A 124,136-nucleotide genomic window follows, 5' to 3' on the forward strand; every position below is an offset into this window, starting at 1 on the left:
CATTATTCCGAATTTTCATTAGCCGAAATAAAAATTGTTTCCCTAATCTAAAATTTTTTTTTTTTTTTGCTATTTCATCTAATAAAATTTCAGAAAAAAATATCATTTATAGATAAGAAAATTAAAACATAAAATAGAATGAATAAATTTTGTTAAAAATTACTTACTTTCCATAATTCGAGCTGAAATTTCAGCACCAATACCACAATGAGGCCATCCATGTTCAACTGTGATGCAATGATTCGTTTTGGCTACAGATTTTACTATTGTATTGATATCTAATGGCCTAAGTGAACGAAGATTAATCATTTCAGCTTCAATTCCTTGTCCAGCGAGTTCTTCACATGCCTGAAGTGCCGTTTCACAAGCCTTGGAATGTGCAACGAGTGTAATGTGTTTTCCTGGACGTTCAATTTTTGCCTTTCCAATAGGGACTAGAAAATCTTTGGACATTGCTTCATCAGACATATTAAATTTATAACCATACATAAGTTCATTCTCGAGTACAACAACTGGATCCGGATCGCGTATAGCCGATTTTAAAAGTCCCTTAGCATCTTCACATGAATAAGGTGAAACGACTTTTAATCCTGGACAATGACTGTACCATGCACCAAAACATTGTGAATGTTGTGCACCAACACCAGCTGATGCGCCATTTGGTCCACGAAATACAATTGGTACATTTATCAGACCCGCGGACATATATAATGTTTTTGCCGCTGAATTTATAACGTGATCAATTGCTTGCATTGAGAAATTGAAGGTCATAAATTCGCAAATTGGCCGTAGTCCTGCCTGTAAAGATATTTGATTTTTATTTTTAATTACAAATTTTCTTTTAAAAATTTACAATTAAAATAAATTAAAGAATTTAACTTTTTTTATAATTATGTATTTTATTATTTCTTGAAATGTTTTACCATTGCAGCACCGACTGCGAGACCTGCGAATCCGGATTCAGTTATTGGAGTGTCATAAATACGTGCGTCACCATATTTTTTCCAAAGACCCCTGGAAATTTTGTAAGCTCCATCGTAAAGAGCTACCTCTTCTCCAAGAAGAAATACTCGATCGTCTCGTGCAATTTCCTCGTCCATTGCTGCATTTAATCCTTCTCGAACTGTTAACTAGCAAAAAAAAAATTCATTTTTTTTTTTAACTTTAATTTATTCAAATACAACATTTTAATATTGTAAATAAAAAATAATTTTAAAAACTATTAATTCTAATAGTATTTAAACTATCCTGGTTTATATTTATTATATAGCAGCAATGGAAATAACTTGTTTTAAAATATTGTTTCCAAACAATCGGATATTTAACTTAACAATCGAACAATCAATATAATTTTGTCAATAAAGAATTTCTGACATGTTTTATTGTTACGACATACTAGTATAATGTCCTTGATATTAAAATTAACAATTCACAATCAACAATGTATGTAAATTATCTATAAAATTTGTTAAAAAACAAATGTATTGACCTTCTACGTCCTTCAAAAAGTTATTTTGAAATTTTTCATTTTCTATCAATTTAAAATTACAAAATATATTAATAAGCAATAATAAAATCATTTACTTTATTAGATAATATAATCAACAAGAAAATCTTCCTTATCTAACAGACGTCAAACGTAAAACGAAATATTAAGCAAAATGAGGTTATGTTCAAATCACAAAATACATATTCAAGACTTTCTATTTGATTAATTATAAATTTTATAAACACAATCTTTATTTTCTAGTTAAATCACTTAATTATATTATAAAAATGGCTAATTATAATAAAATACTGTTTATTTATAAAGAAAAATAAAAAAAAAAACTTACTGTCTGTGCACCTGCACATTTTGATGTTGAGAATGTTCGTCGAGCAAGAGTCCTAATTGTTGACTGTAAAATAAAAAGAAAATCAATTAATAAAATCATGATAAATTGAGATTTTGAAGATTATTATTACTCTTATCTGATTATAAATGATATAATGAAAAATAGTAGTACCGTCAGCATGGTTGTGTGATTGTTGATATGCACGTTTTAGGAAAAATCGAATAAAATAGAAATGTCAAGTATTTAATTAAATAAAAACACGCGAGATTTTGATCTTGTATTTATGTTTCCAGGGTCTTTGGTTGAAGAACTTCTTTTTGGCAACTAAAAAAATGTAATAACGGAGCCAAGGACATTGACGGACACTTGACGTAAACGACGTATAAACTACTTGTCTATAAAGTTCCGATAATCGTCGATGAGGGCGCTGTCGGCCATTTTAATTTAAATGGTAAACCGCCAGACGTCAAAACCGTCAAAACTTTCAAACAAAATTGAAAATATTACAAATTTATTAATTTATTTAATGACAACGACTGTTTTATTACTCATGTGAATATAAATTCAATTTGTGGGAAATAACTAATTATGTCAGCAAAGGAAAATTTGTTTCCAACTTGTGAAAAAATTATACTATAAATCAATAAACAAAAAGTTGAATTTTAGAGGTTAGTGGAACAAGTTTTTTAATACAAAATATTTTATGTTCTTTGAATTAGTTCTGGATTTTTTAATTGTTTACCTAAAACTACGATAGATTGTATAATTTTTAAATATTTCTATTATATACGTATAATACAAAGTATTTAAGAAAAAAATATAGAAAATTAAAACATTGAAGTTATAAATTCTTTACATTTTCTTAAAAATAATGCAATTATGATTTTAAAAATTAATTAAATATGAATGATTTTGCATTCACTCACTTCTTTCACACAATAATAAAAAAGCACGATTCCGGGGAAAAAATTGTAAGATAAATGACGTTTTTACATAATTTATTAACACAAAATTATCACTTTCAGTTTTGCACAATAATCAACTAATGTCATGAAAATGGTTAATTAGGACATGTCAGACATTCGCGTTTAAATCTTGGTTTTTTTTCTATAAACCTGCATATTTTCTATAGCGGATATTGTTTGTTTGTTAATTGTTTTTTGTTTTTTTTTTTTTTTTTTTTTTACTAAAAATGAGTGATGCTTATGCATTACTTTCTTGATATAGATAATTGTTATTATTATACAACAAGTCTCTCTTGTGACAACAATAACAGACATTCTCGAGTGATTTCATAATGCTTTACACATCAATTTATTTATATATGTCTATATTGAGAATAGGAAATAAAATATGCTGAATTTTTGAGTCATTTTTTTTTTTGACAGATTTTTATTAACGAGAGAACAACATTTGAAAGAGAAGAAAATTCTGCTAGAACAATGTCTAGAGTAAAAAGTCGGGCATTTTTTTTTTTTTTTTTTTTTTAAATATCGAATATTAAATCATTAATAAACGTAATCATATAATAAGAAGAAGAATAAATCGTTTTTAGGTATTGTTAATTCGTTTTTAGTGCAGAAAAATGTTGTACATTCGGAGCAGAAAAATAGTATTATTGCATTAGTCGCCCTATTTAGTCTAATCTAAATTGTAGATTATAAGAGAGTTTTTGTTACCCATAGTAAGAATATAGTAATAACGATAATCATAACATTTTTCTAAATTTACCAGCATCGTTATAGGTACGGTACAATAATTTAGCTTTTTTTGTTGCCTTTTTTTATAGCAGTTAAATACCTATAAATAGTACTTGAACTTTCGCATTTATCGTTTTTTTTTTTTCATATCATTTATATAGTTTCTCACACTCGCTTAACTCACATTTTCATTTCGCCTTGCGCTAAAAAGAAATTCTTTTTTTGTTTTATTTCGCACATCAATATACAGTACTTAGGCGTTATAGGCGCTAATGACCAATTTTTTTTTTTTTTTTTAATTATTCTCTGATTATTTCGAGGTGACAAAAATATATCGAGGATAGGAAACCACCTCTTTTTGAGTGTCTTTTATAACAACCTTTTTCACAGACTCATTAATTGTGAGTCTTGATCCACATTTAATCACTGCTACGCTTACTTGAACGTTGAGGCAAAAAACAAAAATTATATGTATTCAGCAAAAAAAAAAAAAAAAAATGAAGAAAAGAAGCACGACACTGGATTTTTGTTGTTGAACTTTTTCTTTTATAAGTGCAAATTACGAAATACGACAAAATTTGATCTTCCTTTGAATGAATGATGATAATAATAAAATTAGTCAATTAAAAACAAACAATATTCTCTTATAATGAGAATATTATAAATTATCCTAGAAATATTATTTTTAATTACTTTAATACTTAATTTTTTTTGTCTATTAAAAAAATTTGTTAAGCTAATTCGATATATGTCCGTCGTACTTCGTAAATAGAAGCATATATTATATGTACATATTCGTCAAAGGTAGCAAAATTCAGTGTCTTCAACGTTCCGGACGCCGTAGCACAACATGATTACAAAAGGCATTTTTTTTCTTTTTTTTTTCTTTATTAAAAGAAGAAAGAGCGAGCAAAAGAAATGCCACAAAGTACGTCTTAGCAAAATCGAGCGTGCAATTTATATCATATAAAATTTATCCTCGCCCTCGCCTCGTTTCTGCTAAATTCTGTACAAGTGGAGAGTAAATTTTAACTTTTTTTTTCTAATAGATATTGTATAGTTTCAACAGAACGAAATAGATTAGATTGTTTTTCACTTTTGTATAGCACAGGCAACAATGTTTTTTTTTGTTTTTTTTTTTTTGTTTTTTTCAAAAGAAGTTGATATTTGTCAATTGAAAGTGAATATACAATATATACTTTAGATGACAAATTTTCAATCAAATGAAAGGAGTAAACAATATTCTCATATTTAAATATAGTTTCGTTTTCAAAAATCTATTTCGATGTCTTTGAATTAATATTTTAGAAGCATTTGATCAGATTTGTTTTTATAAATTTTAGCATATTAAAGACTTTTTATTTATTTATAAAATCACATTGTTGTCAATCACTTAACTATATATATCGTCATTTGTTATAAATAAAATTAATTTTGTAACTATTACATCAATAATTTTATAAAATTAATTCTAATATTTTGTTAATGGTGATAAAGAAGAATTGCGTATTATTATAACTATTTCAGTAAATTGTGGTATAGAAAAAATTGAGATAACAATTTTAAATTATCATTTACTCCTTTCATTTGAATTGTTTTAAAGTACATATACATCCTATCTACTTTTCGGCTAGATCAAACACAAACTAACGTACATTCACTTTAAATTTGGAAAATACACATGTATCTGACCGTTCATAAATAATCTTATTCTTCGCGATATAAATCTATATAACACTTCTGTCTTTTAGTTGTTTTTTTTTCAAATATCACGAATAAGAACGATTCAGCTCGTCCGAATGTGTGTACAAGACCGTAAAATCGAAAAAATACAGTGTGAATTTTGATTAAAAGTAAATTCTAATTTATTATGATAAATTTAATTTTACAGTTATAAATTAACAATTTTTTTTAATTTAACAAATTTTTGATTTAATGTAATTAATTTACAGTAAACTTTAACTTGTGTAAATTTTTTTATAGAATAAATTCTAATTTTTTTTTTTTTTTTAGTAAATTCTAATTTATAATAAATTTTAATTTTACTGTAAACTTTTAACTTTAATTTACAGTAAATTTTATCATACAGTAAATTAATATGCAGTAACTTTTAGATTATAATATAATCTAATTTAATGGAAACTTTATTTTCTAATTTAAATTTTATAGTGAATTTAAATGAAATTATTTAAAATGTAAACTAAAATTAGTAAAATTTAATTTCTCTTCAAGTTAATTGTTATTTTATTCAAAGGCACCGACAATTTTCCATTTTAAAGTCTTCATTCGACACGTGTTGACGCTATTACTCTAAATGTTAAATACTCTTCATTTTAGAACATTTTTTCTTTACAATTTTTAAAACATCTTTAATCTTTAAAAAAAAATTTGTTATCAATTTTATAAAATTACAAATTAATAATAATAATAATTGTAAAATTATAATATTTGTATAAATAAATCATTTAAAGCAGAGAAATATTAAATAGAAATAATAAATTTTTTATAGTTAAAATGAAAATAGTATATTATTTATTATTTACAATAAAAATATAAGAAAAATTGTCTAATTTGAAGAATATTCCTTTCGATAGTATCGATTAAAGATCTTTTAACTGGACCATCGATTGAATGTTATTTTACAGTCCAGTATTATTAAATAAAATTGAAAAAAAAAAAACAAATTATTGCACTAAAATCTGAAAGTAGCTAAAATAATAACGAGGCATTTTTTACCTTTGACGTCTTATACATTGTTTAAATTACGGATATTAGATTCTGTCGCGGACTCGAATTACCAGCATATATAATGCGCATATATATGCTAAATGGGAAATTTTTAATTTTGCGACAATTTCTCTAATTAGATATATTAACGGTGTACCAGGTGTGTACAGACAGTAATTGTCAATACATGATAAATACACGTTACACTTTTAATATATATATGTATGTGTGTATATACATACTTTTTTTCTCTCTATTTTCTTACTTATACTCTCATATATCGGTCCTTCATTTTTTACGGTGCATATCGTATATACAAAATTTCAGGTGAGACGTGTTTTGCTACGTTACACGTCGTTTTTCATTTAAAATGACATCACATTCTTTCATAACTCTCTCGATTCCTTCTTCTATTTTTTGTTACTATCTTATTTTTTTTTTTATTACTATCTCAATTTTTTTTTGTCATCTATCTTATTGCTTTCTGCTACCTTAGTTTTTCCAACTATATATTGTATTTCTATCGTTATTGGCATCGTGATAAGAGCGTTGTGGCCGATAGTAAAGATATAGACTTTGAAAGTCAAAAAAAAAATTTAGTTAGAATCAAAATTCTTTTTTAAAGACAGAAAATACTTTCAAATGTATATTTAATTAGCAATTGCTCTTCGATATAACTTGATAAAAATAAAAATATTTTCTTTTAGGACACACTTTGAATCAATATAATAATATTATTCTGATTCAATAAAAATTTTGTTCTTTGAATTGAATTCTTTATGGTGTCCCTTTTTTGGCGAAAATTTTATTTTTTAATAATAATTATTATTAGTAATAGTAGTAGTAGTAATAGTAGTGAATGAGTGAATGAAGGAACATTCTAGGCAAATATAGCTTAGAGTTAGGAGACTACAAAATAATTAGAACCAGCTGGTGGCTCCGCCAAATTTCGTAGAAAGGCCACCGATGCCCCTGCCAAACATATTACCAACTTTTCCAACAACATTCGATGTTACATTGCTGATATTGGCAAAATTTCCATCATCTCCCGTCATTGTCTCGACGATTGTTACTTTCGTTTTCGGCCTCTCCACATCGTCGTCATTGCCATTTTCCGAAAGCCCTCTGAAAATTTAAAATAAAATTTTAATTTTGAGTTCACAATTTTTTTTTTTTTTTTTTTTTTTTTTTGAAGAGAAAAACAAATTGATCAACTAACTCTTCATTCTGAGCGCTCATGGTTAAGGCACAAGTTGCTTCCTCTGTCTGCATTCTCTGAGATATCGTTTGATATGTCTTCGAGTTAAGTTTGTTCTCTGCAATCGCCTGTAGTTCAAAGTCCGAATAAATCTTTTTCACGATATGAGCGAGACAAGTGCATTGGTACAAATGTAAACTGTGATCCAATCTCTCGGAAAGCCAGGTACAAAGCATCTCTATTTGGGCAGTATACCATTGCTAAAAAATTACAAATATATAATTATTTACAAAAAATTGTAATTATAAAATTTTTATTTATATTAATCAAATAATAATAATATAATAATTTTAAAATCTCACCTCAAAAAAGGTCATAATCCACAACTCGTCGATAACCTTACCACGAATTTGGTCCACGCAGTTTCTCGCGAAATTTACATAAGCTTGGCCCATTTCCTTTCCGCTTCCTGACACTTTCTGCAACATATATTTTTTTTCAACATTTTAATTAGATTAAAATTTCTTTAGTTAAAAATTGATTAAATAAAAGAAATAGAAAAACAAACGCATTTTCCACTCACCGTAAAACTAAGAATAGATCCAATAAAGGATCCCTCATCATATCGTGACAATTTGGATAACGTGGTTTCCAGGACGGTAACCAATTTATTAATAATTCCTTGGGACATTGCAGCCGATGTTCTTTCAATGAGGTCATCGATTTTACCATGACACTGATGCTAAAAATGACATATCCGACGTGAATTAAATCGAATCAACAACATGATATAATAATATACAAAATAACAAAAATTATATTCACAATATTGATTTTTTCTTTTGTAACTGTTTAAAAAAAAAAAAAATCAAGGACTCACAACATCAACACCATCGACAGCGCACAATTTAAAACTTTGATTCTTCGCATCAAGAATGACGTTCACCATGGCACACATCTCAGACGGAATTATATAATCGGTTGATATAAATGTTACTCCTTTTTTGAGCCATTGCATAAATGCAGTATCTGTCCTCTGTATACATGATTCAATCATATCACTGGCCATTAATTTTAATCTTTGTTCCAAATGACTACGAAATTCTTGATCAGGCCAATGTAAACCACCGATAAACGATTGTAATGCATCTAATTTCCAAAAAAGATCCTCTGATGTTGCACAACCATTACCCTTAATTTCCCATCTTTCCTTCTCGAAACCCTTATGAATTGATTGGGCAATTGATGTTTCCATAAGATCCACATAACGTACCACCAATGGCGCGAAAGTATCTCGAAGATGTTGATGAAATTTCCCATTCTTCAAATTATCTGTGAAATTAAAAAAAAAAAAAAAATTAGTAACAAACAAAAATGAAAAACTATTTTCTTTTCAATTCACTTACCATCGGTTCTTAAATAGTCGTTTAAAATTTGAAAGAGAGGGAAACTATCCCACGTGTCGGGTGGTTGCTCGCTGAGTACCTTGTTCATGTCCTTGGCGAAGAGGGACCAGAAGATCTCGGCGTGTTCCACCAGGAGGTCGCTAAACCAGGCGAACGCCTGTGGTGCGGTGTAGTAGGAGCGAAACGTGAAAATATTGGACGAGAAACATATACGGCGGGCAAATATTTATTTATGACTCAAGGTGGTAGGAACGCCACCCTGGCCACGGAGTCCTCGAGTACCCAGAAGACTCTATGATTTCTAATGCTCTTTTTATCTAAGAAAACTTTTGTCATGATATCAAAACAAAAAAACAAGTTCTAAATGAAAAAATCTTCGAAATTCTCAATTTTAATACAGAATTTTAGCTCTTAGATTAAAATTAATTAATTTTAGTTAAGTGAAAGTTTTTTTTTTTTTAAATTGAATGAAGATCTAATGAACTTTTTTTTAAACTAGTTACTAATGACAAAAGTAAAAGTGAAAAAGCTGATAGTCTTCTGAGGAGGTGGCGGACCCTTACCATGTCCGTATTAATTTGCATGCTGTCCTCTCTCTCGAGAACCCCGGACAATGAACACTCAGTTCTAAAAACCTAACTAATACCTCCGAATAATGTTCTTCGTTTTGCTGCAACAAGTCGACACAAATCTCAGCTAGACGAATTAGATCCTCAAGTTTTTTACTAGGCTGTACTTCACCATTAAAGTCCTCCTCAATTTTTGCCTCCGATGATAATCGCTCATAATTCACATGAGCTGCAGTCTCTAAACATGATTTTATCATTCCTCTGACCTCTTCCTGTGGTACTGGTGTCACAATATCTTTCATCAAAACTCGTTCAAGTAAAGACAATGAAGCTTTCAATGCTCCCTCAGGTCTTCCAAATGGAAAACTATACCTAAAACCAAATAAAAAATTTATAAAATATTTATAAATTTTTCTAAATAAAAAAAAAAATTTCTGTCACTAACCTAAAGTTTGTTATTTGTTTTTCTAAAAGTTGTCGAAGTCGTTCCTTAATTTCCTGAAATTTATCCTTCTCTTCATGTGTCACAGATCCAGCACCATCGGGTCTATTACCAACAACATGACTCGCACAAAATGCAAAACTATAATGAATCAAAGTTGGATCAATCATAATTCCACGTTCCGCTCTATCCAAAAGATCACTGAGATAACACAAATGTCGAAAACATCCACGAACACCGTATCTATATTGCAAAAATTACGTAAGTATTATTATTATTTTTTTTTTTTAAATTTTGTTCTAAAATTCAATTAGAAAACAAATAATACCTTGCACAATATTCATCAAGCACAAAAACTTGTCCAGGTGAGAACCAACCCAAACAACAATAAGGATCATTCAGTCGATAATCCAATGTTAAACTTTGAAGAAAATTGAAAAGATTCGCGTGATCAAATTTGCATGGATCAGCACTGATAAAATCTTCCATTCCATGTTTTCTCGCCCTATCAGCGTCACCTTGAATTTTGCTGATTGTCGAATTTTTATCAGCTATTGTTACCGGCGGTGTTGGTTTATGAGACTGGCCAGTTGCCCTGTACATTGCCATCACCCACAAATGACACTCGCTCTCATCCTCCGATGCAAAAACAATATTGTCACCTTCACGTACAGCGTTGAAGAAGTACCTGTTTTAAAGTTAACCTTTTTTTGCCATCTACTCTATATCTACATCATTCGCAACCATTAACTGGTATACTCCTTCCACAAGCATCAAAAAAACTACTATTTTATTACCAACAATCTAGAAACAAAAAATTTATATCTAGCACTATAAATAAATAATAAAATTGACGCCATTATGGAAGCAAATATAATAAATGCAGAAAAAAAAGCTTCTATGTGAATAAATATATATATATATATAATAAATTGAATTTCTTTTCTTTTGAAAAATACCAGTTAGTAGTTGATTTAATAAAGAATTTTTTATCGTGACAAATCGTTTGGAACGAGAAGACACACCTTCCACCCTGTAAATCCATGCCAGCCATAAGATTAGCAGAAACGGCTTCGATATAGTCCACTGTGTAGCCATCCAGCTGCATCATTTCCGACGGCTCGCTTTTTTTCTCTTTATACGAGCACATCGCAAACGTGTACTGCGAGACTTGGACCAGTACATAGTACCGATTCTTCCACTTTTTCCACACGGATTTGCCCAGGGCGTAAAGGTGTCCACAATGCTTCATGTTCAACGGCTTGTCCATGCGACAGGCAATCTTTATCCTTAAATCCTGATCCGGACAATTTCTTGGGACGGTCATACGATGCCATTCTGGATTTTTACTTGACATTGGCGTTGGTTTTAAAATTACTTTTCCCAATTCTTTATCTTCAAGTGCCAACATTCCTGGATTTTCCGTATAAAGTCGAACCTTCACTATTGGCAATGGATGAGTTGTGGAAAAATCTCCCTGAGTGTCCCACCTGTAAAAAATTTTTTTTTTGGTTTTAATTTCGTTTTTAAAAAAATGAGAAAAAAAAGACTTACATAGGCTTTGAGGCTTCGGCTTGATCAGTCTGCAGTTTTTCGCCGCCTTCCACTTCCATTGTACAATAAACAATTCGATTTTGCGCGAGACTTTTAAGGCCCTTGACTTCCATAACAATAACTTCCAATTGAAAAGTCAAGCCCACATCCATTTTTGTGAGTTGGGGGTCGGAATCAGCGGAGTCGCCCTCCAATTTAACGAGTGAACTCTGACTGCGGGGGCGGGAGCGCTCACGCCGATGGTTGTAGCGCTTCAGCTTCTGCAGCCCGTATTTGCTGTCTATCGAACCCTTGGAGACTGGCAATGACTCCAAATTGGCCATTAGCAGGTTGATAGACGACTTTAGTTCCTCAATGTAGAGCGACTCCATTTCTTTCAGGAGAAACCTTGGCATGAGCTTTCGGTTCTGAAATTTTAATTAACAAAACATTAGACCAAAAAAAAAGCAGGTCCCCTATTTTTAAAAAATTACTCATTTCCCCTATTTTATGTTGAAACTCAAATAATGGTTTATTTAATAAAAATTCAAATTTGAATATACAATCAAGTTTTTTATATTTTACAAGACGGTTTTCAGTTTGATAAAATAAAAAAAGTACTTCAATTTTTCATAGAAAAAAATTAGATTAGAAGTAATTTTCATTTTGTGGAAAATTAATTTTAAAATAAGTTTAAAAAATAAAAAGCGTTTATTTATCAGATGTATGCAAATTAAATTAAAAAAAAAAACTTTGAAAATGACATTTACATTTACATTTTACCCTATTTTTCCCCTTTTTCAAACAAAATTTCCTCTATTCCCCCCTTTTTTTTTTAGCAAATGCTGTGTAGCTTGAAAGAGGAATAATAAAAAAAAATAGTGTACCTTCTCCATTTCGTTGACTCGTTGAATGCGACCGTCCAGCTCCCTCCGGATGGCAGCAGCCTGTTCGTCGGCTGAGTCCAACAAGAGGGCGTTGAACAGAAGCTGATGCTCGAACTTTTTAACGCCAAGGATTTGCTGAAACATGTCGTACAGCTGTTCCTTCGACAATATCAGTTCTGAATTTAAGGACTGCTGTTGCATCCTGGAAGGCCTCTTGGTGTCCTCGTCACCGGTGCCTTTAAATATACAATCAAATTTGGCCAACCAGGACGTAAGAACAGTCTCTTTGCTCAAACCGTCGATTTCCGGGAGGCTGCGAACACGTTTCTCGATATTGTTCTTGAATACCTCGCGGAAGTCGTGTTGTGAGCATGCACCGCTTTGTACCATTCTGACCACCCTCTCTGATTTTAAGAATACATCGTAATAATTTTGAATGGCATTGTGGAAGGCTTCGTCTGCAATTATTTGTGTTTCGCCTTTCAAAAAAGCCTAAAAATACAAAAATTTATTATCATTTTTTTTTTTTTTTTTTTAAGAATATAGAGAATTTAAACGTCACGAACGAGATTAATCTCAGATCTTTTATTTTAAATCAATAACTATATATACAAAAAGATATAGCAAATTTAGAATCTACGGTTCCAAGGCGAAGGTTAGATACACGGAACACTTTTATAAGACGATATCGTGAGGCTTCGGAAAATTGCAACTTTCCCTTAGAGGGTTTCTGAGACCAATGATATTCTAAATATAACCGACAGTTATCAAGACCGATCAAAGACTTCCTAACAGTAAATAGTATGAATAAATAATTCTTCATTCAAACTAAAATATCGAAAACAAATTATATTTTTGCAAAAAAAAAATCAATTTTTTAAAAATTCTATAATTAAATAGAATTTTTTTTTTTTCATATATGAAAAATTCTGATGAAATCTGGAGAACTAATTACCTGGAAGCGGGAACACAGAGTCTCCAATTGCTGTTTCGTTATCTTCATTTGTCTTCGTGTCATGTCTGTGGGTTGTTTGGCATTGAATGGATAAGCAACACATCTCGAAATGAACACGTAAAGTTGTATTCGTGTTTTTCTCTCCTCTTCCTCTCTCTCCTGCTTGTCCTAAGGCATAATAACCAAATTAGAAAAGAACTTGTCTCCACTTGGGTATTCATATTAAGGATTTTCTATTCTAAGACCACGGTCGGTCTTCTAATGATTTTTTTTTTCTTTACATTCTTATAAAACCTCCACTTTTATCCCTAGTTTGGAAATTTTTTTTTTAATTTAAATTCAAAAAAAAAAAACTTTATATAAAAATTGAAATTTAATTAATATTAATTGAATAATTATAATAATAAATTAATAATTTTGTTTATAGGGAAAAAAAAGTTGATAATTACCAGTAATTCGGCCTCAGTCTTTTCACTAGCGACCGACGGCGATGGGCTGGTGGGTCTTTGGGCGGATTTCACATAATTAGCAGCATCCTGAGCAGCACTCATGGAAGGTGAGAGGGAACTTCGAGCGCTGGATAAATTTGGTACATCCAATCCAGCGGCAACGGCTTCTTGTTGAATTTGTGATGATGTTTGACCAGTGGATCTTCCATGAGAAGCAGATGATCCTCCATGGCTACCACCACCACCACCACTACCACCGCCGCCGCCACCACCACCACCACCAAGACTTGAGCCACCAGGTGATGCTGTGAGTCCCGAGCTAGCCGAACCAACACTTCCGGCTAGCCCGGAACTTGGGCCCATGCCTCTACTACCAGTATGGTGGCGGGAACCGTGTGAGCTACCACTTCCGCCACGGCCCCCGCCGCCACCCCCGTGGTGAAGGCTTTGGTCCTCCTCACTCTCCTCTTCCGAGGAGCTTGGATCTATCATAGTCTAGCTGTTGATGCCAACGCCGGCCTCAACCTTGGAGGACCGGCTTTTCTTTTACTCGGACCTGCCGTCTCCACGTGCTCACGGAATCACCGTGCTGATTCAAGTCCCTTTTTTTTCCGAATTTCCTCCTTTCTCTGAAATTCAACATTTTCTTAATTTATCATTTTTAATTTTTTATCATTTTCATTTTTTTATTAGTTTCATTTTTTTTTCAAAATTAATTAAATTTTTTTTCAAATTGAGTCCTATTTTATTGTAATAATTTTACTTTTTGATTAAAACAAAATAATTATCATTCATTTCTGTTTATTATATAGAAAAATGAATAATTGACAAAAAAAATTATGTTTCTAATTAATATAATAATCAGATATCAATATAATAATGTTCTATATTGCATTGAAATTGTGTTGTTAGACGTAGAAAATAAATCAAGTAAAACGACACAACAGTTATCGGAGATAAACGCCTGTGACGTTCAAAGTTTAGTATCCAGTGCTAAATTAGGAAAATCAATGTTGAATTTCTCCTGACCTGTGAACAGCTAAATATGATCAATTTACTGAGTTGAAATTTTATATTTTATCTGATTAACTGATATAAGAAAATTTTCAATGACCAAAGAACAATATTTATCCGTTTTTTTTTTTGTTTTTTATTTCCAAATCCCTTTCATTTCATTTAAGTGTATATTTTCTTTATATATATAATTAATTAATGCTATTAAATTAATTAAATCATTTAATTTAATTTTTAATTAGTAAAAAATACTATTTAAAAATAGTAAAATTAGAAAATTGAAATTAAAAACATTAATTGAATTTATGTTCGAAAAAAAGGGAAAATTATTTTTATTTCATGTGTGAAAAAAAGCTGTCAATTTCAGTTGTATCACATTCAGGAAATTGGAATCAAACGGAAACTCTAGATGTGACTATCAACGGAAGGCTCAGAAATGAAGTTTACGTATTTCATCACACATTTCATGTCAAGTGTCAATTCACATGAAAAATAATTTAAATTTTATTTACTTAGTTAATTAATTCATTTATCTCTGATATATATATATATATTTTTTAATATAAAATATAGTTTCTATATTTTTAATTCTTTTTAAAATGTTCTACTTACATTAATTGTTTTCGAATTAATTATTTATAATTAAATACTTAAAAATAATTTATATTTATTAATTTAGCAAATATTGTGAAGGTAAATAATCCTTTGTTGTACATAAATTATTCTTAAGTGAGTTAGTCGACTTAGAATTAATACAAAGTCCAAATTATCCCACTTGACAGTAATTCCTATTGTCGCTATATACATATAGTTAAATACGATATGCAAACTCTGCACTTCCATTAAGATCCACCTTAATTGTAACAGTAAAGTTGTCTAATTTTTCTTTTCCGTTTTTTTTTTTTTTTTTGTAAAAAAAAATTGCCCTACTTTTTTTTAAATTGTAAAATTATATCTATATATATTTAACAGAAAGTAGAACATGTAGAAACTTTTACATCAATTTAGCAATTTATCTTCCTTCATTTACATAGTTTTACGTAAATTTAAATAGACATCTGGTCTTAATTGGTGAAACAAAAATGTTTACAATTTGATAAGAAAAAAAAAAAGGAATTTTATTCAATGACTAAAATTATATTTGTGATAAATTTAATGTTTCCGAATGTTCTATTTTTTTTCTATGAAATTTAAAAATAGTTATTTTAATAATTTTAATTTCGAAAATACTTTTAATATTGTAAAACGAAATAATATAATTCTCATACCTTTTTTTTTGCAGATATTTACTAATCAAAAAAAAAAAAAAGTTTGGAGTAACACGATTGAGGAACACACGTGACTACTATCAACGTTTGACTCGTGAAAAAGAATAAAAATAAATTTCTATCACCCGCATTTACAACATTTTTCCACGTGAAACGTTCCTGCGTGTAGGAAACTAACTGAACGAATAAAAGGAAAGACGTGCGTGGCCGTCACAGTGCAAATATATCGATTATCACTGGGTTGTGTCCTTCTTGCTCCCCCAGGGCCCACTTGCTATTTCAGGGGAAAAAAAGGTATCTGACACATACACCATATATAATATAAAAATATACTATATATCCACTTGAAACCCATATGCTTCCCTATTATTTTCACAATTATCGAAAAAAAAACCACTTTATTGCTAGGGAGAAAAATCATTTGATAACGTTATAAATCTTGAAAATAATTAAAAATTTTTATTTATTATCAAATGTAATCGTTTAGATGTATTTATTATTATTATTATTATTATTATTAAATGTAGCGTGATTTATTTTTGTTTAATAAATTTATTTTTAACTATTTTGAAAATATAAATAAAATATTTTCCACCTACATAAAATTTAAATATCATAAAATATTTCTTTTGTGTGGGAGAAAATTATTTTATATAACGAATGAAATAAATATCGAAAATTAATTTTCAAACATATACTCAAAAGAATATGTATATAATTAAAATCAAAGAGCAAGCCAACGCAAAATCCAAAGTTGAACCACAAAATAATGTCTAAAGATCAACTCTATATATATATATAGTTCAACTTTGAATTTTGCGTTGAGCCACATATTTGATTTTAATTAAAACTATGAATATCATTTTTGAAAATCAATTTCAAAATATTTTTTTTTCCTATAAAACAACATTTTATTCCATAAAAAAAATTAAATAATTAAAAATAAATAACCTTTTTATTGCTTCACATTTTGTTTATTATTTATTTAAAATTTATTTTAGGAAAAAATTATTGTTTTCAATCTTTTAAAAAATAAATAAAAATTAATTGATTCAAATAAATATTTATTTGATAATTGTCATAAGTTTTAACGGGGAAATATTCTTACTCATCAAACCCCAACTCAATTTTCCCCTTCAATTTAAGTAAAGGTTTTTTTTTTTTTTTTTTTTTTCTCCAACCTACCCTCAATTTATATTTCACCCCTTGTATTTTCAACATTCTATTTTTCAAAGTTTCTTTGACTTTTACAGATGTTATATTCTCAGATCTTGTATTTTCTTTGGAACGAGTCTCTTTACTTTTAAATCTACAAATAAATATTTAGGACTTTTCTTTCAAATGACGAGAGAAAAAAAAAATAATTTACATAAGTTTTTACACTTTTTTTTTGCAAAAATGAATTTTAGATTATTTTTCATTTATTTTTATTTCTAATATCGTTCCGTGATGTTTTTTTTTCTGGAGAGCTTATTAAATTTAAAAATATCAAGGAAAGGACACTCGTGAGAGAGTCTATTAATGTTTCACCTGACAGAATAAATTAGTGATAATTTTAAACGTTCACAGGTTGAATATTTTTCCAACTTTGTGTCTGACAAATGACAGTTTTTTCTACTGAAAGATATAATAATTTATATAAACTCACAAAACAATATCTATTTTTATCATTAATTTAGTAATTTTTTTTTTATTTGTGTTTTTAGCTTTAATAATATAAATTTGATAAGAAATAATTTTAAAAAACAAAAAAAAAAAATATTTAATTTATAAATAATAATTTACACAAATAATTAATTTTGAAAATTAATAATATATACCTAAAGAACATAAATCAAAAGAATTGAAATTATTGCTATTATTTAATATCAAGCGTAACATGAATCTTTTGTAAATTAAATTAACTGACATTGCAAAATATGTACTTGATTTTGCAATTATGCAATACCCGCATGGTTCCTATATAAGAATTAATTCACACTTTCGTAATGTGTTTCCACTTCATTATTATTATCAAATCTACTTAACGATATATAATTAATTTTAATGTCCACAAGGACTCGTCAAATTAGCCCATTTTCCTTTATCCTTGAATTAAATTTGTCCTTTTTCAAAAATTTTTAATAAAAATTAATTATTTAATTTTATTTAATTTCTTTATAATTTTAAATTAAGTTCTATAGCATATTAAATAAAGTTCGTCTATAATTTTCATATAGCAGAATAATTTTAAAAATAAAATAAAATGTTTATTATCCTTTTAAAGAAAAAAAAAAAAAAAAAAAAAACAATTAAATCGATTTCAAATGAGCCATTTGGAAAAAGGTCGGTCAATAAAATGAAACGAGTAAATGTCTCATTCTTCTGATAAATGATTATTATATATAGTGACTGAAAAGATTGGAAAATATATATATATATTTATAATATAAAGTAGCAAAGCAAATGATGAATTGAAATTATTCGTTTTTACATATACAACGAACCTTGAAAATGATTTTATTTAACTATGTTACAAATAATCGAAGATAAAATTGAATGGCGACCTTTTTTTTCTTTCCCCCTTTTTTTCCCCCCATCAACTATTCAATCTATACTTTTATTTGAAAAGCGCGACTCTATTCTCAGCGCAATAGACGCGATATATGTAAAGATCGACAGATTACTATACAGAATTTACTTTAATCGATGAAGGAGTTGATTGACCCTTCATTCGCGTTGTTTTATATAACAAAAGAAAATAAATTGCTCATAAAAATAGATTTTTAAAGTCCTAAAATTAAAAATATATCTGAAAAACTTTTTAATTGCTCATTTATTTAATATTCTCTCCATAGAAAAAGGCATTCAATTTTAAATGAAGCATAAACAAGAAGAAAAAAAAAAAAAATTTTTTTTTCTATTCTTTGTATAGATGACTTTATATAAGTCAATTAAGTAAATATTTTATTTCGAAAGTAAATATTTATTTAATAATGGTTCAAATAAACGTTTCTACGTTTATATTTTATTTCCGTGTATAAAATAATTATTTTTTTTTATTTTATACTTTTTAATATTTTTAATTCTAAAAATTAATTACTTAAAAATTTGTAATTCTATTCACGCACTTATATACACCGGGGAATTAATTTGTGGTTGATGAAATTTTTTTTTTCCCCCTTTCTAATGATATTTTGATGAATATTATTGTTCTAGATTGAAAATATTGATATACGTATTTTTATTTGTTATATAAAAGAAAATCCATACTTTATTGAATATTTAGTGAATTTATTATGCAAGTACATTATTACAAAACTACTTTCTTATTTAATTCATTATTTGATAATTTTTTGAATTTTGAAAAAAAAACTTTATCGTATGAAATAAAATTTAATAATGTATGAAAATTCTGATATTCCTCTATAATTATTTTATAAATAATTGTATAAGTGAAATATTAATTAAATTTGTTTGGCGCTCGACAATTTTTGCTATTAATTAATAATAAATTAAATAAATTGAACTGATTTTTAGAATGTAAGTGATTTTTTAAAAATTAAATTTTTTTACGTATTTCTTTCTTAGACTTCTTTCTTAAATAAAAAAAAAAAATAATTTTTATAATTCACAATTTAATATATAAAAAAAATTTTCCAAGTGATAAATAATGTATATCACACACACACACAAAAGAATTAATTACCAGAATTATGTAATTTACTCTACAATGGATTTAATTTGGAAATTAATTTTCCGGAAATGTTAAAATTTTCCAATTATTAATTAATAATGTTTATTTAATTTTCAATTATTAAATAATAATTTAAAAATTTAATTTCTTTTTGTGAAAAATGAAATTTTTTTTTTTTTTGTAGAAAGTGGGTCTTTGATTTTATTCTTATAGCTGGAAAATTCGCCGAAGGCTATGCGCTTAGTAATGATAACCGCGTTGAGTATAAACGGAAAATTCAAAGAAAAATGGAGTCTTCCCCCCTCTTTTAGAAAAAAAAGGAGAATTTGTTAATATTTGAAATAGATTTTTTTTCTCTCTCTCTCTTTTTTTTGGTTGAAATAAATTTGGTTTTTTATTTTTCAAATGTAAATTTAAAATAAATGAATTAAATTGAGATCGTCACAACCGCTTCGTGTGGAATTCTTCTCTCGTAGCACGTTTATTGATCACGAGAGTTTGAAGCCTCGCCATTGCCCTAGCTATACTATCCGCACATGTTTTCTCCGCCTGGGTGTGGTATATAAATGCACACAAAATTATATGATAAACAAATAAATAATTTACAAACTTTTTTGTAATAATCACACACTTTTTTTTTTGTTTCAGGTAGGAGTGGGGGGAGATATTTTCAAATAACACAGCACAAGGATAAGAAAACACTGACCTCCTCAGTCTTGATGACAATTCGTTGAAAAGAGTAGTATCCGGCAGCTCATGATCCACTGTTTTTTTTTTTTTTTGGAACTAGTTTCGAATTTTTGAAAAAAGTAAATGAAATCAACAATAACACGAACCGCCCTTCCGGTATTCACCTGGAGTATATAAAGTATTTGTGTGTGTGTGTAATATTTGACCTGGCGGTGGATATGAACGAGAATAAGAGGCGGGTGGTTAACGACTGAACTACAAATACACGGCCGGCGCAGAGGGTTGAAAAAATTGTGAGAGGGATGAATATGAAAGGAAAGGGCGCGTTTATTAAAGAGCGCGGAAATAGAAGAAGAAGAAATATAGTTGCAAAAAAGATAGTGTGTGTGTGTGTGACGAGCCTCGGTTAATCCGCGGGCTTGTTGTAGCTCGACTGGCTCACTGGTGGACTATGCTGCTGCTGCTGCTGCTGTTAGTTCATATCGAGGGTGGGAAAAAGACGATGAGGGCCAGACATATAGGGAGGAGGGTGGAAGTGCAGAATTCTATACTATACTTGGTGGGAGAAAACTCTACCTGTATATAATATATATATATATATATATATGTATATTCCTCCATCGCAGGGGTGGATTTGTCCTCCAAGGAAAATGACATTTACTATCAGGACTCCAAGGAAAATCTTGCTGACGTCTATTCATTCAGGGTTGATCATTTATTCTATGTAATATAGAAAATTCCATGATCGAAAAGATTTTTTCCACATTGCAAAAAAAAAAGAACTTTTTACAAAAAATATTTTTTCATAGCAAAAACTCGCATTTCAGATAATAATTAACAAAAATAATTCTATAAAAATCTATTCACTAAAATACAATTTTCAATTTGACAATATAACTCACTCCAAAGCTGTTGCTTTTACAACTGTATTTTACAATAATTCAAATTGTCTAAGTCGGACTTTTACTACTGATTTTAAATTTATAAGAATTCAAGAAAGTTTTTGTCTAAGCCCACTTTTTGTTTAGAGTTATACAAGAATTTAATATCCGTCGTCTGACTAAAACTGTCTTTTACTACTGATAAAAGAACAAAAAAAAAAAAAAAGTTTTGTCTGAGAGCAACCTGTTTTTATTACATGATACTAAATTTACAAGACTTTAGTATAAGTCTGATTAAAAATGACATTTACTACTGCTATGAAAATTAAACGAATTTCAAACTATTCTGCAAGAATAAAATTTCATTCTATATACATATACAAATGATATGAAAATTTTACAATATTTCGTCTATTAAAATTTTCTTAACTGAAAACAAAAAAATATAATAATTATACCATTACTAATATCAAACAATTTAAAATTTTATATTTGATAAAATAAGTTTTAAAATTTAATTTTTAAAAATTATTAACCAAATTAATTATTTGAATATTTGCTCCCCCCCGTTTTTTTATTAATATTCTTAAATTCAGAAAATCAAATTTTCATTAAAATAATCAGATCTTTTGTGAAATATTTCTATATTGAATGAAAAAAAAAACCCCAAAACAAGTTTCTAAAACTTAGTTAAAAAAAACAATTTTTAATTGGTTTATAATATTATTATAATTTAATTTTTAAATTTTTTGAATCATTTTTCTTTGAATTCTTCTTTTTTCATAAAATGAATAAAATTTAAAAAAATACGATTAAAATAAAAATTCTAGAAAAAAAAAGAAACTCATGACAATTTTTGAAAAGCTTTTTGAAACTGTTATATCCTTGACTGTGTGAATGAAAAATTCACGTTTTCATTACTCGATATTTTTTCTCTTTCAATTTTTTTTTTTTTTTTTTTTTTCAAAATGTTACAACTGTAATTAAAAACCTACATATATACTGAAAAGGATATTTTAAAAATCATGTATAAAATTTCGCTTTTTTCCCCATTAATCATATTTCAGTAAAACTAATGTACTTTTTCTTTTCGAAAAAAAAAAAAAAATTGTTAGAAAAATCCTTTTAAACAATTTTTTTTTATTGCCTTACATCATAAGTTTAATGTTTTAGTTAACACACAAATACACTTGGAAGTGTAAATTTATTGTATTCGCAAAAGTCATATGCTCAAATAAAGAGAATAGATTATTCTCTCTTTTTTTTTAATACTTTCATTATATTTACAGAAAAATCTATTTTAAGCCTTTTTTTAAACAATAAAGTAGTATAACTATATATATTTTTGTCATTGTCAATATATAGATATACTGTAAACGACAGCTTTTACTACAAAGTTGTCTGCCTTGAAAAATCCAATAAATTAGATCTTTTTTACAAACTTGAATAACCGGTAAGACAAATATAATTAAATGATTTTTTTCACATAAAGAATACAAAATAAACGAGGCTCAGAAGTATATTAACGGGAAATTTGTCTACTTTTCATTTAGTTTTGTATAATCCTCGAAAACGTAAACATGAAATTCTTCGTCTCTTTCTTTATATTTCTCCTCTGTATAGTTTATTCCCATCAATTGTGGAAATTTGGTGAGAATACTTTTATTAAATTTTTATTTTAATTTAAAAAAAAATAAATTCATTACACTTAATTTTTTATTTTGGTTATATTATTTAGTTAGTTAATAATAACAATAATAATTATATTATTTTTAATCAATTAATAATAATTTTATAATTATTCAATTTTTTTGTTGATATTTATTATTAATATAGTAAATATAAGAAACCATTATTTCTAAGAAGAGATATTTAATTAGAATGAAATTTTTTTTTAAAAACATTAATTATTTTTAGATGAATCCTGCAAAGAAGGACATCCTGCGTTAAAAAGTCAAGATGAACATGCTTGTGGAGTAATGTCCTGTAAAGAAGATGGAAGTTCATTTGGAAAAGGGTAAGTCCTTTATAAGTGTATTTTTTAAGATAAACTTTATATTAAATTAACGATGTTTGTATAAATTAAATTTTTTTTAAATGTATATGTTTAAGACATTTATAATTTATTTATTAAAAATTTATAATCCATTACTTTGTTTTTTTTTTGTTTGTTTGTTTGTTTTTTTTTTGAACATAGACTGATATATAAAAAAAAAATTTTATTTAATTTGGAATTCTAAAATTTCTAGATGTGGAACATATACTTGTGAAAATCCAAAAGGATACAAAGAGGGAGATTCTAAAAAACCATATCCAGAATGCTGTGGTGGACCGATTTGTGATTAATTTTTTGAAATGACACTATATACGTGATATTTAAAAAATATAACAAAAGAATAAATTTTTGACAAAATATGATAACGATTAAGATATTTGAATATCTATTTAAATCTAATGAAGTTTTATTTTATAGTAAGAGATTTTAACTTTTTATTCACATTTTCAAATGTAAAAATTAAAATGAACTCAAAAGTCTCATTTAAATAAATAATATAATAATTTTTTTTTTATTTAAAAAGACAATAATATAGACATAATTAATAAATTGTAAAATACAAATAGAAATAAATGATTCTATAAGCATTTATTTATTTGTTTTAATCTAATTTAACTATCTTTATTATTTTACTTATTAATATACAGTCTTTGTTGATTGACATGTAATTTTTGTTATCTATGAAAAGCAAATCAAATAAGTTCTTTGTTTCAATATTTATTTTATTTTATACACGGCGATCTCTATTTTCATATAGTTTACTTTCCAACAATATATTGACATTATTATTGTTATTATTGACTAAATTATATTTAATTTTATTTATTGTATTATACTTTTAAAAAAAAGTTCAATAATTTTTTGGTTCTATATCAGTTAAAAAAAAATATGTTATATTAATATTAATTCAATACTATAAAAATTAATTGCCTAAGTAATTAAAATTAAATAGAGATAAAAAGAAAAATATATACTAAATATAATCGTCATATTGTATTTATATTTATATATAATTACAATGTCGTGTTTTTAATCTCTAATCGGTAATTATTCAGGTTTTTATTGTCGATTTTTTCAAATGGCATTTGACCCCCAAAAAAAAGCTTACAATTTTCATCTAAAATGGAAAAATAATTCCATATCTGATATAAATCAGCGTCATAATCGGTTTACTTCGAAATCGTTTTTCTACCCTAGGTTTTTATATGTGTCATCCCTTCTTTCGATCCATTTCTCGAATGAGGGGAAAATATGAAAAAATAGGCCATCTAAAGGCAGACTTTTGGAGGGATATAAAAAAACATTTGATAACTTTTATTTCTGAAATATTTCATGTTAATCATTATTTTAACATTTTTGTGAAATATATTCTTTTCATATTCTAACGTATTAAAAAAAAAAAAAAAAAAAAAAAAAAAAAAAATGATTTGCCAAACAATGAAAAATAATAATAATAATTTTCGATCAATATTTTATTTTTAAAAATTGAAATAATATTTTTATAATATAAACATTTTATTAATTATAAAAATTTTAATTTTTTGGTGGCAATCCCGTACATAAAGTTCTGTCACAACAGTCGGGATATTCCTTTTTGGGATCTCCTTTTATGACGCCAACTACTTGTACACAATCATCCACTGGACATCTGAAAGTACAATATAATTAGTCAGAGGATTTTAACTTTTCACATTTATTAAAACAGTCTTCTATTGTCAAAAAACATTTTTAGAAAATTATATGCTATTTGCTACAATTTAATAATAATAAAATATTTATCATTAATATTAATTAATAAATATTTCATTTTATTTGTTATTATTAAAATTATTTTTAACGTATTAATATACAATGAACAAAAAGATTATATATTTAATTATTACTTTATTTAACTAATTATAATTATTACTATTTAGCAAGATAGCACGAAAGTTTGATGCAAAACTTTTGTCCTATCTGAGTAATTATAATTACTATAAAATTGAATTCAAGAAACTTTAATATTTAGTTTGAAATTGGAATCTGTGGTTCATTTCAACTATAAATAATGTTTTAAAATGTATTTAAACTTTTTAATTGTCATATTAAATGATTAATAATAAAATGATAAATAATTTCCTTTGATTTTTAATGAACAATTTATTTAATAATTAATAATGTTAAAAATTAATTTATTTATCTAATAATTTCTCTTTATTCAATGAAAAGAAATTGAAAAATTATCGTTATAACTATTGCAAATTATTTTTCTATAACATTAATTTTTTTAGGATTATATTTTAAATTAATTTAAATTTAATTCACAATGTCATTTACGTTTATATTTCAAAATTAATTTATTTGAGACTCACCCCACAGTATCCACAGTATGAGCAGGCAAACAAGTAACTTCTATACATTGATTCACATATTTTTCACGCTCCCTGGGCAATCCAGATGGACAATTTACTAAAATAAAAAGAAAATGTTTTTATTAACAAAACTAAATTACATTTTTAAATTTCAAAAAAAAAATTAAATATATGCAGAATTTTTATTTAGTTATAATTTAATTTATTATCTTTATTTACTCTCCCTGCTTTATACAGGGTTCGAGACTCCCAACCATACAATCTTAGCCTACAAATACATTTTAACTTAAAACTAACGCAGTTATAATTTAATTTATTTTAATATTGTTACCTACTTGAAAATTAATAATCATCTTAAATGATAGTGTCAAAAAATTTATTATTATTAATAAATTTAAAAATTTATTTTATTTATTAAATAAATTTAATTATTACTTACTGAATGTTGCAACTTGTTCCGAAAAAGTGACACAAATGAGAAAAACTGAGAGAAGTACTAAAAGCTTCATTTTTCACTTATTCACGAGTGTATAATTGATTTAAAAATCTTCACACGTCTTACGTATATTTATGCGAAGAAAAAGAACTCGTTATTATCGTTGTTTCCTCATAAAAAAAAGAGGAAAAACAATCTTTATAAATTATGTAAACAAGATTATTATGCTGATAAGTAAAATTACAAAACTTTCTGCAATTTGAAAACTTAAAAAAAATTGTTTTTATTTAAAATTATTTATTAGAAAAACTTTGACTTAATGTAATTAATTATTTATTAAATAAATAAACAAACAAATAATTTAAATATTCTATTATTTTAAAATTCTGTTATATAAAAATTTAAATTTAATAATCTATGCTATATAAAAAATTCGATCTGAAATTTTTCGACTACATTCTTATATGTCGAAAAAAAAAAATTGTCATTCTGTGATTTAAAATCGTGTAATAAAGGAATTATTCGTATTTTCATCAAATACGGAGTAATAAAGAATTTTTCAAATTTTTCGAATATTATTAAGGATTCTTGACCTGGTGCCCAGAAATAATCCGTCACTGTGGTTTCTCCTGCACAAGCAAGAGAAAGAAAGAGAAATAGGGTTGAAATAAGAGGGTGGAAAAAATGTAGAAGGGGAATGAAGGAAAGATATCGTATATACAATAATATATATATATATATATATATATATATATTGTTGAGTAAGCAGAAGGACGAGAATGTACCTGCACATAGTGGCAGTGGGCCATCGATCGGGTGCGCGGCTGCTGTTATAGCAGCTGACCGTTCTGCACACGCAGGTTTTAAGATACAATTTTGATATAAATTTATATATATATATATATAAACATCGATATCAAGAATGAACAACATATTTAAAAATTACGGTCACCGAATCCTCAATTTCTAAACACATTGACCTCTCATATTAAAATGTTTTTCCAAAGATCTCTCTTTCCTATATATATATATACCCTTCAAAAATTCCAGAAACGACGTTACCAAAGCAACGAGATAGCTTTTATCCACCCTTATCATCCATATCACCCACACAATTGGATTCGACATTTCCAACAAAAGGAGAAAAATAAAAAAAATATTTTTTTCAGTATTTAATCGATCCTTGAAAATTAAGTATATCTGAATTTGCTTTTTTCTCTTTTGTTTTTTATACGTTTTGTTAGTATTGATTTTCATTAATCGAAAAAGAAAAATAAAATTGCCTGAAAAATACCTGCAATCTATATAGAGAATGTAATCCATTTATTGACATTCCAATTTTTCTTCCGTTATTTTCTCCCTCTTAATGAAGTTTGTTCTTGATTTAAAATAGAACGATGCATTTTAATTTTCTTCCTCGAGGGCGGATGCATGTTTCATTTCCCTCTCGTGTGTTTGAGAGAGAGCATTGATTTTTTCCTTTTTATTTTCAAAAAAAAACTCGATAATAATTTTTCATTTATTTCCCAAAATTATTTCATGTAGGCTACTGAAAGAAAAAAAAAACGAAAAATTAATGATATAGACTAACAAATTATTCTCCAAACGGTCAAAGACTCGAGAAAAAACTTTGTTCAACTTATTTTCAAAACTTCAATAAACTTATTTACTTGAGATTTATTTAAATTAACTGTTAATTTATATTTATGATAAAAAAATATTTCTTTTTGAAATAACCTTCAATTGATAAATATATGTAAAATCATTATTGCTTATGAATCATCGAATATGACGTGTACGGAAATTTTGAAGTTTTCAAGGATATTCCTCAATCTATATATATATATATATTCTATACTTTTCCAGACTGATGGGCCTTTCAAAATCTCTCTAAAATTTCGAAAATATTCGTGACCTAGCCCGAGGGCAATGCGATGTCAAAGAATCAGCATTTACCAGGAATTCTGGCTCTGTGCCAACTGTGGAAAAATCAATCCCTTAGTCTTGGTAATATGAAACCGGAGCCTGGAATAAGAGACGACTAATAAGTTAAACTTGCATCAAGAATTTTTTTTTCCAAAAAATTAAACTTCAATAGATTAATATATTCAATTTATAAATATAATTACATAACATTGTAAGAAATTTAATTAAGAAAATAAATAATCTTTTATACCTTTCGTGAATATTAATTTATCTTTTCTTCAGAAATAAATTTTTAGGTTATATTATTGATATAGTTCTATTTTGGATTATAATTCCATTTTCAGAGATATTTAAAATCTTCATGAAGATTCAAAAACATTCAAGTTTTTTAAAATTTGAAATTATATATACAAAAGTGATAAAAGTAATCTTTTCTAACAAAATTGATACACCGGAAGTTGGAAAGTTTATCTCGTTCCTTAAATTACTGATTTCTCATCAACTGATTTATCAAACTTTCAAAAGCTGTTAATTCTACTTAAAACTGAAAAATATATTTATATAAAACTTCTTCTTAACTTATTTTAACAATAAAGCAGCTGATGATTTTTTTGCATCTTTCTTCGTTTTCTTCAAAACACTAATTTATCGCCATCTGTCGTGAAGCACAAAAAGCTTATCTTTGACAATGATGTCGATTCCTGACTTTATTTACCAGCACGAAGTATTATAATCATAACCATATGATGGTATTTACCTACTGAACTCAGTAGTATGAAGAGGGCAGTAGTGTTACTGACATTGTGGACTCTACTTTACATCAAAACAATATGTGTATGACAAGGATGGAAGATGCATACTTTATATATTTCCATGAGTTTTCATAGAGAGTTGTCAAACCTGTTTATTATAAGATCGTGCTTGGACGCGATAAACATCACGCTGTTTTTTCGCGGGAAACGAAGTTAATCGTTCATCTTGCAAGCGAACTGACAAATAATAATTTGTAAAAACCAGAAAAATATTTCAAAAAGAAAGACAAAATGTCGAGTCCTATGAGACCACCACCAACACCAACTAGATCGGATATTAGAACTCCACGACGTGTACAAAGATCACCAAATGCAACTCCATCTCCCTCAGTCAGAAGTCAAAATGGAAACATCACTCCTTCAAAGCCAGGTTAGAAAACATATTTCCCTTACTATATTGATAACTTTCTATATTTAATAGATTATTACGATAAATTCGAATTTTTATTTTTTTTTATTTTTTTTTTTGTTATGTAAAAATTGAAAATTTATGCTTACATTAAGAACAAAGAAAAAACATGAGACTGTCAAAATAATTCACTTTTTTTTGTCAATGAAGGTAAGCAAAAACAAATTTCAATTTTTGAAAATAATTAAAATAGAGTACTATTTTTAATTTTCTATAACAATAAATTTAAAACGATGAATGTTTAAATGAATTTTAATTAATAGGTCCAAGTAATGGCTCAGTGGACACTCCACTTAGATATGGAAATCGAAGAGTACCAGGAACTGTTGCAGAATCATCAGAAGGACAATCTGTTCCGGCATCATCGCCAAATAGACTTTTACAAACAAGTCCCATTGCCGGTGGGATGAGTGAAATTGATCTTTCCTCACCTTTAAATTATGGAACACCAAGTTCTCTTGGTTCAATTCGAACACCTAGAAGTGGCATACGAGGAACTCCTATTAGACAAAGAACGGATATTAGAACTGATAAACGATTGAGACAAGTAAATGTTGATGAACCGGTAAGTAGCGCATCAAAAATATTCTTTTTTCAATATACAAAATACTTTTTTACTCTCTAAATCTGAATTAGTGAAAAATAAGTTACTAATTTAAATTAGTAATAATTTTTATTAATTTTTAATCACATTTTACTTAATGAAAACTTTAGTAAAAAAATTTTAAAACTACTGAATCAAATAGTAATATTTTATTAACATGTTGTAAATTCTGATGTCCATTACATGAACATTTTGCTTCCTCATTGAGAAAGCATTAACATTGAAATAAACATACAAAAATAATATAATAATATAAACATTTGAGTTAAATTTAAAGAATTAATGGAAGTTAAAAAATCAAAAATTCACATTTTAGCTGAAATTTCTAAATATTAATGAAAAATAATATATAATTTATAATTATTTACAATTATATCGATTCATTTCAATGCAATGAACACAATTATTTTATATTTCAACTTGAATTTAAATAAATACAAAATTTTTCAGCTAAAATATGAATTTTCTATTTTTTAATTTTCATTAATTTATTAAATTTACTTCAAATGTAAACTGTATATATACCAATCGATTCGTTCTCATGCAAGGAATACAATTATTTCATCAATAAACTTAAATTTAAATAATCACAAAATTTTATAGCCAATATGTGAATTTTTGATTTTTTAACTTTCATTAATTCTTTAAATTTAAATTAAAACTATACTTTATATATACCGATCGATTTGTCTTAACGTAAGGAATACAAATTTAATTATATATAACTTTAAATTTTTCTATTTAAACATTTTTTCGATTAAAAAAAATTTTTTTGAAAAAAGACGATAATTTTTTTTTTTTTTGAGGGTATTTTTTAAAATCCTTTGGTCAGTTTTGAGATATTAATATAATAAATAATTCTACCAAATTTTATCTAAATCCATTAAAACTTGTTAAAGTTATTTTCTAAACAAAAAAGGGATCCATACACACACATACATTCTTACTAATGTGAATTAGTAGCTCACTTTTCACTAATTCAAAATTTAAAGAACATTTATGATGAAAATTTAAAATCAGATTCCAGAAGATGCAGTTGCAGGAACTTCCGAGAGTGAAAATGCAGGCCCTCAACTTGTAATTTGGGGAACAAACGTTGTAGTAAGTCGTGTAAAAGAACAATTTAAACGATTTGTCACACGTTTCATTGATCCAGATGCAGAAAATGATGAATTGCCAGAAACATTGAATTTAACTGAACCACTTTATTTACAAAAACTTAATGAAATTCATTCACTTGAAGATCCTTATTTAAATGTGAATTGTGGACATATTGAAGCTTTTGATGCACAATTATATTCTCAACTTGTTCGCTATCCTCAGGAAGTTATTCCTGCATTGGATATGGCAGTTAATGAAATGTTTTTCGAAAAATATCCAGCTGCTGTTCTTGATCATCAAATTCAAGTACGACCATTTAATGTGTCTAAGACAAAAAATATGCGTATGTTAAATCCCGAGGATGTTGATCAATTGATAACAATATCGGGAATGGTTATTCGAACATCAAACGTTATTCCTGAGATGAGAGAATCATTTTTTAAATGTATTATTTGTTCATTTTCAACTTTAGTTGAAGTTGATAGAGGTCGTATTGCCGAGCCAACAGTTTGCACACATTGTAATAATAATTTTTGCTTTAATTTGGTTCATAATCGAAGTCATTTTTCGGATAAACAAATGATTAAATTACAAGAATCACCTGATGATATGCCAGCTGGTCAAACACCACATACTGTTACACTTTTTGCTCATAATGATTTGGTGGATAGAGTATCACCAGGAGATCGTGTTGCAATTACTGGAATTTATCGTGGTGTTCCAATGCAAGTTATGCCAAGACAATCAAATGTTCGCTCTGTTCTTAAAACTCATCTCGATGTTGTTCACTTTAGAAAACAGGATTCAAAAAGGTAAATTTATTTATATTTCTGTTTAAAATAAAGATTGATAAATGAATTTTTTTTTTTTTTTTAAAGGTTGTATGATCAAGAAGAAGGAAAAGAGCATGCTTTTCCACCGGAGAGAATTGAATTACTCAAGCATCTTTCGACAAAAGAAGATGTTTATGATAGACTCGCGAGAAATATTGCTCCAAGTATTTATGAGAATGATGATATTAAAAAAGGAATTCTTTTACAATTATTTGGTGGTACTAAAAAAACTCATATTGTATCAGGAAGAAGTCATTTTCGTTCGGAAATTAATATTTTACTTTGTGGTGATCCTGGAACCAGTAAATCTCAACTTTTACAATTTGCTTTTAATTTAGTTCCTCGTTCTCAATACAGTAGTGGAAAAGGTAAAAAATATATATTTTTTAGGGGTAAAATTAATTTTTGGTAAAATAATCCTTTTTTTTTAAATAGGATCTAGTGCTGTTGGTTTAACGGCATATGTAACTAAAGATCCAGAAACTCGTCAATTAGTTTTGCAAACGGGTGCATTGGTTTTAGCTGACAATGGAATTTGTTGTATTGATGAATTCGATAAGATGAATGAAAGTACACGTTCAGTTTTACATGAAGTTATGGAACAACAAACTTTAAGTATTGCAAAGGCGGGAATTATTTGTCAATTAAATGCAAGAACAAGTATTCTTGCTGCTGCAAATCCTTGCGAATCTCAATGGAATTCGAGAAAAACGGTAATTATTTTCTGTTTTATTTCTTAATTTATTTTATTATTATTATTTTCGTTTTTATAGGTTGTTGAGAATGTTTTGCTTCCTCATACATTATTATCTCGATTCGATTTGATATTTTTAATGTTGGATCCACAAGATGATAAATTCGATAAAAAACTTGGCAAGCATATGGTATCATTGTATTACAAAGAGGATCTTGAAGAAGAAGACGATTTAATTGATATGAGTGTATTGCGTGATTATATTGCTTATTCTAAGGAACACATTAAACCAACTCTAAGCGAGGAAGCTCAACAAAGATTGGTACAAGCATATGTTGATATGAGAAGAGTTGGAAGTGGTCGTGGACAAATAACTGCTTATCCTCGACAATTAGAATCATTAATTAGACTTTCTGAAGCACATGCAAAAGTTCGTTTTAGCAATTTAGTTGAAATTGAAGATGTCGAAGAAGCATGGCGGTAAATATTTTTAACATTTAATTCATAAAAAATTATTAAACTTTAACAAAAAAAATGAAAATAAAATTTACAGTTTACATCGAGAGGCACTTAAACAATCGGCTACAGATCCTATTACTGGAAGAATTGACGTCAATATTTTGACAACAGGAGTTTCTGAAGGTGCAAGAAAACGACAACTTTTACTTACTACAGCATTGAAAAAGATTATTTCAGAAAAAGGAAAAGTTCCCACATTGTCTTATCAGAAACTTTTTATTGAAGTTAAAGAATCATCTGATACTGTAAGTACACGTGACAGATATATTCTTAAAAAAAAATTTGATTCATCTCGAATTTGAACAAAATAGATTTTTCTATATTAGAACTTTAAAAAAAGGAAAATGATTATTTTGTATTAAAACACAAAAATAAAATTAGAGAAAGTAAATTTAAATTAATTCTTTTTCTCAATATCATCTTTTTTTTTTTAGCTTGTGACACGAGAAATGTATGAGGAATCATTAAAAAATCTACAAGATGAAGATTTCATAAAACGCATCGGTAAGGATACAATTCGTTTGTTAAAAAACAAGGACTAGTTTTTTTATGACATTTATTATGAAATAGATATATTTTTCTTTTTTTTATATTCTTAAATAAGAAATTATTTTCAAGTCTATTTGACGAATATTTCATAATTAATATAGCGAATAGAATTAAGATTTAATTTTAGACACCTAAGTGCATTTACCCTTTTCAAATAATTTACATGAAACAAATTAAATTTGTCTATTTCTTAAGATATAACTGTAAATCGTCAATACGAGATAAGTATTTTTTACTTTTATAAATGTGGTATATTTAAGAATTTAAAAATAAAATCTGACAATTATAAAGAATAAGTCTTATTTCTTAAGGAAAAAAAAAAATTCTATTTCATATTTTTCCCGCGCTAATAATGTTAGATTCATAACGTTACTTACGCGGGAAAAACACACCTGTTTGAAATAGTCTATCTTATTTAATTTTTAAACTGGAAATCGACAATATTTTACTAAAAATGCATTCAATATTTTTTGTTTCTCCTCACAGTAAAAAAAAATTGTTTAAACAAAATAATTGTTTTTAATTTAACATTAAAATTACACTTTTATTAATTACTTGTTACATTGAAATAAATAATTTTTTTTTAATTTAAAAAAAGGCATATTTATTTAATGTGACACTATTTTTATTATTATATTAAACGTTATTTTTAATATTTGTGAAATTATATAAAATAAAAAGAGGTACATCATTGTACTACCTGTTTCTGTATTGAATGAGCGTTGGGTCTGTCCAGGTGGGAGCAGATGAAGATATATATATATATAGGTTGTTAAAAACTAAAAATGCAAAGCAGTCGAGAGAAATAACCGTTCAGCTTGTAAATCCCTTTCGACTATATAAAGAACATTAAAGGAAGAGCGAACAATGAAATCGCTTTTGATGGTTTTCATGGAAAATTTTTTTTCTCTTTACATCTACCTGACAACAATAAACTACTATAGTCAAATATTCAAAGTTTTTATACTAAAATGTATAAAAATCTATAACTTTGTAACAAATTATTTATTGACATTTAGTTTTTTCAGAATTATACAACGGAACGTAGAATATTTTCAACTTTGTATTTAAAAAGAAAAACTAGGATAATATTATAATAATTATATCATTAGCTATTATATTATTATTTATTTTATTCTTAATTATTATTATTTATATTATTTACTATATATTATTAATATTATTTAATATATATTATTAATAATTAATAATAATTTAATATAAATGAAACAATAATAATTATTAAATATTTTTATACTATTTTTAGTGATTTTTATATGAGGGATAAAAAAAATTATGTTCTTTTTTTTAAAAAATATATTATATCTTTAGCATCATGTCAATAGAATTGCTATAGGGTATATCGATTTTATGGACAGATGGACTAGTGCCTCTTATATTTGAAATTCGATGATTTTCGGAATACGTGAAAGTAAAAGGACGCAGAATCTATACCAGGACTAACTTTTAAGAAGCAAAGAAAAGGGGGAGACATATCTTAACCGAATCTCAACACACAAGGCAATTTTTATTCTATACAATATATATATATATATATATATATAATTTCCTTCGTGCGGTTGTTATTTTATATTAATGATTATTAAATTTAGAATCAATTACTTTATAAACAATATTAAATTTTCATTGCAATTATAGAAAAAAATTTAATAAAAATATTTTATCGAATGTTTTAAACTATTTTTAAAAAAATTTAATTATAGAGAATAATTTTTATAATGAAAAACAAAAAAAAAAATTGATTAAAAATCTATTTTTATAAAAAATGGAAAAATAAATTTTTCAGTTTTATGAGACACCTTGTACAATATTTCGCGTCAATGGTATGGCGTCACCTACAGCAAACTTGTTATTCTTTCTCTCAACAAAAATCTCCAGCAGAGAATTTCTAATTACCTGACGATCCCAAATAATATATTTTTACTAATACACTATATCAAATTACTATACTACTTAGGATTAGGATTATAAGATTTGCCCAGTAAAAGTATATATATATATATATAATATAAATATTTCAAACTGTCCACTTTATTTTATATATAGGCCATAATCCTTTAAATATGTATATGTATATATATAGTACGTATATATTTCAATTTTTCACAAAAGAGAAAAACTTTATCTTGATTCAAGTGTTATTTAACTAATATAATTTATAAATGACAGTTTTAAATACATTGTAAGAATGTTTACATATATAAATTATTAAACAATTTTTTGCATGTATACATATAATGTATTTGTAATATTTATGAGCTTTCTCATGAGTCTTTGTGCGTAGGCACCGAAAACACCACCTTAAGCTACGGCATTGAATTCAAAATCCATTGCTTTCATTCATAAATTCTGACGCAAGCGTATCTATATGGGGCACAAAATTTCTCATCACCCTTTGTTTTATCAAAGAAAACAAAAAAAAAAAAAAAAATTTCATCTCAAAAGTAGATCTGATATTTAGTTGTTTTCTCAATAAATATTCTATTTTTTTAATTCTTATTTTTATAATAACAGAACATAATGTATAATAAATATACGCGCAGTAGTAACGTCAACGCTTAGTCCATACACTATGTTGTCCGATTTGACTCTGATTTTTCTACTGAAAACACATATATATGTATATCATATATTACCACATATGATATACATATACGAATTTTAAGTAGAGAAAATTATGTTTCGTGCGACCAAATGATTAGCAATTAAATTATATTACTTTTTTTTTTTTTTAATCCCATTTTATTCCTATAGTGCATTAATTATTATTATTTTATTAAAATTTTATTTTTAACTTTCATATAAAAAAAGTAAGAATTTTTTTTTTCATTCCTGATCTGATTTTTATAATTTCTAAAATAAATTATTTTATTATTATTATTATTATTATTATTATTATTATTATTATTATTATTATTATTTACATATAAGAAATTCTAAAATTTCTTTACCAAAAAAATTAATTTTTTCTGATATAAAAAATTGTAATTTGTTATATTTTGATGAAAAAAAATAATTTTTAGACTATAAATTGACTATAAGAAGAAATTTAGTATAATATTGATAAATTCCTGTATTATATTCTAAATAGGTGTATTTAAAGGTAGGTATAGAAGCGGGAATAGAGGCTATTATGATATTCTGTTCACCTTCTATATAGTGGTAAGAAACTAAATTTTCGTTGAAAAGTCCCACTTCATTACCTGAGGATACCTAAATATTACTTGAAACAATTGCCATCAGTAGAGACCCTGATCTCAAAGAGTGCACATGTCTACTACAATTCTGAATTGTCCATAACAAAATTTTAGTTAGCCAAAGCTAACATTTTTATTGTAACTGTGGTAATTTTATTATTTTTTTTTTTTAACTGTTAAATTTACCCGCCAGCGCTCAGCGTTCAAAATAACGTCCACTTAAGGTAAATTATTTTTTCTTTTTACATTTTATTTTTTTAAAAAGTCGAATTTAGAAAAAAAAAAAAAAAATTTCCATATAATGCCAATTAATTATTTTTATATAATTTCATTATTTTAAAATATCACCTGTAAATATGTACAAATGTCATCACATTTTATTTATATTTTATTATTTTATAATTTATTAATTTAATAAGCAAATATTTTTATATGTTTATTTTATCCAAATTTTACCAATTGATATAAAAAAAATAATTTCGTTGCTTATATAATAAAAAAAAAAATTGTTATAAACTATAATATTAATAATCAAACTATTATAATTATAGAAATATTTAGTAATATTATTTTAGACATCTTACAGTTAAGAAATTTTGATTCTCGTTAATATAGTTGATAATAATAAACGAAAAATCATGAAAGGACACTTTGTCAATATTTACAATTGGTAACTTATTTTAATTTTATTTTTAATTCCAAATTTATTAATTTAATAATAAAATATTCAAATAAAGATAAAATTAATTTCTTCATTTTTAAGTTTTAAAATAATAAAATATCGTTAACGAGTGATTATTATTTTAATTGATTAATTAATTTTAATTTAGTAATTTTTAATAATAATATAATAATAAAAATAATAATAAATAAATAATTGAATAATGTAATAATTAGGTAATTAATTATTTTGTTTATTAATTAGATAATTAATTAAGAATTTATTTTGAATAAATTATAAATACGTAAATATTATTTAAACGTTTGTCTAAAGAAAGATTGAAATTCAAAAAAAGAATCAATATTTATAAAATCGAAACTAGAAAATATTCGTGCGTCCTCAAAGATGATTATAAAATTTATACTTTTTTTTGAAAATCACATACATATATACTACTACTACCACAATTGTAAAATGACCTGAAGGAAAAATTTTGCAGTGTTGCCAAAGATTTATGTATTAGGACCTTAATTTATAGATTTATACCTACTTCCTTAAAAATGGACCCAAGACTTATTGAGCTCTCGTCATAATAAGGTTTTACAGATTTAAGGGGCTGAATTCTTTGAAAAAGTCTATTTTCCTTGAAACTTATAGACTTCCGAATAATATTGTTTCTTTTTCCTGTTCGCTCTATCTATCTATCTATTTAATTATATATCTGTTGAACAAATGTTTCTAATTCTCAATTAACAATTTTTCAAATGATGAAAATTTTGCAAAATCACGTAATTTTTATCCAATGAGTTCTGAAAATGTCATTGCTTTATTTACAAATAGCGTTATGTATTTTAATCACATGGAATAAATTTACATTGAAATAATTTGAAGGTCAAAATAAGAATAATATATAAATTTAATATTAATTATCAATGATTTTCGAATAAATATATAAAATAAGCTTGCCAATTTTGCGACAATGTTTTTCAATATTTTTTTTTAAATTTTAATTAATTAAATTAATATTTTATTTATTTACAAACTTTTTAAACAATAGTTATTTATTATTTTCTATTTTTAAATATAGAATAATTTACATATTATTTAAATAAAAAAAATTATAATTTGTGTTTCAGAATAAATAAATGAAATTGAATTAGCAACAAAGTTGGCTTAAGCTTTTTTTTTTTTGAATACACACAGCAAGTTTACAATAATGGCAAATAGTTTCAATCGACTAACGAGCCCTCCTCCCTCTCTGCAATTGGGTCCCTTTGGGGTAAGAATCTAATACTATTAGAGATTAATTATTTTTTAAACACTCGTAATTTTTATAATTTTTTTTTGTAATTATTAAAATTTCACAATATTATTGTTTGTCAGATGGAAACTTCACATTGGTCAAGAAGAACTAATAATCAAATAGGAATTGCAGACGAACTGAGGAAAATCTCATTGAAACATATGGAAAATAATGAAGATCATTCATTTGATTCTAATTCAAGTTCATCGAGTTTATTTCTTAATTTACCACAAACAAACGATGAGTTCAGTTATGCAGCACAGCTGAGAGTATGTTAATTTTCAAAATGCAAAATCTAATCTTATATTTTTGTCAAAATCAATAAATTTATTAAAAAAAAATTAATAATTAAAAACAAAACGTAAATTACATACCATATTTTGTTTTTCAATAGGCTCCATTAAAAATAAGAGGAGCATATTCCCAAGATCAAACTGAATCATCTTCATCTTCTAATGTTGCTCCTTCGTCATCATCATCATCATCAGCATCATCAATAGCCTCATCTCCAGATATAACATCAAATTCATCATCCTCTCAAGCAGAACCATCATCATTTTCACCAGATGCAACATCACATTATTATTGTTCACAATTGGCATTATCAATGGCTGCATTAAATTTACGAAGTATTTGTGAAATTCATAATATCACTTTTGCCAATTATTGTCAAACATGCAATGTGCCAATGTGTAAAAAATGCCGTGCTCCATATCACAAGACACATGTAACAGTCACAATTAAAGAGAGCCTTGAAATTGCCAGACATGAATCGATGAAAGTCTTCAGAGAAATTGCGACTACTTTGCAAGAAATTGATCGTGATCTTGGAACAATAACTGTAAGTTGAAAAAAAAATTAATTATTTAAAATAAAAATTCATATTCTCTTTTTAAACTAATTTTTAATTTTTCAATTTTATTACAGATGGAATATTCTGCATTAAATGATAGAGCTAAACAAACAACGCAAGAATTAGAAAAATGTTGGTTATTATTAAACGTTACTGTTGATGATGGAAGGAGAAAATTATTTCAAGAAATTGAAAATGCAAGAATATTTCGCAAAGATATATTAAAGGAAAAAATTAAAAGTTTAAAAAATTGTCAAAAAAAATTAATCAATTTATTTAGCGTTCAACAATTGGCATTGACATCAACAAATACAACAAATAATCCATTTCATTTGCGTGTTGCCAATGGTAAAGCAATTGGAGTGACATTTGAAGTTGAAGAAACACGTAAATCAATAATGGAAACAGAAGAAAGTTGGATGGGTTATTCATCATCAGAAAAACCATTATTGGACGCTCTCTCATCATTTGGATCAATGAAATTAAATAATCCAGGACCAATTGGCGATAGACGAATGATACGTGGACGATCACATAATACATGGCGGGAACATTTACCAAAAGCATTACCACAATGTCCTCAAGGAAGGCCAATTGCATCAAGTTTATATCGTGTTATTGTTTGGAGTGAAAAACCAAATTGTTCAATATTTTATCCACCACCAATAAAAATAATTGGCAAAAATACACTTGAACCAGAACATCCTGATAATCTTTGTCGACCATGGGGCGTTGCGTGCGATAAGGATAATAATATATTTGTCGCTGATAGATCGAATAATCGAATTTTAGTATTTCGTGAAAATGGATCAATAATAAGAAAAATTGGATCATATGGCTCAGGTCAAGAACAATTTAATCGGCCAGCGGGTATTACTATTGACGAGCGACGACGAATTATTGTTGCGGACAAGGATAATCATCGTATACAAATTTTAACATTAATGGGAAACTTTTTATTGGAATTTGGTAAAAAAGGATCTGATTCGGGACATTTTAATTATCCATGGGATGTGGCTGCAAATACAGCATGTGAAATTGTTGTTTCTGACACGAGAAATCATCGAATTCAATTATTCAGTCCTGAGGGTATATTTTTGAGAAAATTTGGTATGGACAGCACTTTTGGTGCATTTAAACTTCTTGATTCACCAAGAGGAGTGACATTTACACCTGAGGGAAATGTTATTTTAACTGATTTCAATGCACATCGAATTCTTTGTGTTGATTATAGATTTGTTAATGCAAAAGTATTAAATTGTGAAGGTGGAATGAGACCAGCAAATAATTTTCATAGGCCACAAGGTGTAATTGTCGATGATGATGGCAATATTCTTGTATCGGATTCAAGAGGCTATAGAATAATGGTATTTAATAAATTTGGAGCATTCTTGAATGAATTTGGAAAACAAGGTGAAGGAATCGATGAAGTTGATCGTCCATCTGGTATTGCACTTATGACAGATGGTAGAATTGTCTTTGTAGACTTTGGTAATAATCGAGTTGTCATTCGTTAATATTAACCAAAAAAATTTTGGTTTCTCTAAATAACCAAAGTTCACATATATATTTACGTGCCTATATAAAAACACGTTTTTAACGTGAAATAATTTTTGCTTTATTTTTTAATTGATATTTATATTTTTATAAATCATTTTTCTAAGTGCCATATCAAGAAAAAAAGATTATCCAAGATAAATATATGAGAAAAATTAATTTTATATTTTTTCTCTAGTCACGTATGAGAAAAAATTTTCAATCATATATTTTTTTATAATTTTTGTATATATATATATTCTATTTAATTTTAAGATCAGGGTTTTTAACAATTATGGATAATCATTCCTGGAAAAGTCAGGATTTTATAAACAAAAAAAAAAAAATTTTTTTTAAGGGCCTTGGACACTCTGTTTCAAAATAATCAGAAAGATATAACTATTTTTGACTATATATAAAAAAAAAATTATATTAAATGATATTCATTACTTTTATTTTTGTTTTCCAACAAATATATTGATATATAAAGTTAAATTTATAAATTAAAAAGGGTTATTAAAACATTTTTTTAATATCAAAAAAAAAAAAAATAATAATAATATTTGTTTAAAAATATTGCAATGTAAAAATTTTTTGGACTAGTCAACTATATATAAATATATATTGTGAAAAATTATGAAATTTTTTTGATTAAAATTTGAGGGCAAAAATCTTGTTTATTTGCACAGATTTTATTAAATTGCATAATGTGACAAGCAAAAAGTGGATTATTGTTAACATTTTTATTTTGCTGTGACAGCAATTTAATTGCTGTTGAAACAAACAGCAAAAAAAAAAAAATTTTGTAAGCTTTATATTGACAATATCCATTTGTAATAGCAATATTTCTTTCTAAAAGTGAAAAAATATATTCCGTTTTCAGCCTTAAAATTGTGCAACAGTTATCTGGCTTCAATTTACGCAAATTTAAACAAAATCATAGGCACTTTTTAAAAAAAAAAAAATAAATAAAAACAAAGCAGAAATAATTATATTGTGTAAAAAAATCAATGAAGCCTAGATGCATTATTATCAAGTTTGTCCAATAATTTTAATCATAATGTACTAAAAGTATATGCACTTAGTGTTTTGTGTATCCAATTTTTGGAACTAAAATTTATGTTGGAAATAAGTCGCAAAAAAAAAAAAAAATAAGAGTAATGACAAAAAGAATTTACTAAAATATAATGAAGTGTGAAAAAAAAATTGTATAAAAGAAAAATTTACATATTTTTATCAATTTATAAAAGTCCAAGTCTCAAAATATAATTTGTATATAGCTTATATTTAAATATTTTCCAATCATTTATTGGAAATAGTTTAAAATTTATATATTTTATATGAAAAATGGGCTGAATTTATTACTCATTTATAAATATATATATATATTCTTTTTTGATTTTACTATCTATACACAATTATATACACCGATTGACGATAGTATCATGTAATGTTTATTTTTTATCATTGATCTATATATTCGTCGTATGTAAGGACCAATTGACAATAAAGAAAAAACTTTTTAAAGATTATAAAATTTTTTTAAATTTCCCCCAAAATGAGTTTATGCTAATTAAATTTTATACAATAGCAAAACTAATTCTGTCGTATTGAGAAATAATTATCATATAATTTGTTATTAGCTTTTATAGATTATGTGTATTATATATTATTATATATACATACCTATTGTTCATATATATACATATAAATGTGGTAAAACGTGGCGTCGCGACGGAGGCGTCGTACTATGTACATGCGTTATTCGCTCTTGAGTTGACCTTGAAATCTCCCACGCGGATCCGAGGAAGAAAGGTATGACGTCGGAAGGTGAAAGAGAGATAGGAGAGAAAGTCTCGTCCCACCTCTCTCTCTCTCCATCCCACCTTCTCTCTTGTCAACATCAACAAGGGATGAAATTTTAATGTTGTATATAAGACAATGTACATATTTGTCAATTTAAAAAATTTTCCCTACAAAAAAAAATTATATATTATTACATATAATACAATAAACGTGTAGGCGGTTCATGTGTGAACTATTAATAATTAATAATATTTATTTAAGCCATACAGTTTTATTGAAAAAACAAAGTCGTTCTCTTTCATCGGTATAAATATAGAAACAATTCGAATTTATTAATTTTGAACCTAAATATTGATTTTAATTACCTGCAAATACAGTTGAGAAAAATTAAAATACTAATTTACGATTTAGAAATATGCGAAACGAAATTAAAATAATTTTGGTTATTAATAATCTCTGCGATTAATAATATGAAATAGATGAACTTGGTTGCCCTGGAGTAGATATATATATATATATATACATATATGTACATACCGTGATGCTGAAGGTCGTTGGGTCGAGGTACCATTTGACCGGGACTACTTCATTCATAGATTTTCGCGCAAGCGTCCAATCTCCTCTATGGCGTTGGCTTGGGTTCAATATAATATGTGTATTGGGGTTGAGAGTTGAGCGTCAGAGAGAGAGAGAGAGAGAAAAAAAAGAGGCAGAGAAAGATTCGACTCACAGCATCCACTCAGGAACGTCAATGTTGGTCTGTCTCGATAAAACACATATAAATTATCCTCGATGCTAAAAGCGTACTGAAAATTCCTAGACATTAGTAATATTTCTCAATCAATTAAAAATAACTGTCATATAGTTAAATTCATTTTTAGGTTATGTCAAAATAACCCTTTTTTGTTATCTATTGCAATTACTTACATGTTACTGTTTTTTTTTTCACAATTTGATTACCCTTTGAAAAACAAATAGATTTTATATTTTTTACCTTAAAAGTTGTTTTCCAATTATAAGAAAAGGGGATATGTTATTTCTCAAGTCATTATATAAAAGTCAGAAAAAAAATCAGAGGGTGAAATAAACTTATAGGAACAACGCCCAATATATATATATACATACCATATTCGCATATATATCTGTAAATTACAAATAAATTTTTTTATAAATTATTATAACATGCTTGGAAAATAAATAATAAATATATTTAAAGAAAAACTTGTACTATACACTAAAACGTAAAAAGGACCTAAAACAATTTGTCAGAATTTATAGCGGGGGGGGGGGGGGGGCATAAGAGAATAATCTTACGTATTTGAAATGTTTTAGTTTTTTTGCTTTTTTGCGTGGGAGATTATTTTCCCTCTTGATACACTACTGGCGTCACGGTGACGTCAGCAGGGTCAAAGTCAATATACACGTTATATACGACAACAAAATAGATACTTTGTCTTGAATTGAATTTGAAGAAGAGAAATATTATTCATAGAATTTTCTTTTTTTTTTTTTTGAGAAAAAATAATTAAAATAATTGTTTCTTTTTGCATATATATATATTGTATATATATTGCACTGACAAAAATTTTGCCGGCCGGGTTGCCGCCGGTATAAGAAGAAAGTTATAAATATGTAGCAAAGGGTGCTGCTATAGAAATTTGCGGGGGTGTAATTCAAAATGGCAGGGGTAAAAGAAGCAATATCATTGGTGGATGAATTTCGAACGTTGGCGATGGAGGGAGGTGCGTCACTACTGACTACGCTGCCTTTGCCAGTAGTCCAGTCAGTTTCAGTGCAGACCATCAAGTTGAAAGGTTTATCTAACCTTTAAAAGAGAAAAAAAAAAAGAAAACAAATTTTATATTTCAAATAATTTCGCAACGTGTGCATTTTTTGGAGTTTCAGTGATAATTGATACTAATCTGATTTACATATAATTTACCAATAATATATCTTTATTTCTGTAACTACGTGTCCTGAGAAGTATTTTCAAGCCCTTCGACAAGTATATATATACAAACATATACATATATGTTTATCAAGTGATTCAATTAATTTATATCTGCTTCTAAGTAAAAATATTTTCGATTGGATACCAAATGTTTTGATTTATTAAAAAAAAAATCTCATCAACTCCGAAAGTATAATTACACACGCTCACGCGGATCACCGGCCGGCGTGTTATGAATTGCATCTAAGTTGGTATGTATAAATGTTATTTTTAATTTATATTAATATACTTACAATTTATTAACTGTAATAGAGTACTCTAATTTATAACAACTGATTGTGACTAAATGTCTACTTAATCATTATTGTTTGTTTATCGTTATATATTTTAGTTTTTTTTTGTTTATTTAAAATACATACACAGACCAAAATTTAATGTATAGGTAAAGAAAAAAGTTGTTAACTTGTATAATTGTTTTAGGTGAAATATTTATATTGTTGAGAGTTGAAAGATGTCGATCAACTTTTACAGACGGTTTTTTTTTTAATTCAGGCGCAGTCTCCCAAGTTGGTAAAATGAATGGTTCGGTTTTTCTTCTCTATCTCTGAAGGAACAATCGATATTGTGATATTCCCTAGAAAATTTCACTTTCATTTTTCGTTTCTATTTATAGAATATAGGATATTATTTTTATAATATTACAATATTTATTCTTTACATTTAATTTTGAAGTAAATATATCTATTTATTGTCTGATTATAATTATCTTTAAATTTTTAAAACAAGTAAAAAATTATTTAGTGAATATTATAAAAGTAGATATTTGAATATATATTTTATTATTTTATTTTACAAATGATTTTAAATCCTTTAATATGTAAACAAATTGTTATTTAGATTAATTTGTTTTTTCTAATATAAAATATAATAATAATTAATTTTTTTATTATTTGTCATTAAATATTCGATGCAAATGAATTGTTAGATATCTTAAAGTTCAGGTCATCTTTGAATTGGAAAATGATAATATTCTATAGTTGAAACTTCAAACGAAAGTGAAATCACCGACCGTCGTGGAACGCTTTGCGCACCCAACCTTGGAGAATGAAAACAAAATTATAAAGTCTTAATCGTTTTCCACGCCAAGTTCAAGTTCATAATTATTCTATGTATAAATTTATCAGTACATATATAATTTTAATTTATTTTCCAAAACTATAATATTAATTTGATATTTAAGCTTTTAATTTTTAATATTTTTTTTTTATAGATTTTGCTCTTAATATAATTTAATTTCAAAAATTGGGCTTTTAGTCTCTTCCTCGTGTTTAAGAATTGGGATCTTATCTCTTATATATGTAGATGCTGATAAGAATCCTCCCATATTTTTCTAGTTCTATTTAAATACATATATCATTTGGAAATTCTCAAATTTATTTTATTTTAAATTTGTTTATAATTTACAAAAAAAAATTATTTTACAATTTTTTTATTATCAAACGTAAATAATATCCAAACAAAAGGTAATCTTCATTTGCATATAAATTTAATAAAGCCATTCATAATTGATAAAAAAAAAAAAAAAAAAAAAAAAAAAGAAATTGCAGGGCCATAAAGAGTCCCGTGAGATTAAATTATTTTAAATTTTTACATTCTGATGGATATTCTATTGGAGCTACAATATAAGTTTAAATCATAAGCCTTGAAAATTCTGAAGAGAGAATATTTTCCTTTTTTTTTTTCTTCAAAAGGCTCTTTATATTTGTACGTCCAATGGACCCATCGGTTAAGCATGAGGAATTACCAGAAACCTGATACCTGTGTTCGTTTCAAGGAAACTGCTTTTATTGTCTAGAAGAAAGTCCACATTTTACGAAAAATTTGGAAAAGAAAAAAATGAAATGTACTCTTAAAACTTTCCATTAAAATTTTTTTTTGATTGGCAAAGTTATTTTGATCAAACGATATACGAAGGAAGATGATCTCGTGCGCAGCAATCTCCCGTGAGAAATTTAATTAGCGTCCTTCCCGACAATTTTATCATTCTGAATTTTTCTTTTTTCCCCGGTTCACAAAAGGGCAAAGTTGACATTTTTTTTATTCGCCATAAGAATAATATTAATTTATGCATATTTTAAAATTTTTATTCTAATTTTGTATACGGAAATAAATTTTTCTTGTGGATAATATATTTTTTTATTCTTTTTTTTCGGTAAAATATATTTTTTATATAAAAATAAAAATTTGGCAAATAATTAAGTGAAAATAAAATTGAAAAATTAAAAATCTAAAGGATTTTGCACGTTATAGTTTTGAAGGGATGTTTATTTTGTATTGCCTTAGTGTGTATCCGGTAAAAGAAAATTCTTAAGAGAGTGGGATTTTGAAAGGCTCGAAAACATGAACCTGTGTGTTATTTTCGGTATAGTAGCCGGTGGTCGGGCCCTTAAAATGCCTTCAAAAGTGGTGGACCCGTATCACGTGGTTAGGTACGTTTCTTGGAAATACACGGTCTTTCAAAAAGAGAGTGAGAGAGAGAGAAGCCGATGTCTCTTCCGTATTTATCTGTTCGACAAATGTTCCACAAGAGTCCTAATGCTTACCTCCGGAAAATCCATCTTACAACAATCGCAGCCCCTCAAAACTTAAAATTGAATAGAATAGGTAGCAACATTTTTTTTTTCTTTCCTCTTCGGAGCAATATATTTTTTTCCATATACATGAATATTTAAATAAAAATTAAATTCCATTAAATAATTGATTTTTTTTTTCTTTTTCGAAAATGAAATGGTAAAAATTTATTTTTATTTATCAAATGTTATGATTTAAAAAAAATAAAAACTTTTTGAATTGTTGATGAAACATTTTTTGTAATAAATATATTTTTTTTTAATAAGTAATTATACTTTTTTTTTTTTTTTTTTTTTTGAATGGACTTGTTTTTAAAAAAAGAGTTTAAGTCTCATTTTTGAGTGAGAAAAAGAGAAAGTGACAGGGGGACTGTTAAAATTTCCCGTGGTTATTGATTTATAGGGGTCCCATGAACAGAACCCCATTTCTGAATCTCAGGACCTGTGAAGGTTCTTCGTTTATTTCGCCCTCAAATGGCCTGGTGTGTTCACCCTGTTTTCGAAAGTGGATCGGACGAGTTCTCGAATCTTCTTCTTCTAATTCTAATTCATTATTCTATAAAGAAATCCGGCTCTCTAAACTTGTTGCGGGCGACAATTTTTTTTTTTTTGTCAGGTATGAGGAAGTGGCTCTTCCTGTTAGTGTATGTCAACTTTTTAATATCTTCTCCATCAAGTCCAGTTTTTTTTTTTTTATGAAACGAATGTCAAATCCAGTTTATATTATAAGGAACAGGAATTTTATTATTTATAATTTGAAATGAAAACATTTTTTTTCACCACGGAAATTGAATTTGTAATTTTTTTTTCAGATTGAAGTTTACGAAGTTGACGTTCAACAGAAACGTCGTGTAACTTCGTGAAAGTTGAAAATTATTTAATAATGGCTCACAGCGGTGCATTTGAATTTGGGGTAAGAATCTTTTACTACTTGTAGTTATTAATACGTTTCTACATAAATAATTTATATTTAATAAATTGTTTTTTTTTAGGTATTAAACGCTCCATGGCTTCATGGATTGAGTTTATACACTGGACACACAAATCCAGCTCCTTCGGGTATAAATTCAATGAGAAATTGTCGTTCGCCTTTTCATTCTGAATCACCTGATTCGATAAATTCATTTCCATCTTTAATTAGCGGTGTTTTGCAAGTTGTCAATGGTGATCAATTTGCACTTAATGATTCTTTTCAATTACCGGCTATTGACAGTTTTAAAGGATTTGGATTTAGAGAATGTACATGTTTAGACGGGATGTGCGACGTATGTTGCAGTAAAATGAGAGTAAGTTTACAATTTTATTTTGAATTTGAAAATAAAATTAATTTTTTTTTTTTTAATAATAGTTTCAGCAATCAATGAATCCTTCGCATTCGCCGGATTATCTCGTGTCACAATCGACATCAACTGGCACGCCAAGTCCACCTCTTCAAGTTTCTCAATCATCAACATCGTTAACTAATTACTGTGAACGTCATTCGGACAGTTCAAATTATTACTGTCAAACATGCAGTGTATCCATTTGCGGAGAATGTGATCTACGTAATCACAATGGTCATGTTACGGTTTATCTTATTGAGGCTATGGAACACGCTGGGATGCAGGCAAATCAAGTTTTAAGCGAAGCTATGCATGGAATAAAAACAATTACAGATGATCTTGAAGCAATTTCGGTAAGTTTTTCTTTTTTTTTTTTAAATTGAAAAAAGTGTTGTAAAAATAAAAATACTAATCTATTTAATTTAGTTGGCTGTTGGTACATTGGATGTAAGATCAAAACAAGCAACGGACGATGTATCAATTTGTATAAAAAGAATAATTTCCGCATTGGAGGAGAGGGAAAAGAAACTTTTGTTAGATATTGAAAAGGCAAGAATGCTTAAATTGGCATCGTTGAAAACAAGAGATGAAGCGTTGAGAAATAGTATGGTTCTCCTAACAGAAACGGCTGATAAACTAAAGAGAGGAATGAGCATATCAAAATTGACAGCAAATCCAACGGAATTGACTATAATAAAAGATATGGCTTCTGCGGAGGTAAGAATAGAATTTTTAATAGGGGGAAAAATAAATAATTGAATATGAAAACAATGTTTATATTACAGATTTATCGGATTCGACAAGCTCGTAAATCGTTTACGCCACCCGAGGAGAATTGGATTTCATTTAGTGGACCGGACAGTATTGTTCTTGATGCAATTGCAAATTTAGGCTCAGTTGCTTTAAATAATCCAGGACCAATTGGAGATCGTCGAGCATTAAAAGGACGTGGTGGATCGTCATCTAATTCTTCTTCTTCATCATCATCTTCTATGTCATCACGATCATTGGCTTCGATTCCATGTGGAAGACCAATTCCAGCAAATAATTTTCCAGTAATTGTCTGGACTGAACAACATAATATCTCAACACGTATAGTACATATGCGAAGTTTTGGCAACGATGGTCATCCATCTGATAATTTGTGTAGACCATGGGGTATTGCGTGTGATAAGGAGGGTCATATTGTCGTTGCTGATCGTTCAAATAACAGAATTCAAATATATCGCGAGGATGGAACATTTGTAAGAAGATTTGGTTCTCAAGGTTCGGGACATGGACAATTTGATCGACCAGCTGGTGTTGCTGTTGATGGACGGAGGCGTATTATTGTCGCTGACAAGGATAATCATCGAATTCAGGTAAAAATAAATTTTTAGAATTGATTAAATTAAAAAAAAATTGAATTAGAAAGTATTATTGAAATTTATTTCTAGATATTAACAATGGAGGGTGTATTTTTACGATCATTTGGTGAGAAAGGTACAAAAGATGGACAATTCAATTATCCTTGGGATGTGGCTGTTAATGTTGAATGTCAAATTGTTGTATCTGATACAAGAAATCATAGAATACAATTATTCAGTTCTGAAGGTGTATTCTTGAGGAAATTTGGCAATGATAATACATCGTCATTATGGAAAACATTAGATTCACCACGTGGTGTTGCATTTACACCTGAGGGCGATGTTGTTGTCACTGATTTTAATAATCATCGTGTTGTGACAATTGAAGCTGATTTTAGTAATGCAAAAATATTGGGCGGTGAAGGAGGTGGAAATAAACAATTTTGCCGACCACAGGGAATTGTTGTTGATGATCAGGGCAATATGGTTGTAGCCGATTCACGAAATCATCGGATTCAAGTATTTGGAAAAGATGGAGTACTAAGACGTAAATATGGTTCACATGGAACTGGAATTGATGAAATGGATCGTCCCTCTGGTATTACATTGACGCCTAGTGGAAAAATTGTCGTTGTTGATTTTGGCAATAATCGTATTCTCATAATTTAATACCATGGCACACAATGAAAAGGGAGAAAAAAAGAAAAAGGACAAAACAAAGATAAGTATGATAAATTGTAAACAAAAAAAAAAAAAAAATGCTCACGTTTGACGTTCATTAAAATGAACGATGCAATATTTTACATATATAATATAAATTATAGAAAATGCATTCAAGACATTTTAAAATGTTTTAAAACAGCATTTTTCTTTTTCTTCATTCAAGGTAAAAGAAAACCTTCGATTTACAGTATTAATAAAATTTTGAATATCAATAATATTAGTGTACAAAACAATTTTGTTCGCAATATTATTAATATTTGAAATAACATTATTTTGTGTGAACTTGTCTCTGGTATAGAAAAAAGAGAAAGATTTTATTTTAATTATAAATAAGTACTTAACTTACCTCTAGAAGATTTAGTTTTCGTTCACTTGGACAAGAATTGGTGCTGTTAACTAAAAAAAAAAAAAAATACACAACAGTATTGTTTTTATTAATTTACAGTAATTTTAAAATAACAGGGCATATCATAATATATGTTTAGTGAAAAAAAAAAGAAAACGGTTTGCCATATTTCAAATGACATTTTATTGAAAATTGCTTGTTATTATATAGTATGTATAATAATTGATAGTAAAAACTGTAGTAATAACTGTTTATTCCTTAAATTTGGAATAAAATACAATTGCGTAAGATGATAATAATATAATAATTATAATGTTGGGCAATTTTGAAGGATCCCTTAGACTTTGTGATGGAATCAAAATTTTTCGGATTTTATTAACTGCTAAGGGTTCAGCTTGCATGACAGTTTTAAATGTTTAATCTCTACTTTTTAAGATATTATTTTTTTTCTGCTCTAGTAGAGAAAAGATTTAACTCTAGTTATATATAGCCTCATGTCTTCCAGGAGACGCTTGCATAATATCCTAGACTTGTGTCCTGCATTCTGATTCTTGTCAATATTTATATATTATCTGAATTTTTAGATAATTAGATATATATATATATTATTTTATTCTATCATTTTATTTTTTGTGTAAAACTGGTTTTGGTTTTGCCAATTACGATATATATAAAATACATGTGACACTTAAAAGTTACCATTGGCTTTCTTTCTTTGTTTTTAAATCAAAGCAAAATGAAAGATATCGATTGCATCTATTACACAGTAAGACTGAACCAAGACTGAATAAAAATGCCAAGTTTTTGTTTACTCTTTGAATGTTGTCCAACACATTATACATAGATCAGTGGTTAATGTGTGGCCGCAAAAAAAAAAAACATGTATAACATCAAAAGGAACTAGGATCGTTTTTCAAAAGCAAAAATCTTAAAAAATTCATATGAATTTTAAAATGATCCTAGATTAAAATCCTTCCATATTATATAAAACGTGTTTAGATGTAACTTTATGCATATTTCATATTTATCGTAGATTTAGCTGTTCACGTTGTCCATCTTTTAGAGCCATTTTAATTTTTTATTTTTCTTTTTAAACAAAGAAAGAAAATTACATCCAAATTAAGTTTCTCTAATATTTCAATATTTAAAGTGTCACTCAAAAGTGTTGTGAATCAAATTTTCATTAATGAAAATTTTTTTAAAAATTATGTTCCCAAATTTTAATATTTTTTTTTTAGCAAATTCGATAGTTTAAATTTTATTTTTAAGATTTTTTAATGCGACACTTATTAAAAGTTAAGTGAAGGAAAACATAGTTTAAATCTTTTTAAATGGAAAGAATAAAAGTAAATTTTTTTAATAAATAAAAAACCGACAGTTTTTAAAAAGATTATAAAATGAAAGGGCTCAAATGCAAAAAAAAAAGTAGTTGATATATTTTTTTTTATTTTGTATTATAAATTTACGTACTTAAATATTTATATTTTAAGTATAAAACAAGAATTGTAAAAGATTATTTGTGATTTTTTCATACTGCTGTGAATTTAGTTATCAATTTGTTAGTAATTGTCCAATTAATTATTATCAAGGAAATTGTCTTGATGAAGATTTTCCTGAACTTTAAAAAAAAATAATAATAATAATAGTTATCAGGGGTTGTACGCAGGGGGTGTCTTTGGGGGTTTAACCCTTCTCCTCCTTCTCATGAAATTATATAAGAGAAAAACAAATCTAAAAGATTTTCTTGGAAAATTAAATATTTGATTTTTTTTCTTCTTCTGAATATTGAACTTGACGAAAATTTTCGTTATGTCCCCTGATTAATAAACGGGCTTAAAAATTCGAGATTACTGAAAAAACAAAAAGAAAAAAGAATATTGTTCCGTGTGATCTCTTTCATCAACTAGTCACACTTTCCAAATGAGCCGTTTTTACTTCTGCTCAAAGAACATCTTAAAAACTGCTATTTAAGTGTAAAATAAACAATCTTATATATATATATATATATATATATATGTATAAATAATAATAATAATAGTTCGTATATTCTTAAAATCAAAATACAAAATATTTTTGCATCAAAAAACGCCTGAAAGAATTATGTGAAATTCCATCTCTTGGAATCTAATATTCATTCATACAGTCCATTATATATCATTAATTGTATAAAATTGAGTAGAAAAAATTATGTCTTTAACAGAGATTTTTTTTTATTATAAAATAAGACAAACCTCTCGTTTTTGAAGTTAATACTTGACGAGAGAAAAAAAGGCCATTTTTTTTGTTTTTTGTATTTTTTTTATTTAAAATTGCTTCCATTGAGCCTAAAAAAAAAATGCTGTGCAACGAAAAACGTATCTTCGTTTTTTATTTCTCAAATGAAGGAAGAAAAATTTAAACAAACTCGGAGATAGAGAGAAATCAAAATGTACCTTTTTAGAACAAAAAAAAAAAAAAAATATATATTTTCCGCCAGGTGCGTCAATCATTCTTTAAAATGAAAAGCGTGTAGTTTAATATTTAATTAATCAAAGTTGTCGAACGATTTAGATGTACAAAATGTAGAAAAAATAATTGCACGATTGCTCTTTAAATATTTTTTTCTGTATCGCAATGAAGAATGTTGAATCATTTTTAATTATCCACATTCTTAATCAAAAATTCAGAGTTTAATCGTGCAATTATTATTTGGGAGACGAAGGGAATATTATAAAAATTGTTACAAAGATTATGAGTACGAAAATTCATTATTAATGCGCATTAAGTTTTAAAATTGAAAAAATTTAATTATTAAGATTTATGGTTATAAGTTTTTCAATTAAAAATGCAAACTCTTAATTTTTTTTTTTGTTATTTCTCTCTTATACTTATATAAGTATATATGGGACATTTAATTGTATATATTCCACGTTCCATAGATCTCAGTAATATTCCAGCCATATCTATAATTTCGCTTTTTTTATTTATATATATAAAAAAAAACTGGTAATTTTTGAAATTGAAAAGATTGATTTAAAAATTAATCTAAATCAAAATGTACCTTAGAAAAAAAAAGAAAATTATTATTATCCTTCGCCAAAAAAAGCGTCATTTATTCTATAAAATTGTAAGCGTGTAGTTTAATATTTAATTAATCAAGTTGTCAAACAATTTTAATGTACAAACCCTAGAAAATAATTGCACGATTATTCTTTAATTTTTTTTTTTTTTTAACTTACTGTAAGTTTAAAAGTTTTAAAAAACTCTTTCATCTATATATTATGTAAATGCTAAATACTCAACAAAAAAAAAGAGTGATCGTGCAATTATTGTATTAAAGATGAATGGATTTTATTACCATTATATTTATCATCTTATTCGGTATAAATTAAATTAATTATTTGTCCATTCATCTCTATAATAATCAGTTAGTAAATCGCTGAATATTTAGAGTGTAAAAAATTTTAATAAAAATGTAACAGAATCTATTCTATAAATTCTATGGTAAAAAAGAAAAAAAAATGATGATGAAAAGGTATTGTTAAACAATGCGGGGCCTTAAAGAGGACTGTCGCCGTTTTGTTTTGCGTCGCTTCTTTGTTTCGCATGGGACAGTAAGAGAAAGTTTATTGATAATAATAGTAATTTACAATATTATATTTTCCGTGATTTAAATATTTAACAAGCAACATTATTATATCCGTATATAATTGGACAAACGTTTGAAATAAAACGTTTGTTGGAGAGAGTCAGAAGATTGATTAACATGAAAAAAAAAGGACAGGAAACATTCTTTTTACAATATTTTTCCGAATAATTGAGTGAGATTTAGCAAATTTGTTTATTTCTATAAAATATATTTTATGGTTATAAATTAAGCTTATAAAAAAATTTTCACTCTAATTATGTCTTTTTGACCATTTTACTGGATAGTAACAGTATAATATTATGCTGTTACTTAGACATTATCTATAAGCTATTTTGACGAATTATGTATTAATTTAAACATTTTATTTTTAATTTTATTTAATTGTTCAATGTTTTATTGGCATAAAGTGAGTTAACACTTAATTTTTATTCCAATAGAATGCCAACAATTTAATATATATTTAAAACACAAAAAAAAAAAACAAACAAAATTAATTTAAACTTATATTATTTCTAGTATTATTATTATTATTATTATTATAGTGCATAAATATACCTTTCTGTATATTGCGAAACATTCTCGAAAATCATTGTAATAATGTTAAAATAAACATAATGACAAAAAAAAAAATGTAATTTATATTTATTTATTTTCCAGTTTTCAAGGTTATTCTTTTGTTTGATCAATACCGTCATTTTGTCTCGGTTCCATTGACTTAGTTAAATGATATTTATATTATAAATTTTTAAAGGAGTAATAAAAATTAAAAAATAATATAATTTATTTTTAAAATAAACTTTATAAAATTGTTAAATACCAAAAAAAAAAAAAAGAAATTGTTAAATTGCTACTGAAAAAAAAGTAATGAGTGCAACTCCACCTCAGTAAGTAATTTATTTTTCAATTTTTAATTTATTGTGATATTTAAATAAAATTATGATTTTTCTTTTTAAAGATCTAATTTGGAATTAGTTGATGAGAAAGGAGTTAAAAATTTAACAAATGGAGAACAATTTGGACCTCGAATTCGTTATATTGATGAAACAGCAGAAGAAGAAAGTTCAGATGATGAACCTGAATCTGAAAGTGATGATGAAAGTAGATATCTCAAGGATAGTGCAAATTCGGAAGTACCAGCAGAATTTTGGCATATGCAAAAATTGATTAAATATATGAAAGCTGGCAATCAAACTGCTACAATTGTTTCACTTTGTCTTTTAAAGGACTACGAACTAAATAGTAGAGTATGTTTTGTGTGTTTTAAAAAAAATTATTAAAAATTAAAAATAAATTTTTTTTTAAATATTGCAGATTATTCAAAAAGCAATTCATGAAATGGGTGGATTGGAAGTATTGGTGAATCTTTTAGAAACGAAAGACATTAAATGTCAAAGTGGATCATTGGCAGTTTTATTGAAAATAACATCGTCAGCTGAGATAAGACGTTATTTAATTGATTTGGGAATTGTAATATCACTTGTTGAATTATTGAAACATCCAGCGAGAGATATTCAAGTTTTAGCAGCTGAGACAATGGCAAATATTGCCAGGATGAGAAAAGCGAGAAAACAAATTCGCGTTCGTGGAGGAATTCCTTTAATTGTAAAAATAATTTTTTTTTTCACGAAACTTATTTGAAAAAGTGATTTAAATAATGAAACTATTTTTTTTTATTACCTTTTTGAATTTTAGTTGGACGTAATGGATGTTCCTGATACAGTTCTACAGTGTCCTTTGGAAAATATCAATGAAATTGATAGAGAATTAATGTCAGTCGCTATCGGATGTGCTAAAGTTCTTAATTCATTGAGCAGTAGTCCAAAAATTAAAGAAGAATTGAGAAAATTTGGAGTTGTATTTTTAATGTCACGTTTTCTTAAAAGTCAAAATGTTGATTTAATTATTCCAATGATGGGATCAGTTCAACAATGTGCAGATCTAGTGAGATTAATTTTCCAAAATAATTTTTTTTTTTGTTATAATTATAATAAAATTTATTTATTTTTTCAGAAATCTTTTAGATTGGCCTTTGAACAAATGGGTATAATTGGAGATGTAATTCATCATTTGAAAAATGAAAATGTAAAATTAAAGGAAAATTGTGCACTCGTAATTTTTAAATGCGCTGAAAATAAAGTAACAAGAGATCTAGTGAGAGAAGCAGGTGGTCTTGATCCACTTTGTAAATTAATACAAAGCGATCAAGTTCGAAGTAATAAAGAATTATTAGCTTCCGTTACTGGTGGAATTTGGAAATGTGCTATGAGTCCAGAAAATATTATAAGATTTAATCAAAATGAATTAGTGGTTTCTATAATTCCTCTATTAGAAGAAAATGAAGATGAGGATGTACTTACTAATGTAGTTGGAGCACTTGCTGAATGTTGTAAAGATCCTAAAAATCGAGATGTTCTTAGAATAAATGATGGGATACAAAAATTGGTAAGTAATTTTTTTAAAATAGAAAAATAAAATCAATAATAATAAAATAAATAAAAAATATAGATTCGTCTACTAAGTGCAACGTATGAACCACTTTTGGAAAATTTACCAATGGTAATTAAAGAATGTGCTGAAAGTGAAGAGTGCATGGATATTATAAATGATCCTGAACATATATTAGATGGAGTTCGTTTGATATGGTCCTTATTGAAGCATCCCAGTAATATTATTAAAAGAAATGCATGTTTTGCATTGGTGCCTTGTATTAAACATGCTAAGGATTCACCGCAAATGGTTAGAGCTTTTGTTGGTGGATTAGAACTTACAGTTAGTCTTCTTGAAAGTAAAGATAATCAAGTTTTAAGTGCAGTTTGTGCGACAATTGCTGCAATTGCTACTGATCCAGAAAATTTAGGCATTCTAACTGATCATGGTGTTGTTAAAAAATTAGCCGATTTGGTCAATACTGTAATTAAAAAATTACTTTTAACAATGTATTCATTGCTTGAATTAGAATTAATTCTTATCTTTGTTTTTTTTTACACAGGAAGATGAAGATCTTCGAGCAAATTTAACATTGGCAATTGCCTTTTGTTGTGAATGGGGACAAAATAATTATGAATTTGGAAAATTAAATGCTGTTGCACCATTAGTTAATTATTTATCGAGTCAGAATAAAAATGTATTGAAAGGAGTTTGTATTGCATTCTATCATTTAAGCAAGGAGCCTTTGAATTGCATTACAATGCACACTTGTGGTGTTGTCAAGGTTTAAATTAAATTTTATTTTTCAATCCTAAAACTATTATTCTAAATGTTTAATATTAAATTTTTTTTCTAGCATGTCTTGCGACTAGTTGGCTCAGAAGATTCGGAAGTACAAATAGCAGCAGCAACTACAATAAGGCATATTCGAAAATTGGCAATTACTGCTGAAAATTTTCATTATCTTCAATCTTAAAATTTTCTTAATTCTTTTCTATATAATTCATTCAATGAAAAAAAAATCAAATTCAATAAAATTAACTTTATTTTGTGAAGATTGAAAATTCTTTGTACAATACAGATTGGAGTTAATAATAATAACTTAAAACTAACTGAATTGTACCATTTTTGTTTAAAATCTTTTAATTTTATATATATGTAATTACAGAATTAAACAAGAAGCCACAATTCAAAATAAAAAGAAGAAAACAATTCATAAATAATTTTGCACATTGATTTTTTTTGACGTATCTCAAAATAGCTAAAGTAGCTAGAATTAAAAATAGCATATAATTATATATTAAGCAGATTAATTAAAATGGCACAGTGTAGACATCATTTTCAAAACACTGCAAATATCACAAGAAATAAATACATTATTCTATTTAATATTTTTAGATTTGTCAAATGAGACTTATAGAAATAATTTTTAGGCACGTAATTGTTTTTTTTCAGCATTTTTTATAACATTGTGGAAATTCGATTTTGTGCGATAGTCAAATGTTACAAATTTGAAATTTTAACTATATTTGCATTTATATATGTTTAAAAATTGTAATTTTAAAGTCTTAATTTTTTTATGAATTGAAGGAATGGGTATGAAGATTTGAAAGTCTTTTGCTAATTATTTTTTTCTGAAATATTCAATCCTTTTTCTCAGCATATAACGTACTTGCCGCAGCTTTTTTTGCTGTAAATAAGAAAAAAAGTTTTATTAATTTTATTCTCTTAATGTCAGTGATACTATTTTCAAAAAAATAATATAAAAATTAGTTACCTATATCAGAAGCATTAGATAATAATTTATCAACTTGAGGTTCATATTGAACAAATCTTGGACGTATTACTTTACGATAAAGTATTAAGGAACCATTGTATTCAGTTGGAGCCATCAACCAAATATAGAATAGGCACTAAAAATACGTTTGTATGTTAATTAAGTTGAATGAAAAAAATTTACTTGATAATAATTACCTTCATTAACCAATATACTGGGACCCAACAAACAATATACTCAGAAAAGAATTCGATGATAGTAAAAGTAGCAAAGGTGACCCAGTACGTCAGCCATTTTGTATCATCATCTTTACTTGGGCTTTCAAGCGCTTTCATTGAGCAATAAGCAGGATAAACAAATCCAATTATGTTGCATACCAATTGTTGACCTACACCTAAAACTAAATACAGTGCCAATACTACCAGCGCACCTGTAATTAAATCGAAATTATAATCAGTTTAATTATTTCAAAAAATACACGTCTAAAGCTTTCAATTCCTATTTTTCAATAATTATAAATTTTTTTTCAATTACTTAAAATATTGTACATATTTTGAAACATTTTAAAAAAATTGACACATGATTTGCAATTAATTACAATTATATTACATAAAGCAGTGACTTGCATCAAAGAAGTTTATAAGAAAAAAAAAATGTCATTAAAACAAAAGCCTAGAAAAAGAATAGATTTATAAAATTAAATAATTGTCTTTTGAATAAATATAGATACAAGTAGTACATATTCAAATTATTTAAAAAATAAAAGTTTTTTTAGAAAAAAAATTAATTTCTCTGTTAAACTATTCATGCAATATTAATATTATAACCTCAAACTTACCTAAGAAAATATACAATCGATCCACTTTCAATTTCTGTTCAGCAAGTGCAATGTATTTTGTCCAAGGTTTAGATTCATCTTTTAATAATTTCTCAATCATTTCTTTAACAGCTGATAGTTTTGACATTTTGCTTGTGCTCTTATTGATTATATGTATAAAAAAAAATTTGAAAAATTAAAATATTATGTACAATTTTTACTTATATAGTTTCAAGGTCGTTCAGGGTGTAAAAAATGGTGGAGAAGGGGATTAGCAAAAGACGCGTGGAGCCATGGATGGGTCGTTCGAAGTCTATTTTCCATGGATGGGAAGTTAAGTTAGGGCGCACTCACACCTTTTGGCTGCCTGCCTGCCTGCAGGAGTTGTCATGGCAACGTGTAGGAGTAACAGAGAGAGAAAATTCAAATTTGAATTTACTATCTCTGTTACTCCTTCACGTTGCCATGACAACTCCTGCAGGCAGGCAGGTAGCCAAAAGGTGTGAGTGCGCCCTTAAAATTCTGGACAATGAAATTAAACGAAATGGAAATGCCCATTATTTATCAGATGTTGTTATAAAAAAATATGTTAGTTTGTTAAAAAGTGGTTAAATTTAAGAAAAATAAATCTCATTCAATCAGGTAGGATTACAAATAAAGGAATTTCAAAATTTAATAATCTTTTTAAGTATATAAACACAATAAAATGTTTTCTAACCTAAAAGTTAATTTTGTTTATGCAATTTACAAGAATTTTTTAAAATTATAAATTGTAATACGTGTTTGCAAAATTAAATTTAAAATGAAAATTATATTTTAACAAAATATTGTTTTGTATCTGATTAATATATTAAAATTCTATTATTATTATTTATCAAAATTCCTAATTAATTTTTATTCGATATTTTTCATTATAAAAACAAGTAATTCTACAGTTACGACTAATAACTAGACAATTTTCTAAATAATTTACTATTATTTTCAGATGCTTTAATATAATTGAAATTTTAAAATGATATGGATGAAACAATTGTATAAAAAAAAAGTCAATTATATTTTTCTTCTAACTGTGATTGGATGTACTTGTTTTTTGTTATCACAATTTCTTTATTTATCACGTCTAAATAAAGACACAAGTCAAATTAATCACTCGTCAAATCATCACAAGCAAAACGTTGCTATCAATAAAATAATGTCAAAATGGAATGAATCTAAACATTCAAAATTGGTTAAAGATAAAGATGGAAATAGCGTTTCTTTAAGAGGAACACATAGTCGAGATATTGTTAAATATCTTCCAAATGTACGAGGTAATTTTGTTTGTATTACTTCTAAGGAGGAGATAGACTATTTTAAAATTAATGACAATTATTGTGATTGTCCACTTGATGGAAGTGATGAATCGGGAACAAATGCTTGCAATAATGGTGTATTTTATTGCGAAATGTCTTCAAAAAGATTTCCAGGTAATTAATTGAAATTTAATGTCTATTATTAAATAAAAGGCAATAAAAACTATTGTTTAAAAAAAACAACTTTTTAGCTAAAATATCATCCTACAAAGTCAATGATGGAGTTTGTGATTGTTGTGACGGTAGCGACGAATGGTCAGAAATTACTTTATTTGATACATCTGCAAGTATGTCTTATTTTTTACATTTTAATTGTTTTTTTTTTATATTCGAAAATTAAAAAAAAAATTTTTATTTTGTCAGATAAACACAGTCTTCAAAGTGCTTGTCCAAATAGGTGTTGAGAATATTGTTAGAATGTGCACGAAACGACTGATTTTCAACGACACTTATCGAGAGTTTACTTCAAGCAATTCTTTTTTTTAATAATCGAAGATGATCAACGACAACGGGTAATTTATGTAAATTTTTGTTTTTTTTTTTAGTCTTAAAATCAAAAAGATTGCATAAACAATATTTTAACTAATTTCTTTTGACATCAAAAAAAAATTAGAAAAAAAACTTTTAATTAAATTAATTTTATATAATAATTAAATAGAATATAATTAAAATTATATAATTATTATATAAAAAGTTAAAGAAGTAGAAAATTTTATTTTTGAAAAAAATACCTAATTATTGTGAGGAGGAGGTAAATTCTGTTAACACTCGAAAATGATTTTCCAATTTACAAGGTTGATCTTCGAAATGAAAAACTCGTTGTATATTGGCTCCTTTTTTTTGCAAAATATCAGTAAAGATTTCTTCCTCAATACGAATCCATGGCCGATTCTCATCTCTTACTTCGTATGGAGTGACATGTACATGAATATCAATTTCTAAAATATTTTTTCAAAAGAAAAATTATTCCATTTTTTATAAACATAATTTAAAAATAGTAATTTAAAAATTATAAATAATAAAATTATTTATATCTACTTAAATATTTAATGATAATGTTTATGATAACATTAGTTAATAATTAAAAATTTTAAAGACGTTAAAATCTTGCTTGTAAAAATTTGAGCAAAGACAAAAATATACTTTAGATTGTAAATAATTAAAAAAATAATTAATTCCCTTGATTTATTTTTAGTGAGTTTATAATAAAAACTGAAGTTACTAAGTTTGAATAAATACCCATTTTTATAAACGACTCTAATATCTTTTCATCTGTAATCCAAGTATCCTTTTTGCCTGGATGTCCTCCGTCTAGCCACCATATTTCTTTAATTCGAGATATAAATTTTCCCATATCATTATTTAGTTCCTTTTGGTTTTGATAAAAATGAAATTCATGGAGAAATTGATTTAACACGACACAACCTTTACTGAATCCAATTAATAATAAATCATTATTTATTATTTCATTTGAAGCCTGAAAAGTCATTGTTAAACGAAAATTATTATTAGTTCGCTTAATTTTTATAAACCATTATCAAAAAATATTTTATACCTTTGGAATTTGTACTGATAACGATTGAAGAAGCAATTTTAAATGCAATAAACTATTGAAATTATGGCAAAAATTAGGTGCACCATATTCGTCACCAGATACAAAATTATCAAAGCAATTTAAAACTGCATTAGAAAGTATTTTTCTCCTAAAAATAAAATTGAAATAATTAAAAAAAAAAATTAAAGTAAATTTATTATATTGGCTAATTAATTTTTACCTTACTGGTCGAATAATAAAAATATGATTTTTGGGAAAACGTTCTGCTATTAATTTAGCTGTGTTCTCCAAACTCCATTCTTGAAAATGACGACTGTCCCGGTGCTTTGCCATATTTTCAGAAAAGTCCTGTATTAATGTAAATTATTTATTATTATTTATTTGCAAGATATAAAAATTAAATATTTTATAATAATTTTTTAAAACTTATTTATACTTCATAAATATTTAGTTCTTCAATTTAGAAATGAAAATAACAAAAATGAAATAAACTATTGGATGAATTCCAATTTGAAAAACAATTAAATTTCTTATTTTAGTTTTATTTTTTTATTATTTTTAAATAATTGTTTGTTAATTAATAAATTATTAATGACAATAACATTACCTGAGTGTCACCTCCAAAAAATACAAGAATTCGAGAACTTGCTGAACTAATTAATGGAAATTTGTATAAAATATCATTTTGCTTTTGAAGAAATCCAGAAACATTTGCAAATTGTTTAATTTTAAAAGCCATCGTTTAAGTCATATTATTTACAATCTTTTTAAAATAAACAAAAACATTGTTGATGTTTGGGAGCTTTGAGAAAACACACGTGTCTTGAAAGCAAAATTTATTTCGTTTTGCAATACATTTTGCACACCCTATAAATTCAACGGTAACTTTTCTCTAGATGTCACTTTTCTGTTATAATTCAAAATGTCCCTATGGAGAAACAAATATATAATAAAAATAACTAAATTTAAATTTTCATTTATTTTCAAATAGATTTGAAATTTTTTTTTATTTATTTACTTATTTTATTATATAAATAATTAATTATATAAATAAAATCAGATACTATTTACAACATTTATTAAACATAAAAATTCAAACAGCAAACGAATTAAAATGTTATAAACAATCATATAATATAATATTTAAATGCATTAAAATAAGTTACTTAATATTCTATGAAATTAATAATAATTACTTCATAACTTAAATATAATTATTTTATACATATTTGCAAAAATTATTTAAAAATCATTTTAAATTTATCATTTTTTGCTCTTATTGAAACTAAACAGTTTTTTTTTTTTGTAGAAATCAATTTTATAAATTGCAAAAGAAATTCAATATGGAAAATCATTTCGATACCAAAATTTTGAAAATTAACAACAACAACAACAACAACAAACACAAGGAATGTATGTAATTATCAAAAATTTAATGAACTTTGAAAAAAAAAAAATTCTTATTCAAAACCATCAGGATTTTCTCGGCAACATGTAAGTAATCGTCGTCGAAAATCATCTAAACCTTGAGTTAAATCTTCCTTAAGCTCATGTGCTTTAACTTTAACGTCTTCTTTCATTAAATTATAACACATTGCAATTAATCCCATACCTAATAGTAAATAAACAAAATTGATAACTAATTTTGTTGGTTTCTCACTGCTCGATTCTATTAAATTTGCACCTGGCACAAAATCACCGATTCCAATTTTTGAAAGTGATGTCACACAAAAATATGCACTATCCAAATAATCCCATTGTTCCCATTCAGCAAACATCACCGTACCAATGAGAATATAGCCAAATATCACCCAAAGACATGCTGTCGATGGTACAATTATTCGTGCACCACCAGATTTTCGATGACCACTGCATTGATGAATTCTCCTGTAGAGCCACTTGAAACTTTCGGCAAGGACTTTTCCCATATTCAAAAAATACAAAATATAAAGAGGAATTCCAACGACTGCATACATCACTGTTGTTCCTTTACCCCAAGGAGTTTTTGGGACCATATTTCCATAGCCGATCATCGTCATTATCGAGAGGGAAAACATCAGGGCCGCCGGATAGGTCCAGACCTAAAAAAAACAAAGTATTTTCATTTAACAAAATTATTCATTTCTATATTTTTATTTAAAGAAATTTTCAATTATCGAACATTTAATTAATTAAGAAAAAAAAATTAATAATAATAGAATAAAAAACATTATTTTTTCAGCCTTGCAGTTTTTTGATAATATACAAACCTCGTGCACGGATCGTCCACTATATCCTTCTTTAATAAAATGAGTGAGATTATTTTGGAAATTTTGTAAAATTTTATCAGTACCCTGAACGTAGGCGCTCTCATTAAAAACATTAAATTTTTTGGCCACCTCCCAAAGATCTGTGGCACACGTATTTCGTAGATTGTCGACAATAATAATGTGTGGATATTCTTCTTGGGTCTCAATCATTTGAAAGCCCATTGCACCTAACAATGCATAACAAACAATAAGACCACCTACACCCACCTGAGTGAACATAAATGCAATTAATTTCCGACAATAATTTCTTATCTTTTCACGAGGGTCAACACCAGTTGATGTACTCGATGAATCTCGACTTCTTAACGACGATCTCATTGGAACTCGTGCCATATTTTGTGATTTTTTTTTTTTTTTTTACTTTCTAAATACACAAAATTTTTTTATTAGCAATAACTTTTGCTAAAAAAATTTTATAGTAAATGAAAAATTAATTGAGGGGACAAATTTTTTAAATCTCCTTTGTTTCTCTCTCTCTCTCTCTCTCTCTAGTTCAAGGGGAGATTGAATACTAGTTTGAAAAAACACGTGGAGCTCACTGCCGGCTTCAAATTTAATCATAAAATTCGTTTTCTATTTCGGTCAGCTTACCACCATCATGGCAGAGAGAGGCAATGATGTCGCTTTTCTCTAGAGAAAACAGAGTCAATGTGGATAAGGTGGATGTGTGCCAAAAGCATGCGACCTCTTTTTCATATGTTTATATTGTTGCATATATTATATGAGCTTCAAAATTAAATTGATTTTTCATAATTGGAATAATTTTATTCATTTTTTTGTTGTATCTTCTTTTTTTTTTTCTTCTTTTATGGATTTTTCTATTGGAGAACAAACTTAAATTATTGGCCATAAACATACCTTGTCAAAAATTTTCATTCAATCGTTTTTTTTTGATTTTCTTCTATTCACGTCAACTTTTGCACAATTTACACAGAATTCTTTGTCACTTCAAATTTACATTACAATAACAGTAAAATTTAACGAATTATTTTTTTTATCGGTATATAAATTTAAAAAATGGTTTATGAAAAAATGATAACTATTATATTTTTAAATATCAATAAAAAATTTTCTATATCTCTGATGAGGGAAAAAAATTAAGAAAATAAAATGTTTGAAATTAAACGTGCAATAAAAATGAGGTGTAACTATAAATTGTACGGAAATATTCTGAACCCCAGGAGGGTCACGCTATTAATAATTAATTATAATAATATAAAAATCAAGGGGGATCACTGAGATGGGATATAATTTGCTTAGTTCAATATTATTTAACTTTAATCGCTGTTATAGATACAGTCATAAATATGCCTTCTAATCTCACTCAGAACAATTTTAAAAAAAATATATCATTACAATTATTTCTATTTTTTATTATGTATTGTAGTTATTTATTATATTCGTTTTTTTTTACAGAAAATATTAAGATATAAATCTTTATTAAATTGAAATTATTTAAAATTAATTTATTAATATTATTAATAAATTAATAATTATAATTTTTTTTTAATTAAATGAGTAAGATGAAAGAAATGTTAGTGGAATAAATTTTCAAAAAAAAAAAATTTTCATTTAATTACAATAATGCTAACCTTGAGGGAAAAAAATGAATATAAAGAAATTAATTCGAAGAACTGCATAAAGAACTGATTAATTCTAATTAAATTATATCTTGAAATTCAACTGTAATATATTTCTAAAGGGGCTTTAAAAAGAGTGATTCGATTGAAGATCCACTTGAGCATAAAAAATCAAACAAGTTCGCATTACTGAAGACTTCCATATGCAACTTCCTGTCTACATATAATTTATTTTATTAATTTATAATACAAGAATCGACTATAATAATGACATGAAAAGAATACAATTTATTTTAAAAATAAACCCGTATAATTACTTAAATCTCATTATGAAATTCTCAATGAAGTTTGTTACTCCTATTTTATGATATACATAAAAGTGTTTGACAAAATTTTGCAAAATTTCGATCCAAATTAAATTTTGATTGAATATAATATAATAATAAAATTAATATTACATTATAATATTTTTTTTTTCTAGATCAACTTTTTAAGGAATCGAAGTCTATTGTGAAAATTATCGTAGCTCTGAAGATGATCAATTTATGTCGGAATTCCGGTTTCCATGTCAAAGGAATTAATTTGTGATTTATATAACAACCTATATATATATATATATATATATATAAAAGGGATCAAGCTGCAAGCTTTGTTTGGTGATAATTAGTTTTTGTTGAAAATTGGGACAATGGCACTTTGGATTCATTGTGAAACGTTTGGGGGGGTGTTGGACACTAGAGCACGTAACAAGCCCGAGGAGATCATCAGTTCAGCTCTCATCGTCGATCTGGTTAGTTACCTATATATATTTTTTTGCACATTCGTGACAAAAAAAATAATAATAATAATAATAACGAGAGTAACGCGCGAAAATAGTTACATTTTATTTTATTTTCAATTTTAACCAAAAAAAATGTTTTCAATTTAAATGCTATATATAATAATTAAAAAATCGTCTCTAAAAAAATTAATTAATTAGAAGAAAAAATTAAAAAATTATATGTAAAATTAAAATTTTATTTAAAAAAAATTTTAATTTTTGAAAATAAATTAAAAAAACAATTCAAGGATTCATTCACAAAGTCTGTGATACTTTAGGGGGTGAAATTTTCGAAAAATAAAATGTATCAGATAATTTATGTAATAAAAAAAATTATTGAAACAGAATAATTATAGTTAAATAATTTAAATAATAAAATTCTAATTGAAAATTTTTTTAACAAATATAAATCAAATTTTTTTTTTAACATTTTTGTTTTAAACATTCCACAAAAAGAATTATTTATCTCAATATATCAAATTGTTGATTAATAAATTTTATTGTTTAATTAAATTTTAGATATTTAATCTATGATTAGTGATCATAGATTATTTATTTTGTGGGAATGGAAATTAATAAAAGAAAAAAATAGATCAAGAATAACATGCAGATATTGCAAATTTTGCATATGGTACAAGCAGGTGTCAAGCTTTTTATCATTTGAGACTTCAATGCACATATGTATACATTATAATGCACCTATATAACTAACGTGTCGTGCAGCTACGAATGAATTAGGATGATATACAAGTTAAATTCAGTTCATATATATAATGATATCTTGGCTAATCTCGGGGGTTGGCTTCAACCGTTTTACTAGTGAATTTGTGATCAGTTCAACACTTGTCGCTGTTTCGCTAACATCTCGAACTTAATCGGTTAAAATATTATAACCCTTTTATTGACTCTCTCAAATAACATGAGATCAATCATCTTTTTTATTTTAACAGGTAATTCTTATTCTATTCCTTACTATTTTTGAAATATTTTTTCCCATTCTTTTTAAAATAATAAAAAAAAAATATTTTTTGTTTTTTTTTAAATTACTAAATCAAAAAAAAAAAAAAAAAAAAATTTGCTTCAAATATAATCGGTTACTTGACTAATATCAAATAAATATTTATTTACTCGAACAAAATTTGAAATTAATAAACTAATTCAAATTTCAAGAGTTCAATCAATTTATTATGAGAAAGAAAAATTGAAAATTTAACAAATTAATTATTTTTTTCTCACTAAAATAAATAATTAATTATATGAGGAAAAAATTGAAATTTTATGAGAAATAGAGGCAACGAAGAAATAAGATATAAAAATCTTTAGTTTTTTCATATTTTCAAATGTGAATTTATAAATTGCTTAAAAGAATAAAATTTATTTTTCTTATAAGACTTTAGTAATTTATTTAAACTAATTTGAATTTCAAATAAAAATTATGAAGAATTTTTGCTGTTTAACGTAATTTTTTTATCTAATTTTCTAAATTAAATTTTCACAATAATGATTAAAAATTTTCTTTTTTTAAAATATATTTTTATCATTTTTCCATATTAAATAATTTAATAAGAGGCAAATTTTTTAAATATATATAAAAAAATAAATTTTTATTGTGTTATATCCAGAAAATTTAAAAAAATTTATCTTATATTTACTGAGAGGTGTTATTGCAATAATATTATACTTATATATATGTATACATTTTAAGTTCGCGTTTGGACCAAATTTTAATGAAACTGATATTTCGTGATTGATAAATTGATAACAATAATAATTTACAACATAATATTTTTCTGTTATAAAATATAATTTAAGTTTTTTTGAGTGCGATAAATTATTATTATTTACTGAACTATACATTGAAATTATCGCGAAATTTAATCCCGTGACTGATAAATTACATTTCGATTCATCTTTTACAGAGAATGTTATTTTAAATGTCAGATAAAGTCGAAGAAGAGAATATAATACTATAAGATGAAAAACACATAATCAGTTTCAATTATGTACTAGTTAGAAATTAAAAAAAAATATTATTTTATTTCTTTGTTTATTAACTAATTTTAACTTATTTTTCACATATTTTTATTTCATTTTATTTCATTTTTATTTCATATCGAATTTTTAATAAGGCTATAAATTAAGATTATTATACAAATAAATAATTTAAAAAAGTCAATTACTGATGACTGATAAATATTCTTCATATTTAAATAAATAATTTTTAACTATTTTTGTAAATTTCTAGATTTATATCTTTTTTTTATCAGAATAAATTTTTTTTTTTTTTTCATTTTTACAAAGAAAGTTTTATAGCTGGGTAAATTAATCTTAATAAATGAGAAACATTGTAAGTTGCAAATGAGCTCATTTGCAATTAATAATGTGTTTTCTTTTGTTTTATATACTCGCAATTCTGTATATGACCCTTGAAAAGCGGAAAGTCAAATTGAGACTCATTAGATCATCTACATAATAATCACAAGTCTAATCCTTCATTAAAAAAAATATGTCTTTTTCAAAAAAAAAAAATATATATATATATATTTCATTTTTTGTTAAATTAATTATCATAAAATATCTTATAATTGAAAATTTTTAGAAAATTTTAAGTCATTTTTCATATTGCGAATTATTTTTTTTATAAATTTTCCAATTTTTTTTTTAATTAATTAATTTAACAAAATAAAATTTTTTTTATTAATTTCATTCGAAACATTTTTGTATGGTGTTTTCATCATATTATAATACACATTCGAGTCAAATAGATCATAAATCTTTGATCAAAGAGTCAATTCGTTCAAATTAAATTTTCTCTGCATATTCATGGAAGTAATAATTGGCTAAATGTTTATACTCCTGTATAAAGTATAATGTAAATCAATAATACAAAATTTATAATCATTTGGGGCTGTTTTAAAATTTTAAAAAAAAAATAAAAATTTTAATTAATTTAATAAATATTTTTTTGATTAAAGTCAAGTAGTCGATTTTTTGAACAAAATATAAAATTTGATTGACTAAAAATTAACTAATTTATGTATTAATTAATTAAAATCGATTAATTTCAAAGAAATCGCACTGATTGAAATCAGTGAGTCGACAAATTCCAAAAATTAATTTCACATACACATGTTTAAATGGAAGTATATAATTTAAACTAATTTTATTATGGAAATTAAGGATTTATTTCTAGAAACAAAAATCCGTATTTTGCACTTGTACCTTGAAAGTACCATTAATGTCTAGGTTGGGTCGATGTAGGCAAGGCAATTCAATGCATCGGATTACATTTGTAATGAATCAACATTGCATCCGTATACCATTTACAATAATAATTATCGATTTTACTTAAATTTTAATCCTTAATTAATTAATTAAATTCGTTAATTTCATGAAATGTTTTTTAACGAAACGTTATATTATTTTATTTTTGTTTTTTATTTCTCATTTTTTCTTCTTCTTTTTCCAAATGATATATTTTTATTTATTTCTTTAAAAATCACAATTAATTTATTTATTTAACAATGTAAAAAGGCTTAAAAATTTTGATTTCATTTTTTAAATTAATTATTTATTAACCAAATTACATATGCAATTAGATATTTATTTCAAATGAGAATAAGAACTTTTATTTTTAAAAAATAATAATTTTTAATAATTTAAGTATTATTTTTGAATAAAAATAAAAAGAAGGAAAAGGAGAAGAAGAAGAAGATTGTAAAATATCTTATTTTTCATGAAAATATATATATCTGGCGGGATGATTCGATCTTCCCTTGTACTATTACCCTACTTTCTTCGCATCCTTGGCGTGATATATAGTTCATCCAAGTCATTCACAAGTTCAATTTAGCTGGCGCCCAATTTGCCAATCCACCATTATATATAGTAGTTTTCAAAGAAGTTTAAATTTCCTTTTTTCTTTTTAAATAAAAAAAAAAAAAAAAAAAAAATTAACTCACGAAAAAAACCACTTTCATATCAAAAAATCTAGGTGTATGAATTTTTTAATTAATAATTTAATTTTTTAAAATAAATTAATTAGTTAAAGAAAGAATATTAATTTTTATCAATTTAATAAATTTATTAATATTTCAGGTCTATGTTGGACGGAGGCTGCTGATTGGTCCTATGAGGGTAATCACGGTAATAACATTAAAACTTTATTTGATTATTAAATTATTTAAACAATAATTCAAAACTTCGCGTAAAATAATTAAATTATTAATTAATCATATGTTTTATAAAAAAGAATAATTTTTTTTACACTTGATTTTATACGGAATGGTTAATTATTTATTATCGTTTCTATATATGATAAAAAGTAATGTTTCTTCGAATGATAAAATAGAGTCAACATTTGACAAAAAAAAAAATTATAATAATTAACGGGCCCCTATCATCAAGAGTCATTGCAAGTTCATTATAATTTCATTTTACTGATCAAGAAATGAGAAAATCAATATAAACATTGATCAAAAATAGAGAAATACAACAGTCATTAATATGCAAAATAAAGAAAGTCAAGAATCATATATATTGATCGCAGGAATGAAAGAAAATTGGTATATAAGAAATCATTAATCAAGAATAAAGAAGACGAAAAATAAATTATTGATTAACAATAAAGATAATCAATAATAATTGATCAAGAATCAAGGAAATAAGACAATAAAAAATAATTATTATAACAATAATTAATAAAAATATGATATTGATCAAGAATTATTAAATTAAAGAAACAAAATGAAAAAAATTATCAAGTACTTCAAACAGATCTGGTTAAGTTGATGCACCTATGTGTTGATTGAGGAAATGATGAGCCCTGGTGTAAATTGAATAATGGATTCACTTACATACATATATGAAGTGCACCTATTTTAACATTAAACTTTAAAAAATCAAAATTTTTACAAAAAAAAAAATTTTTTTTATATATATCTATCGTGTAATTTTCAATTCAAAGACAAAAAAAATTCATCCTGTCACGAGATCTATTATCTGGGACCTCCAAATCAAATTAGAAAAACCTTCAAGTTAATTACTTTTCGCAATTTGTAACATGCGATTCTCCAACCAAGACAAGCAGTGATTAAATATGTAGTTCATTACATTTCATTAGAATGTATACCTATACCATTGTTACAATTTTTTTTTTAATTAATTGAATTAATACTTTAAGCTGACATGAATTAAAAAAATATTTCTATATATTTTTCAATTGAAATTTTATATATATATAGTTCGAATTTAATTTTAGGTCCACAAAATTGGCCTGGAATATGTAGATATGGAAAAAAACAATCTCCAATTAACATAATACCGGATGCTGCAATAAATACTGATTTGGGAGCATTAAAATTTATTCGCTACGATTTCGCTTTTTCCAGTATAATTAAAAACACAGGACACACAGGTAAAAATCGAAAAATTATTCAAAAAAAAGGGAGATACGCTTTTAGCTGAAACTATAAAATATTTTGTTAATCTTTCACATCTGTATATTTAATTTTTCATTTTCAATTAAGCATCTAGAAAAAATATTATTTTTTTTTTTTTTTTTTTTTATTTCGCTTCAATGAAAATTATTATAAAAGTTAAAACTTAAATGTCACAAGTATTTAAATGAGATAATTATACATAGTGTAAACTTTTATAAAAATATCGCTTTTCTGCCATTATTGGGTATTTGGCCTTACAGATTTGTTGCAACCTAAAAGGACTGTTCAATGACGTTACAGTGCAAATCACTTTGGATGGTGTTCCAATTAATTTAATGGGAGGAGGTTTACCAACCACATATATTTTGGATCAAATTCATATTCATTGGTCGGCGGAGCATACAATTGATGGTGTTCGTGATCCAATGGAATTTCATTTTGTTCACTATGATAAAAATTTTGATAATGTCACATCCGCCAGCAAATATCCAAAAGGTATTGCCGTTTTAGCTGTTCTTTTCGAGGTAAGTTGAAAAAAATTGTTTTTTTTTTCATTTTTTGGAAAATTAATTAATTAAATAATTAAGAAATTTAATTAATTGAAAACACATGATAAAATAAACAAATTTTAATGTATATTGTTTCAAATTTTTTAGTTGAGTGATAAGGACAATGAAGATTTACATCATATCATGAAGGCTGCAAATTTGGTGTCAGATTGGGTAGGACCAAGTATGGCTCAAATTGATTCAAAAGTGATACCATCATTTCTTTTACCGAAAGATCGTTCAAATTTTTATCGATACGAGGGTTCATTGACAACTCCAGGTTGTCAACAATCTGTTATTTGGACTGTACTCGCTGAGAAATTGACAGTTTCAGAATCACAGGTAATATTTTATTTTTTTTAATTAAAAAATAATTTTTCTTAATTTTTTGTTCAAAAATTGAGAAAAATAATTTTTTAAAACTTTAAAAACAAAAATTAAAAATAATTGATTTTTGTATGTTAATAGATAAATATTTTGAAAAATGTCAAGTCAAGTGATGGAAATATAAAATTCAACTATAGACCAATTCAAGAAATTGGCTCGCGAGATGTTTATCATCACATTGAAGGATATTCGTCTTCAAGTTCAACTGCATCCAGTTTACTGGTCAAAGTCCTGAGCTTTTTTATCGTTACATTAATAGCTATTTAAATATATTATTTATAGGAATTTATTTAAGTTCTCGTGATATAAATCAATTCCACAATGTGCCATTACTGTTGTAATATATTTCTATTTTTTTTTTTTTTCAAGTTGCCATTTTCATTATTAAATATATTTTTTAATTTAATCGTTATATAGTTAAATAGTTCTTAATGAGATTTAGAACATAGATAACGAATTAAAAAAATGTACAATTTAGACTTAACATAAGTGAAAATGTCGAGAAACATTTCTTGGGAGTAAAGAATATTTTTTCTATAACATTAATTTAATAAATGTTTTATTATAAAAAAAAATTTAATTAAATAAATTTCATAATTTACTTTTCAAAATTAGATATTGTATTAATATAATTGTTTAATAATTTTGAATTTTTTATAAAAAAAAGTGAATAGTAATTACTAATAAAGAAAAATTTCAAACTACATAAAATTTTCTTTAACAAAAAGTATATTGAAACTTGAAAAATAGCAAATAATATATTTCAATATTCAAGATAGAGACTAATAAATAATGTATATTAAGTAGATTCGTCATTTTACAAGTTCATTAATAAAATATACGATAAAATGATTATAATTATTAGTCTCTAAAGAGAAAGGTCAATTTTAACTGAAAGTACACAAATTAATAATTAATATCCGTCTGAACGAAGGATCAAATATTGTTTGATTTCAATAGCGACAGTTGTGCATTTCTCTTCATTTAATAATTTAATTTCGCGGAAGTTCTCCATACGGATGCATTATATAGAAACTATTTATGGACGACAATTGTTTGTGAAAATATTCTCTTTGAATTTTACATATACTTTATATATATATTGTATATATATATATCCGCGCACAATTTATCTCTTCGAATTAATTATTTATTGAATAATTAATATTCACCTTAACAACGGAAACTTAAGTTTGTTATGGTTACAAACATTAAAAAATTATTTCAATTCCAACTGAAAATATAATATTTGTATATAAAAATAATGAATTTCAAGAGTGTTAATAAATTTACAGTTCTAATTAATCTTCTATCGGGAAATCTTCTTCCATTGAGCAATAAAAATTCAGAATTCTCATGGGGATGGAAAATATATGCGATAATTTCATGGATATTGCAAATTATCTATTTTTTATTAAGTTTCATTGGATTATTTTTAGTACCAAAAGTACAAGCAATACAATATGGAACTGTCAATATAGTTGTGTTAATTGAAGTTTTAGTGCTTTCAATTTATGTGAATTTAAGAAGAAATGATTTTAAAAAATTGATTAAAATGATAAATGATATTTTGGACAATTCAGATGAATATAAGGTACAATAATCAAATTTTATATATCAAAAGAATTTTTTAATTGACAAAAAGATTAATTAAACTTTTTCAGATTTTAAATTGCATTCATCGGACAACAAATCCTATAAATAAACCTCTAAGAATTTATATAATGGCTGTTGTATTAACAGTATTATTTTGGACTGGTTTGCCAATTATTAAAATAATTGAACAGGATAAATTTTATATTCTCGATTTTCGTGTGCCAATGTATTTCATTAAAGAACCATTTACAAGAAATTTTTTTGTTTACGCTATTTTATTTCAAGTGATATGTGCACCCAATGTAATAGCTAAAAAATCGTGTATTGACTTTTATGTAATTCACATGATTACATTGGTTACATCTGAATATCATTATATTAGCGACGAATTAGAAAATCTATTTGAAGAGAAGAATAATTTAGAAATTACAGTCAATTTGAAAATTAATGACAAAAAATACGTTTATGATGAAAAAATAATTGATGATAAGTTGAGACTGAAGAAATTGAAACAACTTATTGAACATCATAGTTCTGTGACAAAGTAAGAATTCCAAAAAAAAAATTTATTTGGACAACCAAAAATGTTTAATTTCCTTAAATATTATTTATTTATCCAAGTTTAAAGAAAAATTATCAATTTCAGAATCGGTAAATTGTTGAAAAATCTTTTATCATTAAATGTTGCATTAACATACGGTAATTGCATATTTCGATTTTGTTTTTTGTCATTCATGATAATAACGGTAAGTTTATTTTTTTATTTCTTAAAAAAACATTTTATTTTTATTTTTCTAAATAATTTGCATTTTATTTTATTTAATCGTTAGTATTAATTTTATTATATATTTTTAAATTGTAATTTTTTTTTATTAATTAAAGAAATATGTTTTTAAAGTTGCCAATATCAATTTTTGATAAATGCCTAATTGTAATGTACACCTCCGGTTCAATGATTCAAGTTTTCATGTTATGTTTATGCGCTCAAGAATTATTGGAAGCGGTAAGAAAAATTAAAAAAATTTTAAATTCAAGTAAGACACTAAAACAAAATAATTTTTCTTGATATTTTGATTTTTTTTTATAGAGCACAAGTATCACGAAAAATGCATTTTATAAGGAATGGCACAAATGTGATTTAAATTCTCGAAAAATTTATTCTAATATGATGATTTCAAATAATCTCGAATGTAGATTGTCAGCTTTTGGAACAATAGATATGAGTATTAATACCTTTACAACGGTAAGCAAAAAAGTTTTGTTCTATAAAAAAATAGAAAATATTTTTTTTTGGCTATAATTTACAAATCTTTAAAAATAATTTTTTAATTTAAAAGTAAGAAAAAATCTATTTATTAATAATTTTTTTTTCCTAGATATTAAAGCAGTCGTATTCAGCTTGTTTATTCCTACTGAAAATTAATTCCTAATCGTAATCGTAAACAATTCTATACTACAAAACGTACTATATACTTATATTAATTACAAATGATATTATAACTTTAATTAATGTTAAAAATTCGATTTTTAAAATAAGTTTTACTAATTTTAATTTTAATTTTACTATCAGAAATGGACTCATTATTACATTAATATATATATATATATATATTATTCGGGTAAGATTGTATATTTACGAAAAAACATAAAATTTCATATTATTGGATAGTACTCACTATTCGTCATTTAACGCGGTTTGGATATTTCGAGTTTATTGCTCACAAAGAGAGAAAGGATTTGTCATGAAACGTGATTCTTGCAAGTTGAAACACATGTTGCTTACATTTATCAAGCACTAAAACACCACGCGACTCTATACTCTTGTTTGAAGTTTACAAAAGGTGATTTATGAATTAGAAGACTCCAAGAGTACTTAGGTATATATTTGCTTTCCATTGTAGTTATTTTCTTCTCTTCATATGGTCCATTAATTTTTTTTTTTTTTTTTTTTTTTGCTAATTAAATTAATTTTCTAAAACTAATTAATATAAAAATATTATTTATAATTATTTCATTGCATACATTCCAGGATTATTTAAACATAAAAATGTACTTTTTCTTCCCCCCTAGTTGTAGGCAACCAGACATGGTAATATGTATAACAATTTTTAAAAATTTTTTAATAAATTTTTTTGTTTTAAAAATATTCCATTCGTTTTGTATTTTTTAAAATAAATTAAATTCTACATAAATATGTGTATATTTTTTTTTGTTTTTTATTCTTTAATAATTTACAATAAAAAAAAATTTTAATGTCGAAAAATAATTTTTAAACAAGTACAGTGTTAATGAAAATATAAATATTATAATATGTCACGTATAAAATATGAAGCATAGACAAAAACGAATTTGTTAACTTTTAATACTGCATTTCAAACATTAATAAAAATAAAGAAGAAAATAATAAGTAAATATTAAAAATCATTTTTTTAACAATAATTAAATTAGAGTTTATATATATTTAAAAAAAAACTGCATGTTTATATGCATTTAAAATCTAAAGGAAGCTGAACTTACAGGAACTTGAAGCACTAAACTTCAAGCATAATAAACCATTTAAGACGCACCATCTGAAAAGAATGTTTATAATAATAAATCTTTTGAAGAAATTATACAAATATAATAATAATAAATAAAAAAGTTGATATTACAAAAATATAAATTGATTAATAAATGTTTTATAATATTTATAATTGAGTTAATTATTTGAACAAACCACAATTGACGAAATATTGACGTTGACGTAATTTGTTTGGATTTTCATTTTCTTTCTTTTTTTTTTTTAATTAATCACTGATGCACTTCCTTTTTTAACGCATTTATTATAAATTCATTCCTAAAATTTTTAAAATAATCTTTTAATAATTAACAAAATATATAAAAAATAATTTTTATTAAAATTAATTATTATAATATATTCATCAAAGATATAATTATAGTAAATTATATCTTTCAAACAATTACGGTGAATAATTTCAAAATAATTCGTTTAAATTAATAATAAGGTAATTATTATTAATTGATAATTAATTATTATTCTCAAAATAAATATATTATAATTACCTGTGATAATCGATCGGGAAATTCTTGATCGAGTTCCTTTGGAATTTTCTTTATAACTGTGAATAATTGAACTCACAAACCAATAAATAATAAAGGAGCAAATAATTATTCCTACTAATGTCATAACTATTGTTTTTGTTCTTGGTCGCCAACATGTCACTTGATCATCTTCAATTCCATGACGACGTGCATAAGCTTGCTCAGTTATCTCAATAATTCCTGCAAAATTATTTTTTCATTTCTTCAATAATTATTATAAATTTTTTCAAAAATTTCTTTCTTTTAACACGATTTCTACTTTTTTTTTTTTTTTTTACTATTTTTAATAAATATTTTGGAACTTTTTCATTTTTTATTAAATTTTTTTTTTTATTTATTTATTAAAACTGTTCTTTTTTCGAAATTTTGATTTTTTTACTCTATTAACAATAATAATTTTCACCTCTATTATTTCGTCAATGAATATTTTTCGATTTTCAAATAAAAAAAAAAAAAATAGCACATATTTTAAAATTTAAATATACTTTTAATTTTCAAAAATCATTATAATGTTTATCGCTTGTATATAATTATTTTTTTTTTTTCAAAAAATTCTCGATTCTCCCATTTTTGGAATAGAAATTTTTTCACTAAATTTCACTGAATACCTACCCGGGCGCATTTTGTCTTTTTTATCTCTCTCTCTTTCTTTTTTTTGTGATTAATGAAAAGCACAATATAATAACATCATATGACACATTCAGTATTATAAAGAAAAATATACACCCTTCGTAGCGGTCGAAAAGCGACTAACGTAGCTCTTTGATTTACTGAAGCAGGATTCAGTACCAGGCGATAACCAAAAATATCCATCCTCTCATCCTAAGCCGGTGCTTCTGAAGTATGTTCTATATAATATTGCAGTCCTTCATATCTATCGTAAAAAATTTTTATTTTTACTTTCCCTTTTTCTTCAGATTCAATATATATATATATATATACGAGCAAAGCGCGAATCAAAAAGAAAGCACACCATGTACTTTTTAATCTTTATATACATTCTCTCGCGAATAATGGGCCATATGTTTCATTTTGTCAGATATATATTTGATAAACAACATCAGTATCGTGAAATAAAATTTTCACATCAAAGAAATCAAATTTTTTTTACCCCCCCCCCCCTCCCTCATTTATGTCAAAAAAAAGTTTTTTAAAAAAAATATGTCAAAAAAAAATTAAATTATTTGAAAATTTGTGAAAAAAAATATTAACCAAATATTTGGTTGATAATTCTAAAATAAGATTATAAATTAGACAAAATTATGTTGATTTAAGAGCAAATTATTTATTTAAATCAAAAAAAAAAATTTTTTCTTGATTTATCACTATTACAAAATTCAATCGTATAACAGACAAATATTTGGTTGGAATTGAATACATATTTTTTTGTACATATAACAAGAATCCCATTATTAGTTATTCATAATTTGAAAATGAATTTATGATTTAAGATCTATTTTCTCTAAATTTAAATATTATTTTTAGAAGTCATCACCCGGGCTCCTTTTTTCAATATAGAAAGAGAGAGTGAGAGAGATTTTCCACACAGCGTATATTATTTTCATGCCAAATGAAAGAATAACATGCGTGGACAAAAAATGTAGGTGAACCAGAGGCAAAAAAAAAAAAGAACCCCGTAGAATATTCTTGGACCAGTAACACGCTAATGTATATTTATGCCTATTGGCTTGAAAAAAACTTCAAAATAATAAAAAAACAAAACTATACAGTCAGTAGCTAATTACTGTTGAAAATAAATTTTCTATTTTTAAAAATAAAAAATGTGACAATAATATTTGTAAGATTTAAAAAAAGAATAACAATATTTCGAAATGTTTTTTATGGGAAATTATAAAAATTCATTATAATTTCCAATATTTCAGAAATACCGCAGGAATATTGAAAGAAAAATCCATTGGAATTTAAAAAAAAAAAAAATTCCATTGGAATTCAAAAGGAAAATTTTAATGAAATATTTATAAAAAAAAAATTTTTTTTTAGAAATATTTCCAATATATGATTTAAATTACAAAAAATTATATTTTTTTATTTTGAGAGTGATGTCAAAAAAAGTAGGTATAGAAAAAAACATTCAAAGAAAACTTGTCCCTATCAGACAGAGTGGCACCAAAATGTATCAAATTTCGCAAGAAATCATGGGTTTCCTGTTCTTTTGGGACAAGTGTGGGATCCCCCAGTAGTTGACCCCAAACGTAATTGATATCCGGTTTTATGTAAAAGAAAAAAAAAAGGAAGGCGTGAAAAATCGACCTTAAGGAAAGTAAACATATCTATTGCTACGATACATAGCTTTTTTTGATTTTTTCATTTGTTTTATTATATAAAAAAATAAATAACAAAATTCGAACACATTCATTTGGAGCCAATTAACACAAAATTGATCAATTTAATCAAATTAGAATTAAATTTGATTTTCTTGACACTATTTATAAATAAAAAATTATAATAAAAAAAAATTAAGAATTCTATATATACGTTATTTTTTAAATGAATTTTCTATTGTGGTAAATTGCTTGAGCTTTCATTTTTGTTATTTCGGTTGATGATTTACTTTTGTTGGTTAAAGGAAGCTTTGAGTTATTATAAGCCGTACTATATATTATGAATGGTTATTTATTAGTTTACATATCAGTCAAATTTGTCAATATTGAAGTTTACTGAACTGACTGTATTTATGATTATAATATTAATTAATAATTATTTTTAAAATAATTTTTTCATTTGTATTTAAAAAAAAAAATATATATATATATCTAATATTATAATACATTTTTTATTTAAAGTTATTCGTTAAAATCTAACAGGAAAAAAATAAATTAAAACACTTCCTGACTTGACCGTGTTTTAATAAAGTGTGACGATAGTTTTCGTTTCAAATCGGAAATATACCACACAGGACGAAAATTCGATCCGCATTTTTTCACGTTTCTGTCAAATTGAAAGATTTTTTTAACGAATAAAAATAAGTGTTTTTTTTTAATGAAAAATAAATATTCAAATAGATATTAATTTATTATAATAATTTTTCTCTTGTTAATTTTCGTCTACTATCGCGATTCAAATTTTCGCTGCGAATTGAAAATTATTATTATTATTATTATTACTTAATTAATTAATATAACTAATTAATTGTTTTTATTATTATTTTTAATAATAGGTATAGTATAATTTTTATACATTTACTAATTTGACATATAAAAAATAATTACATAAGAAAATGTAATCAATTATATAAGTTACGTATGCAAAAATATTTTGTTTATAATTATTGTTCAAAAAATTTAAATTTAATTTACAATACATAACAAAAATTTCTTTTACTAGTTTTAAAATCATATGTGTATTTCTTTGAAGAAAAAAAAAAAATCTGATTGGTAGTTTGAGATTAGGAGAACTTCCGTACCCTACTCCTCCACTTTTCACAGTTCTTTGTATCATCAACCCCTGAACCTCTGTTTCTTTTCTGCAATCTACAGTCAGATCAGATCTTTAACAGCAATCTCACATGTGCGTGTTTGACATTTAGACGTTAGTATCAAGACAATTTTCACGAGTTGCGTATATATTACTTTTATATATATATATATAGAAGACCAAAAAGAAACAACTTTTAATTAATCGCGTTTATCAAAAATAATTATTTAATATAAATAAATCTTCTCTAATTTAATAAATAAAATTAAAAAAATATTACATTTTTTTTTTAATTACAAAATATAATTAAATTTAGTACTTCAATTCAAATTAAAAACCGATTAATTAGAATTCATCTCTGGGATTAGATAAAAAGAAAAATAATTAGATTTCAAGATTTTATCATCTCATCGGTTGTAATGGATTTATATCAAGGATCAAATATTTCAACTTCGAGGATGGATAATTATTTTGGATTTCCACCTACACCGCCACCTTGTCACATGAATAATGAAAATGTTCGATTTCATTCAAACAATGAATTTTCATGTAATTACAAATCAACTTGTGATACAAATCTAAATTCCAGTTCTAGTATCGAAACATTCCAGCATGAAGTGGTTCGCGAAATTTACACAGCCAGATGGACAGAAAATAATCAGTTTGCAAATAATTTCAATGAGAATCATCATCATCATCATCATCATCATCTACACAGGTATTACAAAAATTAATCATTAATTAATTCTCAAGATTTTCCATTAATTTTTTTAAATACCAAAAAAAAAATGAATTTTCTTGAAAATTTTTAATTCGCGCCAAAAAATTTTTATACACTGAAAATTTGCAAAAATTTATTTAAATAAAAAAATGTTGCCTGATAAAATTTCAATTAATGAGTGTTGAGGAAATATTCCTTAATTATTTAATAAAAAAAAAAATTCTTTTCTCATCTAAAGATGGGTTCAACATTTACAACCAGAATTGGAAAATGTACCACATTTGGAAAGTTTTAAAGGAAATCGAGAAATATTAAACACAATTTATCCATCAGAAATACAAAATCAATTTCAAGAAAAAATTCATTCTCCACCAATGATATTTCGCACCTGGGAAACCTCATATTCACAAGAAAATCCACAGCTTGAGACTGACAGTGAATTAAAATACCGATCACTTGAAGAAACAATTGCTGAATACTCAAAATTCCAGTATAGAGAAGACAAATATCAAACTGAAGTTTTAAAACCGGATTATGGTAAGATTTAAATAATTTATTAATAATTAATTTATAATTTTCGAGAAAACTAAATGAAAATATAATCACAGAATTTTTTTTCAAGAGAAATTCATTCGAGAAAAAATAATAATTGTAATTATAAAAAAAAAAAATTTTGTTACATTAAGAACTATAACAATTTTTTTTTATAAAAAGTTGAGAAAACTATTATTCTTTATACAGTAAACCAATAAAAAAATTGTTGACAATTCATTAGCAATTGTCTCTTTTATTGCTTTACTGTCGCCAATGTGACCATAACGAACCCCTCGCAGTCTAAATATTTATCTAACAATCATTTATCTCACATTGTACTGTCTATATTCAAATGCATCAGACATTACATAATGTTCGTAGACTTTTCGACTCGAAACAATTCCTTTCTATTTCTTTTGGCAAGCCTCAAACTGAAAATAGTCTTTAGCATTTACGTATTTTCGATTAACCCGAATTTTGCTTAAAAAAAAAAAAAAAAAAAAACCAATGAGTTTCAATAGTACGAAATAATTAATTGACATTACTGGAATAAAAACAAACAAAAATCAAATAAATAATCATATCCTTTTATGACGGGCTATTTTGTCCTATATTTGAGGAATTATTATTTTTAAAAAATCTGATACAAAAATTAATGTCGATAATATAAAAGATTTCATGAATCGCGATGGAAAAAAGTATATTCGACTCAAGATTGTGATATTAACCTCTTAAAAGATTAATGAGTTATAAAAATGAATATAAATTAAAACTGAAATGAATTCGAGGAACTTGAAAAATTATTTTATCGAAATATCATGAAGACAAGCAGATGAATTTTTGTCCGTGACGTCACACAAGGGTAACATTATTTTATTGCCATGATAGTAATACTATCTTCAAAAGATGCAAACTTCCCAAGCAACCCACATTTCAAACGTTGCGTATCAACAACGCACTGCTGCTGAATTCTGCGGCATAAGGTCGCTGACGCATTAAATATACAGCTATTTTCATCTGACCGCACTTGCAACAAAAACTTTTCCCAACTCTTCCACAATCTGTTTTCCTTTCATCAAGGCTCTCAACATATTTCTTGACCTTGTCTAATAAGATGAATATTCATCAAATTCGCATCTCTCTATCAAACTCAAGACAAGAGTGTTCACAAATTTTCATATAATAACATTTTTTTATTCATCAATTGAAAGAATTAACTAATTAATTGTCTTTATAACCAAATTCTTATTTATACAAATATTTATTAGAATTTTTAATCAACAGAATTTCTATACTTAGTCTAATTTAAATTAAATTGATGAATTTTAATATTCCCGCTAATTAGTTTCTTTATTAGAACAAATGACAATTTGTTAGAATAAATATTCAGATAAATAGAGATGGAAAGAAAAATTCAACTTAATAGAAATTCTGTTAAATAAAAACTCGGCTAAATTTATATTAAATAAGAATTTGTGATTATTAACGTTGGTAGTATTAAAAGAAAATAGTTTTTAATAAACGCAATTTTAATGTAAAAATTAAATTTCAAGTTTCAGAAAAACCAAGACATTCTGGCAATGAAAAACTACGAAAAGAAAGAACAGCTTTCACAAAGCAACAAGTCCGACACTTGGAATCTGAATTTGCTCACAGCAATTATTTGACACGTCTTCGACGCTATGAAATTGCCGTGGCTTTAGATCTTTCTGAAAGACAGGTCAGTTTTGTAATTTTTTCATGCCTAAAATTTGTATATCCCACACTTTTTAGATTATAAAGCTAAATTTCATTTTTTTTTTTTTTTTAATAATTACAGGTAAAAGTTTGGTTCCAAAATCGTCGTATGAAGTGGAAAAGAACCAAGATTTCATCAGAAATGTCAACATCATTATAAAAAATTTTTTTTCATTTATAAATAAGATTGTGAATATTATATATGTAATTTATAGTTTAAGTAAAAAAAATTTAAGATGTAAAAATATGATTTACATGTTTAATGTCATTTATCCTTATGCACATTAATTTTAGAACAAAAAGTTTACATTTATAAAATATTCGCATATTTTCTTGATTTTTTTTTCTTTTTTTTAAAGAAATAATCATTGATTTGTGTTAGAAAAAATTGTTAACTTGAAATTATATTTACAGGAAAATTAAATAATACCTATTTATTTTTTTGAAGATCAATCGCTTTGAATGAGAAATTAATACCTTTCATTTTGAGTTTCTTTTCTAATGTAGATAGTCTTTTAAGTGACGTTTTTACACATTTTTTATGTTTCGTTTCTGTAATTGGCGCGTGATTCGATTTTATTATTTTGTTCCTATTCTCCAATCGAGGATATGAATTTGGTGTAATTTTTTTTCCGAAAAAGAAGCCAAAATGTTGTTTCTCAGGAGGAATATAAGTCACTGAAAAATATTTATAAAAATTATTTATAATCATTATGAAATATGTTCGATTTTTAAAATTACGTAAAAAAAAGAGAAATTTAATTTTTTCAATTTACGAAAAAATATAAATAAATCTAAAATTTTTCACCTCTCAATAATCTACCGCACATTACATAATTATTCATTGTTTCTGCTGCTATTTTTGCGACTTCTGGAGTTTGAAATTCAACATAGCCATATCCTCGACTTTTTCCTGTCTGAAAAAAAAGAAATATTTTTTATGTAATTATTATGTAATTTTCTTTTAAATATATTATAATCCCTATTAAAATTATTAATTAATTAGTTACCTTCTTTGATCGAACTAGTCGTACTCGATGAACTTTTCCAAATTGTGAAAAGAAATCTTTCATTTCATCCTCGTAAAATCCATGGGGAATTTGTCCTATATAAATAACACCTGCTTTAGAATTGTATTGTAGTTCTACTTCTGGCAAATTTTCTGTGGAGTCAATTATTTTTCTTTTAGGTGTTTCAAGGGTATCCTCATTTTCCGTTAATTTTTTACTTTTCTTCTTTTTCTGTAAAAAAAAAAAAAGTGGAAGTTGTGATTCACAGCATTAATTTTTTTTGGTACTTTTTGTTAATTTTAATTATTCCTATATTATTTATATTTATAATAAACAATAAATAATCTACTAGTATTTAATAATTCTGCATTAATAAACAATAATGCAAGGTATATATGAAAATTTTGAGGTTATGTTTTGAAAATATATAACAGTATACTTGCCTTTAAAATGCTTTGCACATTTTTCACCGCAGTCTTAAGACTCGATTTGGATTCAGGTCGAATTTTTTTGACTTTCATAATTTTTTTAAATTGTTAAAACACCTTTTATTAGGTAAAATTAACGAAACACTGTCACTTTTCGAGAAAACACGTGCACTCTGTTCGTTTCCACTTCGTAAAGCTTCGACTATTAGCCGAAACATAACGAACATAGTCGAAAGTTCTTTCGGGCTTCTCGAACATATTCGAATAAAGCGCGGAAAAATTTAAATTTTTATATTATAAATTAAAAAATTAGATAAAAATAATTATGTTAACTTTTAACAGACAATACAATGTATACCACGATGGAAATAATTTTAAATAAATATAAATTAAAGTGAATAGAGTATATATTAAATCTAATTAGAAATGCTTATTAATTCGTTATACATTAAATCTAAAATAAATGTCAAAGGAATAAATTTTCGAACTGTTTTCTTCTATATTTTATAATTTTACATATTTAATAGAGAAAAAAAAGGGAATATTTTATTTTAATTTTAGAATTTATGATGTTTTGTAAAATAAAAATAAGCACAGATTTTAATGAGCTATGTAAATAAAATATTAATATTTTTTCCCCCAAGGTTATGAATAAATTACTGATAAATTGTTTAACATTTTAAAAGTAAAATTCATATAAAATTTATAATTTTCTGTTTTTCATATAAAAAGATAAGCAAATAAAATATAATTTTGTTCCTTTTTTTTTTAAATTGACATTAAATTTGAATTTTCATTAGATTACAAATTATATACAATGTAATAATAAAATTACAATAATAATTAGCTAGAGATCATTGATGTCATTTTCCGGAGTTATTTAAAAGTCCCAACGCGAATCCTGAGAATTCTTCATATCAAGTTCAACAATCAAGTGTGATATACTTATAGTGTTTATAGTTTATACATTAATATTAAAAAAAAAAAAATTTTTAATTGTCAATTTTGCAAAATTATAAGAAAAATAATGGTTTTAAGAATTTTTCAAATTTATTTAGTCGTTCAATTTTCTTTATTGATAATATTGAATTATTTTATTTTCCCCGCGGCATGTGAAATAATTACTTTTCAAAAAACTAAAATTCTCAAAGAGAATAATAATTATTTTAAAAATTATCAAAATAAAAGTCAGCCAATAAATGAATTGAAGAATTTGATAAAAGGAAATTTTATTGAAAATGAACAATTTAATAAATCTAATTGGTTCTCGAATATTCCACTTTTGCCAATAGCAATTGCAACTTCAAAATCAATTCCTGATGGTCCATGCAAAACACAATTACGTTTATATCTAAATCATTTAAAAAATGGCACACTATGGGCAGTGGAAAGTAAGAATTAAAAAAAAAAAAAGTATTAATTATTAACAAATAATAATTTTTTTTAAATATTTTTAAAAATATCTAAATATTAATAAAAATAAACATTTTATTTATTGAAAGAAGTAAGAAAAAAAACAATTTATTAACTGCGTTTTTTTATAAGGAGTTAAAAAGAAAATGTTTTTCTTTTTTTAAAGTGTTTGATTCATCAGCAAAGTATCCTTATGGGATATTTGATGGCCTTAATCGATACTTGGGGAGCTTCGATCAATGCAATCGAATTCAAACAATTGTGTCGAATAGCAAGGAGAATGACAAATTTGAAGAAATTCGCAGCAAATATTGTTTGGTGGAGATAAATTATCAGAAAAATCATGAAACAATAAATAATATTGGGAAATATGATCTTGAATTTGAATCACAAAAATCTGCCTGGGAATTAATATGGGTAAATATTAATTATATATATATATAGAATTCTTTTATATAAAATTAATTCTAAAAAAAAATTATTTATAATAAATAATTAGACAGAAAGAAATATTTGTGAAATTGAAAAATTAAATTTTCTCGATAATTGTTTTTTTAAAATTTAGAAAACAACAAATTTTCGAACTCGTTATCAAAGGAACGTTTTACAAATGGCATTGTGTTTTCCTGCAAAATGTCATACAAAAGATATTATTGCAGCTTTAAAGGAGCCTTTAGAAAAATTTAATTCGCAATATAATCTTCAAGTTCATGCAACGATTCATCCAGAATATTGCCATACAAATAATGAGACTTCAAAATTTTCTAATTCGAACAGGGCTTATTGGTATGCAACTATTTGAAATATTTTAGTGATATTTATAAAAAAAAAAATTTTTTTAATTTTACTAAACTATTTTTTATAATTTTTCTTTTAATTACAGTTTCTTTCTCTGTACAATAATTGGCCTGGTTGTAATTAGTACAATTTTGGATATAAAATCTGTTCAACAAGAGAACAATTATTGTTTCTCAAGAAAATTATTGGCATGCTTTTCTGCACGACGAAGTTTAAATGCAATTTTTAAAGTGAAATATAATCAAAATGCCTTTGATTGTTTGCATTTAATTCGATGCATTTTTGCAAGTTCCACAGTTTTTCAACATAGAAATATAGAATTAATGCACGGAGGAAATATAACTGGATCGCATTATGAAAAAGTGCGTAATTTAATATTTTTAATTTTAAAAAAAAAAAACAAATAAAAAATAAAAAATTGTTTCAGATTTTAAGTACACCATTTTTAGGTTTAATTTATAATACTGATATTACAGTAGATGGATTTTTTGGATTATCAGGAATTGTTTTATCCTATTATTTATTGGAATTTTTGGAAAATTCAAATGGACTGAAAATTTTTCCACTTATTTTCAAACGTTTTATAAGGTTCGCGAATAATAATTTACATTCTTTTGAAATTATTTCGCAAAATAGTTTTTCTTCTTTAAATTATTATATTATTATTATTAATAATAAATAATAATATATTCAATATTTAATTTCAGATTAACGCCATTATATATGTTTATGGCATTTGCATATGCATTTTTCATTTATCATTTAGGATCTGGACCATTTTGGGAAAGTAGATTTGGTTATGATAGGGATAGTTGTTCCTCTAATTGGTGGACGAATTTATTTTTTATTCATAATTACGTTAATTGTAATAAAATGGTACAATTATTTTGATTAAAAAAAAAAAGAGAAATTATCTTTTTAATGTCGTAAATAATTTTTTTTTTTTGCTTTTATTCTATATACATAGTGTATTCCTCAATCTTGGTATTTGGCTGTCGACTTTCAATGTTATATTATTGGATTATTATTAATTGGAGTATTTCACAAAATGCCACGTAAAATTGGTTATTATTTTCTAGGATGCATTCTAATTATATCCGCTGCAATTCCATTTTATATCACTTATAATAATAATGTTGATCCATTTATAAAACTTGATTTAAGGTAAAATATTTTCTTATATATATGATTAAATTAATTATTTATTGTTAATATTATTTAATTATTATTTATTTATAAAAATTTATTAGTAATAAAACTTAATCATTTAATTAATATTTATTTATTATTAAAAAATTAATTTCTATTAATTTAATAATTATTATTAAAATAATTTTATTGTAATTTTTTTTGATGAAAAATAATAAGAAAAAATTTGTTATTGTTTTACTGTAGAAAAAAAAGAGTTGAAGCAATTGAATATCTTACAAATTATTATATAAAAACTCATATGCGATTATCGGCATATTTTGTTGGATTAATTATGGGCATTGTTATGTATGATTGTAAATTTATTGTTTGGCGTCTTTCGAAGGTAAAGCAAAAATTAAAAATCGCTACTAATTTCTTAATCTAAAAAATATATAATTAACGTAATTAATTTATTATATTAAATTGAATTTTTTTTTCCAGTTTTGGTCACATTTTTTGTTTATTTTGCAAGTAATGATATTGCCACTTTTATTCCAATGGTTTGGATCATATTTCATTGATGAAAATTCAAATCCAAGTTTATTTACATTAGCTCTTTACGCCTGTCTTCATAGACCAATTTTTGCATTTAGTATTTGTTCTATTCTCCTTTTAATTACAATAGGCCAAGGATTAGGTAAAATTTGAATTATTTATATATATTGCAAAATGAGAATTAAAAAGAAGAAGTGAAAATAATTAATTTCATTAAATAGGAAAAAAATTGAATTTACTAATTTTTAAATTAATTTTCTAGATTTTTATTATTATTTACTGACACCCAGATGGATTCAACCATTTTCTAGACTTTCTTATGCAATTTTTCTCTCTCATTTTGCAATTCAATCTTATGAACTGGGAACCGCTAGAACTGCATTTACTTATTCGTTTTATAATTCAGTAAGTATTTATTATTAAAAATATATTAAAAACTAATTTATTTATAATTTTAAAAATTCTCATTGATTTCCGTCACAGATTAGAAATTTTATTGGGGATATTATTTACGTTTCATTTTTATCATTAGTACTAGTCATACTAATAGAAAAACCGTTCTCAAATCTCGAAAAATTACTTTTTAGAGGAAAGAAAGAAGAAACGTAAGAAATTTTTTTTTTTTTTAAATAAAATATTTAAAAGGCGTTTAAATACAATTAAAATTATGAGAAAATAATTTTTTACTTGCAGATCATTCAATTCAGACAAGAAGATTGAATAAAAATAAATTGTTTTATTTTTGAATATGAATATAATTTACAAAAATTGGATTTGGAAATTGAATTTTTGAAAAATTTGAAATTATTATACCACAAATGTATATTAGGGCAAAAAATGGAATTCATAATTTTAATTTTAAGTAATTAAATATGTTATTATAATTATTTGTAAAATATTAAATATTTTTATAAGTTTTATAATGTATATTTTTTTATAATTAAATTATTCGATTCAAATAATTGGTTACTTGATAACTAAGAAATAAATATTTATTTGAATTAAACGATTTTTGATTGAAATGTATTAAAGAAAAAGAATTAATTTTTTTTAATACATGCTCTATTAAAATATAAAATAAGTGACAAGAAGAATTTGATGTTAAAAATGTAAAATTTCAAGTTTGCGTTAAATAAAAATTCACGAAGGACTTGCTAAGGTAAAACCGGTTGAAAATTAAAAAAAATAAAAAAGAAGAAAATTATTATCTGTTCAACGGCAATGGAAACTTGCTTCAGAAAACTATTTAGAATCGAGATTTGAGACGCATCTTATAGACTTCTTACTATTTGAAATATAATTTTCTATCATTGTGAATATTTTTTCATCTCTTAAAAATAGCGAAAAAAATGCGAATTCCACGTGAGTATTTAGAAAAAATTATAATTAAATTTATCACTTTCTATATTGCGATAATTCAAAGATAATTTTCTTTTTCAAGAAAATGAATTTAAAAAAATTATTTTTTAATCATCATTTATATTTTAGTATTATTAATTGTTGTGTGTCTGTGTTTGGTTGAATCAATCAAGTTAACATCAGATGAAAAAGGAGAAGATAATTCATTTCCTTTTGAAAAATGTTGTGATTTTGCATTTCGACTTTATAAAGTGAGTAAATTAACAATTTAAATTGTTTGCAATTAATGTATAATTATACAAATTTCTAAAAAAAAAAATTAAATTAAATTTGCAATAAAAAATTTTAATTAAAATTAAATTATTTCACTTCAATTTTTCAGCATTTAAAAATAAAATAATGAACTTTTTTTTATCTTAGACAATTGCGAGAAAATTCATAGGAAACATTGCACTTACACCATACAGTGCTTTTGATTCTTTATCATTATTGTATTATGGGGCTGGTGGAAATACTGCAAAACAAATTCGCCAAGTTTTGAATATTAATTCTAATGATTTATCTAATTATCAATCTCTTACTAATTCTTTTACAGTGAGTATCGAGAAAAAAAAGTTGCAAAAATAATATAATATATTAAACAAAATATAAAATTCAATTTTTAATTTTTTTTTTTTTTAATTTTAGAATTCGAAGGATCCATCCTTAAATTTTATTCAAGTACTTTATGTTCCTGATAAAATGGACGTAGCTCCTGCTTTTAAAGAATTATCAAACACAACATTTATAACGCAACAAGAATCATTAAATTTGGATAAACCAGAGGAAGCGATTTCGATTATTAATAAATATTTTGCTGAACGTAACGTTAAACGAGATCTACCGTTTGGTAATTAATTAATAATAATTAATTAATTGAAGAATTAATTTTTTTTTAATTTGCACTCTTTTTCAGAATCTGATACATTTTTACCTCAACAATCGGATATGTTTATACGAAACTCGATACATTTTATTGCCCAATTTTTGTATCCTTTCAACGAACGATACACGGAACAGAGATATTTTTATCGAAGTCGAAATAGTGAAAAATTAGTGCCAACAATGTTTACTCGCGGAAGATTTCGCGGTATTGTCATTCCACCAACTAATCGTTATTTGGATAGTTTCAGAATCATTGAAATTCCCTATAAAGTGAGAATAAAATTTATTAATTATGTTTTATCAAAAAAAAAAGGACTCAAATTAAAATTAGAATTAGAAAAGAAAAATTTTAAAATTCAATATTTAAATTTCTATTTACAGAACAGAGAATATAGTATGTTAATTTATTATCCATTGAATTCGCATAAATTAGTTGAATTAGAGCAGCGTTTGGACACTCTTGATCTTCGAGCCATTTTTAATAGTAGAGAAGAAGATATTGAACTTTATTTGCCTAAATTTACAATTCAAAATGAGCATCGTCTAAAGTTAACATTGACTGAGGTAAATTTTAAATTATATAACATGGTATATATATATATATACGTATATTTAAATTAAACCTCTTAAAAATACAGTTTTTAAAATTTAATTTAATCAATTTTTATTCGAAAAAAAATTCTCTTTTACAAAATTAATATTACTTAATGTGACTCAAATATTTGGTACTGGAAAATAATTTTTTTTTTATAGATGGGAATAACAGATGCATTTAATGAGCAAGCTGATTTTACCGCAATTTCCAAAAAACCAGTACGACTTGATGAAATTTATATGAGAACATATTTTTCATTGAATGAAAATGGAATTAATATTGAAGTTTCAAACAGTAAGTTATTTTTGTTTTCAATACAATCAATTTAAAATTCATTAAATTTAAAACGTATAAAAATATTTAATTCTAAAAATATTATACTAAGACAAATTTTTAATGATTAAAATTGTTTCTTAGTAAACAAATTTTTTTCTAAATAATTATTTGATATATATATTTTTTTTTTTACAAAATTTTTCTCTCTTTTTTAAATAGACGTGGGAGGACATCCTCAATATGTAACAGCTCTTCCATACTCAAAACCACTCACGATTGAGGTGAACAGACCATTTATGTTCACAGTTGTAAAAAAAAGAAGAGATGACTTTTTGTGCCTTTTTAATGGAAGAGTCTATAATCCCTAAATTATATAATATTCTCCTCAGTATATTTGTATAATTATTAAAATTTTTAAATAAAAATTAATAATAAAAAAAAATAATTTTCTATATAATTATTTATTATTATTATTATTATTATTATTATTATTATTATACTACATAATATAAATGTAATAAAGAAAACCTTCATCGATAAGAAAACGAAAGTGATTATTTTTTATCTCAAATTGCTCGTTTTTGTGAATATATTACAAAATGATAATTATATAGAAAAAAAAACACATCTCATGTCAAGTAACTAATCAATCGTCATTCTTCCCAAACTGTGTCATTAGGTATAATAAACATTATAAAACATATTGACAATTGCAAAAGGTATATATTTAGTCTCATATATGAGTAAATAAAATTCAAAAATTATATGTGACGTTCCATGAGGAAAGGGACCTTAGCTGCAATAGACGCATTTTCCAGAAAAGATATTTAAAGTAGAGCGTCCCTGATTGGTTGAGACCCTCCATCGAAAATCAGCCCCACCACCTTACTACTACATCGTTCCTACAGCTCACGCTTACGACAAGTATACTAGTGTAGAAGTGGTGGGGATGGTTTCTGTAGTCCGTGCTGGAACGCGATTAACATGGTCATGATTAATGCTTTATAACAAAAAAACTAAATAGAAAAGTACAATTTTTAACTTTTGTATCTGAAAGAGCAACTCAAGATCTATCGACTGATATCAAAAACTCAATTTTCATTTTTTTGCAGCTAAGGTCCCTTTCCTCATGGAACGTCACATATATATATAGAAAAAAAAGACAAATTAATTTTTCATATTAAAAATTTCTACCAACAATTGGAAATGTATCGTCACTTAATGAAATTGATACTGGAATTCCATACAAAGATCTACTTGAAGTTAAAAATTGTGAAAGTGGCAAAATAGGAGCACTACCATCATCAAAATATTGATAATTTTTGCCCCTAATTAAAAATTTAATCAATCGATAATTCGTCGAATTGAAATCAATTTTATTTGTTGAAAATTTTTTCCAATTATTTGTAACGCACCATAAATAATTATCATCATCAATAGCAAAATTATTTGGCCATTGAAAAATATTATCATCGTGTGCCAAAATTGTTTCCTCATAATTAATATCGGATACAATAAATTGTCCTAAATTTGATGAAAATTTGATATTTAACGATGCAACGGAATTATTTGCCAATAAACCATAAATCAATCTACCGGATGATGTCATAATCATTCCCGATGATGATGATTTTTTTCGATTTATTTGTTTCACAAAATCATTAACATTTGTGAGTCCGCTTTTTAGCACTGATGTTGGTATTGAAAAGATATTAAATGATGAAACTGATGAATAATAAACCATTCTGTCATATCTACTAGATGGTGATAAGGCAATACCAATTTGTAATTTTGTTTTCACATCATCTTCAATTTTCATTGTTTCATGACGAATTTTCCATGAGGTATTGGCCGCCAATGAATAAACAATTAAACCCGGATCTTTGCTTCCACTATCGATAATATAGGCAAATCCACCGTGTTCATGATCAAGAACAATATCATTGAGAAAAACTGAATTATAATCCACAGTATGTTTTGGAAAAATATATTTCTTTAATATTGTACCATCAGTATTAAGATCAAGTATCACAAGTCTCGGTGGACATGTATTGTTTGGGTTTTCAGTGAAAATATCCCTTCTTCCATTATCGATAAGCCACATACGACCCATTGGATCAATTTCCATATTTTGAATTGACTGAAATGCTTCACAATCATTTAATCGTTGCATATGCCAATTTGGAAATGGTTTTAATTTTGGACTCACGATATTTAAATTTTGAAGACCATGTTCAGTTTTAATGGATTTTTGTTCTGGAATTGATGATATTATTGTCAATGTTAATGGAACACCAGGTTTCAATCGTGGAACAGTTAAATAGATTTGATCCCTCCAAAATTTAATGCCGGTAATTATATTATTCTCTGGTATGTAACTTCCATTATTTAATGATTTTTCACGTATTTCTAGATTTGGCCATTCGGGTTCAATAACATTCCATTGATAAATGACGTGATAATTTTGACGACCCTGAATCAAGGTAATTGTCACGAGAAACACTATTTGCACCAAAATTAATTGCGTGTTTGTCATTATGTATAACTGTTTTCTTTTTTGTTACGGATGTTTGAAAAATTTTGTCCCTTACAGTTTCATGACAGACAATTTTAATCAACTTAAATGAAATTCATATACATATATATAGAATATAGTGATCGAGATGTATAAAGTAAGGCGTTCGCAATATGACTAAAGAAATTACAGGTCTTTCATAAAGATATGTTACAGAAAAGTGGTTGTATGAGAGGAAATACTTTCATATATATATATATATATATATATGTCCATATGTATATTGTAACCTGACCCTAGAAATGTGTATTTATCCCAATAATTTTTTGCACCAAAAATCATATTCTTGCGAAATATTCTTATTTTTATGATCTCAACGAAAAGATGTATGTAAAATAATTTTATCGTTAACCTTGTCTTTTCAGAATTGGTTTTCTTATGAATGTATTACTTATGGGAAATTAATTTTTATTGTTATTTTTCAACAAGGATGCAGTGCTAAAAATAATTCTGTAGTTTTGTATTCTTTGATTTCAATTTAGGAATAATTGTTTTATTTTTTTTTAGTGAAGAAATTAATTTTGTAATTGGGTTTTTTAAAATTGGTCCTCAAAGTAAATTGTAGTCTAACCTTGTAGGTTTGAGTACTTGGAATTTTGTGCCTAACCGGTTTTCCTAAATACCATCTTACTATGTGAATTTTACATTTATGTTCCACAAAAAATAATTAACTAATGAAAAAAATAATTATTTTTTAAATCAATAAATTATTTTTTCGTTTCAATAAAAATTCATTCGTTTCTGTTAAATATTTTTTATATAAAAGTTCATTCCCACTGGTACTTATAATGTATCAATTCCATCACGTATTGTCGACAATTTAAATACCTTTACTATTACAAGAAAATATTTTTTTTTCCGCATACGCACAAGTCAAGAATGAGAATTACTTTGTACACGCAGAAAATTTCAATTGTTTCTCGTAAAAGTAGAAGGAATTTTACAAATTTTCAATATTTCACAGTCTTAATTTAATTTAATTTTTATTTAATTTATTTTATTAAAAAATTGTAACAAAAAATGAAAATTTAAACTTGTTTATCAGAATAAAAAAAAAATTGTAAAAACAGAAATAGTTATCAAAAAAAAAGATATTTTTAAAATTTTATGGATTTTTTTTTTTTTGTAAATTTTTGATAAAATGTAAATTAAATTTTAATAATTTTTCTGTTAAAATTAATAACTGATAAACAATAATAAAAAAATTAACATTTTTCTCACTATCTTTTCCCACTCCTCTTATATAGTATTAGAAGTGAAGAAAGAAAACCAAGTATTTAAATAGTGCAACAAAACCCTAACGGCATCACATTGATTACAGTTGAAGTTGAGTTCATATCATTTTTTTTTTTTTTTTTAGTTTTTAAGTATGATTGTTCTTTATTTTTAAAAACAAAATTATTTTTTAAACAAAAAAATATTTGTTTTTAAACAAATTTAGTGTGACTAACAAAATGCAATTACGTAAGTACAATATATATTAATAAATTTTAATATACAAATGCAAAAATATATTCATTTTTTCGTCTTTTTTTCGTACAGTAATAATAATTATTGGAATTTTTGTGATCTACACCAAAGCTGATGTTTTCGATAAATCATCTCTAAGAATAATTTCAGATAGTATTCATGACTTCTCTTCGCGATTTTCTAAGGTAAACTTTTTTTTTCTTTTAGTTTTTGTTAATTGTTATTTAAATATGTCATTACTTTTATATTTGTATTTATAATTTATTTTTATATTTTTAACATTTAAAAAAATGTTAATTTACAAATATTTATTTAAAAAATATTTTTATTTTATAGAGATTGTTTATTTGTTTTTTTTATTGTATTTCGTATTACATTTTTTAATATTCTTTTATTGTATTTTATAAATTAACAAGCATTTTATTATTATATAATTTTTAATTATTAAATATAAGATTTAATAATAATAGAATATTTTGTCAGTATTTAGGAGAAAAAGAAAGATTTAATTATGTTTCCTCTCCCTTGGGACTTGATTTATCACTGGCAATGCTTGCTTTTGGTTCTGAAGGATCAACATCGGAAGAGTTGCATAGATCGCTTCATCTATCATCAGATCCAACAGTTAGTCTTAATGGATATCAAAATTTGCTCAATTTATTAAAGGTAAGTATATATTTTTGATAATGAATTATATTTAATTTTAATAATTATATTAATAATAATAATAATAATAATTAATAAAAATATTATTGTTATTAAGCATAATTAATAATAATTAATAACTAATTTCAGGAAAATCGAGAAAACAGTTTAATTATCAGTCCCAAAATATTCATACACAAAGATGCTGTAATAAATGAATCTTACTCAAGTTTGATTGCACAGTACTTTCATTCAGAAATTGGACACGTAAATTTTGAGGATCCAATTAGTGCAGCAGATGATATCAATTTATATCTGTATGGACGCACTCAAAAGCGGATTCATTCTTTCATTACACCTGGTATTATTATTATTATTATTATTATTATTATTATTATTATTATATTAAAATAAAAAATATTTCATAATAATATATGATTTAATAAAATCTGGTAAGTTTGAATGAAACTGTTTTTTTGGATGCAAATTTAATTGATATTAAACTAACTGTTGTTATTGTTTAAACCAAAAAATAATAATTTTATTTCATTCATTTTCTTGTTATGCAGAAGAAATATATCCTGATGAATCGATAATATCAATGAATGTGATATATTTTCGCGGAAAATTTTTGCAAAGCTTCAATAGATCTTTACTTAATCAGCCATTCTTTACTGATGAAAAAAATACGAGAAGAGTGAAATCAATGTGTGGAATGATGAATCAATTATATTATGGGGAAATTTCAGAATTAAAAGCTTCATTCATTGAAATACCGTATGAGGTGCGTTCAACAAAATTAAAAGCAATTTAAAACAAAATTTTTTAAATATTTTCATTTTTTGTATAATGAAAAATAATTTATTGAATTTTTTTTTTTTATTTATTCTTTTAGGGACGAGAATTGTCTTTACTCCTAATTCGACCAAACGAAATCACTGGAGTAAAGGAACTGCAGCGAAAACTTGAAAAATTTACTATATCACGATTATTAAGTTACGGAAATTTACGTGACGTTTCAGTGAGCATTCCTCTGATCAACGTCGAAAGTTATTTGAGCTTCAAAGATATTTTACAGAAAGTAAATTTCAAATTACTTAAATTCTTTATAATTATATTTCTTAAGAAAAATGCTAGAATTAATATAAAAATATATTTTACAGATGGGTATTTATAGCATATTTGAAGATTATGCAAGTTTCACAGAATTCTTCGATGAGGAGAGAAGAATGAAATTGGATAAAATTACTCAAAAAGTTGTTTTCAATATGGATGAAGAAAGAACATTGTTTAGTGGAGCAACTTGTAAGCATATAAAAAATAAATATTTTTTGCTAATTAATTTTTTAATTTAATTAATCATTTTAATTAATTAAAATAATTAATTGATAAATTTCATTTTTCAGTTTATTCCCAGGCACAAAGTGCACCAGGTGAAATACACTCAACTCTTTATTCATTTTATCTTGATCGACCATTTTTATTTATGGTCCTACAAAAAGATACTCTCATTCCCATAATTAGCGGTCGTATTATGGATCCCGAACCATATAATTCATGGAGAAATTAATAATTATAGCCAAATTTTAATAACTTAATGTATAATAAAATTTGGCATTACATTTATTTTAAAAACAGATTAATATTCATTAGTTAAAGTAATAAAATTATCATATAACAAACGAATAAATATAAAATAATTATAATATTATATATATTATAAAATTAAGAACAATTATAAATAATAATTTATATATTCCTGAAAAAATAAATGATTAATATAATTAAAAAGATAAAATTGTTTCTCACCACGATGACTTAACTGGAAATAATGGTGAATTAAACAAATAAAAAACAATATTTCATAACAATTCAAAAAATTATAAATAATAAAATAAAATATAAAGCAACATAGTGACAAAAAAGATAAAAGATTCATAAAAAATGTATTTTCACTGGTACTCCAGTTACTTGTATTTTACTTACTTTTTTACTTTTCCCGATTACCCTACCTACAGCTATATTTAAAACGAAAAAAAAATGCTTCTACTTTTCCCGATTTCCCTACCTACTGATTTATCTAAAACGAACAAAAATTTTACCGCCCAGGCGCAAAATGACCTAAACTAGAGTTAACGTCCCGGGACGCAACCGACACCTGAACGGTCTTTCCTGAAATGAAAACTTTTAAATTAGTATTTTATTAAAATTATCAAAAAATTTTTACTTTTAAATTTCACATGCATTAATTTTTACAATTAAATAAAAAGTTTAATGTACAAAATTGAACAATATTTTTGAAAAGATTAAAATGAATATAGAATGTGATAAATGTAATTTTAATATTTTTATTTTTTAAATGAAAGAATATTAATTTAACTCATAAGAAAAATTACAGAACATTATAAACATTGAACAAATAAAAAAAAACATTGACAATTATATTAATTTACGTAGTAACTAAGGGGTCATTCACAAATCATGTGATATTTTAAGATTTGGGGGGACGGGTGTCAGCAATTTTGGGGGAAAGGGGTAAATTTCCTGAAATATCATATGTTTCTTATGGATGACCTCTAAAAAATACTACGAAATAATATATTTTGTCAATGGTGTCACTATGTTGCCAAATTCCTTCCCTGTTTTTAAAAAAAAAATTTATAATTTCACTTAGATCAATAATATTATTAATTTTTTTTTTAAATCAAGAAAATTATTGCAAAGTTCTTAAATTATTATTAAAATATTTGCTTTCAATTTACAAGTTAATTTATTTTTATTGAATTTAGTTGAAGGATATATGAATTAATAAACTATTTTAAACAGGGAAGGGGTTAAATAAAAAACGACTCACCGATCGGCGAATCCCACGTCGGGGCAACGGTTACATCGCCACTTCTCGACCGCTTCTGGACCACTCCACGGAGATCCCTCCCATATTGCACATCTGCGGGAGACCAGGAGTTATGCTACCAAGCAAAAACAAAAATATATAAAAAATAGACTACTTTTGGAATAATTGGTAGCATGCAGGGGCCACTTTTTCTTCCTCCACATCCTTCCTGTCCTTCAGAGATTATTATTGTTTGGGCATGATCTGAAAATAAAAAAAAATTCACGCATATAAAAAAAAAACTGAAAAAAAATTAACACTAAAAAGATTTAAGTCTCTTATATCATCAGCTGCAAAAGGCGTCTTTATTTACATAATTAATTATTAAAAATAAGTTTATGCAATTATTAAACAATTTTGTCGTAAATTTTAAGTTATTTTGAAATTTAATTTTGTATAAAATGAACTATTGAGAAAAAAGGATTTACCTTAAGCGATTTTCCGCGTCGTGGTAGGTATATACGATGACAGCATTCTTGTTTCTTTAAAAAAGACGAATCTTCTCTCTCTTGGATCAACTAGCTGAAAATTTTTAAGGAAAGATATAATAAACGCGCGAAAGATTTACGTCTCTTCAAGTTTCAAAAGGCAAAGTCGCGTTTCTATTAATTTATTGATTAATTATAAAAAAAAAATTTTTGTCGTGAATTTTACGTTATTTTTAAATTTAATTTTTAAGTGTATAAAATTAATTATTGAAAGAAAAAATTTACCTTCAGCGATTTTCCGCATCGTGGTAGATATACGATGACAGCATTCTTTTTTCTTCAAAAAGACAAATCTTCCCTCTCCTGGACCAACTGGCTGAAAATTTTTAAGAAAAGATATAAAAATAAATAATCCATTATATTCTATACGAAATATAATATTGTAAATACTAAATTAACATTGAGATCTAAAATCACGTGAAAATGACCACGTGGTATTAGTCATCTTGATTTTTTATCCCTTTCTTCAAAATTTTTATTGAAGAAGAAACAGAACAAAATATGGCTTCAGTTCCCAATTGTATTATCAGTTATACATATTAATTATAATTCTGTTTTTTTAACTATTAATATCATAATTTTTCAATACAAAAATTTATGGAAAAAATTAATAAATAATAAACTTACATTGTACTGCGACTCAGCAATGCCAGATCTCCTCCAGGAGCAGCTCCGCAACAAACACCCATCCTTCATGATTGGACACCTATAAATTGAGAAAAAATTATTTTATAGTAAAAACTCCGAAAATAACATTTAAACATTTTGATTTTTTTCAAAATTAATTTAATTAATTATTAATAAATTAATAATTTTTTAATTTATTTATACATAATTTTCAAAAATGCCGAGAAGACATGAATATCTCGTGAAGAATGTATTAAAAAAATATTTAATGTTAAAGTTTCTATATGAATAAGACAATCTTAATTGTTTCTTATAAGATTAAAAAAAAACAATTTTCCTATAAGTACTTATTTTAAAAAAAACACACAAAATTTTTTTATAATTTTTTTTCTTAAGCATAATATAAAGATTAATGTAACTAATTAGTAAGTCAGCCTCATGATCATTAATAATTTTTCAATTATTGTTGAAATATGATTTTTTTTTCCGAATTTTGCCAGTTTAATTATGAAATTGAAAAAAGTTGTTTTTTTTTTATAGAAAGTTTCAAGTTTCGTAAGTACTTAAAAGTTTCATAATATAACTTTCCTTGTAACCATAAGCCAACAAATGAAGAATCACCATTGCCGACAATAGTGACACACCTACTTGTGGAAATAATAATAACAATATAGAAATGTCTCGATTCTTTTAAATGTGCTTCAAAGTTTCTTACAAAATGATTTTTAATTATTATTTCATCTTAGATAATTAATAAAAAAAAATATATATACATATATTGATTTCAATTGGCTTGAAAACAAATTGTTTAAATTGATCTTTGCATATTTAAATTATTGATCTTGTGTGTACGATTTAAAATCTAAGTGTCAAATTCTAAAAATAGTAACCTAGAAAATTTTCGAAATAACAATATTTATTTATTTAAAAATTTTTTTAAAGTTTAATTCTTGAAATTTTTTTTTGAAATACACATAATTTCTTTTGGATTATTCTATTTGAAAAATAAAAATTCACGTGTTTAATTAATAACAAAAGTTTGATATAGATACTTGGTGAGTCAAAATAAAAACTATTTATAATATAAATTGCAAAACTTTATTGTGCAACAATTTTTTTTTAATAAAAAGTAATATAATTTCTATTCACATTGTAATTTTAAAGGATTAATTAATAAATTTTTAAATATTTTGAAAATATTTTGCCAAACAAGGAAATTTTTTAAAAATATTTGATAAATTTAATGACTTTTTTTTTTATTTTTAGTAAATGTTAATGAAGCAAGTGTTTAGCAAATGTCTTATCATTTTTTCTTTAGAAACTATTTGTGCGAATAATAATTTCTTAATATATAAAATTAAAAAAACATATTTTGCATTCAAAAATTAAAGCAATTTTTTTTTAAAGGTTTTACAAAAGAATTATTCATTAACAAATTAATGACAATTGTAATATTATTTACTGTAAGAACTACTGTAAAATAATATTACACAATTTTGTTAGAAAATATTATAAAAATTATATTATTTATAATTTCTCGAATTAAATGAAGCTAAAATTATAGATATTTTGAATTACATAAAAGAAGCGAATTTAAATTATTATTTAAGGAATTATAAACATTCCTGGGGGGGGGCTTTTTTGCGAAAATAAAAAATATATTTTTTATGCTTATATGACTGAAAGAAAGCAGGTATATTATATAGAGAAAAGAACAAGTGAAATAATGAATCATTCTTTCATCAATATTCTTGATAATAATTGAAAACTTGAACAAATATTTGTTCAATTCTTTGTCTCATTCTACATATGGGGATTCCTATAATTTCACGATAAAATTAATTTTCGAAACAAAAGTTTCCCTATTTCTCTACGAAGCCTATCGTCAATAAATAAGATAATAGGAATTAGTAGAAAAAACAAAGAAGTATATATTATCATTAACAGAATTTCACAAGATAAATTCATTTTATTTATAAAAAAGAAACCCCGAATTTTAGAGATGCAGTAACAATTTAAGAAATATCCTCTATAATTCACTATATATACAATCTACTCAAAAATGGTCTCACTGATGAAAAAAGCGCGTTTATTTGAAATGCTGCTGTTTAAAAAACTAACAATTTTTCTTTCTCACAAATCATCTCAATACTATAAAAACGAAAATTTTCAATCAAAAAAATTGAAAATCAAAAATTATACTCATTTTAACATATTCTTTCTTTCAAAATAAAATCTTCTTGTTTTAAGAGCTCTCAAATAAGACAATTTCCTCTCAATATGAAAATAGTGACAATAAAATTATTATATTAAACTTTTCGAAATTTTTTTTTTAAATCTCAGAATTTATTATTTAGAAACAATGGGGGAGGGGGGGGGAAACATTATTAAATGCAATTATATTTCCTCGTGCGATAATAAATATTGTGTAAGAATAAAAAATAAATTTTCTTCCGGTTGAAGACTGGGTTTTTCCTAATAATAATTAAAGTACAAAATAACTTTCAGGGTCACATGCCATTAGAAATGTGTCCAACTATATATTGTATGATGTGAGTTTTTCTTTCATGTGATGAGAGAAAAAAAAAAGTCACACACACACACACAAAATATTATATTCGAATTTCATGACTAAAATTTAAAACGTATACCTTAGAGAATTGGATTTCCCCAACACTTTTGTTAAACTTGATTTTTTTGTGCTTTTATGTCGTTTGTTCGTAAAATTATATTTTATTTATTTGTAAAAATATGATTTACGTATTTTTTTTTTTTTATCATATATATATCAAATAGTTATAACGCGTAGTTAACATCAATGACTTTATAGTCAATTAAATTGTGTACACACCTTGACCTCTGACACCCGAAATATATATATGGTGATTAAATATATATATATATTAAAATGAAAAGAGAAATTTTCGAATAAGGGGCCCCCTTCCCCCTATGGCTCTAACGAGCGAGAATCCCTATGCGTCAAACTTCTGAATCCATTAAAACAGAAATCGTTGATCCATTCGACAACTAAGAGACTTGGATTTAAATAGCGGCGTTATAACCTTTGCAAACTCATATCGTCTGCGATTGACGTTGAGCTCGTATCGTCTCTTTATCGGTTAAAATTAACGTTCAAGAAAAGCAAAAAAACGAAAAAAAAAAAAAACTTCAGTAGTGAATTAGTTTTATTTTTTTAAAAATGCGTTTATGTGAGTAAAATTTATTTGTTTATTAATTATAAAATTATACTAATTTATTTTTAATTAATTACTTTACTTTCTCATTAATTTCTATTTTATGATTTTTATTTAAATTTACTTCTAATTATGGTGTGTGTGTTATATTAATTATATTTTGTGTCACTTCATTAATTCATTTTTATTTCATTTCATTCTTCTATTGTTTTAATTAATTTTTTTATTTTATTGATTAATTTAATATTTATCAACAAATATTATTTAAACTAACTAAAAACAGTTGGGTAAAAAAAAAATAGTGTATAATACTTTTTCTCTGTGTGCTTAATTTACTCTTATTTTGGAATTAAAATATTATAATTTTTAAAATATTTCATTGATTCAAACTTTAAATCATCTTTAATTTTTTATCTTAATTTATAAAATTTTTATTTCATCGAAATTTTATTTATTTATGGTTATTGTATAGAAAAATTTTTATTGACTATTAGTACAAAATTATTTTGTTGCCATAATAATTGTTTCTTTGAAGCTATTGAATTATTTTAATTATAGGTTAATTATTTCTTAGCTACAATTAATTAATATTAATATAGTCAATAATTATGAAAATATAATTTAAAAAAAGTATTACTTGCTAAATTTATAGTGCGATATAACAGAATTTTTATTTTTGTAAATAATAATAAAGATGTTTTAGAAAAAATATTTTAAAAAAGTATTACTTTTTAAGTTCATTTTTAACTATAATCGTTAAATATTTATATTTATCGGGAAGGACATACAAAGATTCTATTTTGTGTTCTTGCTTAACAAAATTTTTATACATAACAAATATATTTTTTATAGTTAGTCCAAATATTAAGTGAATTTAAGGGAATATTCATAAACTACGTAGCCCATTTTTTTTTGGAAATTTTAACCCCCACCCAAAAAAAAAATAAAAAAACAATTTTTCATAGATAATAAATATTATGAAAAAAGGAGTTGATTTTTTCGTGTATTCATCATAGGTTCATGATAAACGTAAATTTCTGAAGTATAAATATAATAATGATTAGGCAAATATACTTAAAATTCAAATGACTAATTAACAATCATTGTTATCTCAACAAAAACATTTTTTAAAAATATTTTATCTTACGTGCATTTTTTAATTTTTTACAATTATCACTATTTTAATCATTTTTCACTATTTATAATTTAATGCAATTTATTCCATTGGTCATTAATATATTATTATTATTATTTTTAATTAAAAAAAAAAATGTAAATGATAATTCAATTATGTAATATTTCAACAAAGTTATTTTACACTCTTGGGTATTCAGTACAAAGTGATTTTTTTTACGACTTTCGACTTCATATTTCAGTTCTTATATATGATTATATGTATAACTATTTTCTATAGGAAAAATATAAGTTATAATTAAATTGTAAAAAAAAAAGTTATACAATATTTCTAATGTAATATTTTAAATTGTTGTGAATTAGGAAAATATAAAAGCAATCTAATGGAACGTGCAACGTGTTCAATATTATTTTTTTAGTTTCATCATTTAAGAATTTTCGTATGTCCTTCCCGCGCAACAAATACATAAAATTTTCTTTGTATTTATTATAATTAATTAGTGTTTTACGCAATAACTTTTTTTTATAAAATACAATTTTTCATAAGCAATACACATAGATAATAATTATATTTATGAATGGATATAGTTATTTCTCTAAAGGAACTTTGCGATCATCAGGTCTAATTCATTCAAGGTTGCAGTTACACATTTTGTGTTATGAATTGCTTTTTAGAGTATAGCTATACACTAATGACTCATATGACTGACGATAATTTCCAGAAGAAAAAAAAATCTATTTACATTATTTTAAACGTACCACTATTTTTTTTTTCACCTGTTTTACCCGTATAATTATCTCAAATCTAAACCACTTTCCCCAATATTTTATTCAGTTTTTTTATTCTAAAAATTTGTATGTACTTATAAAAAAAAAGACTTATTAAAAATGTTATTAATATAAAAAATTAATATCCTGATGTGATCTTTACATTAATAGAAATTAATTATATAAAACAAAATATTGAATATTTAAAATTAACGATGAAAAAAAGAGTATTTTTCCAATTCCAATGTAATATTGTTTGTTTTGACTTAAACACCTTGATATATGTAATCAGATGCGAATAAATGAGAATTGAAAAGGAAAATGTCTGTATATAATGATAAAAGAATTGTGACCGATGATCTTTATGATGTTCATTATTCTTCAACAAATATTATTTTTCAAAAAAAAATATTTAATATTACTTTAATAGCGTATTTTTTGATCAATTGAATGATAATTAAAAAATTACTTCTAATATAAATTTAGATAAAATATATTTGTTTTATATATATGTAAAAATGATATTTGTTATTTCCGCTCTATATTTTGGCACCTCCCATATTAAATCTGATCAAAAATATGACCCTGGCCTTATTGCTTTAATGCTAAAGTTAAAAGTCACGTGCATATTTAAATAATAATTCTATTTGTAATTTTTGAATTTATAATTTTCATTTATGAAATGATTGTTCGGAAAATTTATAAAGATCATAAAAATAAGAAATACATATAAAAAATGAGATTTCCTGCATTTTTTTTTTTTTTTTATATATTTTCCTTAAACAAATTCCATTTCTATAAGTAAATAACAGATGTTAACAACAATTTATTTAATCAGATGTTTCTTGAAATATATAAACTTTTTATCGGATTTCTTTATGTTATTGAAAACGAAAAAAAGAAGCATTAACTTTCATTTACATTGATATAAAATGTTAAATACTTAAATAAATTCAAATTTGCACATATAAATTTTGGAATTAATTTCTTTTAATATTCCATTTTTTATTTCATATCAATTAATTTTTAATATATTATATTAATTTTTTAAAATAGAATTTAATTTTAATTGTTAAATTTGATTGCGCTAATAAATTATTCTACAGAGTGAATTTTAAAAAAAAGTACCAAATATTTTGTTACCATGATAAACAAGAATTATTATAATATATGTGTAATTATGTATTTATCTCGTAAGTAGCATAGACCTTGAACTAATCTAGTTCACAAGTGTCAAAAATAATATCAAATAGAATGAAAATGTATATATTATATTATAATTATCATCTATTTTATTAATTCTATTTATCTTGTCTCTTTTTTTTTAATAAAATTAAATCGCTCGAAGGACATATTATATTTAAAAAAAATTCATACAAAAGTCCCAGTTGAAACATAAAACTTTTACATTGAACTTTAAGGCCATGCTCAAGACAAATAGAACTACATTATAATTACAATATTAGTTTTCTTTGAAAAAAATTATTCAAACAACGTCAATTAATTTATGTTAAATTAATTAATAAAAATTTATCTAGATCATTTGAAAATTAAAAAAATTTGTGTCATTGACCAAATAAAACAAAAAATTATGTAATATAAATAAATATTGTATAACTAATATAGTTTTTTATACAACTCTTTCACTTTTGTTTACAATATAACAGCTGTTATTGCTTTAATTAATTTAATTTAATTAAAAAAAATTAATTTACTAGATTTGTCTTTAGTCTTTCTTATATTTTTATTTTATTTATTTTTCAGTTATTATTAAAATTTATTGACAAAAAGACTTACCACAAATTCTCGAAAATCACATGAAAAATCCTTTTCCCAAAATGACTGAAACATAAAAAGTTACAAAAATTATTTATTTATTTAAATAATAATAAGAATAATTATAGCAATAAACAATTCATAATTTTAATAACACACTCAATTTTTTTCCAAGATCTTGTAAAATAAGAGACTAATATTGTAATTGAAATTAAAAAAAAACTTAGTGATTCCAGTAAGAAGATAAAAAGACTCTATTGTTTGTGTATTCAAAAAATGACAATTAATTCCAATCATTGAATAACATTATATTGATTTTTAATTGATTTTTCCCAAGCTACATTATTTATTTTGATCGTACGCGATAAAATGCTGAAAAAATTCTTGAAAAACATTAAAAAAAAAAAAAAAAATAGAAGTGAAATCTTTTTAATTGATAGATTAAAAGTGACGAATGTCTTTTACTTTAACAGGACAGTATTGATTGAATATTTAGATAGTGATCGTGAAAAATAAATATGGGTATTTTTCGAGGATTATTCAAAATTTAAATATTTGCTAAAATATTGAATTTATCATTTTTAAAAGCATTGAAACCAGTATATAGAAGAAATAATATGAATCATATAGTGAAATCTTTACCGTGACCTCTATTTTTATTTCAATTTTTTTTTTTTTTTTTTTTTTTTTTTTTATTCCATTTTTTTAGTATAAACTTCTTGCATCAATAATTATACAACCTTGTATAAGAATATTGTTCAGTGAACTCATATAAATGTGCAAATTTTAAAAATAAAATACAAACTAAAATATCACATTATATATATATATATATATTTAGTTCAACGACAGAAATTAAATGAGCAAAAAGTTTTGAACGTTCATATGAACGAAATTTTTTTTTGCAACTTCTTTAAGTACGAATTTTATTATAAAATATTGTTTAAAATATCTAAAAATATGTTATTAATTTAATAATTGTTTAATTTACTGTTTTATTTTACATTGCCGTTATAATTTTTAATAATTTATAGATTGAAAAAAATATTTCGTTCATATGAACGTTCAAAACATTCGGCTCATGAAATTAAAATAAAATTTTAAATATAATTAAAAAAGAGATTATAAGTGTATAAAAAAATGTATCATAAGAACGAAATGAAAATTTAATAATGAAAATCAATAAATGAAAAATCTGAAAAAAATTATAATTATTTATATAATAAAAATTTCATGAAATAATATTATTAAAGTGCAAATTTTTGACTTTAGAATTTATTTCCACATTCTAAATGCTAATTACCTGCACTATTTTTTTCTACTCTTTGGAAAAACATTTTCATTAACTTCAAGTTTTGATAAGAATGTTCACGCAAGAGTAAAAATAAATTATGACTCATTATGTGGTGTGTTACGTGTTACAAAATTGCAGGAATAATTTGATAAAATAATATCGATTCATTTTAACTGGTTAGAGAGGTACAGGTATATCATTCGAGTCATCAGTTGTAATTTATCATTGTTTCATTGTGGTTGTCACGTTCACTTTTTCAATACTGTCTATACATATATATGTTCGACGTGAATCACAGATTAAAAGATATATTTTTTTATATATACATATATATATGTTAGACGCGATATACTGCACGAACAGTATATATTAATTGTCTATCTTCAATTATTTTTTCAGTTATATTTTTGTGTGCATTAACGGCCTACACGATGGCTGCAGCTGTTGACAAGCAAATTGCTCCTCTTGAAGCTGTCTCTAGAGGTGCCGAACAATTTTCCACAAACTTTTTCAAGGTAAATCTTTATAAATGTGCATTTTTAATTATACAGCTCGTTATCATATTTTTATGTCTCTTCAATTGAGAGTTATGCAACTTTTTTTTTAAATGAATTTCGTTTAATTTTAGAAAAAAATATGCTTTAATATTTTATAATAAAAAAAAAAAAAAAATGCACAACAATGCTTTTTATATAGAAAAATTTAATTTATATCGTTATTCGTGACTTGGCTAACGTTATAAAATCTTTATTTCTCATCATTTTTAAAAAAGAAAATCTTATCAACAATTGATGATGTGATAAGAAATTGACTAGGGATTATAATTAAATGACAAATACAAAGAGAAAACATTAAAAAAAAAAATTCTAAATTTTCAGACTGTAGCGAAAAAACAACCAGGAAATCTAATTACTTCTCCACTAAGTGCAAATGTCGTCTTATCAATGGCATCTTTTGGTGCTCGGGATAACACTAAAAAACAAATGCAAGAGGTTCTTCGAATGCCAAGTGATGATAATGTATCCAAATCCGGATACCAAAACCTAATTGACAGTCTAAATGTAATTATACTTTTTTTTTTTACAAAAATAATAAAAACCAAATTTAAAATTTTCTACTGTTTTTATATTAATAAATTCATCATAAATATTACAGAGTGTAAAGGAAGTGGATCTAAAACTCGCCAACAAAATCTTTCCCAGTGTCAACCTTGAAGTGAAACCAGAATTCAAAGCATTGACAAAAAATAATTTCCGATCCGAAGAACAACAACTTGATTTCTCAAAATCTAGTGAAGCGGCAAAAACCATTAATGCTTGGTGCGAGGAAAAGACCAACAACAAAATTAAAGATCTTATTAAACCTGGTGAGGATTTATAACAACTTTTTTAAAATAAATCACGGTCTATTAAAAAATACAATTTTTAAATATCTGTATAATAATAATAATAATTTTACTTTCAGACGATGTTGATGCTTCCACTGCTATGGTTCTCGTTAATGCGGTCTATTTCAAAGGTCAATGGAAATTGAAATTCGATGCTAACAATACTCACAACAAACCTTTCCATGTTGATGAAAAAACTGTCAAAGAAGTGCCAACAATGTTCAAAAATGGCAAACTCATCTATGGTGAACTTCCTAATCTCAAGGCCAAATTCGTCGAAATCCCTTATAAGGTAAAAAGATTTTTAGCTAAATTCAGATCAAAGGGAAAAAAAACCCCATTTTGAATATAGCAAAATTATTAACACGATAGAATCATAAAAGAATTCGAGAATAATATATATAAAAAGAATGCAAATTAAAATATGATGATTTTTTTTTCCTACAATAGGGTGATGAAGTTAGCATGCTTATTGTATTGCCCGATGAAATCAATGGTCTTCAAGAAGTGGAACAAAAAATGTCAGAAATGAATCTTGATGATATTAGACGCCAAGGACAACAAGTTGAAGTAGAATTATACCTTCCAAAATTCAAAATTGAAAGCACCATCGATCTTCAAGATACTTTGACTGAGGTAAATTTTTTTCAATTTAATATGAAACATTTTCCACTATTATAAACTTTTGTTTTAATTTGCCAATCTCTTTAGACAATTATAAAAAATTCTTATTATATTTGGGTATTTTAATTTTAGATATTTAAATAAAAAAAAAAATCATTTTGAATTGATTTCAGATGGGAATGGGAGAAATGTTCACCGATCAAGCTAACTTCCGTAATATTGCTGATGCTGATCTTAAAGTGAGTAAGGTTATACAAAAAGCCTTCATTGAAGTAAATGAAGAAGGATCAGAGGCTGCTGCAGCAACTGGTAAGTTTCAAAATGTTTGTTTAAATATTACAATTTTTTTTCTATCGCTTTTTTTGAAATAAATTTTGGCAGAAACTCCAAATATATATATTTTCACGCAAAACTATATTAAAATATAACGAATGTGGAATTTGTAATCTGAGTTAAAACGTCCATATCTGACAAAATTTGAAATTATTATATAAAAGAAGAATATTATTTGGAGTATCTTTCAAATTTTTTATTTTTTCTACGGTGGCTGGCTTTGCAGTTTTTTAATATAAAGCACAAAGAAAAACGTAAAAGCAAACATAATGCAACACAAAAACATTTACAATATATTATAAAAAAAAAAATCCAGCAAAATGAAACAACGCAATGAACTCAATATTCTAATCACTTATATCACAACATTGTCACACAGCACAAGAGTTTGGCTTATTTATATATATATATGGTTTATCGCAAAACAAAATTGCTTCATCTCAAATTTCTCAGTTTAAAATAGCTTTGAAATTAAAAATACTCTGGTCTTATAATTTTTAAGTCATCGATTGCTAATTACAATGCATGACTAAAAGGAAAAAAAACGGAATGTTACTATACTCGAAAATGCAACTATGCATGTATTTAAAAAATTTTAATTTTGCAACTAAAGCTGCATGAAAATATCCTTTTAAAAAAATCATAAAGGTATTCTTTTTTTTTAAAAAGAAAAGAAAAATCATTAATATAAAGCATAATTTTGTTTTAATTTTATTTAGCTATTTGGTATTGAATATTTTTTTTTAAGTCTATTTAATTAAGCAATTTCGATCCAGCTGAATGCTGTATTGACTATCGCGTTCAAAAAAAAAAAAAAAAAAAAAAGTCAGAGGGTAAAAGTGGTATTATTTATGTATACGCATTTTTTCGCTCAATAAGCGAGAATCTAATCGTAATATTTTTTTATCACGAAAAAGTCAAAGTGCGACATGACAATATTGTTACAATTTATGGATAAAATATTGATCTAATATATGCGGTTGATATATGAAACCTAAAATAGTATATCAACAATTAAATTTTATATTTGATAAAAAAATAAATTAAAACATTATTAAAATGTTTAATTAAACAATCTTAGAATGCATGCCATGTTTATAATATTGATGGGAAATCATTTCCATTGCATTCTTTATGTCATCTTTTTATTATTATATTAATTTAGGGGGACTCGAATTTAAAAAATCTACCATAACGAGTCATAATCTAGTTAATAATTTATCAAAACATTGACATATATCTTTTGACAAAAACATTACATTATCAACATGTTAAAAATTCATAAATGTTTCTTCTCTCCTCTTTTATGGAAATTGTATAAATAAGGATCCCTTTTTAATCTTTACTTGTAAATAATTAAAGTATAATTAAATTAATTATTACTTTAATTTAAATAATTTTCATATGATAAAATTAATCAACATATTTAATTGAATGAAACTATATTATAACTGGTGTCAGTATAAATTAACAATATCAGTAATTTCTAAAGGTTTCGGTCGTGAAAGGTGATGGAAAAATTCATTTAAAAAAGAATATTATTTATAGACAAAACTTGAAACAATTTTTTTCATGTTTTTTTTATAGAGTTCAGAGCTATTGCATACTCGGCAATTATCCCAAGGCCCAAGATAACGTTTTCAGTCAACAGACCATTTTTCTATATATTAGCTTATAATGTTATCCATAGAGACGAAGATTCACTTCCAATTTATATTTCCGAAACAACATTATTTAATGGTCATGTTACTAAACCCGAATTATAATTTCATTTTTAATTGTAATAAGAATATATATATATATATATCTGTTATATATCTCATTTTATAAAATCATTGTAAATAAACACATTTCGATAAATGTTAATTAGTTTAGAATTTCTAATATTATGTAATTTTCATGAAATTTCATCTTCAATAACAAGTATAACAATATAAAAAAAAATTAAATAACGACAAAAATTCCAAGTTAAATAACAATTGTAAAGAATAACGGTATATGCATAAAAAATTAAAATTTTACAAAGTGTAAAATCATTTTTGAGTCGAAATGGAATTTTTATCTTTTTTTATAGGGTACTCAATTACCTTGCGGATTGATAGTCTTCCAGAGCCCACGAAACAATTTATAGTCGACAAGCCATTTTTCTACACGTTATTTGCCAACGTTATTTATCTGGATGACCAAAATGATACATTTGATTTTTCCGATGTGTCTTTGTTCAATGGACGCGTTACAGACCCTGAAAGATAATTAATTAATATTAATTTAGGATACAAATCTTTGTAAATATGTTTTTTTTTTTAAATTCCAATCAGTTATTATATTTTTAAGTTTTATAGTTAAATAAACAAATTACTCATAAAATTGATTTTTATGTTATATATCCTGTATAAAAACGTCTACACTAAACTCCTGCTTATTTTATTAGCTTTTTTTTAAGATCATGAAGAAACTATTGGTTGTTGGTTTATGATTTTGAAGAGTAGCCAATAAAAAGCTTTCGTGTAGGTGTTTTTAGTCAGACTACTGATTATTTTTGATAATTATAGAATAGAAAGAAAGAGAGGAGAGAGATTTATTATCATATTATTATTTTTTAACTATTAGTTTTCATTAATCATTGGCATATTCGTTATTTAACTGAACATTTTTTTTCCATTATCTTACATGAAATTCGTTAAAGAACTCAAGCGTTATATACTAAGAGGAAAAATATTTCATCTATACACCAGTTAAAAAGGCATTCCCTCATTTAAAAATTTAATTATTTTTGTGTATACACAAAAAAAAGTTAGTACACGGATCTTTTTTAATATATCTCACTGCTTTCCACGCAATTTATATTATTAAAATCCACGAAAATATATTTAAAAAATAAAAATATTGCTGAAATTTGCATTATTGTTTGCTTTTACTGTTATGCCTTTTTAGTTTGAAAACCGATTAAATAAATTTAAAAAAAAATTGTTTTCACAATAAGTTAATTGTTAAAATCTACAATGCTGTAATATTGTTTTAGCAGTATTAATAATGGTGGGATCATCTCTGTATTCAAAACCAACTCCAATTTTTGCTGCTGATAAACCATTTTTATACTTTTTAATTTACAACAAAAACAACACGAACTCTGACACAACGACAGTTTTATTCGGCGGACATCTTAAGGATCCAGTCGCAAAATAGTTTTCATGATAATGAGTTTTTACTATAAATTAATTTTTAATACAGTTGAAAAATTTGTCATTCTTTCGGCAGTGATATATTGTTGTCGGATCTGTATACAGAGCCGATTCAAATTTATGACACAGACATATTTTTTGTAAATTTTATAAACTTACAATTCAAAATTTTACTTATTCTTTTTATTGGCCACCTTAAGGATCCCATTTAATAAAAATGTTTATTTTTTCGGTTTAATTCAATAATTATTAATTAGATTATTAAATTGAAATTGTTTGTTGTATAAAGCTTACTTTCATATTGATTGTCTATCTCAATAATTTATTGATGTGGAATATTTTTGAATCATATTTGATCTTAATTATTTTATTTAAACTGTCGATTTTTTTTAGATAGTTATAATTTGCTTTACGTTATTTCTCAATACATTAAGCAATGTTAATCAAAAACATAATCTTAAATTAAAATCCAATTTTTAACGAATAGAAATACTCAATTTAAAATTTGTTCTCAGCATTGGTTTTATTTAAAACGGCAGTCAGACAACGAGAACCAGTTATGTTTGCTGTTGACAGACCATTCTTGTACTTTTTAATTTACAAAAAACACAAAAGAAATTCTCCTTCAACAACTCTATTTAATGGTCACCTTAAGGAACCTCTTTAAAAAGATAAATCAAATTTTCATTATAATTTAAAATTATGTAGATTATAATATAAATAATAATTGCCATATTTTTCTTATATTATTAATATTGTTAATATATAAGTAATAAAAAGGAATTACTTACAAAAAAAATTGGATCACTATTAAAATTAAAAAAAAAACTCTTTTGTCTTTAGGACTACAAATCATGCTGATGTCTGCTAGTATAAACCCAACAAAGAAAACTTTTGCTGTTGATAGACCCTTCTCATATTTTTTAATTTACAACAAACAAAACAATTATTTTGACTCAAATGTAATTATTTTATTCAATGGTTACGTTAAGGAACCAATTTCAAAATAATTAAATTATTATTTCTTTAAAAATATTCGATTGTAGATAATGTTGGTATAATCTTTTAGTATAAAAACAAAGGCGAAATGTGAAGAAAAAAAAAAAAAATAAAGTATTGCAAATTTCAGACAATTAACTTATCTTACACCTAACCAATCTCAAGGGACATAAACATTTTCTTTCATATGTAACATAAATATTTTGATAAAGAAAATTAAAAAAATTTATAAAAGAAGATAAGGATAATTCTTTTTTGTATTATAGCAGTGATGGTTTCATATGCAACAAGTGTAAATGTATTCACACCACTTCCAGTGAGATTTATTGTCGATAGACCCTTCCTATACTATTTAATTTTCAACAAACGCAACGCAAACAATTTTGCAACAACAGTTTTGTTTAGTGGTCACATTAAGGAACCAATAATAATTCAAGAATAATAATGAATTTTTCATTTTAACTTTGTCTTCTATGTCTTCTTTATAAAATGAAAATGATATTAGCATCAAAATTAACAATAATTTATTGTTATTCTTAGCAATGATTGCCTATGTGGATTCTGTGGGTAGCTTCGCACAACCACCACCAGTGATATTTACTGTTGATAAACCCTTTTTATACTATTTAATTTACAAAAAACACAACACAAACTTATTTTCAACAATAGTTCTATTCAGTGGTCACATTAAGGAACCAATAATTCAAGAACAATAGTGCATTATTTTAAATTTAATAATTATTTTCAAAAGAGTTTTGCTTATACTTTAAATTTCGGCTATAATTAATAAATATGTAAGTTTTCAATTACTTCGTACACACAAAATGTAAAAGAATTAATAATTAAATAAAACAATACAATGATTTTAATTAACCTCCCAAAAAAATCAGCTTTTGTTGCTTATATATTCTGAAAATCTTTTAATTATTTCTTTTTCGCAGAGAAAAATTGCTTAAGTCAATAAAAATAGTTGAGAAAAATAAACTTTTGGATCCTCAACACTTTTATCAAACACATTAAAATTTTTGATTTAAAAAAATATAAAGAATTTATCAATTTTACAACACTATATATACATAAAATTAATCTTTTCTTAGCAGTTATAATGGTTGAAACGACGTCTCTGAACATAGAACCATCACCGGTGATCTTTGATGTCAACAGACCCTTCTTATATCATTTAATTTATACCAAACACTACAGAAACAACTTCCCAATAACTCTATTTGGTGGACTTTTGAAAACTTTTGATTGATACCCAAAACTACAAATTCTATCAACAACATCATCAGAAATAAATAAAAAATTAAAATATTTGTTACTTAAATCACTGTAGATTAGATATTTTTTGATATCACTACACTCATATATTATTGAATCAAATATTGAATAAATCAAATTTCATACAAATAAATTTTGAAAATTTTATATTTTACGGCTATTTCCAACTCCATCAGCATAGACAAAATTATGTTTATCATTTTCAATACCACTGCTTGTTGATGAACATGGTCTTTTAAACAAAAAGAAAAGATTTAATTCTTTTGTTCATAGGATTTTTTGGAATGGGAGGTTCTGGTATGATAAAGCTACCACAAAAAGTGATCTTCGCAGTTGATAAACCCTTCTTATACTCTATAATCCAACATTTACACGACAATAATTATTCTTACTACTCAATATTTTTATTCAATGGATACGTAAAAAATCCAATTGAATAATAATCTTTAATGTAAATCAACAAAATATCTATCTATATTCCAAATTTTATAATACTTTTAAAAATAAAGCCTTTTTTGTGTGACTCTAAAGCAGCAGTAAAATAAAAATCTCAGTATTACAATAAAAATAATACTAAATTATATGAGCCAAAAGTTTTGAACGTTTAAATGAACAAAATATTTTTTTCAATCTATAAATTATTAAAAAATATAATGTCAATGTAAAATAAAACAGTAAATTAAACAATTATTAAATTAATAACTTTTTTGTAGATATTTAAAACAATATTTTGTAATAAAATTCGTACTTAAAGAAGTTGAAAAAAAAATTTTGTTCATTTGAACGTTCAAAACATTTGGCTCATTAAATTATTCAAATGACTAACAAAATCAGTGGAGATATAATAAATTTAAGAATTTGTTTACGAAATAAAATTATTCTCTACCATAGAGTCAAAAGATAATTTTCATTAATAAAATTTTTTAATAATCACATTAATTGCTTCACTAATTATTTATATAGATAAAAGAAAATGTGCATTATTTCGAGCTTTTGGATGGGAAAGTTATATTTAAATATAATATTAATATGCATATAAAATGTAATTTAAATTTTAATTAGTTTTCAATTAATTAATAATAATTAAACAAGTATCTAAATTTATCTTTAGGAATTGTAATCGTGCCTGCATCATTACCCATCGCACCTCAACCACGAGTGATTTTCGATGTCAATAGACCCTTTTTATATTCTATAATTTACAAAACACGCAACAACAACAATATTGGCTCTAATCTCGTTCTTTTTAATGGACATGTTACGGATCCAAAAGTGGCAATTCATAATAACTTTATATCATAAATCTTGCAACAGCTTATATAAATTATAAATCCAAATTTTCATATTTTACCAAATTTTACGTGTGATAATTTTGCTTTTATATAATAATTTTTATGTTTATAAAGTTGAATAAAATTTTTTTATATGCAACTTAAAGTCGCATATATTTTTGCAAATTTTCAATTAATAGATAATTTATTTAACCGAAATTCTATACAAAATTTCATTTTTAAGAAATTTTATTTATCCTGCAAACTATTCATTTGTCTTTTGTTTCTTCATTTATTTAAAATTTCGTTTGTCCGAAATTTTAAATAAATATTATTAAAATTCAAAACATATAAAATTTCAAGCAAATGAATTTTTGTACAAATGAAGTTTCAGGCAAATGTAGAATCTGACAATTAAAAAAATTGAAGAAATAATATATTTCTCAGCAATAGTAAATTTTAAATGTCTAAATGTAATTAACTAAATGTTTAAAGTTTGTGTAAATGTTCAAAAACCGTTTACATTTTTAAAAGTATAAAACCGTAAAATCTAAAAGAAAAAAAAAAAGAAAAAATATTTGAATTTTTAAATAAAACAACTTTTACTAATGAAAATATAAATAAGAGTATAACAAAATAATAATTGACTTATTATTTTTTTTTTTTTTGTAGGATTAACAATCAAAAAAAAAAGTTCAAGAAGAAGGGAACCTAAGATTTTTTGTACTGACAAACCTTTCTTGACCATTTTAAAAAGCAAGACTGGTCCTTTATTTATCAGCCGCGTTCAAGAACCACAAATTTAATTTTTTTTAAAAAATAAAATCCTTAAAATCGCTTAAAAAAATTAATAAAATCAATAAAAATTTAAGAAATATTCTTTTTTCCTAATAATTTTTTGTTATGTTAAAATTACAACGTTAAAACATGAATAAATTATTATTTTTAAATTATAAAACAAATTAGATATGATTATTTCTATTCGGAAAAAATTTGTTGCTTACTTTCGATTGTAACTAACATACAAATCATAAGAATTTAAAAGTATAACTATACTATTATTATTTTACAAAACAATGACAATTTGTTTGACAGAATTAAAAATTACGATGGAATCCTATGATACAGCCGGTGAATTTCATGTGGACAAACCATTTTTATACATGATAATAAAGGATGAAGGTGAAATTATGCTGTTTCAAGGCCATGTGTTGCAACCGGGATCGTCATGAATTTAAAATTTAGTTAGCCTCGAAAATAATGAAAAAAAAAAGATAAAATCTAGTAAAGAATATTTACAACGCGAGTAAATTCAATTTTGAACCAAGAAGAAAATTATTTTCAATAACATTTTATTACATATTTCGGTTTATAATAATTTAAAAAAAAAGTATTAATTATTAAACTAATTGAAATTTTTTTTCTTGCTTTTTAATTTTGGGCTTGAAATAAGTTTAATAAAAATGCTTTTAAGAAGAAATAATAATAATAATAATATATAAGGGGAATGAAATATATTATTTAGCTATTGCATGAACAAATAAATTTGCATATCGTGTAATTTAAAAAAAAATGTTACGTTTAACTTAATTGATGCTTAGGTATATAGAGCACAAAAATATTATTTTCCGTGCCATATAAAAATAGGCGAGTTATAAAATTTTTTCTTTTTTTTTTTGACAGCAGCTATTGTCGAAACGGATTCAATTCAAATTCCCATTGAGTTTATAGTAAACAGACAGTTTTTATACTGTATAGTTGAAGGAAGATATGAAATTTCTTTATTTCAAGGTCGTGTAACGAAACCTTAATAACCGCAAAGCTGGTTCCTAATTTATTCAAGTAAGAATATATAGTAATTTAATATCACTATATATTATAAATTATGTATTTGTTATTTTTAAAATAAGATCACAAAATATGTCTTATAAAAGTCACAAATAATGTCACAAAAAATGAGACAAAAAATTAAAAAAAAAAAAATAAAAAACGTGAAAAAACGAATAAAACGAATTTACAATGTAATTATAAAAAAATATGGGCAAAGTATTTAACAGAAATATAGAATTTTTATTCAAAATATTTATAAGTAATTAATCAACTTTAAAAAGGGTGTGTTAAAATATCGCGATTTAATTATAATAGGTAAATATATAATACACAATTATATACTACTATATTAATTAAGTTATTAAATGTACTCTGTATATACGCTTATTTATTTTTTTAATTTAAAAAATATATTCTATTATTGCTATTAAAAATAAAGTTGTAAAATTTATCCTTTTCCTGTAAACTTTTTTTTAAATGACGTTTACAAGAAACGAACAAAACTATATATATATATATATATATAGTTTATATTAAAAACGATTCTTTAAGTAATTTCTTTGTCAAAAGTTATATTTGGTCATAAATTTAAATTGAATCAGTGAGAAAAGAAAAATGTATTGTATTGACTATGTTTAGGAGTTGTAATGGTGGCATTATCACTTCCCATAACATTTGAATTTAAAGCCGATCATCCATTCCATTATCAAATCGTTAAACAAACGATTGGTGAAAATGGAATTTCACTCTTCGCAGGAAACGTCAAAAATTTCAAATAAAGGTAAATTAAAGATTATTTTATAATCATACAAAAAATATTTATATAAGTAAATCAAATTTTACTTCGAATAATATATATTGTTTAAAAAGTTACTTATTTCTGCGTGATAATACAAATTCATCAATTTTTTTTCCAAATTTTTCAACAACAACAAAATATTTATATGTGTGTGTCAATAAATAAATTTTTTTCAGGAGCATGTGTAATTTGTTTTCTTTTTTTTTTTTTAAATATATTTATTTATATATTATTGCTTTTTTGGCACGCTTGATTTTGTAACAGTATAAGCACAAAGAGTGTGATATTTTTGGCAAATTGTTTGGAAATTTTAATTTTGAGTTTTCTAATATTTTAATAAATAATAACTAATATTTATATTATTTATAATTTTTGTATTAATTTAGGAATTATTAAAAAATTATGTCACGCTAATTTAAACTTTCTTTTCAGTTTTTCCTTATTTTCTAATTAATCCCTTATATATATATATAAAAGTTTGTTCAACCCTAAGGATTACAAAACAAAATTATAAAATTTATATTGTTTAAAAAAATAAGCCTTTTTATCCTCCCCTCTTACTCCCTTTTGCCCTAAATCATTTTTGACAGTGTGACATAATCTTTTAATCTTTTTTTTTTTTTTAAATAAAATGTTTCTGAAAATAATCAATGTTTCAGGAGTCGCAGTTTCAGTTAGAATGTTTTCCGGTTTCTTTCAAGAAGTATTTGAAGTTGATCATCCTGCCTTAATATTTCTCATGAATAAAAAAACTATTTTATTTGCTGCGCGTATCGTTGACCCATTAGAAAATTAAAATATATTAATGTGTAATAAAAAAAATGTAAATATAAGAGTATAATTTTTATGTTATTTTACAAAATTTTCATACAGCGTATTTGTATATAAACCAAAATAAAAAAAATAATTTAAAATTAATATATGATTTCTTTAATTATTATATCTAAATAGATAAAAATATAGTAATGACCAGTAAATTAAAAAAATCAAAGCTATTTTAAATTAAATTTAATATTACTCTAATTTAAATGGAGAGTCATTGGAATGAAATTTTACTCCAAAGAATTTTTAAATTAAAAAATTTTGCGAATACAGAAAAACTCTATTTTCTTGTTATTGAAATTTAAATATTTCAAAAACAAAATGTAAGAAATTTGTGTATTTTACAATGATGTTTATAGGAACAATTATGATGTTGAGAATGCCAGCACCGCCACAAAGACGTGAAAAATTTGTTGTTGACAGGCCAGCTTACTTTATGCTTGCACGTGGAAATATTCCATTGTTTGTTGGAAATTTGGTGAATCCATAAAACACGGAGATTTTTTGATCAAATGTTATTTTAAATTATGTACTTCCTTTTTTTTAAATTTCAATATTTTTGTATAATGATTTTATAAATTATAATTTTATATATGTACATAAAAGAAATTTTCATTTTTATTGTAATTAAATTATTTTTATTACTCTATATATTATTATATAAAAATAAAATAATATATATATTTCGAAACTTGTTTTATTGACTTTTTAGGCTCATTCACTAAATATCATAATAGATTCAGGAGTCAAAAATGCAAAAGAAAGATGGGAAGCAAATAAATTATAATTTTGAAGAATAAAATAAAATTTTTTTTATGAAAAAATTATTCGAATTTTATTTATTATATTAAATTTATGTAAATAAATATAAAACATTTTTTTTTCAATTATGTATTTTGTGAACAGCCTTTAAGAATTATTTTAAAAATTTGTTCTATTAAAAAAAAATAATTAAAAATATATTTTTTTCTTGAAAGTGTGATAAAATTAATTGCACGTGATTTGCAAATAGCCGCTATATTACTAAATGTTAAAATTGTAATTAATCAGCTTTTTAGCACGAATCAGAGCATGTGTTTAATTTTCTTATTTAAGTATCGCATTTTTATATTATAATAATCTGTGCATTAATTATTAATTAATATTATTTATTAACGTTTCTTTCATACAGCTATTACAATGGGACGATCTGCTCGATTATTTCCTGAGAAATCTGTTACTTTTGAAGTAAATAAACCATCACTCTTCATAATTAATCTTCAAAATATACAATT

At 25.0% G+C, this 124,136-nt stretch overlaps 18 protein-coding genes and 2 long non-coding RNA genes across 24 annotated transcripts in view; 12 read left to right on the forward strand and 8 right to left on the reverse strand.

The window, feature by feature from the left end:
- The window catches only part of LOC127289952 (pyruvate dehydrogenase E1 component subunit beta, mitochondrial), a 3,511-nt gene extending 1,296 nt beyond the window's left edge, over positions 1-2,215 (reverse strand). The window contains exons 1-4 of the mRNA XM_051318285.1: positions 2,007-2,215; positions 1,836-1,898; positions 924-1,130; positions 168-798 (exon numbers count right to left, since the gene is read on the reverse strand). Coding sequence (XP_051174242.1) covers positions 168-798; positions 924-1,130; positions 1,836-1,898; positions 2,007-2,015 — 910 coding nt within the window. The 5' untranslated portion in view covers positions 2,016-2,215. The remainder of the gene's footprint in view (positions 1-167; positions 799-923; positions 1,131-1,835; positions 1,899-2,006) is intronic.
- A 601-nt stretch (positions 2,216-2,816) lies between these two features.
- Positions 2,817-20,499, reverse strand: LOC127289948 (calcium-dependent secretion activator). Its single transcript, XM_051318281.1, has 15 exons — positions 20,366-20,499; positions 13,702-14,330; positions 13,253-13,420; positions 12,298-12,789; positions 11,432-11,838; positions 10,903-11,367; positions 10,206-10,565; positions 9,881-10,120; positions 9,513-9,807; positions 8,867-9,023; positions 8,341-8,792; positions 8,044-8,202; positions 7,823-7,939; positions 7,482-7,720; positions 2,817-7,387 (listed from the first exon to the last, which is right to left on the reverse strand). The coding sequence occupies exons 2-15, from the start codon at positions 14,191-14,193 to the stop codon at positions 7,183-7,185; spliced, it is 4,248 nt and encodes a 1,415-aa protein (XP_051174238.1). The 5' UTR covers positions 14,194-14,330; positions 20,366-20,499; the 3' UTR covers positions 2,817-7,182.
- On the forward strand, positions 13,872-20,504 carry LOC127289956 (uncharacterized). Its single transcript, XR_007844237.1, has 3 exons — positions 13,872-14,000; positions 15,998-16,277; positions 20,308-20,504. It is a non-coding gene; the product is annotated as an uncharacterized LOC127289956 (long non-coding RNA).
- An 8,391-nt stretch (positions 20,505-28,895) lies between these two features.
- Positions 28,896-33,770, forward strand: LOC127289958 (DNA replication licensing factor MCM4). The gene is made up of 8 exons (XM_051318289.1): positions 28,896-29,181; positions 29,484-29,785; positions 30,845-31,737; positions 31,804-32,126; positions 32,194-32,471; positions 32,532-32,932; positions 33,006-33,216; positions 33,406-33,770. The coding sequence occupies exons 1-8, from the start codon at positions 29,043-29,045 to the stop codon at positions 33,511-33,513; spliced, it is 2,655 nt and encodes an 884-aa protein (XP_051174246.1). The 5' UTR covers positions 28,896-29,042; the 3' UTR covers positions 33,514-33,770.
- Positions 33,771-36,757: 2,987 nt separating this feature from the next.
- On the forward strand, positions 36,758-42,246 carry LOC127289959 (E3 ubiquitin-protein ligase TRIM71-like). 2 transcript variants are annotated; one of them, XM_051318290.1, is made up of 5 exons: positions 36,759-36,962; positions 38,536-38,678; positions 38,783-38,971; positions 39,097-39,543; positions 39,630-42,246. In XM_051318290.1, the coding sequence occupies exons 2-5, from the start codon at positions 38,616-38,618 to the stop codon at positions 41,070-41,072; spliced, it is 2,142 nt and encodes a 713-aa protein (XP_051174247.1). In that variant the 5' UTR covers positions 36,759-36,962; positions 38,536-38,615; the 3' UTR covers positions 41,073-42,246. The 2 variants fall into 2 exon arrangements, with proteins under 2 accessions (XP_051174248.1, XP_051174247.1); XM_051318291.1 differs by lacking the exon at positions 38,536-38,678 and having other exon boundaries at positions 36,758-36,962.
- LOC127289961 (uncharacterized) lies at positions 41,937-44,547 on the reverse strand. 2 transcript variants are annotated; one of them, XR_007844240.1, is made up of 3 exons: positions 44,023-44,547; positions 43,435-43,656; positions 41,937-43,064 (listed from the first exon to the last, which is right to left on the reverse strand). It is a non-coding gene; the product is annotated as an uncharacterized LOC127289961 (long non-coding RNA). The 2 variants fall into 2 exon arrangements; XR_007844239.1 differs by lacking the exon at positions 44,023-44,547 and adding an exon at positions 43,825-44,014 and having other exon boundaries at positions 43,435-43,703.
- A 138-nt stretch (positions 44,548-44,685) lies between these two features.
- LOC127289960 (E3 ubiquitin-protein ligase TRIM71-like) lies at positions 44,686-53,876 on the forward strand. The gene is made up of 7 exons (XM_051318292.1): positions 44,686-45,099; positions 48,291-48,391; positions 48,471-48,764; positions 48,827-49,153; positions 49,227-49,517; positions 49,586-50,161; positions 50,237-53,876. The coding sequence occupies exons 2-7, from the start codon at positions 48,362-48,364 to the stop codon at positions 50,813-50,815; spliced, it is 2,097 nt and encodes a 698-aa protein (XP_051174249.1). The 5' UTR covers positions 44,686-45,099; positions 48,291-48,361; the 3' UTR covers positions 50,816-53,876.
- A 1,665-nt stretch (positions 53,877-55,541) lies between these two features.
- On the forward strand, positions 55,542-58,642 carry LOC127289962 (armadillo repeat-containing protein gudu). 2 transcript variants are annotated; one of them, XM_051318293.1, is made up of 8 exons: positions 55,542-55,727; positions 55,799-56,087; positions 56,155-56,445; positions 56,536-56,784; positions 56,854-57,285; positions 57,349-57,753; positions 57,833-58,054; positions 58,127-58,642. In XM_051318293.1, the coding sequence occupies exons 1-8, from the start codon at positions 55,708-55,710 to the stop codon at positions 58,244-58,246; spliced, it is 2,028 nt and encodes a 675-aa protein (XP_051174250.1). In that variant the 5' UTR covers positions 55,542-55,707; the 3' UTR covers positions 58,247-58,642. The 2 variants fall into 2 exon arrangements, with proteins under 2 accessions (XP_051174250.1, XP_051174251.1); XM_051318294.1 differs by having other exon boundaries at positions 57,349-57,579.
- LOC127289963 (receptor expression-enhancing protein 5-like) lies at positions 58,298-60,135 on the reverse strand. Its single transcript, XM_051318296.1, has 4 exons — positions 59,886-60,135; positions 59,245-59,477; positions 59,048-59,183; positions 58,298-58,960 (listed from the first exon to the last, which is right to left on the reverse strand). Exons 1-4 carry the CDS (start codon positions 60,010-60,012, stop codon positions 58,914-58,916), a joined length of 543 nt encoding a protein of 180 aa, XP_051174253.1. The 5' UTR covers positions 60,013-60,135; the 3' UTR covers positions 58,298-58,913.
- Positions 60,136-60,378: 243 nt separating this feature from the next.
- LOC127289973 (uncharacterized) lies at positions 60,379-62,471 on the forward strand. Of its 2 annotated transcripts, XR_007844241.1 has the most exons (5): positions 60,379-60,506; positions 60,850-61,330; positions 61,408-61,503; positions 61,580-61,728; positions 62,011-62,471. XR_007844241.1 is itself a non-coding variant. In XM_051318308.1 (4 exons), exons 2-4 carry the CDS (start codon positions 60,877-60,879, stop codon positions 61,618-61,620), a joined length of 591 nt encoding a protein of 196 aa, XP_051174265.1. In that variant the 5' UTR covers positions 60,379-60,506; positions 60,850-60,876; the 3' UTR covers positions 61,621-61,918. The 2 variants fall into 2 exon arrangements, 1 of the variants encoding a protein (XP_051174265.1); XM_051318308.1 differs by lacking the exon at positions 62,011-62,471 and having other exon boundaries at positions 61,580-61,918.
- Positions 61,911-63,657, reverse strand: LOC127289970 (mitochondrial protein C2orf69 homolog). The gene is made up of 5 exons (XM_051318304.1): positions 63,379-63,657; positions 62,992-63,119; positions 62,772-62,919; positions 62,456-62,693; positions 61,911-62,154 (listed from the first exon to the last, which is right to left on the reverse strand). The coding sequence occupies exons 1-5, from the start codon at positions 63,508-63,510 to the stop codon at positions 61,952-61,954; spliced, it is 849 nt and encodes a 282-aa protein (XP_051174261.1). The 5' UTR covers positions 63,511-63,657; the 3' UTR covers positions 61,911-61,951.
- Positions 63,658-64,082: 425 nt separating this feature from the next.
- Positions 64,083-66,486, reverse strand: LOC127289968 (two pore potassium channel protein sup-9). The gene is made up of 2 exons (XM_051318301.1): positions 65,021-66,486; positions 64,083-64,852 (listed from the first exon to the last, which is right to left on the reverse strand). The coding sequence occupies exons 1-2, from the start codon at positions 65,411-65,413 to the stop codon at positions 64,232-64,234; spliced, it is 1,014 nt and encodes a 337-aa protein (XP_051174258.1). The 5' UTR covers positions 65,414-66,486; the 3' UTR covers positions 64,083-64,231.
- LOC127289969 (putative carbonic anhydrase 3) lies at positions 64,778-74,262 on the forward strand. The gene is made up of 8 exons (XM_051318302.1): positions 64,778-64,866; positions 67,142-67,450; positions 68,000-68,430; positions 71,579-71,626; positions 72,741-72,896; positions 73,222-73,445; positions 73,578-73,811; positions 73,938-74,262. The coding sequence occupies exons 3-8, from the start codon at positions 68,400-68,402 to the stop codon at positions 74,121-74,123; spliced, it is 879 nt and encodes a 292-aa protein (XP_051174259.1). The 5' UTR covers positions 64,778-64,866; positions 67,142-67,450; positions 68,000-68,399; the 3' UTR covers positions 74,124-74,262.
- A 137-nt stretch (positions 74,263-74,399) lies between these two features.
- Positions 74,400-76,918, forward strand: LOC127289966 (odorant receptor 67c-like). Its single transcript, XM_051318299.1, has 6 exons — positions 74,400-75,450; positions 75,521-75,996; positions 76,099-76,198; positions 76,351-76,455; positions 76,540-76,695; positions 76,829-76,918. Exons 1-6 carry the CDS (start codon positions 75,121-75,123, stop codon positions 76,880-76,882), a joined length of 1,221 nt encoding a protein of 406 aa, XP_051174256.1. The 5' UTR covers positions 74,400-75,120; the 3' UTR covers positions 76,883-76,918.
- Positions 76,919-81,162: 4,244 nt separating this feature from the next.
- Positions 81,163-85,228, forward strand: LOC127289971 (homeobox protein MOX-2-like). The gene is made up of 3 exons (XM_051318305.1): positions 81,163-82,707; positions 82,949-83,247; positions 84,798-85,228. Exons 1-3 carry the CDS (start codon positions 82,409-82,411, stop codon positions 85,022-85,024), a joined length of 825 nt encoding a protein of 274 aa, XP_051174262.1. The 5' UTR covers positions 81,163-82,408; the 3' UTR covers positions 85,025-85,228.
- Positions 85,227-86,628, reverse strand: LOC127289972 (MKI67 FHA domain-interacting nucleolar phosphoprotein-like). The gene is made up of 4 exons (XM_051318306.1): positions 86,435-86,628; positions 85,992-86,222; positions 85,790-85,898; positions 85,227-85,659 (listed from the first exon to the last, which is right to left on the reverse strand). The coding sequence occupies exons 1-4, from the start codon at positions 86,510-86,512 to the stop codon at positions 85,412-85,414; spliced, it is 666 nt and encodes a 221-aa protein (XP_051174263.1). The 5' UTR covers positions 86,513-86,628; the 3' UTR covers positions 85,227-85,411.
- A 633-nt stretch (positions 86,629-87,261) lies between these two features.
- Positions 87,262-91,178, forward strand: LOC127289964 (nose resistant to fluoxetine protein 6-like). The gene is made up of 12 exons (XM_051318297.1): positions 87,262-87,810; positions 87,999-88,249; positions 88,398-88,618; positions 88,716-88,992; positions 89,058-89,218; positions 89,338-89,506; positions 89,598-89,794; positions 90,026-90,164; positions 90,263-90,458; positions 90,579-90,721; positions 90,800-90,921; positions 91,010-91,178. The coding sequence occupies exons 1-12, from the start codon at positions 87,447-87,449 to the stop codon at positions 91,038-91,040; spliced, it is 2,271 nt and encodes a 756-aa protein (XP_051174254.1). The 5' UTR covers positions 87,262-87,446; the 3' UTR covers positions 91,041-91,178.
- A 335-nt stretch (positions 91,179-91,513) lies between these two features.
- Positions 91,514-93,915, forward strand: LOC127289967 (antichymotrypsin-2-like). The gene is made up of 8 exons (XM_051318300.1): positions 91,514-91,678; positions 91,805-91,926; positions 92,096-92,269; positions 92,363-92,564; positions 92,631-92,869; positions 92,981-93,163; positions 93,353-93,488; positions 93,690-93,915. The coding sequence occupies exons 1-8, from the start codon at positions 91,666-91,668 to the stop codon at positions 93,836-93,838; spliced, it is 1,218 nt and encodes a 405-aa protein (XP_051174257.1). The 5' UTR covers positions 91,514-91,665; the 3' UTR covers positions 93,839-93,915.
- A 707-nt stretch (positions 93,916-94,622) lies between these two features.
- LOC127289965 (protein yellow-like) lies at positions 94,623-97,084 on the reverse strand. The gene has a single exon (XM_051318298.1). It carries the CDS (start codon positions 96,004-96,006, stop codon positions 94,651-94,653), a length of 1,356 nt encoding a protein of 451 aa, XP_051174255.1. The 5' UTR covers positions 96,007-97,084; the 3' UTR covers positions 94,623-94,650.
- A 400-nt stretch (positions 97,085-97,484) lies between these two features.
- Positions 97,485-119,604, forward strand: LOC127289924 (uncharacterized). Its single transcript, XM_051318208.1, has 16 exons — positions 97,485-97,509; positions 97,588-97,700; positions 97,999-98,181; positions 98,311-98,521; positions 98,730-98,944; positions 99,056-99,241; positions 99,324-99,465; positions 99,567-99,726; positions 105,352-105,377; positions 110,734-110,849; positions 111,213-111,395; positions 111,490-111,700; positions 111,799-112,013; positions 112,172-112,357; positions 112,519-112,654; positions 119,252-119,604. The coding sequence occupies exons 1-16, from the start codon at positions 97,500-97,502 to the stop codon at positions 119,440-119,442; spliced, it is 2,484 nt and encodes an 827-aa protein (XP_051174165.1). The 5' UTR covers positions 97,485-97,499; the 3' UTR covers positions 119,443-119,604.
- Positions 119,605-124,136: the final 4,532 nt, after the last annotated feature.

The sequence above is a fragment of the Leptopilina boulardi genome, unplaced genomic scaffold (genome assembly GCF_019393585.1).
Source record: "Leptopilina boulardi isolate dan_hultmark-lab unplaced genomic scaffold, ZJU_Lbou_2.1 LbouV2_51, whole genome shotgun sequence".
Lineage (NCBI taxonomy): Eukaryota > Metazoa > Arthropoda > Insecta > Hymenoptera > Figitidae > Leptopilina > Leptopilina boulardi.

Coding starts and splice junctions, on each gene's coding strand:
- LOC127289960 (XM_051318292.1), top strand. CDS start 48,362: ATGGCTCACAGCGGTGCATTTGAATTTGGG. Junction 48,392..48,470: donor GCGGTGCATTTGAATTTGGG/GTAAGAATCTTT, acceptor GTTTTTTTTTAG/GTATTAAACGCTCCATGGCT. Junction 48,765..48,826: donor TATGTTGCAGTAAAATGAGA/GTAAGTTTACAA, acceptor TTTTAATAATAG/TTTCAGCAATCAATGAATCC.
- LOC127289964 (XM_051318297.1), top strand. CDS start 87,447: ATGGTTTTAAGAATTTTTCAAATTTATTTAGTCGTTCAATTTTCTTTA. Junction 87,811..87,998: donor CACACTATGGGCAGTGGAAA/GTAAGAATTAAA, acceptor CTTTTTTTAAAG/TGTTTGATTCATCAGCAAAG. Junction 90,165..90,262: donor TTGTTTGGCGTCTTTCGAAG/GTAAAGCAAAAA, acceptor TTTTTTTTCCAG/TTTTGGTCACATTTTTTGTT.
- LOC127289970 (XM_051318304.1), bottom strand. CDS start 63,510: ATGGCTTTTAAAATTAAACAATTTGCAAATGTTTCTGGATTTCTTCAA. Junction 63,120..63,378: donor TTTTTGGAGGTGACACTCAG/GTAATGTTATTG, acceptor ACATTAATACAG/GACTTTTCTGAAAATATGGC. Junction 62,920..62,991: donor TTTATTATTCGACCAGTAAG/GTAAAAATTAAT, acceptor TTTTATTTTTAG/GAGAAAAATACTTTCTAATG.
- LOC127289924 (XM_051318208.1), top strand. Junction 98,522..98,729: donor TCATTCTTTCATTACACCTG/GTATTATTATTA, acceptor CTTGTTATGCAG/AAGAAATATATCCTGATGAA. Junction 110,850..111,212: donor TTTCCACAAACTTTTTCAAG/GTAAATCTTTAT, acceptor CTAAATTTTCAG/ACTGTAGCGAAAAAACAACC.
- LOC127289972 (XM_051318306.1), bottom strand. CDS start 86,512: ATGAAAGTCAAAAAAATTCGACCTGAATCCAAATCGAGTCTTAAGACT. Junction 86,223..86,434: donor ATGTGCAAAGCATTTTAAAG/GCAAGTATACTG, acceptor TTTTTTTTACAG/AAAAAGAAGAAAAGTAAAAA. Junction 85,660..85,789: donor GTGCGGTAGATTATTGAGAG/GTGAAAAATTTT, acceptor AATATTTTTCAG/TGACTTATATTCCTCCTGAG.
- LOC127289967 (XM_051318300.1), top strand. Junction 91,927..92,095: donor TTGCATTTCGACTTTATAAA/GTGAGTAAATTA, acceptor TTTTTATCTTAG/ACAATTGCGAGAAAATTCAT. Junction 92,565..92,630: donor TAAACGAGATCTACCGTTTG/GTAATTAATTAA, acceptor ACTCTTTTTCAG/AATCTGATACATTTTTACCT.
- LOC127289962 (XM_051318293.1), top strand. CDS start 55,708: ATGAGTGCAACTCCACCTCA. Junction 56,088..56,154: donor ACTACGAACTAAATAGTAGA/GTATGTTTTGTG, acceptor TAAATATTGCAG/ATTATTCAAAAAGCAATTCA. Junction 57,754..57,832: donor TAGCCGATTTGGTCAATACT/GTAATTAAAAAA, acceptor TTTTTTACACAG/GAAGATGAAGATCTTCGAGC.
- LOC127289959 (XM_051318290.1), top strand. CDS start 38,616: ATGGCAAATAGTTTCAATCGACTAACGAGCCCTCCTCCCTCTCTGCAA. Junction 38,679..38,782: donor TGCAATTGGGTCCCTTTGGG/GTAAGAATCTAA, acceptor ATTGTTTGTCAG/ATGGAAACTTCACATTGGTC. Junction 38,972..39,096: donor GTTATGCAGCACAGCTGAGA/GTATGTTAATTT, acceptor GTTTTTCAATAG/GCTCCATTAAAAATAAGAGG.
- LOC127289966 (XM_051318299.1), top strand. CDS start 75,121: ATGAATTTCAAGAGTGTTAATAAATTTACAGTTCTAATTAATCTTCTA. Junction 75,451..75,520: donor ACAATTCAGATGAATATAAG/GTACAATAATCA, acceptor AAACTTTTTCAG/ATTTTAAATTGCATTCATCG. Junction 76,199..76,350: donor TGTCATTCATGATAATAACG/GTAAGTTTATTT, acceptor ATGTTTTTAAAG/TTGCCAATATCAATTTTTGA.
- LOC127289973 (XM_051318308.1), top strand. CDS start 60,877: ATGATATGGATGAAACAATTGTATAAAAAAAAAGTCAATTATATTTTT. Junction 61,331..61,407: donor GTCTTCAAAAAGATTTCCAG/GTAATTAATTGA, acceptor ACAACTTTTTAG/CTAAAATATCATCCTACAAA. Junction 61,504..61,579: donor TTTATTTGATACATCTGCAA/GTATGTCTTATT, acceptor TTATTTTGTCAG/ATAAACACAGTCTTCAAAGT.
- LOC127289948 (XM_051318281.1), bottom strand. CDS start 14,193: ATGATAGATCCAAGCTCCTCGGAAGAGGAGAGTGAGGAGGACCAAAGC. Junction 11,839..12,297: donor GAGTCAACGAAATGGAGAAG/GTACACTATTTT, acceptor TTAAAATTTCAG/AACCGAAAGCTCATGCCAAG. Junction 8,203..8,340: donor CTGTCGATGGTGTTGATGTT/GTGAGTCCTTGA, acceptor TGTCATTTTTAG/CATCAGTGTCATGGTAAAAT.
- LOC127289958 (XM_051318289.1), top strand. CDS start 29,043: ATGTCGAGTCCTATGAGACCACCACCAACACCAACTAGATCGGATATT. Junction 31,738..31,803: donor AGAAAACAGGATTCAAAAAG/GTAAATTTATTT, acceptor TTTTTTTTAAAG/GTTGTATGATCAAGAAGAAG. Junction 32,472..32,531: donor AATGGAATTCGAGAAAAACG/GTAATTATTTTC, acceptor TCGTTTTTATAG/GTTGTTGAGAATGTTTTGCT.
- LOC127289971 (XM_051318305.1), top strand. CDS start 82,409: ATGGATTTATATCAAGGATCAAATATTTCAACTTCGAGGATGGATAAT. Junction 82,708..82,948: donor CATCATCATCATCTACACAG/GTATTACAAAAA, acceptor TCTCATCTAAAG/ATGGGTTCAACATTTACAAC. Junction 83,248..84,797: donor AGTTTTAAAACCGGATTATG/GTAAGATTTAAA, acceptor TTAAATTTCAAG/TTTCAGAAAAACCAAGACAT.
- LOC127289963 (XM_051318296.1), bottom strand. CDS start 60,012: ATGTCAAAACTATCAGCTGTTAAAGAAATGATTGAGAAATTATTAAAA. Junction 59,184..59,244: donor CAGTATATTGGTTAATGAAG/GTAATTATTATC, acceptor ACGTATTTTTAG/TGCCTATTCTATATTTGGTT. Junction 58,961..59,047: donor ATCTAATGCTTCTGATATAG/GTAACTAATTTT, acceptor TCTTATTTACAG/CAAAAAAAGCTGCGGCAAGT.
- LOC127289968 (XM_051318301.1), bottom strand. CDS start 65,413: ATGGCACGAGTTCCAATGAGATCGTCGTTAAGAAGTCGAGATTCATCG. Junction 64,853..65,020: donor GTGGACGATCCGTGCACGAG/GTTTGTATATTA, acceptor TGTTTTTTTTAG/GTCTGGACCTATCCGGCGGC.
- LOC127289969 (XM_051318302.1), top strand. CDS start 68,400: ATGAGATCAATCATCTTTTTTATTTTAACAG. Junction 71,627..72,740: donor GTCCTATGAGGGTAATCACG/GTAATAACATTA, acceptor ATTTAATTTTAG/GTCCACAAAATTGGCCTGGA. Junction 72,897..73,221: donor TAAAAACACAGGACACACAG/GTAAAAATCGAA, acceptor ATGACGTTACAG/TGCAAATCACTTTGGATGGT.
- LOC127289965 (XM_051318298.1), bottom strand. CDS start 96,006: ATGACAAACACGCAATTAATTTTGGTGCAAATAGTGTTTCTCGTGACA.